Source organism: Giraffa tippelskirchi, chromosome 6, assembly GCF_054371585.1.
Source record: "Giraffa tippelskirchi isolate mGirTip1 chromosome 6, T2T-mGirTip1v1.2.pri, whole genome shotgun sequence".
In the NCBI taxonomy this organism is placed as follows: Eukaryota; Metazoa; Chordata; class Mammalia; order Artiodactyla; family Giraffidae; genus Giraffa; species Giraffa tippelskirchi.
In genome coordinates, this window is record NC_137280.1 from 70,045,833 (window position 1) to 70,190,011 (window position 144,179).

Consider the following 144,179-nt stretch of genomic DNA (forward strand, 5'->3'; position numbering starts at 1 on the left):
TCATCAGTTTAAATTGCCCGTATCATTTACTTGCCCCATGCTCTTCACACCTCCCTGCCTTTGCTCAGTGCTTCCAAAACTTAGGTACTTGAGTATCACCTTCAGAGTTTTGCCACATTCACATACCACCTATACCATTATTTTAAAAATTAAAAAAGAATAAATTTATTTATTTTTGGCTGCACTGGGTTTTTGACACTGTGTGAGGTCTTCCTCTAGTTGCAGCAAGTGGGGGTCACTCTTTAGCTGCAGAGCAGAGGCTTCTCATTGCATTGGCTTCTTTTTTTATGGAGCACAGGCTTTAGAGTGTGAGCTTCAGTAACTGTGGCACATGGGCTTAGATGTCCCAAGGCATGTGAAATCTTCCCAGACCAGGGATCAAGCTGGTGTCCCCTGCATTGGCAGGTGGATTCCTAACCACTGGACCACCCAGAAAGTCCCCATCTGTACCACTATTTTGCTAACCCATGCAAAAGCGTGGGTATAATTCACCGGACATATGTATATGCATAATTTTTTCTAGTTCACATGAAAATAAATATATAACTATTGAAATAAAAATCACAGATTCTTCCCACATGGTCTAAATTATCTTCTGGGGTAGCATATCCTCTCTACTTTGGGAATCTTTACAGTAGATCAACCTTCCTATTACATTATTTCTGCTTTCCTGATAGACTAACTCCTAGTCATCTGTTGAGCCCTAGGTAGACTGACCTGACCCTGAGTGTGAATTTGAACCATCTTTCCCTGCAGTCCTTCAGTACCTTGTTTTTTTTTTCATCTTAGCATTCAGAACTCAAAATTGTAATTGTCTATTTGCTTATAATCTTTACCCCTAAAAAAATACCAAACGTTTATTGAAGTCCTTTTTGTGCCAGGCTCCATGCAAGGATGTAGTGATGACCAAAGCAAGCTTGCTGCCCTTGAAGAATTGGTGGCCTGGAGTTGTTTCTGCTTTGGCTGGGCGAAACTAGAAAATGGTTTCCAGTTTGGGCAGGGGCATGGGCTGGATTCTGGAGAAGGAAATGGCGACCCATTCCAGTATTCTTGCCTGGAGAATTCCATGGACAGAGGAGCCTGGTGAGCTACAGTCCACGGGGCTGTGAAGAGTCGGACACGACTTGCAAAAAGTCGGACACAACTGAGAGACTGACACTTCCACATTTACTATGGGCTAGGTTAAAGACAGGGTCCAGGAGGCTTCCACGTGGAGGTAATGTAACCCTAAGATGGATTTTAAGAAAGATTAGGTTAGAGAATATCTACTTAACACAAAGGAAGGTGGTAAAGAAGCAGGGGATAAATCAGACAAAACTAAGTTTGAATTGGAGCTCTGCCTCTACTGTATAATCCTGGTTAAGACATTTTGCTCCATAAACTATAGTTCATAGGATTGCAAAGAGCCAGACATGACTTAGCAGCTGAACAACAACAGCGAGGTGCCTGGTGTCCTATCTCTCCACTAAGAAATTTTCCTTTTGTTTGGTTGTTTTTCCTTCTTATGCTACATTCTTTCCTTCTGTGATGTCATCACCTCCATGGTATGCTCTGGACCTGCCTGTGCCTGGGTGACAATCACAGTATCCAGGGACACTTTTGCTGTGAGCTGCTTATATTCATCACCTACTGGCCACCTCCCTGAGACTCCCCGGTTCAAGATGGCCCCAAGTGAACTTCTTATCTCCTTCCATCCACTGCATCTCTTTCTCCTCCCATGCTTTTCCTTCTTTCAGAGAGGAGGGTCATCGATTCTCCAGGAGCCAGAAAACTCTTCCTGAAAACCTTCCATAGGTAAGTGTTTCTCACCATACAAAAAGTAGCTCCTCTGATGCTTCTCTCAGATGGGTGTGCTAGACAGGGTCCAGATGCAATTTCAAGTTTCTCTCATACAGTTCTTGTCACAATCAATATTTGCTGAATTAAATGAGTATAAACTAATGGTGAGAATTTCATGCACCATAATGAGATTTGAGGGAAGCTATTTTGGGGCAGAGAGTGGGTTATTGATCTCTCTGAAATCACATCACTTAGACAACTGTACATTTTATCATTCCTAAGCTGAGAGCTGCGGCTTCATAGACAATGAATTTGGCTCAAAATTGATTGATTATAGACTGATTGGTTGATTGATTCTCTCATCAGGCATACACAATTTAAAAACTCTTTTTTAAAAATCTATTTTTAATTTGTTTTATTATTTTTTAACCTTTTATTTTGTATTAGAGTACAGCCGATTAACAGTGTTGTGGTAGTTTCAGGTGGACAGCGAAGAGACTCAGCCACACACACACATGTATCCGTTCTTCCCCAGACTCCCCCCCCATCCAGGCTGCCACATAACACTGATCAGAGTTCCCTGTGCTCTACAGTAGGTCCTTGTTGGTTATTCATTTTAAATACAGCAATGTGGACATTTTGAATACCCACTGAGCGTCAGACACTTTTATCTGGGGCTTGAGGAGACTGAGATAAACAGAATATAATTCCACCAATATCATTATCTGTTCGGAGGGGAAGAGTTGACAAAAGTACATATAATTCAGTGTGTGCTCTGATGAAGGCCTGTACAGAATGCGGTGTGTGCACAGGGGGACAGTGTGAGAGGCTCTATGTCTGAGAATCAGGGTGAGCTTCGTGGAGGTGGTAATACTTGTTTGGCCTTTTAGAGGGAGAAAGACTTTGCCAGCTGGAGAAAGAAGTAGAGGTAGAGGAGGAAAAAGAAATCCTTGGGGGAGGGAGGGGGTGGGAAGCAAGTGTAGAATATGGAGGTGGGAAAAGATGGGGCATTTGGGCACCAGTGAGAATTTCTCTGCAGCCAACATGTATGATGTATGTAAGGGTACGTGTGAGCAGTAAGGCCAGGGTGGTCCACTGGAACCAGAGGCTGTATATATCTGTCCAGTTGAGGAGTCCTCAGTGCCAGCATGCATCAGAGTTACCCAAGCATTGTTTAAAGAGGCAGACTCCCGGGCCCCATTCAGACCTAAGGAATCAACATCGCTGGGCTGGCACCTGTCGGTTGGCACCTATAACGACAGGCTGTAGAAATCCTCCAGCTGAAAAGAGATGGGTTGACAGTTCAGCCAGCGAGGTCAGGGACTCGTCCATCATCACACGGAAAGCGGCAGAAGATTTCCCACTCCGGTCCCTTGGGTGATGATTAGAAACATGGAGGTCCTGGGCTGCCTGCTGGACTCCACAAACTGTCACAAATTCTGATTTTCTTGGAGAGGCAGTGACTTCCCTTGCTGCCTGGAGCCAAGGGCTGCAGCTGAGTCCAGAAATTGGCATCCTCCCCAGCCTCATCCGTTCCTTAGATAATGACAAATTCCTTTGGCTTGCTCCCCATTATTTCACTGTAAATGAGAAAGTAATAAAGCGAAGCTGCAACTGGACTAATTAAATCAGCCGCTTCTAATCTCATTGATCCAGGGAAAGAGGACTGTGGAGGGTTGGAAGGGAGAGAGGCTTTTGATTTAGAAGAAACTACATACATTTCTGTCACAATGCGGGGGTGGGGGGTTGGTGTGTGTGCTGAAGAGCCAGCAAGAAACCTCACAGGATCAGGGATTAGAATTCTGCTGGGAGAGGGGCACCCGTGGCTGGAGGAGAAAGCCCACCCTGCCTGGGAAGAGGCTGATGGGGCTGGAGACAAAAAGAATGCTGGAGGAAAGTCTGGGGGCATGAGGGTCTCAGTCTTTGTTCTGGGAAATGAATGATGGGGGTGGGTTGTGGGTGAAAAATCAGAGCTAGTGGTGGCAAAAATAAACAAATGCGTAAACAAATAGAAATTTTAAAAGAGACCAGCAGAAGTCCACTGCGTGTGGTGTTAACGGGCAGGCAGAAGCACATTGTTCAGCATGGAGTTGGCAGTTATCTTCCATGGCAGGCCGCTTTTGTCAGTGGTGTGGATATGCCCTGGTTTCCCTCCCCACGCCATCCCCACCCTGTCCAGCTTTGATCTCCAGTGGGCTTCCCAGGTGGTGCTAGTGGTAAAGAACCTGCCTGCCAATGCAGGAGACATAAGAGACTCAGGTTCGATCCCTGGGTCAGGAAGAGCCCCTGGAGTAGGAAATGGTAACCCACCACAGTATCCTTGCCTGGAGAATGCCCATGGACAGAGGAGCCTGGTAGTCTATAGTCCATGGGGTCGCAAAGAGTCGGACACGACTGACGTGACTTAGCACACCCACACAGAAACGCTACCTTCCTGATCTGCCATTAGGAATGGTTTGCCATTCCTTGAAGACACCAGGGTGACCCCCACATCCTTGCCTTCATTCATGCTACACCTGCCCATCCTCCAGAGATTCTCCAAGTGTGACCTGTGTACCAAGCCTCGGAAAGCCTTGGGGACTTTGCTGAGAGTCTGAAAGCCTGATCCCAATTCATTCCTGCTGCATCTTTCTCTGGGGGCTGGTGCTGAGGAGCTGAGATTTTGGCAAACACGATGGAGGCTTCTTAGCAACCTAGAGATTTAGAACCACTGACCGCCCTGTTCTCTCTGTGTAAGAACACCTGCTCATCCATCCTTCATGGATCGAGGTGTAGAAATAGAAACAGGGCTCCCTGTTGCTTTAGCTTTAGAAATGGCCAAAAGCATCTCTTGCTTCCTTATCAGCACGCCCTAAAATATTTTACAGCTCAGCAACTGAATAACAAAATGCTTTGAATCTCAGTGATTTGCCACATAGGTTCCTTTTAGTTAAAACCTAAGTCTCTTCTTTGAGAAAGACACATTTCTGATGAATCTTTTGTTTTCTCAAGAAGGGGACTGATGTTACCTACACCCACGGAGCATCATGTCCATGAATGTGCTTTTTGAATATCTCTAGTGGATCAACTATGGCTTCCCAGGTGGCTCAGTGGTGAAGAATCCTCCTGCCAGTGCAGGAGATGCAGGAGATGGGAGTTTGATCCCTGGGTAGGGAAGATCCCCTGATGAAGGAAGTGGCAACCCACTCCACAGTTCTTGCCTGGAGAATCCCATGGGCAGAGGAGCCTGGTGGGCTACAGTTCATGGGGTTGCAGAGTCGGATGCGACTGACACACACAGGGGATTGACCTCCTCTCCATCTCCTCATCTGTTACAGTTGGGATGCTTCGGGGTACCTTGACATTCACCTGTGGACCTCTACACTCTCACACTTGGGGGACAGCAAATTTACTTTCTTTACTCCTGTACAGTAGCCCTTCCCTTTATCTGTGGAGATGCTTCCAAGTCTCTCAGTGGAATCCTGAAACCGGGGATAATACTGAACCCTGTATGTAATACTATGTTTTTCCTATATGTACACACCTATGATAAAGTTTAATTTATGCTAGACAGAGTGAGAGATTAGCAATAACTATTCATAAAATAGCACAATTATAACAATATATACTGTAACAAAGTTTATGTGAATATGGTCTCTCCAAGTATTTTATAAGTACTCTGCTCGCTCTTCTTCTTTTCTTTATTTTTAAACTTTTAAATTTTGTACTGGAGTATAGCTGATTAACAGTGTTGTGGTAGTTTCAGGTGAACAGTGAAGGAACTCGGTCATACATATATGTGCATCTATTCTCCCCCAAACCCCCCTCCCATCCAGGCTCTCACATAACCTTGAGCAGAGTTCCCTGTGCCATATAGTAGGCCCTTACTGGTTATCCATTTTAAATAGAGCAGTGTGGACATGTCCATCCCAGACTCCCTGACTCTCCCTCCCCCTGCTTTTTCCCCCTGGCCACCATAAGTTGTTCTCAAAGTTCATGAAACTCTTTCTGTTTTGTAAGAAAGTTCATTTGTATCATTTCTGTTCAGATTCCACATGTAAGGGATGTCATAGGATATCTCTCCTTCTCTGTCTTACTTCAGTCAGTATGACAATCTCTAGGTCCATCCATGTTGCTGCAAATGGCATTACTTCATTCTTTTTAATTTACCCTTCTTCTTCTTGTGATAATGTGAGATGATAAAATGCCTACGTGGTGGGAGGAAGTGAGGTGACTGACGTAGGTATTGTGATGTAGCGTGAGGCCGCTGTGACCTTCTGACCATGTGTCAGAGGGAGGGTCATCTGTTCCAGGTGACCCTGGATCATGGATGATGGCAATGTTTGGACATTGTGAGCAGATGATGCTGACAGATGGGGATTCAGGTGGGGCAGAGTGGAAGGTGCAAGATTTCATCACGCTACTCAGAATAAAGCGCAATTTAAAACTTATGAATTGTTTACTTCTGGAATTTTCCATTTGATATTTTACGACCTCATGTAACTAAAACCATGGAAAGTGAAACTGCAGATAATCTGGGGTATGGCTGAATTTTCAGAACCTAGTCCAGTGCCTCCTGGGGGCTCAGAGCTCAATGAATGTTTGTTGAATCAAATACTCCATGGAAGGAGACAGAACTGTGGCAAGTTCTGGCATGGCCCATGAGGGCAAATCCTTGGAAGAAATTTGGAAGACTAGGTTCCCTTGGCTCTGCATTCTCTGTTAATGTCCACCTCTTCATATTCACTCACACAGTGAGCTCTATTTTCTATTGTGGAGATTCATGCAGGGAAGTAGCATAATTGTGTCTAGGTTTTAGGTAGCATCTCTCTCTCTCTTTTTTTTTTGTAAATTAATTTATTTATTTTAATTACTCAGCTATCAAAAGGAATGCATTTGAATCAGTTCTAATGAGGTGGATGAAACTGGAGCCTATTATACAGGGTGAAGTAAGTAAGAAAGAAAAACACCAATACAGTATAATAATGCACATATATGGAATTTAGAAAGATGGTAATGATGACCCTATATGCAAGACAGCAAAAGAGACACAGATGTAAAGAACAGACTTTTGGACTCTGTAGGAGAAGGCGAGGGTGGGATGATTTGAGAAAATAGCACTGAAATATGTATATTACCATATGTGAAATAGATGGCCAGTCCAGCTATGATGCATGCGACAGGGTGCTCAGGGCCGGGGCACTGGGACAACCTTGAGGGATGGGATGGGGAGGGAGGCGGGAGCAGGGTGCAGGATGAGGGATACATGTACATCCATGGCTGATTCATGCGAATGTATGGCAAAAACAGCTACAATATTGTAAAGTAATTAGGTAGGATTTTTTTTTAAATAAATTTATTTATTTTAGTTGGGGACTAATTACTTTACAATATTGTAGTAGTTTTTGCCATACATTGACATGAATCAGCCATGGGTTTACATGTGTTCCCCATCCTGAACCCCCTCCCACCTCCCTCCCCATCCCATCCCTCTGGGTCATCCCATTGCCCCGGCCCTGAGCATTTGTCTCATGCATCGAACCTGGAATGGTGTTCTGCTTCACATATGATAAAATACATGTTTCAGTGCTATTCTCCCAGAACGTCCCACCCTCACCTTCTCCCTCAGAGTCCATAAGACTGTTCTATGCATCTGTGTCTCTTATTCTGTCTCGCATATAGGGTTATCATTACCATCTTTCAAATTCCATATATATGCATTAGTATATTGTATTGGTGTTTTTCTTTCTGGCTTACTTCACTCTGTATAATGGGCTCCAGTTTCATCCATCTCAATAGAACCGATTCAAATGTATTTTTTTTAATGGCTGAGTAATATTCCATTGTGTATATGTACCACAGCTTCCTTATCCATTCGTCTGCTGATATGGACATCTAGGTCGCTTCCATGTCCTGGCTATTGTAAACAGTGCTGCGATGAACATTGGGGTACACGCGTCTCTTTCAATTCTGGTTTCCTCGGTGTGTATCTTTTTGGTAACATTGGAGGAAGGATGGGAAGGGGAAGACTACTGGCAGGAAGCTCTCCCTGGTGGATACTGCAATAGTTCGTGTTCCTAATGGAGAAGAAGGTGTAGAAGCAAGAGCTATTTTAGGTGATAAAAATGCTACATTTTTTCGACTGTCTACTCTGTACCAGGCTCTTGTATATCCTGTTTCTGTTCTTCATAACATCCCTGAACTGTGTTCAACACTGCATGTCCTCATAAAGAAGCAGAGGCTTCCAGATTTATCTACAAACCGGGAGCTAGTGAGAGCAGAGTCAGTCTACTAATCCAGGGACTGCTGCTGCTGCTGCTAAGTCGCTTCAGTTGTGTCCGACTCTGTGCGACCCCATAGACGGCAGCCCACCAGGCTCCCCTGTCCCTGGGATTCTCCAGGCAAGAACACTGGAGTGGGTTGCCATTTCCTTCTCCAATGCATGAAAGTGAAAAGTAAAAGTGAAGCCGCTCAGTCGGGTCCGACTCTTCGCGACCCCATGGACTGCAGCCTACCAGGCTCCTCTGTCCATGGGATTTTCCAGGGACATGTGGCCTTAAAGCCCACGCACATTCGTATGAGCCTCCCGTCTGACGTGGATGCTGATCTGATGGCCTCGTGCCTCTGGAAACTCCAATGTACAATGACAGAATAGTCACAGCTTTGCCAGGTGTGTGGGTGCCAGGATAGCTCACTGGAGGGCAAGAGGCAGGTTGCAATGTAATCTATGCCATTGCTGTGGGAGAGGAGTGCCAGGGATGAGGTCTGTGATATTACCTACCTAGGACAGCAGCTGGGTAGAGGATCTCTCCCCATCTGGTCTGCCCTGGCCAAGGACAGGTTGTGCAAATGTGACCAACTTGAAGTTGAATGGTCATGCTGATTCAGACCCTTGTGAGCTGGGGTGGAACCTGGGAGTCTTGTACCCTGAAACAAAATGGAGAAGAGATGAGCTGGAGCTTCTTTTTTTTTTTTTAATTATTTATTTTTCAGTGGAAATCACATGGTGGTTTTGGTGAGATTCTTTAATATTGGAAAGTACTTCAACAAAAACAGATTAATCCTGAAGCAAAGTCATATTACATGAAGTTTAAAATTGAGATATAATTCCTATAGCACAAAATTTGCCCTTTTCAGTGTACAATTCAGTGAGTTTTTTAGTAGACTCACAAAGTCATACAACCATCACTACCACTTAATTCCAGGAGAGTTTCATCATCTCAGAAATTCCATATACATTTTTCTAAAAAAAATTATATTCTTATTTATTTGGCTGCACTGGGTCTTAGTTGTGGCATATGGGATCTAGTTCCCTGACCAGGGATGGAACTCAGGACTCTTGCATTGGGAGGGTGGAGTCTTAGTCACTGGACCACCAGGGAAATCCCAGCTAGAGCTTCTGTATTTTATCATCATGCCGGGAGCACTGTGAGAACCACATCTCACCCGCCATTCTTTGCTTACCGGACTGTAGGGCTGGGACCAGAGGCAGGCTGAGCAGTTAGGGTGCACGATTTAAGGAGGTGCTCGCTCTCAGGATTGTGGGCCTGGTGAACCTCACTTGTCCAACATCTGCTGGACGCTCTTGATAATTTGTGCATTGGCTCAGGTATTTACATTCTGCATGGCCCCTGCTGGTTGAAGTTCTCTATTTCTACAAGTCTCCTCCAAGTCTTTCTCATCTTTTTCCATCATGTCGCTTCTTTTTCAGGTGCTATTTAATATTTCAGGAAACCTTGGTGTTTGAAACTTCACCTTGTGATTTTGACTATTTGTCAGAGTCTCTGAAGACCCAAATCATGTGATGATTTGTGACTTTGTTGAGGCGAATCTTGAATTTCCAGGGCTGTGAGACCGGCTCACCAGGATGAAGGCTGAGCTGGAGAGTGAGCTGCCAGCCCTATGGCATCTAGGCATTGTCACGCAATAATTAGGAAGAGCTGCTGCCAGTTCTCAAGTGTGCGTGCTGGGCTGGACACTGTGTTGCATGCTTCATATCATCATTTCATTGATTCCTCTGAACAGTCTTGAGAAATAACATCTCATTTTGCAGAGACATGGCGGCTCAGAGGTACTAGGTAACTTTCCCATATCCTTACAGGCAGCGAGTGCCAGAGCCAGGATTCGAGCTCACCTCTTCTTCCCTCCAATGCCCATGGTTCCCACTGTTGGAGAGAAGACAGTGTTCTTTCTTTTCAGGCTCAGAAAAGGTCATGGTTAAGGTGACTGCCATAAGGCTGTCATGTGCTAAGTTGCTTCAGTCGTGTCCAACTCTGCAACCCCTTGGACTGTAGCCTGCCAGATTCTTCTGTCCTTGGGGTTCTCCAGGCAAGAATACTGGAGTGGGTTGCCATGCCCTCCTCCAGGAGATCTTCCCAACCCAGGGATCGAACCATGTCTCTTACATCTAACCTGCATTGGCAGTCAGGTTCTTTACCACTGGTTCTTACCACCTGGGAAGACTTAAGGTTGTCATGGAATTCCTTTATTTAACAAATATGTACTGGGCACCAGTGGTGCTAGTGGTAAAGAACCCAACTGCCAAGGTAGGAGACATAAGAGACATGGGTTAAATCCCTGGGCCAGGGAAATCCTCTGGAGGAGGTCATGCCAGCCCACTCTAGTATTCTTGCCTGGAGAATGCTATGGACAGAGGAGCCTGGTGGGCTACAGTCCATGCGGTTGCAAAGAGTTGACATGGCTGAAGCAACTCAGCACACATGCACACACTGGGTGCCTGGTGCTGTTCCATGATGAGTGTTCTTACAGCTGTGAACAAAAAAAGGACGAATAACGGAGCTCCCCTAGAGCTTTAGTCTGAATGGGCAGAGACAGGAAACAAACTACACAGCAGACATTGTCTGTGTTGGATGGTGTCAAGTGAGATGGAGAAAGATAAAGCAGAGAAAGGGCATGGAGTACAGGGTGGGGCTGGTTGTGGGTAGTGGTTCAATTTTAAGTAAGGGGGACAGGCACTCCCCCGCACCCCACAGAGAAGTCAGCACGTGTGCAACGGCTCAGAGAGGAGGTGTGCACACCACCTACGGGGAAGATGGGACAGAAAAAGGGATGAATACAGAGCCCCTGGCACTGGCAGGGCAGTGTCTGGAGTGTTCAAGGTCGACCAGGATGTCAGCCTGGCCGGGGGTTGAGACAGAGGAGGCTGTCAGGAGACGAGGCCAGGCAGGCCATGGGGACAGACTCGCGGGGCCAGCAGGCCCTTCTGCAGACGGCAGCTTCCACTCTGAGGGAGACGGAGCCCATGGGGAGCTGTACTACAGAAGAATGACTCGCTCCATCTGGTGTTTTGAGTCAGCGTGGAGAATAAAGTGTAGGGAGGCAGATACAGAGAGAGAGACAAGGAGTCCACCGGAGGGCCTGGACCTGGGGTCTGGTGGGCTGGTGAGATGCGGGCAGATTGGAGATGCATTCTGAAAGTGGAACCAAGAGAATTTTCTGACCAGCTGAATGCAGGATGCAATAGTGCGTTTACTTCAATAACAGAATGGACTTAAACGACTTTTGAAATGTTCTTCATGCTATCTTAAAGGGATCACTCAGGTGATCCTTCTAAGGATCAGATAATAGAATACAGCACTGATCACTCATAACTGATGCCCCTTCCTGCAGGGAGGAGCTTGTGATCATGTGATTTGCTTTGACCAATGAAAATGTGCAAAAGTGATTCTGACACTTCTGGGTGAAAGCTTTAAAGAGTCAGGGTGTATCCTGCTGCATCTTTGCACGTGATCTTTAGATATTTTGATCATCCTGAACTACATTTAGAGGAGGAAGTAATTTACCACCACTGATGTAGACATTAGCCAAGATCTTGGCTTGCAAGCCTCACGCATGTCTAAAGTGTGTGTGTGTGTGACTCTCACCTGGTCTGGACTTGGATCGGGGACAGAGACTGAGATGATACTGGCAGAATCTGGGAAACTGAAGAGGTAGCTCCCCTCTGAGGAGGTGAGAAGCCAGGAAGCACACTGGGAACAAGTTGAGGTGGTGCCTGCAGCCTTCCGTGCAGAAAAACCCCTTGTTCCAAGAAGAAGGTGCCTGTGGAAGGGGTGGGGGGGCCCATCTTGGCAGCACACACCGGCAGATGTCTTTGCATTTCAAAGCGGCAGATTGAAGAAGAGCTGAATGCCTCAGAACAATAAAGACAGGGCTGGGGAGCTCACATTCTCTGTTCTGCCAGCCAAGCTGGCTGGAAGGAAATGCCTCTGAATGGCCACTGAGGTTGCCAGTCTGCTTAGGGTGGCCAGCACACGGAGTCCAGTGTGCCCAGCAAGTGTGGGATTCTCCTTGGCATTTCTTAGCTTAGCATTTCTAAGCTTTCCAGGTATTTCAATTCATCTCCAGCAGAAAGTGCTCTAGACTGAGTTGGAAACCCTAATCCCAAATTCCTACTCTGCCACCTCCTAGCTGAGTGACCTGGAACATATCATGAAACTGAAAGTGTTAGTCACTCAGTCACGTTTGACTCTCTGTGACCCCATGGACTGTAGCCCGCCAGGTTCTTCTGTCCATGGAATTCCCCAGGCAATAATACTGGAGTGGGTTGCCATGTCCTCCTCCAGGGGATCTTCCCAGCCTAGGGACTGAACCTGTGTCTCCTTCATTTCCTGCATTGGCAGTCAGATTCTTTACCAACTGTGCCGTGGGACAACTATGGCACAGGATTGTCCTAAGAAGTGAATGGAAGTCTTCCCTCTATCTGAAACTTTACATTGCCTTCTCTACTCCAGCTTAACATTTATTTACTTTCTAGCTGTCTGCTGAGATGTTGCTTCCTTAGCAAGGCCCTTCCTGACCTTGTCAATGAGTCGACTCCTTCTGCTGTTAGAACTTCTATACAACACCCTGCTTTCTCTTTTGTAACTTACATCTCATCTATAATTTCTTCTTATTCCTTTTTTTTAAATTGGTAATCAAATGGAATTTTTATTTCACTTTGCAAATACTCCCTTTGTTAAACCCAGTGTCTCCACAGATTATCATACTTTTAAGTGTAACTTGAAGGTATAAGTGTTATTAATATTCAAAACTAACCCTTCTTGAATAGCCTGTCACACCACTGTCCTTAAACCCTACCAGGGTAAGGCTTTGCTTGTCTTGTTCGCTGGCACTGCCACCTTGCACAGTGCTAAGCATACAGTAAGCACTCAAACACAAATGCATATGACAAACAGAATAGCTGGCATAGTAATGGTGGCCTTCTTTTTCTCTTTCACCACCAAAGATTCCTCTTTAATATTCTCTTCTTCCTTCAGGGGCTCTACATTTAGAAAGATTTCTGTCTACCAAATAAACTGCATTTATTATGAAACAATTCATTTCACCATTTATTAGTACTCAAAGGCACATGCAGCTACTGATAAGAGCTTCTGATCAGCAGGAGATAATCACCGTGACCACATCAATGGATATAATTCCAGCCCAAGGCAAAGCAAACACATGTTTGCATTTGTGTAGCTTTATAGAATCCTTAACTAACGGTTGCTTCAACCAAAAGGACATATAATGTTTGTTTAGCAAAAGGTCCTGAAGAGACATCTCTGGGGTTGGTCAGGCAGGTCAACCATTAAGGTCAGTCATCTTTCACCTCTGATATCCTGAGTCTTCCCTTAATGCTTGTTGCCTTCTGGATTTCCCAAGATGTCTATAGCTGCTCCAGGAACCATGTACATGTAAGGTGAAGGGCAGAACAGGCAGGCTGTCCTCTCAGTCACTTTCCCAAGGAAATCAGAAGCTTCCTCAGAAACTCCTCCTCAGACTTCATGTTTCCTTCATCAAAACTGGATTCCATGGCTACCTCTAGCTGCAAGGGATTCTGGGAAAGTGAGCATCTGACAAAGCATCCTGGGTGTCTTCCTGGGCCATCCCGTGGGCCTGCCATGTGATCATCCCAGGAAAAATGTGAGCCCATTAGCAAGAGAGACCCTGGGGAGAGCAGCTTCTGGGCGAGCAACAAACAGCATCTGCTGCCACTGCCAAAAATAGTGAGAGCTCATGGCCACATTACATCTTCATTGTTCATGTAGTCAAACCCATTCATTTAACAGATGAAGAAAATAGATATCTAAAAAGTGGATGTGTTCAAGGTCTCATCTTGAGTTAAGGACAGATGGGGGTTAAAATGAAAGTCCTCAAAGTTACTCAAAGGCACATGCAGCTATAAGACCTTCTGATCAGCAGGAGATAATCACCATGACCACATCAATGGATATAACTCAAGCTCTTCTCAGTCTTTTTTTAAAACACAATTTTATTTATCTATTATTGGCTGTGCTGGGTCTTTGTTGCTGCAAGGGCTTTTCTCTAGTTGTGAGGTTACTCTCTAGTTGCAGTGCATGGGCTTCTCATTGTGGTGGCTTCTTTGGTTGCAGAGCATGGGCTCTAGGGGACAGGCTCAGTAGTTGTGGCACATGAGCTTAGTTGGTCCAAGGCATGTGGGATCTTTCCCGAACAGGGATTGAACCTGTGTCTCCTATATTGGCAGGCAGATTCTTTACCACTGAGCCACCAGGGAAGCCCCTCTTCAGTCTTTTAAAGAAATAATCTCGAGGTCTGTAGCCCAGGTAAGTTGCCCAGTGCAATGAGATGGGGCAACACTGAGTATCTGGAGGGGGAATAGCATGAGCAGGTGACCTGGATGGCCACCCTGGTTCTGCTTCTAACTAACTCTACCCTTGGGCAAGTTACATAATACATTTAAGTTTCATTTTAGCCATCGTTATCCAATTTGATTTTCCAGACAAGGAAATTGAGACTCAGAGAAGTGCAATGACTTGACCAAGATCAGATGGCTCACGAGTGTCAGGGCAGGACTAGAGAAAATTGGAAACTATCCTGATTTCCTGATTGGTGCTCCCTACTTGACTGGCATGTTTGGAAGAGTTTCAAGTACAACCCGAATAAGGGGATAGTTAGGGCTGCACATCCTCTGTTGTTTAGGGCAAGGGTCCTTAACCTCTAGGGTCTGATGCTTGATGATCTGAGGCAGAGTTGATGTAATAATAATAGAAATAAAATGCACAGGAAATGTGATGCACTTGAGTCATTCCAAAACCATCTCTCCCAGCCCAGTCCATGGAAAAATTATCTTTCATGAAACTCACTCCTCATACCAAAAAGGGTTTAAGACCTGATAATTCATTGTGTTAGGAGAACTGGTTGACCAGGCTCAGTTGTGTTAGTGGGAACTGACCAGTTGTAGCTGTTCAGACATGGACTTATAACAGTTGGCTCTCAAGTTGTATTTATAAAGTGGCTCTTTGAGTGACTAAATCTGGGTATCATGCATGATTGCAGAAAATGCCCACATTAATCTATGCACCAGTAAGTTATCCTCTGCTGCAGTCCTAGGGGACAGTAAGGACAGAACTATTTTGATTTTTAATAAGAAGAAAAATTTCTGACTCAGACAGTAATTTCCACCCCTTTCTAATCATCACAATGTCCTGAAAAGATCTTTTCTTTTTTTAACACAGATTACAGGCCCTTATTTCTTGAGTAGGACTCACATATATGTATCTTTACAAGGCTTTCTCAGGAGATTCTGAGAACTGGCCTCTTATTTCACTCACTTAGTGGATAGGGTGAAATTTCTCAAAGCAGCCTTTGGACATCTTTGAATCTGTTCATTGGTTTTGCTCTCAAATAAGAGGTGTGTCAGCCCTGGGTAGATGGATGTGACTCAGTGATGACCAGAAGGAAGAAACTGCTGAACTCCTCAGAAGCACTGTTCACCACGGGAGTAACTTGATTTATAATTAGAAAAATATGTACCTTCCCTTTTTAAAGGAACTGAAGGTAAACACTGAGTACTTGTTGTTGTTGTTTAGTTGCTAATTCGTGTCCAACTCTTTGCGACCCCATGGACTGTAGACTTCCAGGCTCCTCTGCCCATCGGCTTTCCCAGGCAAGAATACTGAAGTGAGTTGCCATTTCTTTCTCCAGGGGATCTTCCTGAGCCAGGGATCAAACTCAGGTCTCCTGATTTATCACTGAGCCATCTGAGAAGACCAAACATTGAGTACTATTCCAGTCAAATAAAAGATGCCACTGAAACAATGTTGAAGAAAATATTAAAGCTCAACTCATGAAACCAATACCAATCATCTATTGGATGAGTTGTTCTCAGCAGAACTGGGTATTTTGGCAGCACCTGGAGTTGCTTTTTGGGCTTTCCTGGTGGCTCAGCTGGTAAAGAATCCGCCTGCAATGCAGGAGACCCAGCTTCGATTCCTGAGTCAGGAAGATCCCCTGGAGAAGGGATTGGCTGCCCACTCCAATATTCTTGGGCTTCCCTGGTGGCTCAGCTGGTAAAGAATCCACTTTTGGTTGTCGTAGTTGGCAGGGGTGGGTGCGCAGGCATCTAGCGGGTAGAGATCAGGTGCTGCTGTATACCCTGCAAGGCCACGACAGATCCCCCAGTAGAAATGGTCTGGTCCCCAATGTTGAGAGGGTTGAGACTGAGAAATTCTGCTCTAGAGGCTTGAATATAATTTCCTCATCACCAGCCTTTTAGCTTGGCGCGTGTGTGGTATATGTGGGGTGTGTGTGTGTGTATATGTGTATGTGGGGTGTGTGTATGAGGTGTGAGGTGTGTGTGTATATATATGTATGTGGTATATGTATGTGTGTATGGTGTACATATATGTACATGTATAGAGTACGTATGTGTGTGTGTGGGTATATATATGTGTGTATGTGTGGTGTGTGTGTATGTATATATATGGGGTATATATGCATCTGTGTGGGGTGTGTGTATATGTCTTTGTGTATGTATATATGTGTGGGGTTTATATATGTCTGTATGTGTGGTGTGTGTGAATGTATATGTATGTGGTATATGTATGTGTGTATGGTATATGTATATGTATGTATATGTAGGGGGTATGTGTGTGTGTGTGTGTGTGTGTGTGTGTATGTTTATGTATAGCGTATATATGTGTGGGGGTGTGTGTGTGTGCGCATACGAGATGAGGGCCATGCCATCCATGAGTCTAGGACATTCTTGTGTGAACGTCTGTGTGGAATCTGCCGTCTTTAGCTGCCTGTGGAGGAAGACATTTGGGTGCGGCTTCTCCTTCATCTGTACGTGGCCGTCAGTCGCGAGGTAACTGGCCGCTTCCTCTTTGCATTCCTGGGGCTGCCGAGACCCCCTGGGCTGCTGTGGCTCCACAGGGTGGTTCTCTTTTCCTGGAGGAGTCACTAGCTCTGTTCTTCCTCTGCTAAGCGATCTCATCCCCAACCCCTCCTCTTTGACTTGGGTTAGAATCCACTTCCAACCTCTTGTCACTCAGTGTTTACTGGAAAAGATTTTCTTCTGTCTTTGAAGGACTTAGAAGAAACCTACCAGTTCAGAAAATTCATCCAAACACAGAAGGTGTTTAGGGTGTGTGCACTAAGCGGTTCATATTCCATAAGCTTTGACAGAGTTAAAATAGTTCTGCTTGGGGAGCCAGGAGTCCGGGGTTGGGCTCACCGTTCACCATCGACTTGCTGTGTGGCCTTGGGGAAGGGACTTTCCTTGTCTGGTCCTCAGCTGACTCGCTGTACAATAGATGGCGGTTGAAGAGAACCCTCAGGTTCCCTCCTGGTCTGACATTGAAAACTCTTGAAGTTGGCAGAAATTTCTCCTGACAAGGACCCACAGATTGACCAGAAACCACACATCCCGTGAGCCACAACCTGCTCTCATGTTTTCCTCCTAAATGTGAAGAGGAATGTTTAAACTCATCTTTCTGCAGAATCCTCCACCCACACTGATGGATGTCAGTTCTGGCATTTATTAGAGTGCCAGTAAATCTGGGAAACAATAAATATCTCATTACTTTGCTGATGATGTGTCTTTAAGAGCTACTCCAAAATGATTGATAACAAGAACTCGCTTTAATCTTGCAATCTTTCATCTTTTGCAAGTGCCTTGCTGGACCCTAATCAGATTTCTGTGAATCCCTTAGAGCAACTGGCAAGGAGGTCAAAGTGGGTATTTCAAGGATGAGTGTGTGTAATAAGTCACTTCAGTTGTGTCTGACTCTTTGCAACCCTATGGACCATAGCCTGCCAGGCTCCTTTGTCCATGGGATTCTCCAGGCAAGAATATTGGAGTGGGTTGCCATGCTCTCCTCCAGGGGATCTTCACGACCCTGGGATCAGACCGTGTCTCTTACGTCTCCTGCATTGACAGGCAGGTTCTTTACAACTAGTGCCACCTGAGAAGCCTGGAAGTACAAGTACCAGTTGCTCAGTTGTGTCTGACTCTTTGGGACCCCATGGATCGCCAGGCTTCTCTGTCCATGGAGTTCTCCAGGCAAGAATACTGGAGTGGTAGCTATTTCCTTCTCCACGGGATCTTCCTGACCCAAGGATGGGACAGTACCAAATCATGGCAGGTTTGGAGTCTGATTTCCTGACCTATGACAGTTGGTTGAATGATACCCACTTTAATGTCACAGGGACCTGGATTTATATCCTATATCCCTCTCTGTCACAGGCTGGCTGAGTCATCTTGAAAAACTAACTTAACCTCTCTGAGCCTTAGTCTCCTTACCTGTAAAATACAGGATCCTAGTCTCTTTGTAGAGTTAAGTTTCCAAGGAAACATAGTCAATCCATGTATGATGTCTGTCCTGATGACTGGGGTGGGGTAGATACTCAGAAAATGATGGACTATGAAGACGATTATGACTCTGAAGAAGGAATTGAGAGTGTCTACTCAGAAAGCCCTAGAGGCTAATGTCAGAGGCTGTAAATCAATTCCTCTTCTGTTTTAATACTGAATTAACAACCAGGCAGGGGGAAAAATGGAACATTTAAATATTTAAACCAAACATTTAATTTTTAAACATGAACATTCTTTTTATAACTTGGACGGCTCTTCAAGGCCTGTGGAAAATTCCCCGAGCCTCGGAGACTGGCCCTCCTTCACTGCGCGCACTAAAGAACACTGCTAACCTTGGGTGCCTCTGAACTTGGCAGGGGCCAGCACATTTGTTTTACTCAGAAGAAGGTACATTTTTGTCCTAATAAAGATATTTCTGACAAGTTTCTGCAAAGAAAGAGGAGTAAATCCCTGTAACATAAAAAGGAAACTAAATCTATTAATAAAAGAAAGGGAATGATTTCATGTGATTCTTGATTCCTGCTCTCTGCCAGACACAATTCTGTGCTTTTTATGTGATTTCTTTCAAACTGCACAAAAAGCCCGGCAAGAATTTCATTGCAATTGTCTTTTTGTCCGCAGGAAGCTGAGGTGCTAGGGTACTAATGAACTACCCTTGCATCTTGCTTTTTGGACAGTGGACATTTATGCAATGCAGCTCTTTGTCTATATCCTCTTCTTTCTGCAAGGAGCTCTGATTTTGCTTGGAGATCGACTATTTCCTCCCCAAACTGTTGCTTTTGTTTGTAGAACTAAATCCACTTTTAGTTTGTGTGTTTTCTGGGCCCCAGGAAAATGTCTCTCATGGTGGCCACACCAATAGTTTTAGGAATAGGTATGTGAGCCAGGAGAAGATCCCCTGGAAGAGGGCATGGTAACCCACTCTAGTATTCTTGCCTGTAGAATCCCATGGACAGAGGAGCCTGATGGGATACAGTCCCAAAGAGTCAGACACAACTGAAGTGACAGCATGCACATGTGAACCAATAAAAGCCAAACAGATGCATTGAAATGTCGCTGGGATCCTGGAAGAAGATGCTGATGCTTTTGGCCATCTCGTCACTGGGAAGGGAGAGCTTGCTGAGGAAGGAGCTGGTAGCAGGTATAAGAAAGAGATCATAACTTGTTCAGTCACCCAGTCATGTCCGACTCTTTGTGACCTCATGGACTGCAGCACGCCAGGCTTCCTTGTCCTTCACCATCAACTGGAGTTTGCTCAAACTCATGTTCATTGAGTCAATGATGTGATCCAACCATCTCATCCTCTGTCACCCCCTTCTCCTCCTACCCTCAATCTTTCCCAGTATCAGAGTCTTTTCTAATGAGTCAGCTCTTTGCATCAGGTGGCCAAATTATTGAAGCTTCAGCTTCGGCCTAAGTCCTTCCAATGAATTTAGGACTGATTTAGGACTGATTTCCTTAAAGATTGACTGGTTTGTACTCCTTGCAGTCCAAGGGACTCTCAAGAGTCTTCTCCAGCACCAGAGTTCACAGGCATCAACTCTTTGGTGCTCAGCTTTCTTTATGGTCTAACTCTCACATCCATACATGACTACTGGAAAAACCATAGCTTTGACTAGAGACCTTTGTCAGCAAAGTGATGTCTCTGCTTTTTAATATGCTGTCTAGGTTTGTCATAGCTTTTAGTCTCGTTCAGTCTCTGGGGTCATCCCTTGCCTTAAGAGAAGGGTTTCTCTCCTCTTGATGACTTCTTATTTATTAATGTATTACTTTCATCTGTTTAGTTAACGCAATCAATCATAGCAATGGCGACCATATAACCCTCTGGTTTGGCTCCCAGCTTTGGATGAACATGCACTTGACTCTAGGATATGACTTCTTTTCCTCCCATGATTTTTTGCACCTACTTATAAGCTGTCCCACTGGTGAAGTCTCAGATGCCCAAGCACAAAGCTGCTTTCTGATAAGAGTGTGGTTCTTAAAGTGGGTTGTACTCCCTTTGTTGTTGTAAATCTGAGTTTGCTGCTGAAGATCTTTGATCTCTGCCTTCTACAGGGAGTTTTCAGTCTCTGTCTGCAGCCTTTATCATGTTGGACCTTGGTTTTCTGCTTGGCTTTTCTCCCCTACTGGACCCTGTGTGTCTCCAGGCTTGGGAGGGTTCATCCAGGGGTGAAAGGAGCTTGCTCCTTCCTGTCTCTCATCTCATAATGGTCAAAGGTCACCCAACAGAAGTTGGTCCTTCCATACTGCCAGGGGTGTTACCTGACCCTCTTGGCAACTACCAGGAAAGCAAGTCCCATGGGAGCACCCAGCACATAGCTAGTGGTAAAGAAGCCCCCTGCCAATGCAGAAGACATAAGAGACATGGGTTCAATTCTTGGGTCAGGAAGATCCCCTGGAGGAGGGTATGGCAACCCACTGCAGTAGTCTTGCCTGGAGAATTCCATGGACAGAGAAGCCTGGGGGGCTACAGTCCATGGGGTTCACACAGAGTCAGACACGACCGAAGCTACTTAACATGCATGCATAGTTGATTAATAATGTTGCATTAGACTCACGTGTACAGCAAAGTGATTCAGTTATACAAGTATCTTGGACATGACTGAGCGACTAAACAACAGCAACATTCTTTTTTTCAAATTCTTCTCCAATATAAGATTTCTTGAGTGAAGATGAATATCTTTTCTTTCTGTCTCCAAGAAGTGTGACTGGTACCATGTGATCTTCCCAGAGCAGATTGGGGAAGTGGTATGAAGAGGAGGCAGAATGCCTTGAAGGGCCCATTTGAATAGAATCTCACAAAGGTGAGGGTAGCAGAAGGAAAAGCAGCCACAGCCAGAGGTCCTGGGTCCTCTTCTTCCATCAATGAGCTTTGTGACCTTGAGCGTGTTCGTCTGGGCCCTGGGCTCCCTATGTGTGCAATGAGAGCCATCTCCAGGCAGAGCCCTTTACTGCTTGGCCATTCTGAAGCCCTCAGGCTACATGCAGATGCAAAGCCATCCTTCCTAACCCCCTGCCTGTCCTCTGCTCTGTGTGTGCGCAGGGGGCAAAGAGGAGTGGCAGGCTCACCAGGAGAGAATCACTGCAGGTAATGAACAGCCAAGGTCATGGGCAGCTTCATCCTGCTAGTGTTGCTACAGACAAGTTAAATATAGCCACCAAAGTCTTCCACCCAATGCTGACCAGCTGCAAATATTTAATGCTTCCTGCAGAGGAAGGAATATCCACCAGTCACCAGCAATCTTTGGCGGTGACTCTGTGAAGGGAGCCAAGGGCAAAACTTCACTAGTGTCGACATTCACAGTTGGCATCTGTAATGACTGAGAGATGCCTGAAGCCCCAGCCGACTGCACATTGAAAGGTGACCCTCCATTTATTTATGAGGCAGTGGAGTCCTTTCCCTTTTGAACCTTTTGATGGGTTGAGCCTGCCAAAACATGACTCCAGAAGCATTCTGAGTTATTATTTTTACAAAAGAACTAATATCACTAACAATCACACTGATGATTGTTGTGTGTTTGCTCTATGCTTGTCATGCGTCTTTATGTGTATCTCTCACCTTCATGCTGATGCTATGAGGGTTCAATTCCTGGTTGGGGAACTAAGATCGCACATGCCGCATGGCTTGACCACAAAAAAACCAAAAAAACAGAGACAGGGTTGAAAGAAGGAACATAGATATGCAAACATAGGAGTTCCAACTAGCCATTAAAATTGGGCCGTAATTGAGTTATCTGCCTCCTGGTGGCCCATTTAAAGGAGGAAGAACCATCAGTGACATGATTTCTTAGATCCACAATCCCAGAGTGGGATGGAACACACTAGAACCTGCCTGGCACAGCACTGGTGCCCATTGTGATGTTTTCTTCCCATCTCTGTACTTGGATTATAAATACTCTATAACCACTGGCCTTTTCATAATAGATTAGGGTTTTGTGGCTCAGTGATGTGGCTACACAGTGGGGCAGAGAGACTTGGGAGGGGCTAGCCTCCCCTCCCACCAAGAGGGAGACTGTGTGGTCCTGTATTTATTTTCATGTGTTGAGCTTCCACTGATGAATGTCCCCACCTGGTGTCAAGCTCTAAGCTAAACAAGCATTCCTGTTCCCAGGTGTTACTCACACCAGCCCTTTGAAAGACGCACTTTTCTCATTCTCGTTATAAACATGGAATATGGAACCTCAAAGAAAATAAGTAACACACCTGAAATCACATGCTCACGGATGACAGAACTGGAGTTCCTATCCAAGACTCTCTGATCTGAGGCTATCAAGCTTAGGATGTGAGGTACCCTGCCTGACTTCTTTCTTAAAAAATTCTTACTGGAGTGTAGTTGATTTACAATGTTGTGTTAGTTTCAGGTGTATACCAAAGTGAGTCTGTTTAAATATACATATACATACATGCATGTATGTTCAGTCGTGTCCAACTCTTTGAGACCCCATGAACTGTAGCCCACCAGGCTGCTCTGTCCATGGGATTCTCCAGGCAAGAATACTGGAGTAGGTTGCCATTTCCTTCTCCAGGGGATCTTCCCAACCCAGGGATTGAACCCGCGTCTCCTGTGTCTCCTGCATTGGCAGGTAGATTCTTTAACCACTGAGCCACCTGAGAAGCCCCATATACATATATCCACTCCTTTTCAGATTCTTTTCCCATATAGGCCATTACAGAGTATGGAGTAGGGTTCCCTGTGCTATATGGTAGGTCCTTATTAGTTCCTTCCTGTCTTTTTTATGTGTTAATTTGATGAAAGTGAGAGGGGAAGCCTTACTGATGACATCTTTTGAGTTTCTAGCCTACCCCCTGGAAAGAAAAGAATCACACTTGCACAATCCATTACTCCCAACATAAAATAAATCCATCCATCTTTTAAACAAATGGATATTGTCCTCCACATCCAGGCTCTAGGAATACCGCAGAGAATAAAATAGACCAAGTTTCTGCTCTCTGTGGAACTCACATTCTATTAAAGAGACACATCTCAAGAATGAATTTCAGGAGGTCATTTCCTGTTCATTGTTATTTAGAAAATATCTATAGCTTCTACCTCCTATCACCACCTCCATTCCCACACTGGCTATATGACTAGCATAATAGTTCTCTTCTGTTGAGCATCTACTATGTGCCAGGAAGTCTGGTAAATACTTTATATATAGTATCTCATTTCCATACCATAATGATCTTACAAGGAAGGTAAACCATGCCTTTTTATTTTTATCTATTTATTTATTTGGCTGCCTTGGGTCTTAGTAGCGGCTCTCAGGATCTTTCGTTGCAGCTTGCAGGTCCGTTGTTGTGGTGCGAGGGCTTCCTTGTTCTGCGGCATGTGGGATTTTATTTCCCCATCCTGGGATCAAACCTGTGTCCCCTTCATTGTAAAGTGGATTCTTAACCACAGGACCACCAGGGAAGTCCCATCATGCCTTTTTAAAAGATGGGCAAACTAAGGCACAGAGAGGTTGGGTATTTGCCTAAGGTCACACAGCATAACTGGTAAAGCTGTGATAATTAAAACTGAATCTAAAGATCCTACTCCCTCTGTTAAACTATCATAGCTTCATATAGGTTCTAGCTTTGGTTCTGCTGCTCACTAGCTCAATAGCTTTGGATAAATATCCTTTTCTTGAGACTTCAATTGCCCCTTCTATAATATGGTAGCATTAGACAAGATGACTAATCAGTTCCTTTTAAGTCACATGCTCTCTGATGATGATTCTCTGAAAGGGGTAAGGGATGCTCGAAACTTCCAAAGAGGTCTGTCAGTCTGGAGAAGTGGAGAGATCTACTTCTTTTAATGTCAATGTAGGCCAAGCACTTCCAGAACATGAAGGAAATTACAACTCCTTCCACCCGAAGCCCATTGAATGCATGATGGTTGCCCTCTTTCTATTAAGATCAGCCCACATTTGGTATTCAAAGTCAGCTAGCTACCTGGCAACCCATGTGAAAGAAGGCTAGCCATCACCCAGGGAGCCATGAAGCTGGTTTTGTTGTCACTGACTTTGAATCCTTCTTAAATTATTAACATCTGGGCTTGTTGTGACCTGACATGAACTATGCATCTAATTAGAACTAATTAGGGAGGTGACTCCACATCTGAAGAATTAATCCTGGAAAGTAACAAAATAAAGCTGCTTCCATCTCTTCAGCAGCCTTGAAGATGCTCTGGATAATGGGGAGGAAGAATAGACAGTCTTCTATCCATTTGTAGATTTCAGGTGTTACTATTGGTTTCATCAAAGCTGTTTTTGTTTTCCTTAAAGTAGTATTATGGTATTCTAAAAAGGGCTCTGATTTTGATGTTAGTCAGGTCTGAAATTGAATTCTGGCTCTGTCATCACCATCTGTTTGTGACAGGACTAGTTAAGGTAACACTAGTTGCTATGCTGTAGGTTCATTGTAAAAATGGCCCCAACTCATGACCTCTCACAATGTGATTCTGCTTCTCCCATTAAGAGATGGCTCTATTCCTCATTCTATGAATATAACTGGCCTTGGGGCTTGCTTCGGTCAGTGGAATATGGCAGAGGAGATGCTGGTCAATCCCTAGGTATCAACAGGTGTGTGCTTCTCTGATGTCTGGTGGGCCCCTGTCACTGCCATGAGAACCAGCCTGGGCTACCCTGCTGGAGTAAGAGTGACCACATGGAAGAAAGTGGGATTATCCCAGAGTAATCCATTCCAGATCATCCAGCCCACAGCTGGCTTGGCTCTTGACCTCAGATGAGTGAGTGAGCCCAACTGAGACTAAGTCCAGTCCATTCAGAATAAGCTAAATGTCACAAATGACTCATTCATTTGTGAGATATCACAAATGGTGTTGTTTCAAGCCACTGTCTCAGTCAATTTGGGCTTCTATGACAAAATGCCATAGACGGGCGGGTTTAAACAACAGAAACTTATTTCCCACAATTCCCTTCCTGGTTTGTGGACAGCCGTCGTTTTGCTGTCTCTTCACATGGCAGGGAGAGAGCTTTCTGGTGTCTCTTAGAAGGGCACTAATGCCATTATGAGGGCTCCACCCTCATGACCTAACACCATCCTATTAGGGAATAGGGCTTCAACATAAGAATTTTGAAGGACATGAATCAGTCCATAGCGGGACCTAAATGTGTGGAGTGGCTTGTTTCACACAATAGCTAGCTGATATGTACAATAGAACTCTCCGTGGCTTGACACAGGTGAACACAATTTCTTGCTTGTGTGGAGCAGATGGTAGGACGCCTGTTCCATGTAGTCAGAAGGTCACACTAAAGAATTTCATGGTTTCCTGGAGCATTTAGAGAAGAAGATAGGAAAGAGTGAGAGAGAGAGGATCTCATGGGGGATTTTTTACAGGCAGCACCTATATTTGCTCCCTTTGCTTCTTTGCAATAATCACATTATCTAATTTTTTTTACAACATCTGTATAAAGTAGGCATTGCTTCCACTTTGTAGATAAGGAGACTGAGGCAAAGAGAGCTTAAAATAACTCATTGAGGGTCTACAGCTATCAGTTGGACCACCAATCTTCCTGATTCCAAAGTCTTGCACAACTATACTTCTATTTTTTTAAGCCAAAAAAACTTTATTTCTATCAAATTAAAAAGTAGGAATCCATCTTCAAGCAAGATAAAATCATCAATAACACAATAAACAGTTAAGAGACCAGTGTATCTCTTTAGGGCGTCCCAGATATAAAGACCCTGGTTGTAAAAGACAGCTTGCTAATGCAGGAGACGTAAGAGATGCAGGTTCAATCCCTGAGTCAGGAAGATCCCCTGGGGAAGGGCATGGCAACTCACTCCAGTGTTCTTATCTGGAGAATCCCATGGACAGAAGAGCCTGGCGGGTTATAGTCCATGGGGTCACAAAGAGTTGGCCACGACTGAAGTGACTAGCACACACATAGCTCTTTAAACATAGCTTGACTAGACTTTGGTCTTGATCCGGCGTATCTTAAAGAAAGAAGGGAGAAAAGCATGGGTTTCTCCCTGCCTTCCTCCAGAAACAAACAGGTAAGGAGGTGTGGTCTTTGTGTTCACAGGACCAGAGAACTTGGACTCTGCAGACACTGTATGAGAAGATACTGATATTAACTCCTGCTCGTTCCTAAGGAAAGTACTGAGCCTGAGCGACCACCTGGGTTTCTGGTTGTGTGACCTGCCCAGTGAGACACACCGTGGCTGTCCTGGGGCTTCAAAATCATCTAGGTTCACTCTCTTGTTCTCTTAACACTTTCCACCTGAGCAAGGGATGGATGGTGGGAAAGAGGTTTGGGAAAAGTTGTCATTGATTTTTAGAATGATGGTGGGAATGACGTGTAAAATGATCTGAATGTTGGAGGAATCTGGGTCACCTTAGTAATAGAGAGGAAGGCAGGTGATCTACTGTGAGAATCTGAACTCCCAAATGTTCAATGAATTCAGGCATGCAGCCAGGGAATGGCAAATGGGCTGTTCTGATTTTTCTTCTCTCCTTTTATTTCTCTTCTTTCTGAGTCTTCTACTCAGAGAACCATGACATCTACAGTCAGGTGGGTCTGGAAGTGAGAGTGGGAGGAATAAACTAGAAAGTTTCTCCCCACATGTTGTCCTAAATTTAGTCTCCACTGTGTCTCTTACCCCTCAGAAACAGCTCTCCAGCAATGTTCCCCATATGAAGCAAGTTTGCAGAAACTTACTGCTCTGTTTTGCAAATGCAGACACTAGGAAAGTGTTGCTCAGGCTTAGGGTGACTCTATAATTTTTTTTTTTTCATTCAAAGAGGAACTCTTTTGAGAGTGAAAAAATGGACTGTTATTAACATTAATTATACTAGGACAGTTATAAACCAGGACCATTCTGCAAAAAGCAAGACATATCCACCCTAGTCACTGTGGGCTCCCATGGGACCAGAGCTGAGACATCCAGTTGAGAAACAGGAATATACCCTCAGATTCAAAATTAGCTCTCCTGAGGTGGACTGCAAAAGGCTCAGGATTCAGAAAATTTTTTTAAAAAGGGCGACTTCCCTGGAGGTCCAGTGGCTAAGACTCCATGCTTCCAACACAGGGGTCGCTTGTTCAATTTCTGGTTGGGGAACCAAGATCTCACATGCCATATAGTGAGGCCAAACATTTTTTTAAAAAGGCTCAGGATTTGGAGTCCATCCTAATGCCTCGTTAGATACTTGGCAAGTCATGTGTCCCCTGTGAACCTTGGTTTTCTTCATCTGTGAAACAGGGGTTATGATAATCTTCACAGTAAGGGTCATTGTTAAAGTGGGGAGAGAGGGACTAAGAAAAGATTTTATAAATGAAGTTACTCTCCAAATATTCTTTCCTACCCTGAAGTTCTTGTTGATAAGTTTTATCTTATTTTATTTTTTTACTTTCCTACATGCCTTCAGCCTGTTCCATCAGGACTGCAGACTCAGGACTTGACTACATCCGAATTCATACTTCTCCCTGTCAATGCTCAGAATTTTTGGCTTCAGTAGTAACCTTACACATGTGATAACCCCTTTTTAAAGTTTATACAGGACTTCCCTGATGGTCCAGTGGTTAATAATCAACCTGCCAATGCAGGGGAAAGTGAAAGTGCTAGTCTCTCAGTTGTGTCCGACTCTTTGAGACCCGATAGACTGTAGTCCATCAGGCTCCTCTGTCTACAGAATTCTCCAGCCAAGAATACTGGAGGGGGTAGCCATTCCTTTCTCCAGCGGATCTTCCTGACCCAGGGATAGAACCTAGGTCTCCTGCGTTGCAGGCAGATTCTTTACCATCTGAGCCACCTGGGAAGGCCCCAATGCAGGGGACTTGGGTTCAATCCTTGGTCAGGGAACTAAGATCCCACAGGTTGCGGGGCAACTAAGTCCATGCGCCGTCTACTGAGCCTGTGTGCTTTGCAGGCTGTGTGCCCAACTAGAGAGTCTGTGAGCTGCAAGGAAAGATCCTGCATGCCTCAAGAGGATCCCACGTGCTACAAGTAAGACTTAATGCACCCAAATAAACAAACAGAATAGAAAATGAAAGTTTATACAGCATCTATTAAACCCTATTATTTTGCTTAATACTCTCTACTACTTCATAGCTGTGTGACTTTTGAGAAGTTACTTAATCACTCTGTGCCTCAGTTTCTTCACAGTGGAGGTAACACTACTGCTTAGGTTTATAGTAACCTCCCAGGGTTACAGTGAGGATTGACTGCTTTCTCCTGTATAAAGCATTTATAACAGTGCTTGTCATGGGATTCTCACTCTGAACCTTCCAAGTATGCAGCCGATGCAAAATGAATGCTCTTACCTAGAAGATGTTTATCCCATGGTTTCTAGGACCCCCTAGAAAGCCATCACATATCTCCCAAAATTCCCAGTTTAAGAAGCGTCGTTCTATGCCATGTTCATGCTCTATCTAATTCCCTAATTATCTGCATTCACCCAGGGGGAGGAAGTCATTTCTCACTAGGGAATATGTTATTGGAGCCAAGTGGCAAAGGGGTATCTGTGAACTCTGTTACATCCACAAGCAAGTCTGCCATCTTTATTTGACACCGGGTTTGGTGGCTCAGATGGTAAAGCATCGGCCTATGATGTGGGAGACCCGGGTTCGATCCCAAGGTCAGGAAGATCCTCTGGAGAAGGAAATGGCAACCCACTCCAGTACTCTAGCCTGGAAAATCCCATGGACAGAGGAGCATGGTAGGGTACAGTCCATGGGGTCACAAAGAGTTGAACACGACTGAGTGACTTCACTTTCACTTTTCACTTCATTTTTGAATGAGGAGAGCTGAATTGACGAAGGTCATGACAATAGAGAACCGAGTGGGACCTCTCAGGAGTGATTTGGTCACCAGCAGTTGGAGGGGGTTGTGATTATTTGGATGCCAAGGCTCAGGAGAGGGAACCCATTTGACTGGTTAATTACCCTTGAAAGAGTAAGAAGGTCAGAGAAGGGCATGAATGACAAAGTCTATTGAGCCTGCTGGATGGAGGCCAAACCCAAGCTTCACTGACCTCTTTTTTCTCCTCTGGAGGTGACAGTGGTTGCTAAGGGAGTGAGTACTGAACAAGCATTCTGATGCCTTGGAGAAGGCTGGAGAAATGGGGAGGGCTCTGAACTTGGAGCCAGGAGACCCTGGTCCTAATTCTTTCTTTTCTACTATCTCAGTGTGTGACTCTGAGGAAGTCCAGTTCTGTTTCTTGACCTTACCCTTCTCCCCTAAAAATGAGGGGTTCTTCCTGAATGATGCTGGGTTTTTCTTCCTGCTTCAACACTCCTTGGCTATTAATCTGGGGAAAGCAGAAGCAGCTCATTGTCAACCATAGGTTTGGGATTCATCTTGTAGAAATCTACCAGGAAGTGTGATTGACCATATGTTGAAAAATTTTGAAACTGAATGAAGGGTACATGGAGGTTCATCATACTTTTTGCTTTATTTTTACATATGTTGGAAATTTTTCTATTTATAAAGGAAGTTTTAAGGATCTCCTAAAATATTCTAAGATTAATGGCAAGAATGATCAGATCTAGTTCATTTGTGAATGATCAGAATTTCTCATACATCCCACTCTGGTAGAATGTGGTATAAATCAAGGAAAGCCCACTTGATAAAAACTATCTTTATCACCCATTTTTGCATGGCCTGTGTGGCTCCCAACATCTTTTGCTTCAAGAAGGAGTGTAGTAAAGAAGAAACAGTATTGAATTTGGTTGTGTAGACAGGACTGGATTTGAATTCTGAGCCTCAGATTTTTGTCTGCAAAATGGTAATACTTGTACTGACTTGTAGTGGGTTTTGGTGAGAATCAGGTATGGTAAACAAAGTGCTAAGAAAATGGTAACTCTTGTTAAGATATTTTGGTTTCCAGAAAATTATTTAAAATGCAAACACTACAAGGAAGGCTCACTCTTTTTTTTTTTAACTTTTTATTTTATACTGGAATATAGTTGATTAACAATGTTGTTTCAGGTGAACAGCAAAGGCACTCAGCCAAACCTGTATCCATTCTTCTCCGAGCTCACCTCCCATCCAGGAGGGAAGGCTCATTCTTGTAATGGAATTCAAATGGATGCATTTGGAATTTGTAAAACAGCATATTTTAATGAGGTTTGGGGCCCTTGATTTTTAGAGGTGTGAGGGCGAAGGGATCTAGGCAAATGATTAGAAATGGAATGGTGGGTAAGAGAGTGAGTGATGCTTTTGAGAAATTTTCTAGCATTTCTGTACTTACAACAAGCATCTATTTTTGTACTGAACCTGGGTATGCCTCTGTTCCTTTGATCCAGAAAGGATAATATGCTATCATAAGGACAATATGATATCATATCAAAGAACATGGAATTTGGTATCAAAGGGATTTGGGTTCAAATCCTAGCTCTGCCAATTCTTAGCTTGTGAACTTCAAAGTCACTTAAGCCCTCTGAGGTTTCACTTCATCTCTAAAATATGGAAGGAAATGCATGTCTGAGAATATTAGATACATTTTCTGGTTCACGGTAGCTGCTCAATGTCTGATCCCTTCCTTATTACCTATATGGGAAGCTCTGATTGTTCAAATGTTTCTCCATTTGCATTATGTGATTTGTGCCATTAACCATAATAGTTCTGTATGAACCTATTCTACATGAACACAGGTAATTCTTCTTATCTCTGAGATCTCTTCAAATCCTTGAAAGTAGTGGTCATCTTTTGTCAACCCCTTATTTATCATCTCCTGCTCCCAATCTTCATGTTTCAAGGTGAAATCCCAGTGAATTTAAACCACTTCTCCTGTATCTAGTTGATAAAACCAGTAAATCTATAGTAGATTGTAAAACTGGCCACAACATTTCCCCTTGCTGTATCTTTAAATTTACTTGACTTGTTTTTAGTTCTTCCAACCAAAAAGTATGGTATTTTTTTACCCCTTGGATTTGGAGTGGCCATATGATTTCTTTGGCTGATTGGCATGAGACTTGAAAAGTGATCATTGGCATTTACTGTTTTGAGATTCCAACATCTGAAAAGTCCTGAATGATGGTTCATGATAGGCTATGTGGAGCTAAAAGGAACCATTTCAGCCAGACCCCTGCAGATGAGGGCTTCCCTGATGGCTCAGTGGTAAAGGATCCACCTGCCAATGCAGGGGATAAAGGTTCGATCCCTGGTCCATGAAGATTCCACGTCCCATGGGACAACAACACCTGTGCATCACAACTATGGAGCCAGAATCCTAGCACCTGTGAGCTGAAGCCCATGTGCCTAGAGCCTGTGCTCAGCAACAAGAGAAGTCACTACAATGAGAAGCCTGCGTATCCCATCTACAGAGTAGCCCTCACTGACCACAACTGGAGAAAGCCTGCATGCTGCAATGAAGACCCAACACAACCATACATCAATCAATCAACCAATCTTAAAAAACAAACAGACAAACAAACCCTGAAGATGAGAGAGAGTCAAACTACAAATGTAAAAACCATCCAAGTACCCTGACCCATGGAATAATGAGCTAAGTAAGTGGTCGTTGATTTAAGTCATTAAGTTTTGCGTTGGTTCATTTTGCGGAGAATCTGATACATCAGACTTTCAGAACATTCATTCTCCTCCGGCCTGTGTGGATATACCTATTCTGCTCCAATTTTTCTTTTGGTATTTTTAAATCATCCATTTTCTTGGAACTTTCTAAATTACTGGGTTCTTGGCACAAGCAGTGCATTCTGTCTGTTCTTGACTTCTTCCTACTAAATTCTAACCATATGGTATAAAAGTACAGATCAATGTCCAAAAAGTCTTTAGAGTCTCGTTGGAAGCTTAAAAAATCCCACCCAAAACTTTTGTGAGGAAATCGTGCTTGGCCAAGGAGAAGGAAACTTGAACAGCTTGAGCTCTGCTCAGCTCTTCCTGCGAATGATAAATAACTCTATACTTAGGAGAATTTCTTTTCTAGGTTTGAATTAATAAGGTGGCCTCCGCAGAGCACTCAACGGGTCTGCACAGAATTTTGGAGCTGGAAGAAGGCTAATTTTCTTCAGTCTAATTCTATTTTTTTTACATCGAGAAACTGAGATTATGGTAGTAGATTGTTGGAAGTGACACTATAGTGGAAGGGACCCAGGTTCCCTGAATCAAAAAATTAATACTTATAATGGTTTTATTTGAGTTTCCGTGGACATAGATTCCTGCTTTCTGGAGTATTAGACGCAAGAGCGTACACAAGTGTGTATGTAAGAGTCTGGGAATAAAGCCATGGAGGGAAGAAATGTGGAGTCATTGGTCTCTTGTTGGCCATTCAGGGCATCACTGGATCCAAACATGAGGTTTTTGAGAACAGAAAGTGAGAGTGTTAGTCGCTCAGCTGTGTCCAACTCTTTGTGACCCCATGGACTGTAGCCCACCAGGCTCATCTGTCCATGGAATTCTCCAGGCAAGAATACTGAAGCGGGTTGCCATTCCCTTCTCCAGGGGATCTTTCTGACCCAGGGATAGAACGCAGGTGTCCTGCATTGCAGACAAATTCTTTACTATCTGAGCTACCAGGGAAGTCTAAAGGATGTGATTTATTTTTCACCTTCAAGCCTGACATTGTGTTTGGCATAGTGTTGAAGGAAGACATAGATTATGAGTTCTATCTCAAGGGTCAGAATCTCACATTGGTCTTGGCAATTCTTGGATCAATAGCTCTTTTCCATTCTTTTTGCCATAGACCCTTTATAAGAAGGAACAGACTCATTTCAAATACAATTATGCCATGGATGAAGCAATGAATAAGACTTGATTCTTGCCATGGAGGAGCTCACAGTCTACTAGGGAAGATAGATACAGAAACAAATAGTTAAAAAATGACCCTTGACATAGGTATTACATCTGAAAACTTCAGAATAAAAATCTTTCTCTCAACTGAACTAGTCGTCAGTGGAGAGTTGTTCAGCTCCTCTCTTTAGTGTGTGATAGCCACGCCCAACATGTCACTGAGACATGAGCAAGGGTTGGGATTTTTGGAACTGATAGAAACCACCATAGGCTGAGGATGCATGAAAAGGAGAATGGATTAACTCAAAGGCCATCATAATCCTATCAGTTCAGTTGAGTTGCTCAGTCATGTCTGACTCTTTGCGACCCCATGGACGGCAGCACACCAGGCCTCCCTGTCCATCATCAACTCCCGGAGTTTACTCAAACTCCTGTCCATCAAGTCGGTGATGCCATCCAACCATCTCATCCTCGGCCGTCTCCTTCTCTTCCCACCTTCAATCTTTCCCAGCATCAGGGTCTTTTCCAATGAGTCAGTTCTTGGCATCAGGTGGCCAAAGTATTGGAGTTTCAGCTTCACCATCAGTCCTTCCAACGAATATTCAGGACTGATTTCCTTTAGGATGGACTGGTTGGATCTCCTGGCAGTCCAAGGGACTCTCAAGAGTCTTCTCCAACACCACAGTTCAAAAGCATCAATTCTTCAGCACTCAACTTTCTTTATAGTCCAACTCTCACATCCATGCATGACTGCTGGAAAAACAATAGCTTTGACTAGATGGACCTTTGTTGGCAAAGTAATGTCTCTGCTTTTTAATATGCTGTCTAGGTTGGTCATAACTTTCTTTCCAAGGGGCAAGCGTCTTTTAATTTCATGACTGCAGTCACCATCTGCCGTGATTTTGGAGCCCAGAAAAATAAAGTCTGACACTGTTTCCACTGTTTCCCCATCTATTTGCCATGAAGTGATTCAACGGATGCTATGATCTTAGTTTTCTGAATGTTGAGTTTTGAGCCAACTTTTTCACTTTTCTCTTTCACTTTCATCAAGAGGCTCTTTAGTTCTTCTTCGCTTGCTTTCTGCCATAAGGGTGGTGTCATCTGCATATCTGAGGTTACTGATACCTCTCCCGGCAATCTTGATTCCAGCTTGTGCTTCTTCCAGCCCAGTGTTTCTCATGATGTACTCTGCATATAAGTTAAATAAGCAGGGTGACAATATACAGCCTTGATGTACTCCTTTCCTGATTTGGAACCAGTCTGTTGTTCCATGTCCAGTTCTAACTGTTGCTTCCTGAACTGCCTATAGATTTCTGAGAGGCAGGTCAGTTGTCTGGTATTCCCATCTCTTTCAGGATTTTCCACAGTTTGTTGTGATCCACACAGTCAAAGGCATTGGCATAGTCAATAAAGTAGAAGTAGATGGCTTTCTAGAACTCTCTTGCTTTTTCAATGATCCAGTGGATGTTGGCAATTTGATCTCTGGCTCCTCTGCCTTTTCTAAAACCAGCTTGAACATCTGGAAGTTCATGGTTCACATACTGTTGAAGCCTGGCTTGGAGAATTTTGAGCATTACTTTACTAGTGTGTGAGATGAGTGCAATTATGTCATAGTGTGGTAGTTTGAGCATTCTTTGGCATTGCCTTTCTTTGGGATTGGAATGAAAAGGGCTTCCCTTGTGGCTCAGCTGGTAAAGAATCCACCTGCAATGTGGGACACTTGGATTCAATCCCTGGATTGGGAAGATTGTCTGGAGAAGGGAAAGACTACACACTCCAGTATTCTTGCCTGGAAATTTCCATGGATTAAGTCCATGTGGTCGCAAAGAGTCGGACATGAGTGAGTGACTTTCATAATCCCATAATTGCCCTTAAATCCCTATTCCCATAGAAGGTTATAATATCATTCCTGAATTTATTTATTTATTTAAATGTATGCTCTATATTCATTTATCTATTTTTTGTATGCTCTATTTATTATTTATTTTGGCCCCACCACGTGGCATAGGAAATCTTAATTCTGTGACCAGGGATCGAAGCTATGCCCCCTATGTTGGAGGTGTGGAATCTCAACCACCGGACTTCCAGGGAAGTCCTCTGAATTTATTTACAGAAACACTGGTTTTTGAGACAAACAAGTCTGTGTTTGAACCTAGACTTTGGCACTACTCTCCATATAGGTTTTGTGAGTCTTGATTTCTTCTTTAAAGTAGGTATTAATGGTTGGCTTATATTGTGCTTCAAAAATGTGGTGAAAAACCACCATCTACATGTTTTAAAACCCAAATTCCTGGGAAATATCTGAGAATTAATTTTTTTAAAAGGTTCACTAAACACATTAAAAATATTTATTGTTTGGTAATGGTTGTATGGGCTGAAGGAGATGAGCAAGGCGAGAATGTTTGTTTACAAGGGAAAAGAGTACTGGAAAGATTACTGAATTTTTAATTCCTTAGCACAGAGAAACAAAGCCTCCTCCCCAAAAGGCTATTGGGAAAAGGGGGGAAAACTAATGGAAGAGCTACTGATTGTATCAGACAACTGTGATGGGGTGGGGGTTATGAACAGAAGAGGGACATGGTGGTATTTATGCTTTAGAAAGAGCAGAAGGATGGGAGGATGTGTGGCAGAGAATGCTGTGTATATCAAATATTCATGAACTGTTCTACATTTTCTAGCCTTCTGTGAAATTAGGTCGGTGTCACAGAATGGGGTTCTGGCCAAGTGGATATGGGCAGAGATTTGTAAGGTACTTCTAAGGCTCACAGTTCTAAAATCCTCCATGTCTTCCTCTTCTGTGAAGAGCGTGGAAGCCACACGTTTCAGAGGGTACAGACAAAAGGTGGAAGTCGTCAGCTTGACTTGTGTCAGATGATGGTTCAAGTGAGAATGCTTATTTACTGCATCAAGTCACTGACCTTCCAGGGCTTATCCCTTGCTGCAGCAGAGCCTCTCCTATTCTGACTAACTCAGGTGACCGGACTAGAGACAGAGCCAAGTTAAAGCTGGTAATAATAATATCTTATTATTATAGATTTTAAATTTAATGTTGGATGTGTGTGTGTGCTCAGTCATGTCTGACTCTTTGTGATCCCACAGACTGTAGCTAGACAGGCTCCTCTGTCCTTGGGATTTTCCAGATAAGAATACTGGAATGGGTTGCCATTTCCTCCTCCAGGGGATCTTCCCGACCCAGGGATCGAACCTGCATCTCCTGAATTGGCAAGTGGATTCTTTACCAATAAGCCACTGCAGAAGTCTTTAAATTTACTGTAATTGCAGTTAAAGCATATATGTGTTTATTTATAATTCTTTAAAATTTACTGAAAATAAGTTTATGATCAAGTGTATTGTCTTCCTTGAAGAATTTTCCATGTTAAATGGAATTGTATTAAGCAATTGTTGGTAATCCTATTTATAAACTTTCATTACAATTTCTTCTTTAACCCCCACCTCACCCTGCCCCAAAAGAAGCTATTGAAATAAAAAGGCTAGCGGGGATGTGGGCCTGAATTGTGAGAGGGTCACTCTAGATGATGAAGAAGATGCTATGCTATGCTATGCTAAGTCGCTTCAGTCGTGTCCGACTCTGTGTGACCCCATAGATGGCAGCTCACCAGGCTCTGCCGTCCCTAGGATTCTCCAGGCAAGAATACTGGAGTGGGTTGCCATTTCCTTCTCCAGTGCATGAAAGGGAAAAGTGAAAGTGAAGTCGCTCAGTCGTGTCCGACTCTTAGCGACCCCATGGACTGTAGCCTACCAGGCTCCTCCGTCCATGGGATTTTCCAGGCAAGAGTACTGGAGTGGGGTGCCATTGCCTTCTCCGATGAAGAAGAAACAAATTCCAAAATGTGGCAACAGCATAGCTAGATTCCAAATCTCCCAGGCAACTTGCCTGGATTAATACAATAGCCCTTAGCTTGTACCCCTGATACCACCTGTCCTCTCCTACAGTCCATTTTTAGTTCAATTAATTTTAACCAGAAATACCTGGTTAAAATACCAGTCAGATTATGCCACTTATTCTGAGTAAAACTCATCAATTGCTTTCTAACTCTCTCAGAGTAAAAGCTGAGATGTTCTACGGGCCAACACGATCTGTCCTTTTTGTTGCTTTTTGGGCCCAATCTCTTCTTACTGTGCCTTTTCTCTCATTAACCCCTCTTAGTCCACACTGACCTCCTGCTGTTCCTTGAGCCCGCAGGCACACTCAGACCTCAGGACCCATGCACATCCTGTTCCCTTTGCCTAAGGTGCTGTTGCTTCAGATTTTCTCATGACTCCTTTCACTTCCTTTAAGTTATTGTTCAGCTGTCATATTTTCAGTAACGCCTTTGAGTGTTCCACTTAAAATTGCATCCCACCTCCTTCCAACAGTCTGAAGTTCCTTTCACGACTTCATTTCTCTCCATAACACCTCACACATCCTTAAATACTGGATTGGCCCAAGAGTTCATTCAGTTTTCCACAAACAAACCAATTTTTGGGTCAACACAGTAGTATATGTTTTACATATTATTTTGTTTAATGTCTGTCTCCTCCCACTGGAATGTAAGCTCTAGAAGGGCAGGGATTCTTCTTATGTCTTTGTACACCGCTCTATTCTTCATGCCTACAACAGTGCCTGATATACACTAGACACTCAATCAATGCTTACTAAATGAATGCTAATTATGTTAATTAACTAAACAAATGAATTGAATCTGAAGACTATTACTGGCATTTAAACATAGGTAGAAGAATTACTGGAGAGAGAAATGGCAGCCCACTCCAGCATTCTTGCCTGGGAAATCCCATGGACAGAAAAGCCTGGTGGGCTATAGTTCAGGGGGTTGGAAAGAGTCAGACACGACTGAAGCAACTTAGCACACCCACAGAGTTATTGTTTATAAAGACAACACATGTACTAGGTAGTAAGGTTATAGAGAAGGACTGGAAAAGCCTGGTTTGCCTTCAAGGAGATTGTGCTTGACAGTTTGTCACTCAGTACAACTTTCTGTTGGCCATTCTGGGCCAAGAGATCAATTTATTACTGTAAATGTCTTTTATGTCTTCCTTATCCTAGAAAAGTGGCCCCAGAAAGATCATTACTGATTGGTAGTGGTGTTGGGGTGATCTCGTTAGATTGCTCTGAGAGTTCTATGAGAGGCTGGACCTAACAGACAGCAAGAGATCAATTATTCTTCATTTCTTCCCTCACACTTTCCCCCTCATCATTTCTTTTCCCTCCTCTGCCTTTTGCTTTTTACTCCTCTGCTTCTTTTAGCTACCCCAGGAGTGAGTGGATTGAAGACTATACTTATTTCCAGGTTAAGAATGGAGGCTGAGAGGTAGGGAAATCCAGGAGGAGGGGGAAAGGGAAGGAGAAACCGTGGGAGGGTTCTTGGAGCACTGCTCATGATTAATAGCTATTTGAGTGTCGTTTCACTGGGTTTAGCTGAATGTTAGGCCATATAATCATGGTTAAAAAGCTTTAATTCCCAGCTTGAGAAGGGTGGTTGAATACTCCCCAATCACTGTGACATGAAGTCGGCAGACTATTGAGAAACCCCGTTGCTGCATTCATTGAATTATTCCAGTCCTGATAAATTCTGCCACCTCCATCCCAGATTCAATTTGGATGTTGCAGTCGCAGAAAAGATGATGAGTGTGGGAATGAATCTAATATCATTAACTGAAGCTTTCATATTCCACATTTCCAATAAATATCGACATAGGATGTGATGAAAATGCATGTAGCTGGTGGCGTTCTTCCAGCCCTATCTTGCCACGGTTGTATAGAGAAGTCACAAAGGGAATATAACACAAGAGGCTTTGGGTTCAAGTCGCAGGTCCACCAGTTACTGGCTGGATGATTCTGTGTGGAAGAGCCTTCATTTTTTAATATAATGCTATTTATTTATTTTTGGCTGCGCTGCGGCTTCGTTCTTGCGTGAGCTTTTCTCCAGCTGCAGTGAGCGGGGACTTCTCTTCATTGCGGTGTGCCGGCTTCTCATTGTGATGGTCTCTCTTTTTGCGGAGATCGGGCTCTAGGGCGCATGGGCTTCAGTAGTCATGACACAGAGGTCATTAGCTGTGGCTCCTGGGCTGTAGAGCACAGGCTCCGTAGTTGTGGCACACGGACTCAGCTGCTCTGCGGCTGGTGCAGTCTTCCCGGACCAGAGATTGAACCCGTCTATCCTGCATTGTCAGGCGGATTCTTTACCACTGAGCCCCTAGGGAAGCCCGAGCCTTCGTTTTTTATGTATAAAATGGATATAATATCCACTCTTCAGTATACATGTATATGTAAGGCTGAGTCCCTTTGCTGTTCACCTGAAATTATTACAACATTGTTAATTGGCTATACTCCAATACAAACTAAAAAGCTTTTTTTTTTTTTTTTTTTTTTAAATGAAGATACAGAGGGACAAAGTATGCAAAGTGTCTGGCACATTGCCTCTGGCATACAGTGTATTTAAGGTATGTAATTTCCCATTTTTCTCTCATTCTGAAGACTTCAAAACCATCCATTTATCTGGCCCCCTTTACCAGTAAAATTGATTTCATGTTACTCAGGCAGAAGGCTCATAGAAGGGATTGACGTCTACTAGTGCTCCTCCTAAATAGATGCCTGAGTGTGTCCCATCGGGAATATCCCATGTCTTCATGGGACATCCAGCATTCAGGATAAAATTTTGAGTTTTTCTTCCGTGAAGAGTCAGGGTAGACTTTTCTGAGCCAGCTGCATCTCTGTCAGATGCTTCTACGGCCTTTTTTTATCAGTCAGGATAGGCTAAGATATGTTGCATTAACAAGTATCACCCAAGACTCTTGTTCTTGGCTTTCAAGAACAAACACTTATTTCTCACTCATGCCTGGTGCTCAGCATGGCTTGGTTGCAGCTCGGCTCCATACCATCCTCAATCCAGATCCAGACAAATGTGCAGGCTTCGGGGTAATAGCGCTTGTCCACAGAAGAGGAAAAGAAGACATGGCAAATGACGTAATTGCTCTTCAAGTTTATTCCTGTGAATGACATGTGTTACTCGGCCCAAATTTCATTGGCTGGAGTCACACAATGATTCTTGAGTTCATCAGAGTAGGGCTGTAGAATCCTCACAGATGGTAAAGCATCTTAAGGAGGGAAAAATGGAAGACTTGGTTAAAAAGTAACATGATATCATGTTCTTATTTTTTCTAAAACTCCATCATTTACAGCCCCCTTCATAATTTCACCATACTTATTTGACAGCTGTCTTATTATTTACTTGTCATTTTTCTTTAAAAACCAGCATTACTTAAAAAGATTACCATAAAAAGTAAAACCAGGGATAACAAAAGAATGGTGTTCACCCTGGATATTTTATTTTTGAAGGTTCTGGACCTAAGGCAAGTTTTCTCTCTGTCTGTCTCTGTTTTGTTTTGTTTCTCTTGACTTTCTTTCTGTTAGAAGAGAAGAAAATTGGCAAGTTTTTAGATGTTGACAACATATGGTAACACACTTAGACTTTATTCTCAAAGTAATAAGAGGAGTTGGGGAAAAAATGAAAAGAGAATGGCTTTCATACTATGGAAGTCAGTTATTTAATATCTTACCTGTGCATGAACAAGAATTCTCTCTGTAGAACCAAAAAAAAAAAAAATTAAAATCACATGTATCCACTCACAGTAAGTCTCACACATTCAGAAACACTGAGCTATGAGGACAGTGGAATGGACCAAATTCCAGGCTTATTCATGTTTGTTTCTCTACACTGCACCTGGCAAGTGTGTGCTCAAGAAATGTTTGTGGAATGAAGCAATGGCTAATTCTTTTTCTGGTATAGATCAGTCAGTTCAGTCAGTTCAGTCTCTCAGTCATGTCTGACTCTTTGCAAGCCCATGGACTGCAGCATGCCAGGCCTCCCTGTCCATCACCAACCCCCAGAGCTTGCTCAAATTCATGTCCATCGAGTCGGTGATGCCGTCCAACCATGTCATCCTCTGTCGTCCCCTTCTCCTCCTGTCTTCAATCTTTCCCAGCATCGGGGTCTTTTTTAATGAGTCAGTTCTTCACATCTGGTATAGATCCTTGCATATCAAAGGTGCTCAAAAATAAAAGTTTGCTAAATCAGTAAATGAAAAGGCCTAGGATCCCTTCGTTTTGTCTCTGCTCAAGGTCCAGGCCCTCATGGCATCAGCTTGTTGCTTTTTTCTGTCTGGCATGGTCAAGTTTTGACGTGGGTTTAGATCGTCACCTGCCATCAAGGTATGGATCTGCTGTGTCATGCCCTGGGAGGGTACTTTTTGATAATCATGTCAGGGTTGATCAGAAGGTGTCACCAACATGAGTTTAAGCCATAGATGCCCAGGTTGCTCAGTGGCATTCCCTTTCTTGAAGTCTCTTAGGATACCTGGGTTGGAAAGCTTGTGATTTGAATCCTAGGAGTATTATCACTCATGCCCATGCCACCCCTCTTGTTGTTCAGTCCAGTGGGCAGAAGGGGCTTGGTTGTTGTTGGTGGTGCCAGGAGGAAGGTAGGTGGCTGCCCATCAGAAGGCTTCATGAATTGGCATTCCTACTTAGATTTAACTCCAGCAACATCTTTTGAAGTTTCTTAAACTAAAAATTAAATTAAAAGAATTTCTGAGCATAGCAGAGAAAAATTTCAATGATAGACTGGCATGAACCAAACACACACACACACACACACACACACACACACACACAGAGTTATGTCAAACAAGATACAAAAACACCAGTTACAAAGAGGAATATATTCATGGAGAACTGTGAGCGTGCTCTGCCAGAAGCTTGTGGCTTCTTACAATTGTAATATTCCTGCATAGTATAAAACCACTAGTGGATACTCCCTCAGTGGGCCTCCTAGGATGCAGTGGGGTTGTTTAACTCCTAGAGGGCGTATCAACTGAAGCATTTTTGGTTGTACATGTGGGCTAAGTTGTTTCAGTCATGCCTGACTCTTTGCGACCTTAAGGACTGTAGCCCACCAGGCTCCTCTGTCCATGGGATTCTCCAGGCAAGAATACTGAAGTGGGTTGCCATGCTCTCATCCAGGGGATCTTTCCAACCCATGTCTCTTTCAAGCCCATGTCTCTTTCATCTCCTGCTTTGGCAGATGGATTCTTTTTTTTTTTTTTTTACTGGTATTGTATTTTATTTATTTATTTATTTTTCTTATAAATTTATTTATTTTAGTTGGGGGCTAATTACTTTACAATATTGTAATAGTTTTTGCCATACATTGACATGAATCAGCCATGGGTTTACATGTGTTCCCCTTCCTGGACCCCCCACCCACCTCCCTCCCCATCCCATCCTTCTGGATCATCCCATTGCCCCGGCCCTGAGCCCTTGTCACATGCATCGAACATGGAATGGTGTTCTGTTTCACATATGATAATATACATGTTTCAATGCTATTCTCCCAGAACGTCCCACCCTCACCTTCTCCCTCAGAGTCCATAAAATTGTTCCATGCATCTGTGTCTCTTATTCTGTCTCGCATATAGGGTTATCGTTACCATCTTTCAAATTCCATATATATGCATTAGTATACTGTATTGTTGTTTTTCTTTCTGGCTTACTTCACTCTGTATAATGGGCTCCAGTTTCATCCATCTCAGTAGAACCGATTCAAATGTATTTTTTTTAATGGCTGAGTAATATTCCATTGTGTATATGTACCACAGCTTCCTTATCCATTCGTCTGCTGATGGACATCTAGGTTGCTTCCATGTCCTGGCTATTATAAACAGTGCTGCGATGAACATTGGGGTACACGCGTCTTTTTCAATTCTGATTTCCTCGGTGTATATGCCCAGCAGTGGGATTGCTGGGTCATATGGCAGTTCTATTCCCAGTTTTTTAAGGAATCTCCACACTGTTCTCCATAGTGGCTGTACTAGTTTGCATTCCCACCAACAGTGTAAGAGGGTTCCCTTTTCTCCACACCCTCTCCAGCATTTATTGCTTGTAGACTTTTGGATAGCAGCCATTCTGACTGGTGTGAAATGATACCTCATTGTGGTTTTGATTTGCATTTCTCTAATAATGAGTGATGTTGAGCATCTTTTCATGTGTTTGTTAGCCATCTGTATGTCTTCTTTGGAGAAATGTCTGTTTAGTTCTTTGGCCCATTTTTTGATTGGGTCGTTTATTTTTCGGGAATTCAGCTGCAGAAGTTGCTTGTATATTTTTGATATTAATTGTTTGTCTGTTGCTTCATTTGCTATTATTTTCTCCCATTCTGAAGGCTGTCTTTTCACCTTGTTTATAGTTTCCTTTGTTGTGCAAAAGCTTTTAATTTTAATTATGTCCCATTTGTTTATTTTTGCTTTTATTTCCAATATTCTGGGAGGTGGGTCATGGAGGATCCTGCTGTGATTTATGTCGGAGAGTGTTTTGCCTATGTTTTCCTCTAGGAGTTTTATTGTTTCTGGTCTTACATTTAGATCTTTAATCCATTTTGAGTTTATTTTTGTGTACGGTGTTAGGAAGTGTTCTAGTTTCATTCTTTTACAAGTGGTTGACCAGTTTTCCCAGCACCACTTGTTAAAGAGATTGTCTTTTCTCCATTGTATATTCTTGCCTCCTTTGTCGAAGATAAGGTGTCCATATGTGCGTGGGTTTATCTCTGGGCTTTCTATTTTGTTCCATTGATCTATATTTCTATCTTTGTGCCAGTACCATACTGTCTTGATGACTGTGGCTTTGTAGTAGAGCCTGAAGTCAGGCAGGTTGATTCCTCCAGTTCCATTCGTCTTCCTCAAGATTGCTTTGGCTATTCGAGGTTTCTTATATTTCCATACAAATTGTGAGATGATTTGTTCTAGTTCTGTGAAAAATACCATTGGTAGCTTGATAGGGATTGCATTGAATCTATAGATTGCTTTGGGTAGTATACTCATTTTCACTATATTAATTCTTCCAATCCATGAACACGGTATATTTCTCCATCTGTTTGTGTCCTCTTTGATTTCTTTCATCAGTGTTTTATAGTTTTCTATATATAAGTCTTTTGTTTCTTTAGGTAGATATATTCCTAAGTATTTTATTCTTTTTGATGCAATGGTGAATGGTATTGTTTCCTTAATTTCTCTTTCTGTTTTCTCATTATTGGAGTATAGGAATGCAAGGGATTTCTGTGTGTTAATTTTATATCCTGCAACTTTACTATATTCATTGATCAACTCTAGTAATTTTCTAGTAGAATCTTTAGGGTTTTCTATGTAGAGGATCATGTCATCTGCAAACAGTGAGAGTTTTACTTCTTCTTTTCCTATCTGGATTCCTTTTATTTCTTTTTCAGCTCTGATTGCTGTGGCCAAAACTTCCAAAACTATGTTGAATTGTAGTGGTGAAAGTGGGCATCCTTGCCTTGTTCCTGACTTTAGGGGAAATGGTTTCAATTTTTCACCATTGAGGATAATGTTTGCTGTGGGTTTGTCATATATAGCTTTTATTATGTTGAGATATGTTCCTTCTATTCCTGCTTTCTGGAGGGTTTTAATCATAAATGGATGCTGAATTTTGTCAAAGGCTTTTTCTGCATCTATTGAGATAACCATATGGTTTTTATCTTTCAATTTGTTAATGTGGTGTATTACATTGATTGATTTGCGGATGTTAAAAAAACCTTGCATTCCTGGGATAAAGCCCACTTGGTCATGATGTATGATCTTTTTAATATGATGTTGGATTCTGTTTGCCAGAATTTTATTAAGGATTTTTGCATCTATGTTCATCAGTGATATTGGCCTGTAGTTTTCCTTTTTTGTGACATCTTTGTCTGGTTTTGGAATTAGGGTGATGGTGGCCTCATAGAATGAGTTTGGAAGTTTACCATCTTCTGCAATTTTCTGGAAGAGTTTGAGTAGGATAGGTGTTAGCTCTTCTCTAAATTTTTGGTAGAATTCCGCTGTGAAGCCGTCTGGTCCTGGGCTTTTGTTTGCTGGAAGATTTCTGATTACAGTTTCGATTTCTGTGCTTGTGATGGGTCTGTTAAGATCTTCTATTTCTTCATGGTTCAGTTTTGGAAAGTTATACTTTTCTAAGAATTTGTCCATTTCTTCCAAGTTGTCCATTTTATTGGCATATAGCTGTTGGTAGTAGTCTCTTATGATCCTTTGTATTTCTGTGGAGTCTGTTGTGATCTCTCCATTTTCATTTCTAATTTTGTTGATCTGATTCTTCTCCCTTTGTTTCTTGATGAGTCTGGCTAATGGCTTGTCAATTTTGTTTATCTTCTCGAAAAACCAGCTTTTAGTTTTGTTGATTTTTGCTATGGTCTCTTTTGTTTCTTTTGCATTTATTTCTGCCCTAATTTTTAAGATTTCTTTCCTTCTACTGACCCTGGGGTTTTTCATTTCTTCCTTCTCTAGTTGCTTTAGGTGTAGAGTTAGTTGATTTATTTGATTTTTTTCTTGTTTCTTGAGGTACGCCTGTATTGCTATGAACCTTCCCCTTAGTATTGCTTTTACAGTGTCCCATAGGTTTTGGGTTGTTGTGTTTTCATTTTCATTCGTTTCTATGCATAATTTGATTTCTTTTTTGATTTCTTCTGTGATTTGTTGGTTATTCAGAAGCGTGTTGTTTAGCCTCCATATGTTGGAACTTTTAATAGTTTTTTTCCTGTAATTGAGGTCTAATCTTACTGCATTGTGGTCAGAGAAGATGGCTGGGATGATTTCAATTTTTTTGAATTTACCAAGGCTAGATTTATGGCCCAGGATGTGATCTATCCTGGAGAAAGTTCCATGTGCACTTGAGAAAAAGGTAAAATTGATTGTTTTGGGGTGGAAACTCCTGTAAATATCAATTAAATCTAATTTGTCTATTGTATCATTTAAAGTTTGTGTTTCCTTGTTAATTTTCTGTTTAGTTGATCTATCCATATGCGTGAGTGGAGTATTAAAGTCTCCCACTATTATTGTGTTATTGTTAATTTCCCCTTTCATACTTGTTAGTATTTGCCTTATATATTGTGGTGCTCCTATGTTGGGTGCATATATATTTATGATTGTTACGTCTTCTTCTTGAATTGATCCTTTGATCTTTATGTAGTGTCCTTCTTTGTCCCTTTTCACATCCTTTATTTTAAAGTCTATTTTATCTGAAATGAGTATTGCGACTCCTGCTTTCTTTTGGTCTCCGTTTGCATGGAATATGTTTTTCCATCCTTTCACTTTCAGCCTGTGTGTGTCTCTAGTTTTGAGGTGGGTCTCTTGTAGACAGCATATATAGGGGTCTTGTTTTTGTATCCATTCAGCAAGCCTTTGTCTTTTGGTTGGGGCATTCAACCCATTTACATTTAAGGTAATTATTGATAAGTATGATCCCGTTGCCATTTACTTTGTTGTTTTGAGTTCGTGTTGAAACATCCTTTCTGTGTTTCCTGTTTAGAGAAGATCCTTTAGCATTTGCTGGAGAGCTGGTTTGGTGGTGCTGAATTCCCTCAGCTCTTGCTTGTCTGTAAAGCTTTTGAATTCTCCTTCATATCTGAATGAGACCCTTGCTGGGTACAGTAATCTGGGTTGTAGATTATTCTCTTTCATTACTTTAAGTATGTCCTGCCATTCCCTTCTAGCCTGAAGGGTTTCTATTGAAAGATCAGCTGTTATCCTTATGGGGATCCCCTAGTGTGTTATTTGTTGTTTTTCCCTTGCTGCTTTTAATATTTGTTCTTTGTGTTTGATCTTTGTTAATTTGATTAATATGTGTCTTGGGGTGTTTCGCCTTGGGTTTATCCTGTTTGGAACTCTCTGGGTTTCTTGGACTTCTGTGACTATTTCTTTCCTCAATTTAGGGAAATTCTCAACTATTATCTCCTCGAGTATTTTTTCATGGCCTTTCCTTTTATCTTCTTCTTCTGGGACTCCTATGATTCGAATGTTGGGGCGTTTCATATTGTCCCAGAGGTCCCGGAGGTTTTCCTCATTTCTTTTGATTCTTTTTTCTTTTTTCCTCTCTGCTTCGTTTATTTCCACCATTCTATCTTCTACCTCACTTATCCTATCTTCTGCCTCCGTTATTCTACTGTTGGTTCCCTCCAGAGTGTCTTTTATCTCCTTTATTTCATTATTCATTCTATATTGATTCCTTTTTATTTCTTCTAAGTCCTTGATAAACATTTCTTGCATCTTCTCAATCTTTGTCTCCAGGCTATTTATCTGTAACTCCATTTTGCTTTCAAGATTTTGGATCATTTTTATTATCCTTATTCTAAATTCTTTTTCAGATAGATTCCCTATCTCCTCCTCTTTTGTTTGGCTTTGTGGGCATTTCTCATTTTCCTTTACTTGCTGAGTATTTCTCTGTCTTTTCATCTTGTTTAGATTGCTGTGTTAGGCGTGGCCCTTCTGTATTCTGGTAGTATGAAGTTCCTCTTTGTTGTGGAGGTTCCTCACTGCGGTTGGGGTTGGACAGGTGGCTTGTCAAGGCTTCCTGGTTGGGGGAGCTTGTGTCGGTGTTCTGGTGGGTGGAGCTGGATTTCTGCTCTCTAGAGTGTAATGGAGTGACCAGTATTAATTTTTGAGATGTCTATGGATTTGGTGTGCCTCTGGGCAGCCTGTATATTGATGCTCAGGTTTATGTTCCTGCGTTGCTGGAGAATTTGCGTGGTATGTCTTGCTCTGGAACTTATTGTCTCTTGGGTGGAGCTTGGTTTCAGTGAATTTATGGAGGCTATTGGATGGTCTCTTATTAATTAATGTTTCCCCTGGCTTTCAGTCTTATTCTTGCAGTAGCCTCAAGACTTCTCCTTCCATACAGCCTCAATAATAAAACTTTTAGGTTAATGGTGAAACGATTCTCCACAGTGAGGGATACCCAGAAAGGTTCACTGAGTTACATGGAGAGATGAGGTGGGGGGGGGGTGGGTTGAGGTGACCAGGAGGGGAAGAGGGGAATTCAAATGTGGAGAGAGCAATCTAGCCAGTAAGCACTTCCCTCTGTGCTTTCCACAGTTTGGAACCCTCAGAGTGATTCACAGAGATACATAGAGAGGGGGGAGGAAGGTAACAGAGGTGAGCATGAGTAGAAAGGGAGGAATTAAGAGGGGAGAGAGAGATCTGGGCAGTATCCTGTTCCTGAAGTGTTCTCCGGTACCCAGAACACCCTCAGAGATTCACAGAATTGGGTTGAGAAGAGAAGGAGGAGGGTGGGAGATAGAGGTTCCCTGGGGGAGAAGAAAGAGCATCAATAGGGGGAGAGAGTAATCAGGCCAGTGATCACACTCCTGAGTAAAAATGGGTCCTAAAGATTGGGTTCTTAAATGTACAAAGTTGATATCAAATATGTAAAACAAAGATTAAAAATCTAGAGTAGAGGTTAGACTCTTATAAAACTTACAATCTAAAAAAAAAAGAAGAAAAAAGGAAACAGTGTAAAAAGAAAAAAAACAGTAAAACAGTAAAAAAAGAAACAGTAAAAAAATGTAGAACAGGAAAAAAACATTAAAAAAAAGAAAACACAAAAGGTATAAGATATATGTATGTAGTTTGCTTCAAAAATAGGGTTTTTTTTTTTTTTGCAAGTTAATAGTGGGTTATGAAAATGAAAGTTAAAGGTGTAATAGAGGACTTGAAGAAAAAGGAAAGAAGAGGAAAAAAAAATTTTTTTTAATTAAAAAAAGAAAATTAAAAAAAATAATAATAATAGTAAAAAATATATATATCCCGGACTTTCTCTGGAACTGTTGTGAGCAGTGTGGGATCTGCTCAGTTTTAGATAGATCCTTATTCCTGCTTATACTTTTCAAGATCTATAGGTCCTTTTCAATGCAGTCGGTATTAACTTCAGGGATCTTAATCTGTTGGCCTGTCCCTTCCAAAGCGCTTCCCTCTGTTTATTTGGCTTCTGTTTGGAGATCTCTTCAGTATCTAATTTCCGCCCTGCAACAAAGCGGTGGAGGTGATCTCTTTAGGTTCGCTTGTTCAATCGTGCTGTGGGGAGGAAGGAACACTGCAATTCTGGCGTGTGTGTGGTAAGCTCGCAGTGTCTCCGCCGCACTGGGTTCGCCCCTGCTCACGGCGTGTGTGCTTTCCCCGTCTACCCTGCTCAGGCTTCAGGTTACTCGGCCACGGAGCGGGCCCTGAGCTGCGTGCACTTCCCAGGTCTAAGCCGCTCAGGTTCAGGCTACCGGTTACTCCACAAAGGCGCAGACTCGGTTTCGCCCGCGGCTTGTGGGTTACGCCCGCGGCTTGTGCCGTTCCCGGTCGGGGCTGCCCAGGCGGCCAGGAGTTTGGCGAGGGCGCTCTCCCCTGTTGGGGCGGTGCGGCTTATCACCTCCCTGGTCCCCGCCTCGGTTTACGGGCGCGCCCGGCTCCGGTGTGCTTTGTGTCGGTTCTGGGGAGCTGGTCTCTGGCTGCGACCCTCCCGGCGGCTGTCGACCCTCCGGGATCTCAGGCAGTCTTTGCTTAGAAACTGGGAGCCTGTTTGCAGTTTGGTAGGGGGTGCCCTCTCTGGAGCCGAGTTTGCCCCTTTCCGGCTCTGGCGGGCCCCGCCTGCCCGCTGTGTCCGGCGGGGGATGGGGCGGTCCGCAGCCGGCTAGCTCTCCTCTGGTATCGCTCAGTCCTTTGTTCTGTGAGCGGGCCGGCAGTGCCTTAGAGTTGGGCTTTTCGCGGGATAGTTCTCTCTCTCTCGCTGTCCCACAGTTTAGGTTACTATCTCACGTTAGCTCCCTCAGATTGCCCTCGGGGCACTCGGGCCCGGTCCTTACCCTAGGCAATGCCGCCCGCTCCTCTCCGTTCAGCCCCCACTTGCTGGTGGCGGATGATGCGAGCGTCTGGGGTTCTTTGCTGGGAGTTGCTTTAGGCACGTAATCTGTGGATTTTATTTATTTTTTTCCTCCCAGTTACGTTGCCCTCCGAGATAAAAAATCCTCCCCCACACCCGCCGGTGAAAGGGTTTCCTGGTGCTTGGAAATTCCTCCTCTTTTACAACTCCCTCCCCGGGACGGGTCTCCGTCCCTAACTCTTTTGTCTCTCTTTTTATCTTTTATAATTTCTCCTACCTCTTTTGAAGATAATGCGCAGTTTTTGTGGAAGCCTGACGTCCTCTGCCTGCCTTCAGAAGTAGTTTTGTGAAGTTTGGTCAGCGTTCAGATGTTCTTTCGATAAATTTGTGGAGGAGAGAGTGGTCTCCCCGTCCTATTCCTCCGCCATCTTAGCCCCGCCTCCTGGCAGATGGATTCTTTACCACTAGTGCCACCTGGGAAGCCCAGGTGTAATGAATTTTTGGTTGTAATGAATTAAAAATCCAACTCAGATTAGGAATGTGTTTTATTTAGCTGATAAGCACAAGAGGCAGGGCTATGTCAGAGAGGCCTGTTCAATAGCTCAGTGATGTTGCCAAGTGCTTGGTTTCACTCTGTCTCTCCATCCTGCCTTTGATAGTGTCCGCTCCATCCTTATGCTGACACTCATCATGGCCCCAGTGGCTGCCCCCACATCTTAGGGCTTCCAGTCTTCCTTGTTTACAACCAGCAGGAAAGCAAGATTGTCATTTCCCAGAATTTCAAGAAAAAGTCATGGAGTCAAATTGAAAGTGAAAGAAGTGAAACTGAAAGTTGCTCAGTCGTGTCCGACTCTGTGACCCCATGGACTATACAGTCCATGGAATTCTCTAGGTCAGAATACTGGAGTGGGTAGCCTTTCCCTTCTCCAGGGGATCTTCTCAACCCAGGGATCGAACCCAGGTCTCCCACATTGCAGGCAGATTCTTTATCAGCTGAGCCACAAGGGAAGTCCAAGAATACTGGAGTGGGTAGCCTATCCCTTCTCCAGAGGATCTTTCCTACCTAGGAATCGAACCAGAGTCTCTTGCATTGCAGGTGGATTCTTTAATGACTGAGCTATAAGGGAAGCCCAAAGTCAAACTGGACTTAAGTCAAATGCTTGTTTCCGCTGGGCATCAGGTATTCTGATTGGTTTAGCCTAGCTTGTATCTTCCACACATGGAGCTGGAGTCGGCTTCCTCGGAGTTGTCATAAAAGAGGATGGGGAAGCTGGATGCTGGAAAGGCCACCAAGAAGTCTCCACTGGAGAGGTTGACGTTATTTCCTCATCTCTAAGAACCTGGCTGGAGTATAGGGGCCAGGACTCACTGCCCTTCTCCATTCCCTCCATCTGTTCCTTACCCATCTGTCTGCTATAATAAACTGCTACATAGTGAGGTCCAGACACCAAGTATTCTGGGAAGAGCTGGAAGATGACTTCATGAATCTTTCAGTAGGCTCGCCTGCCTTTGGACATCTGGTTGAGTTTGGCCAGTAAGGAGTCCAGGTGGAAAGTGGAAAGAGGGAAGTTGGTGAACTGGGGCACCCATTCTCCTTATCAGCTTTTCACTCTTGCTGAGAACCTCAGGCCCTGTTGGGAGACCCTCTCCAGGCAGCTATTCTTGAGATTCTGGTAACTTCTCCCCCTCTTTACCTCTTTGGACCTGGGGGATGGTAACTGGCCCTGCTTCTGCTGGCACAGAGCTTCTGAACTGTCTCCTTTCGGTTTCTCTCCTGCAGGTAGCTCCATTGCTGAGCCCTCATGTGTCCAGCTTGCAAGCGCCATGCTTCCCTGCCAGGGCTCAGACCGCTACACAGCATCATTATTGACACAGGGATATCTCAGGGCAGGTAAAACGGGTGCTGTCTCGTGGATGCATTCTCTTTTGTGTCTCAGAGTCTTGCTCTTCTCTTACTTAGCCCATCATCTTTTCATCACCAGGGTCATAACAATATTACAGTCTTAACAACATGGTGGTTTTAGAAGATTTTTATGATGCAGACTATCTTTAAAATCCTTATTGAATTTGTTACAGCATTGCTTCTGTTTTGTTTTGGCTTTTTGGCCATGAGTCATGTGAGATCTTAGCTCCCCAACTAAGGCTGGGATCTGCACCACCTGCATTGGAAGGCAGAGTCTTAACCATTAGACTGCCAGAGAATTCCCACAACGTAGCATTTTAAACCACACAGCTACAAGGACACTGCTTTTAGAGTATATGCCACTCACTTCTGTTTTAATGAGTGGAACTCATGCAGTTATTCATGGCTGACTTTTAGTGGTCAGGCAGGCGTGTGGTATGAATGGGTTGACTGAGCTAAAAGGATCAGTGATCAAGTGGGCAGAGAAAACATATTTTGATGTACATGTGGAGACAGGGCTAGCGCTTGAGCTTCAAGGAAAAGTGATACAGCCCAAGTCAAAGATGGGGCCTCCAGTTTCAAGCCTCCCGGGTGCCCTCCTGCTTTAACTGTCTTAACTGCAAAATGCACATTTAAAAGAGCAAGAGTTCCCGGGTGGGGGCAGTGGGGCTGGGGTGTGATGAGAGGCTGAGGCCGGGGGGAGCTGTCACTCTTGCTCAGCCTCCCTCCCACAGATGAGCCCTGGGGGCCCAAGCCCTCGTCCTGGGAGAGGTGACACTTCTCCCGCTGATGTTGGGCCCCTTGTCACCAGAGCTCATTATCTGTTCAGTGCGAGTCACCGAGTCCCGCTCAGCGGCCCCCACGCCCTTCAGCTGGAGGAGGCTCTATGAACCTCCTGGTGGGAGGACGAGGAGCAAGGGGTGCCCCAGGCATCAGCCTCCTCGGACCCAGTTCCTCTTCCCTCCTTTTTAGAGAGGCTTGTGGAACAAGGGAGGGGAGAGAAGGAGCAGGAGGAGAGTGGGAGGGAGAGAGCTTCTGGAGGTGCCTGGGCTTCTGAGTCACAGCTGGCACGGCGGAGTGGGACCTGGGAGTGTCTCCCGGTCTACGGCAGTGGCGAGACCCCAGGGACACTGTGCAGTTACAGCCGCAGCCCCTCTCTCTGCTCCTCGTCCCTGGTCAGGTCCTGTTCAGCTGATTTCCAGCATCCTCCAGCCTGCCGCCCCGTCACTCCTGTCCGTTCTGCCTCGGCATCTTTATCTAGCCTGTCCGCGCCGTCTATTTGCACCAGCAGTGCACAGCTCAGTCCCCTCTCACTGAGACTGTGGCCACTCCTAACTGTGCTCCTGACCCGCCGTCCCCTCTAGTCCAGGCAAAGCTCTGTGTCTGACAAGCAGATCACCCCATGCCAGCTGCCTTCCTCGCTCACAAACCTGCCTAATGGATGGTGGTCCTCATGTCTGTGTCCCTAGACCAAGGGTCCTGGGGGAGCCCTTGTCCTGTTCATCTCTATATCCTAGTACCTGCTGTAAATTCAAACAGAGCTGTTTAATTGGGGCAACTGTGCTCCCAAGGGACCAGCTCAAGGACCCACGCTAGGCTGGACTGGAGTTTGCTCAAACTCATGTCCATCGAGTCAGTGATGCCATCCAACCATCTCATCCTCTGTCGTCCCCTTCTCCTCCTGACTTCAATCTTTCCCAGCACCAGGTCTTTTCCAATGAGTCGACTCTTCACATCAGGTGTATACAATTTGTTTCATTTTTTTTTGGTAGTATAGCAATATATTTAATAAGAGCACTGTTATAAATATGCTTTATTACTTTGAAAAAAATGTTTGAGTACTTTCTTATATAGCAACTCAAAATTCTGGTTCTATCTAGCTTGGTTTATTTTATAGTATTAATGAAAATAAAGAAAATGATACTATGAAAAAAAACCCAAATTCTGGTTCTATATTTAATTTTAATCCTGTCTTCCTAGAAAAAAAATCTCACAGAGATATATAGTTTAAAATGAAAGGAATGTATCATTGGCTAAACAAATTTTAATTCCGATAATGATTTTTCAATTCTATCCACTAGTTTAAGCATGCATTGATACTCAAGAGTTTTCTCAGTAAGCATAGCACCAGGATCTCTCTGATGGTTCAGTGGATAAGAATCTGCCTGCCAGTGCAGGAGACACAGGTTCAATCCCTGGTCTAGGCGAGAAACAGTTAAGCCTACGCACCACAGCTACTAAGCCTGTGCTCGAGAGCCTGTGAGTCACAACTACTGAAGCCCAAGCATTCTGGGGCCTGTGCCCTGCAACAAGAGAAGCTCCTGTTTGCTGCAACTAGAGAAAGCCCATGTGTGGCAACAAAGACCCAGCACAGCCAAAAACAAATTAAATTAAATTTAAAAATCTTAAAAGAATAAAGCATAGCACCAAAGATGGACGTCTTCAAGGGGTGTCCAATATCATGAAGGTGATGAAGTAGGTGGAGGACAATCCAAGACCGCATGTGACCATTGCTGTCGGAGGTGGTGCAGGGAGTTGCCTCTGCTTTTGTGATTTCAGGGGAGTCTCTCCTAATTCTGTCCTCAATTGCCCAGCAGGCATGATGTTCCTCTTGTTCAGCCCACCCTTCAGAATTGTTGCAATTTCCACCGAAGATAAGACTCTGCAAACAGGCTGTGGTGAGCAGCAGAGGGCTGTGTGTGAGTTGCAGATGTGTCAGGTGCTGAGTGAGGGGGCCAGGCCACAGAGTGGTGTCTTTGTACTCCAGGTGCTCTGAGGTTGCCGTGGGAAATGGGATCCACTCCCCCAGGGGCTGGGGGCCCAGGTGAGCCCATTCCTCATAAGATGCTGTCCCCAGAAGAGCAATGTTTCTGAACTTCTCAGGAGAAAGGTCCTGCCTGCTTGCAAGACCAGTCTTCAATTAAAATTTCTGATTTGGAAACCAGGATGACTCAAGACCGAAGTGGTGGCGGGCAGTGTATATAGTCACACCTTGGTTTCTTTCCCAGAAAGTCCCCAGTGAGGTACAACCCACCTCTGGTGAATGTAACGTTTTTCCTTTACTTGATTTTGAAGACCTCATTAATGCCTTCAGAATATTAACTAAGTCTATTTTCAGCCCTGGAGCATGAACCTGAAGCTGAAACTTTTTTGGATTTTTCTCATTCCACGTGATTTTCTTAACCAATCACCCTCAGCTCTGGTCATATTAACACAGGCAAGGTGATGATGAAAGGGAGGGGAGAGGACTAACAGGGGTGAGGGCCTCCCATACCTGCAGAGCTCTACGAAGGTGAATTCTTTACGTTATTTGTTTATTTATTGGCTGTGCTGGGTCTTCACTGCTGCGTGCAGGCTCTCTCTAGTTTTGGCGAGCAGGGGCTACTCTCCAGGTGTGGTGCGCAGCTTTCTCATTGTGGTGGCTTCTCTCGTTGTGAAGCACGGGCTCTAGGGCACGCGGGCTTCAATAGCTGTGGCACGTGGAACCATCCTGGACCGGGGATCAAACCACTGGCCCCTGCACTGGAAGGTGGATTCTTAACCACTGGACCACCAGGGAAGTCCCAAATGTGATTTCTTCATCTCAGAAACACCCTGGAAAGTTACCCTTATTATCACTGGGTAAAGTCAAGCAGCCAGAACTCAGGGAAGTGAAGTATCTTGACCAAGGTCATGTGGATGGAGACCGACCGGCCTGAGAGGCGCCCCCTGCCACTGCACCATGGCCTCCTCGACCTCCACAGCTGGGAAGGGTCAGGGGGGGAGTGAAGGGGATGGATTATAAAGTGAGATGTTCTAAATGAATGAATGGCTGGCAACAGAGACAAAGCGGAAGAGCACCCCAGACAGTCTGGGTTCAGCTGCTGAAAACAGGCAAAGAAATTCTTCAGCTAATGCATAATCACCACAGGGATTAATGCAGTTCTGCTCCTCGGGGTTAATTTATACTCCATGAGCCCCTATTAGATGAGATTTCTAAAATGCGTAAGAGCACGGGCTCTTTAGGGGCTTTCATAAAAGCCTGGGACAGGAGAAGAGAGGGAGGCTGGGGCTGTGACGCCGGCCCCGAGTAACTGGGCCTGGCTGCCTTTGGGGCAGGTGCTGACCTGTGGGGTTCTGGCTGCCGTGGAGTCTTTACTCTTCCTGGCCCCACTGAGCATCAAAAGGTAGCAGCAGGGGTGGAGAGCAGGGCATTGGGTTCTCCTCAAACCCCAGAATAGAAGAACCAAGAGGGACCTTGGAGGCCATCTGGTCCAATCCTCCTGCTACCAATAGCTGGATAGATGGGGAAACTATGGCCCAGAGGGGCTTCCCTGGTGTCTCAGGGGTAAAGAATCTGCCTGCAATGCAGGAGATGCAGGTTTGATTCCTGGGTTGGGAAGATTCCCTGGAATAGGAAATGGCAGCCCACTCCAGTATTCTTGCTTGGAAAATCCCATGGACAGAGGAGCCTGGCGGGCTACAGTCCATGGGGTTGCTAAGAGTCGGACACAACTGGGTGACGACTGAGTAATTAAATGACATTTGCCGAGAGAGAAGAGAGCTCATACTCAAGTACCTTTCTTCTCCGCCATTTCTGTGTACAACCAAGCATCTTTTCATCCATCCATGCTTCTCTGACAATGACTCTTACCCCCTTCTTCATCCCTCCAGCAGTGTGGAGCTGAAGTTCTCACTCTGGGAAGGAAGAGGTCACTTACTGGTTTGTTCATTCCCGTATTCATTCAATTGTTCAGAATGAACCTCCTGCTGCCTCCTGACCAGGTGATGTCTTCTGGGAAAGGCAGTTGAGTATTACCCTGTGTGCCCTCTCAGAGAACTTGGTCTGATGTGCAAGGCGCAGTTATCACAGTGATCTCTGTTTTCTTGGTCTGGTGTGCAGAGTGCAGTTATAACAGTGATTTTCTTTCAACTCTTGCTATTCAGTGAATTGGTCCTGAGTTACAAAGGAATCTCCTGATTAGTTTGCCTTTTCCAGTCACTGTCTGTCAGTTCAGGAGATGTACCCTATCAGATTAACCTCTGGTCTGGTCACTCTGCAACCTTAGTGGCTGCCTGCGTACGGACTCCAAGCTCCGAATTCCTTTTAGATCGTATACCCCTCACATCTGGTCAGTACAGAATTCCTGGCTGGTTCTGGAGCACGTGCCATCTGCTGTCCTTCCTTCGATAGTAGGACACCTGGCTTTTCGCTGGTCCACCTGGCCAGTCTTTCTTTCCCACGTCCACCTATGGGAATCACACTCTTTAAGGCTCACATGTCATAGCACCTCTTCCAGGAAAACCGTTCTGCACATTTTCAAGAGAGGCCATCTCTCCCATATCTGAACTTCTCTTAGAAACCTTAAGTTTTGGTTTTTATAATGTCTAGAATCCTTAGCTCACACTTCAGCCTGGTGTGCCTCACTTTCTTCATCTGTAAGATGGGAACATAGTAATACCCCTCTCATCGTGAAGACTGAATACATCGGTATGTAAACTGGAGCAGGTGGACTAGGTCAATTGATGTTTTCTGTTATAACAATTGTGTCTATTATTGTTACACAGCACTTTTGGATATAGTATAATATCCATTTATTTTCATACTTCACCGCCCCTGTAGGCCATGTCTTCCATGTAAGTGAGACCTGGTACCTGATTGCTCAGTGAACAGCATTATTTAAGATGCTCATCCCTTTCTTCATCGAACAGAGGTGTTCTGGTTGCCTGCGAGGGACTGCGTGCTGAGAACACAGAGAGGAGGGAGGCACAGATCGGCCATCCACAGCTCATGGTCTGGAGAGGGACAAACACAGCATACAGCAGGCTCGACTGGGGCGGGGCTCAAAGAAAGGACGGGGCTGAGGGTCCCACAATTCGGGTGGGGGGATTCATTGTGCTCAGGAGCAATAAAAATCATGGCTCAGCCAATGGGAACTTAAATGGCACTTTTCTTGTTACCTGAACTTTGGCTGAGCCTCCAAAATTGAGAACAGATGATGTTTAGGCCACAGATTAGAAACAACCAAGAACAATGAAGAACCATTAAGGAGCAGCCCCCAAATCAGTCTAAAGGCCCTGGCCCGTCACTCTCTGGGAGGGTAGAGAAGACTTGCAGGGAGGCTGATGGAAGGGACAGAGGCAGATTCTCTTTAGAAGGAGGGTGCCAGACACTGGGGCATCCTGTGTGCTTCTGATGGGCTCGGCAGGACAGGTGAGGGGTGTGGGATTCCCCAGCACCATTTGGAGAGCGTGCCTTGGGTATCTCAGGATGCAGGAGTGGCACAGGGGAGTGGGATGAGAGCCATGAGGAGTATGCAGGCAGGATGCAAACCATGAGTATCTGGCCATGGGCTCGAGTGTGTCCTGGGATGGTCAGCTGGAAGTCAGGCCTAAGGGGACCATGAGCCACAAGCCAGAGGTGACATCAGCCCGGTTAGGGGATAGCAGCCAGGGGCCTCCAGGAACACGTTTTTCCTGAAAGAGCTCCAGGAGAAAAGGGGTGAGTATTAGACACCTGCCGGGTCCTTGGTGCCCCCAAGGCTGGATCACAAGGACACCGAGTGGACAGTTTGTGCTCCTTCTCTCCTTACATGGGTCCACTTCTTGCCTCTCAGCCCTGAAGAACTGTCTTACACATCTGTACCACATTGCTTCAGGACTTCTCAGGTGGCTCAGTGGTAAAAAATACTGCCTGCCAATGCAGGAGACATCAGAGACGCTGGTTCAATCCCTGGGTTGGGATGATTCCCTGGAGGAGGAAGTGGTAATCCACTCCTGTATTTGTGTCTGGAAAATTCCATGGACAGAGGAGCCTGGCGGGCTACAGTCCATGGAGTTGCAAAGAGTCGGACATGACTGAGTACACACACAGATACGCACACATCCCGTAGCTACATCACCTCCACCCTGTGCCCCACGTTTAGCTCATAGCAACAGTGATGGAAAGTCTTTGCTGTGCATATTCTAACGCAGGAGGGTAAAGGACCCTAAGGCCACACAGCTAGGAAGAGGCCGGGCTGAGATGGGAGGGTCTCCAGCTGATCCTGACGTATCTGTAGAGTGAGGATGACAATCCTTGCCCCTGAAGATTAAATTGAATGTGGAAACACAAGTGACAGTGACTTGGAACGACAGAGTGAGATAGATTCAGACATTCAAATGTGCTTTGGAGCAAGCGACCTGGAGCCCTTGAGCTCTGAGGTTTGCACGGTTCCTGACCAGAGGAAGGATGGCAGCGGCTCTTCCCCAGAGGCCTTTCCTCCTCTGCAGGGCAGGGAGCCTGGGAAGGGGGGAGGTGGGTCCCAGGGAGCAATTTCCAGGGATTTCCCAGCACTTCACTGAAGCGCTTTTAGGCAAAGCAGCAGCTGTCAACACTGATGACTGTGGGCGCTGGAGAGCTAGAGTGTCAGCGCCTGTGAGAACAGAGATAGAAGCAGAAACGTCAAAGAAGGATGCAGCTGAGAGAGCCAGGCGTTTTGCAGCCCTGAAGCACAGGTTGCATTTCAGGGGGCTGCAAAATGAGGCATCAGGAGGGGTGGGGAGAGGACAGAAGCGGCCGGGCCTGGGAAATGGCAGCCTCAACACGTCTGTTGTGAGCTGAGCACGGGGCATAGGGGGAAGAGATGAGAGTGCAGCCCCTGATGAACCCTGGGAGGAGGGAGAAGTCAGAGGAATAAACAGAAGATTGCAAGACAGAGCGATCAGGAGGGGGGTGGGGGTGGGTGGGTGGGTGTAGGGCACATGGAAATCCAGAGGAAGCGCAATTAAAACAGAGGCATGCAATTTGTTCTCAGCCCAGGCTGCATATTAAAATCACCTGAGGAGCTTTTAAAAAGTACTGTTGTCCAGGATTCCTCCTAGATCAATTACTCCAATATCCCTGGTGGTGGAACCCCCCGCCATGTCAGGACTATTTTTCTAAAGCTTCCCGGGAGATTCTAGTTTCACAGCCAAGCGTGAGAACTATATTGGGCCAAGGGATCTGGGAATGCTTCTTGGAGAAGGTAGAGCTTGAGAGGGTGTTGGGCAGGAGCTGGATGAAGTAGGCGGGGAAGGGCTCTCCCCTGGAGGGAGGGTAAGCTGGAAGCCAGAGGAGACGGAGCAGGCCCCATCAAAGGAGACGAGAGAGAGAAGATTCCACAGTGAGGGCGTGAACGGGAGGCTACGACTGCGTTCAGGAAAGCTGCCCAAACTCAGCTCAAGGGTTGAAAGCTTCTTGGAAGCTATCGGGAGGTGCTGAGAAAGATGACTTTACCAGGGCATCAATGGGGGAAAAAAACTGGTGGGTAAAACTCCCTCCCCCGTCCTTCAGAGGGATGGATCTGGAAAGAGTCCTGAACCCATCCAGAAGAGCTTCTGTTCCCACAGCAACGACCTTGAAATGCACCCCGATACTGGATTTTCCCAATCTTTATCTCATCCTCCCCGATCCCGTGCTTCTCCTTCCCAGAACCATCACCCAAACACACTGCCTGCACCTGAGACTTGATCTCAGGCTGTTTGCAGGGAACCCACACTAAGACAAACCCCAGGCAACAGCCAGACCTCAAAGAGCTCCTTGTCTGCTGATGGAGTCAGATGAGAGTGGAGATCAAGTCAATAGTGAGACACATCCAGTGAGGGGCAGAGCACAGTTCTATCGTGGGATGTTATGGAAGGCTTCCTGGAGGAAGTGGTGTTCCAAGTGAGAACTGAAAATCAGGAAGGTACTGGCCTGGTAAAGACCTTGTGTTGGGTATCAGTTCAGTTCAGTTCAGTCGCTCAGTCATGTCTGAATCTTTGTGACCCCATGGACTGCAGCACACCAGGCCTCCCTGTTCATCACCAACTCCCAGAGCTTGCCCAAACTCATGTCCATTGAGTCGGTGATGCCATCCAACCATCTCATCCTCTGTCATCCCCTTCTCCTCCTGCCTTCAATCTTTCCCAGCATCAGCGTCTTTTCCAATGAGTCAGTTCTGTGCATCAGGTGGCCAAAGTATTGGAGTTTCAGCTTCAGCATCAGTCCTTCCATGAATATTCAGGAGGGATTGCCTTTAGGTTTTAGGTGTTTGGGTATAGGACCAGACAGAGGGTTGAGGATGAAAGTCAGTGTTAACAGAGAACAGGGGCCACCCCGAGGCTGTCTGGAGATGGGGTGGTACTATCTGGGAACTGTGCAGGGTCATGCAGGTCCAGAGTGTAGAGAGAGAGGGTCCAAGTGCCCAAGATGGGGCGTCCACTGAAGAGCGAAGGGCCGTGATCCTGCCATTAGGCTGCTGAATCCCGATTGCCTAAGAAACCACCAGGGGTTATTCTTAATCATGGATGGAAGCTCTGTTCGAAGTGTGTGAGTTTCAGGTGCCTAGCACAGGACATGGCCCAGAAATTACCTATTAATATAACAAGGATTTATCACTATTCGTCGTGAGGGTCCTATCTCCTGTTCTTACCTACCGTCTCTCTTCCTCCTTTATAATTTCACCTTCACCTTCCATCTATTCTTTCTGATGTCTGGAAGAATCCAGTTGCCTCTAATTTAACAGAGAAAAAAAAAAAACAATCAACTCACCCAAAGAGGGAGCGTCTGTAGATTCTGTCACCTGGTTCTTGGCTCCTTCAAAGGCAGGTGGGGACTGAAGAGGGAAGAAGGCCCTCTTGCCGACAGGTGGGTGACATTTTATGGGGAATAATGGGAGGATTTCTGTCAAGCAGCCCTGATGGGTCCTAACAACGTTGGGTGTTTGAATCGGGTGAGTGCATATTACAGTGGAAATCATCCCTGAATGCTGCTGCTGCTGCTGCTAAGTCGCTTCAGTCGTGTCCGACTCTGTGCGACCCCATAGACGGCAGCCCACCAGACTCCGCCATCCCTGGGATTCTCCAGGCAAGAATACTGAAGTGGGTTGCCATTTCCTTCTCCAGTGCATGAACAGGAAAAGTGAAAGTGAAGTCGCTCAGTCATGTCTGACTCTTAGCGACCCCATGGACTACAGCCTACCAGGCTCCTCCATCCAGGGGATTTTCCAGGCAAGAGTACTGGAGTGGGGTGCCATTGCCTTCTCCCCATCCCTGAATACTCACTGGAAAAACTGATGCTGAAGCTGCAGCTCTGATACTTTGGCCACCTCATGTGATGAGCCAACTCATGGGAAAAGACCCTGATGCTAGGCAAAAAGATGACAGAGGATGAGATGGTTAGATGGCATCACCAGCTCAGTGGACATGAGTCTGAGGAAACTCAGGGAGATGGTGAAGAACAGGAAAGCCTGGCGCACTGCAGTCCATGAGGTCACAAAGAGTCAGACACTACTTAGTGACTGAAGAACAACAACGTTAGAGTGGAGTCCCTGGGCATGTAGAATTTCTAGCTGGGCCTGGTTGGGGAGAGGTCTCTAGGGTGGGAGACTATGACTTAAACATCTGCTCTGGTACCTCTGAGTTCCCAGCCCTGGCAGTGTCTGCTCTGGAGTGAGGACACCTCTTCCTTCCACGTCAACTGTCAAGAAAGGGAATTGGTGACTTACTGTGGTTTAAGCACTTCTGTTACCATGAGAATAATGATGATGTGAATATCATCATCCCCATTGAACAGATGAGAACATTGAGGACCAGAGTGGAAAGTTGAATACATTAGTCAGGGTCACATGATTTGCTAGTCAACAGGACAGGATTTGCACCCAAGCTGGCCTGAGATCAGTACCTATGATTCCCCTCTCAATATCCCTTCTTTCTCTCCCTACAAGGGTCAAATTAGGTCACGCCCTGGCATTTCTCTATCCTGTCTTAAAACTAATATCAGGCCCTGTGCTTATTTTAGGTTTTCTCCCCTCACCTGCCCCTGGCCTCCACTCCAGTCAGCAAAGTCTGTCTGCTCTGGACAGTTGACTGAGTAGCCTCCTCCATCCATGGATCCCAAGGAGCCCCAGATGCCAAAACTGAAACCACCCCATGACTTAATGAACTTGACACCCTTCAGAGTGGTTGTGTTTATAAACATCAATCAAATTTGAACTTATTTTCAGAGAAGGGGAGAAATAACAATAGCAGTGAAACTACCACTAGGTATGCCAGGCTAACTTTGGCCGACTTTGTTCTGACTCACACAGGGGTCAGTCATTGTCTGCACTTCACTACTTCCTGAGCCTTTTGAATCTCACCTTTTGGCATCAGACCTTCCTATTACATGTTCATAGACACACTTGACATGCTTGCTTTTCTTTCAACACCTTTTCTTGGAAGCCCTGTAAGCGGTTCTGTGTTCACAATTGCAAACAAGGCACGCAGAAGAGGTTGGATAAGGGAGATTTGCCAGACTCTGAAGGTGAAGATTCATTACATCATTTTATAGATGAGAGAAGCAAGAACCTGAGAACTGAGTCACTTGCACAGTCTGAAGGGCAGAGTCTGGCTGGAGTGGCTTCTTGTCCAGAGCTGTTCATCGTTCCCCCGCTTCCCCACTGCTTTTCCAAAATCCTCCAAGAAATCTCCATTTTTTCTCCCGATAGCCAGGTGTTGAACTAAAAGGGAGTTGGGAGAAAAATGAAATGAGGGAGATGACATTTTTAGAGGCAAGATGGTTTAAAGAAAAAAAAAGAAAAGAACTTTTTCCCTTCCATTTCCAGGTGAAGTAAAGCAAGAAAAAGAAAATATGGGGAAATGATGGGGGTGGGGGAAGGGACCACTCACTTTTATCTCCAGTTAAGAATGTCTTCCTGACTTTTTCCTTTCTTCAGATGTCTGTGCACCAGTGGAAAATGATCTGTTATTTCTTTTAAAGCATATATATAGGAAAAAAAAATACCCTTTAGCTTCAGACCAGAGCTATGAAATTCTTGTGTTCACGTACTGGCAGGAAACGGGATTCCTTCTAGAAATATACCTCAGGACCCTTAGTATGAGAACATGGGACTTGGTCAGGTTGATCTTTCTTGTTTATGAAAGTTCTTGAGCTGTTGCAGAAAATTGGTGAATTTGTTAATTCATAAGGTCTACCTTTATCAACTGCTTGAGTCTGAGATGTTCTGAACTTAAAATTTCCCCTTCTCTCCTACCACGCGGTTGGGCCCTTCACACAGGGCTTAGCACAGTATAAATGGTCAATATGTGTTTTCAGGGAAATGAGAGAAAGCAGGGTGGAGGGGTAGGTGGTCTCAACCCCAGTCCACTTCAGAGAGTCCCTGTGTGTTGACGCTGTCTTTGTTCCCTTTTCCTCAGTTCGCTCTCCTCGTCCCCACCTCCTGCTCCCTCCTTTTCCCGCCCTGCTATATACCTGTGCATATACCCGTATGGGAAAAGTGGATTCAAAGCCATTTCACACTAAAGTATAAGCAGCTGAATAGAACTCACGTTTGCCCCTCCTGTAATGGTTTGCAAAGTTATTGTGAGAAATATGCTCTGGGAACTCTAGGAAACAGCCACTCACTATGAGGGCATGGAAACACGTAGTTTCCAGACTGATCTAGATGAGCTGTGAGGTTATGGCCAAGTGTCCACTTTCTCATCTGAAATCCTTGCTTCCTGTCTTGGCTCTGTTGCTGTTTAGTCACCAAGTCCTGTCAGACTCTTTGTGATCCCATGGACTATAGACTGCCAGGCTCCCCTGTCAATGGGATTTCCCAGGCAGGCATACTGGAGTGGGTTGCCATTTCCTCCTTCGGTGGATATTCTTGACCCAGGGATGGAATTCACGTCTCCTATGTCTCCTGCATTGGCAGGCAGATTTTTTACCACTGAGCCACCATGGAAGCCTAGTCTTGGTTCTGGGAGAACCCAAATGAAGAACCCTACAATCCACAGCAGAGGCTTCCGCTAATATTGCCCAGTATGATGTCCTACACCTATGATGGCATCTGAGTGTGAGGCGGCATGGTGCCGGGAAAGACCTCAAAGGATCATGGGGTCCCCTCTCTGCTCCTTCACTGTCTAGCTGGGACACAGAGGACTTCTGGCTTCATCTCGTCAGATCATTGTCTTCACCAGAGGTGACTTCTGAGCAACAGAGAGGAAGTGTCCAGGGAGCCATTGGAGGGGCAAGGCCAATCCTTCTGCCCTTGGGTGGTGGTTCTGGGTCAGCCCATCACAGGACCCATCACAGGAAACTAGCTCTGGACACTGACCCGGGACAGTGCATGCTGACAGACTCTGGAGGGGGAGCTGGAGTGGAGGTGGTCAGAACTTAAACAACTCCGCCATCTTCTCTGCACCCCCTTTACCTCTGTCCTAACTGGGACAGAAATGGCCGCAAGGCACTTGGGGATCCCTGCCCAGCGAGCTGTCATGGAGTGAGATGATTTTTGGTGCTACATAAATGGACATTTTACATTTAACGTATTGGAAAAATAGTAACCACCACAGTAAACCCATAGTATAGAATTTCTTTTATAAGAAGATTGTAAATGGAAAAAAAAAAGTGAGCCAATTAAAATACATGCTAAGAAAAAAAGAAAGAAATGATTGCAACAATAAAACTTACACCTTTTAAAGCTTTATTATAGACTGTACTTGTCTGTAGTTATATGATTAGATATACCATTTCTAACTGTACTTTCTCATTGCCAGATAATCATTCCAGACATCATTTGCCTTTTCTTCCCCCTCAGAATTTCTAAGTAAATTGAGATCATTGGATGAAAAAAACATATAATAACTAAATTGATTCTATTGATCAATTTAGGCAATTTTCCATTAGAAATGAATTCTAAGTAAAGAGACACAATTGATATATCTCAGTAATTGGAGAGGGGAATGGCAACCCGCTCTAGTATTCTTGCCTGGAGAATTCCATGGACAGAGGAGCCTGGTGGGCTACAGTCCATGGGGTTGCAAAGTGTCAGACACGGCTGAGCGACTAATGCTTTTCACTTTTCAAAATATATATTAAGTAAATCATAGGGCAGGTGGTATAGTACAAATAGATGTGATGACAATTGGGAAGGCTGTTTACAAAGGACTAAATAAACTTTGACAGATATCAGCAGGAGTATTATCATTCTGCTACCAAGTCATTTTTTCCCGGAAGACCAGGGATCTCATCATATTCTTTATTTCACCTGTCTCATCTTCTCTCTTCAATAAAAACAAAGTGTAGGGAGTGAGTTATCATTTCTATTTGTGTTTCCAAAGCAAAACAGTAGACACCCATTGAGCATCTGTTATCTGTTCATCTATCACTTACAGCACATCTTGCAGGACAACCCTTTATGTAGGCTCCATTCTTCATGGGAAGAGTTTGGCTTGTGTCACCAGCTGGGGTGCAGACACATTTCCTTATTCTGGCAAATAAATTAAGCATGAGATTCTCCATACTTCTCAGAAAGTCCATAGCTCCCTATCAAGGTCCCCAGAGTCAGCCCTTACTCCCATCTTCCCGCTCTGGGCTCTGCTCAGGACACTGTATGTGTGTTAGTCACTCAGTCGTGTCTGACTCTTTGTGACCCCATGGACTGTAGCCTGCCAGGCTCCTCTGTCCATGGGATTCTCCAGGCAAGAATACTGGAGTGGGTTGCCATGCCCTCCTCCAGGGAATCTTCCCGACCCAGGGATTGAACCCATGTCTCCTGCATTGCAGGCGGATTCTTTACCAACTGAGCCAACAAGTCAGGACATTAAGTCCAGTCTTCTCTGCTCTAATCCCCAGAGCGAGTGTCTTTTCTGGGGTCCTTAGCGTCCTTACCCATCAGAAGATGTTGGCTGGGACCATCCCATTTCAACCCAACAGGTTTCTTTAGCTTTTCATTTCTAAATGGGATAAGAGTTTAGGTGTTTAGAAGCCTTCTGGCTCCTGAAAAATGGTCACAGCCACCCTAAATTCCAAAACGTTGCAAGGGTGTTCTAGTTCAACTCGATGAAAAATCCATTCACTGAAACCCAACTTGATAGTTGATCAATTTGCTGAAGGATAATTTTAGTAAATTATCAAATCTCCCAATTAACCATAAACTGATTTTAACGATTTGTCAGTTTGTAACAGTTTCCAGTGTGTGTGTGTATGTGTGTGTGTGTGTGTGTGTGTGTGTGTGTGTGTATGTGTGTGTGTTGGGGGGGAGGTATTGGGAAGGGTTGGTTCCAGAGCTTATTTCTCAGGGAACTTTGGTTGATAAGTACCCATTTTGTCTATCAAGAAGTATTTAATTGGTCCAAAGTTCTGAGTTAGAGGGCAGTTCAGTCTCCTCATGGGCACTTTTAATAGACTGGCCCTGTCAACATACAGCTTTAGCTTCAGTAGGTCTTTATGAATTTGATGGGATACAAATGAAAGAAACATCCTCAGCTGGAGGGAGACTTACTAAATCCAAACTATGGAACAAACACCATGTACTCTACAACTTTTTCATCAAAATTAATCCCACATTTGAGTGTATTCATATATGTAAAATTGGATGGAGTGAGGGGGGAGGTTCAAGACGGAGGGGGCATATGTATACCTATGACTGATTCATGTTGATGTATGGCAGAGACCAGCGCAATAGTGTAAAGTAATTATCCTCCAATTATAAATAAATAAATTTTAAAAGACTGGAGAGAAATTAGCTGGAATGGCAACAATGAGGTTCCTTAGTTTTGTTTTTAAATGAAAACTCTCACTTGAAAAACAGATTTCTTCATTTTGTGAAGGTAACACACCATGGCCATGTGAAAAGACATTTAAGAGTCCTTTGTTTTCTGTGTCTTAACATTCACACTTCCTAACACTTTAGAATGCTGATCCCTGGAAAGGAGTGAATCCATCTGCTGAGAATCTTTAAAGTCAGGATGGGGAATATAAGGTGATGGGTCCTCTCTTCTTCCTTTGCCGCCAGCTGCAGGTATTACTAATCCATCACAGATCTCTTTCCACCTTTAAAATCCTTCTCAAGCCTTTGTTGCAGGCAGAGCAGATCACATGGTGAACTTTGGGATGGGATAAATCTACTTTCCATCTTAGTTCTTGTTCTACTGGTTTATATCAACACTTTTTCATTGACCTGTTTCTATTTGCTGTCATTCTTCCCCAGAGTTTCGTATTCTCCCCCTCCCCTTTTTTTGCTCTACTGTAATGGTTGCTTTTTGGCTTCAGAATATGCACCTTGAATGCAGAGAATTATCCATCATTCTGCCAGCCTTTGCTTGCCCTTCTGAATTTATGTGCAGAGGGTTTGTAGCTCCATCACTTCTTCTTGCTTACTTGCTCCCGGGAAAGCAGAACTGTCCTCCTCCAGCCCAGTGTGGGAGCAGCCTGGCTCAGAAAACTCACCTCCATCTGTTTTATGACATGTTCATTACCAGTGTGTCTTCACATCCAACACCGGAAATCTCAGGGCACTGTTAAGTCTAGGCTATAGCTTACACCTCAGATTCCACTGTGCTCCAGGCCATGGACCGTTCGTCTTTCTATTTACCAAGAAGCTGAAACTGCAGAATTACCTGTACCAATGTCCAAAGGACCTTTTGGGGGTAAATAATCTTAGGAGACAGGAATTTATTTTCTTGGTTTTGCAGAACTGCCCACCCACCCTGGACGATAGGTCCTGGTAAGATCATGCAAGCCTTCAAAGCGATATTCAAGGTTATTTCCTTATCAAATCCTAGTGCTTTATACACATTTCTGATTTGGTCTTTCTTGCATCACTTTTGGGCTTCCCCGGTGGCTCAGTGGTAAAGAATCTGCCTGCAATGCAGGAGATGTGAGATGCAGGCTCAAATCCTGGGTTGGGAAGATCCCCTGGAGAAGGGAATGGCTACCCACTCCAGTATTCTTGCCTGGGAAATCCCATGGACAGAGAAACCTGGCAGGCTACACTCCATAGGGCCACAAAGAGTCGGACATGACTGAGCATGCACGCATGCATCACTTTTTAATATCTTGTTTCCATTCTCCCATTCAGACTGGGAGGCACTTTAGGGCAGGGACAATTTTATTCACTTCTGTGTCCTGAGGGTAAGTTACAGAGCCTATTATCATGGGCAGTAAGGTATATTGTGAAGAATCAGGCTTAAGCAAGAAAGTATTCCCCAAATCCCAGTATTGACTATACTTACTGATTGTGTAGTTGTCTGTGAATTGCCTAGACCTTTTCTAGTAATTTGAATAGGCCACAGGGTTTTAAAAATTAACTAGAATAAAATATTTTTATAATGAAAAGAGCAGCTATCACCTGCTTGCTCCACCTCTGTCCTGCTTCTTAGGAGCCATCCTTTTTAACTCTTTGAACTGTTTCTTTTGGTAGTTATCTCCATATTTCTAAATATAATTTCTTATATTATTTTTTTGGCTTTACACACTTAGCATTTATTGTTGTATAGGTAAAATTAAGTAGGATTTAATTCCTTCAAATATTTGCACATTTTCTTGACAAATTTATATCACAACATGCATTTAATTTTTCAGTAGTTTTCAGTATTATGACTATTTGAAGTTTGCTCTAGAACCAGATGATATACTATGATTTTATTTTCTTTCTTGTATAGCTTTTGTGTCTTGTTTCTTTTTCTGTAAAGCTTCTGGTTACCATTCTTTTTTTTTTTTTTCTTATTGAAAAATCTCCTTTGTATTCATATTTTTCTTCATATTTTGTCCCAAGAGCTCCAGCTGATCAAATATTCCATTAAGCATTTTAAAATAGTCTTTATTGACTGTTACAACATTGCTTCTGTCTTATGTTTTGGTTCCCTGGCTGTGAGGCATGTGGAATCCTAACTCTCTGACCAGGAATTGAACTCAGACCCCTTGCACTGGAAGATGAAGTCTCAAACACTGGACCACCCGGGAAGTCCCTCTACTAAGCATTTTAATTATTAGTAAAATCATGACCATCCTTTCTAGACGGATCCAGGTTTCCTTCTGTGTGGCATGGCTACCATCCTGGACACCTTTTGTACCCTGCTGACTGGGGGTCTCTGTTTCCTGAATTCCACATTTTCCTATTTCTTGGGTTACTTCCTTATTTTGCTGAAACACATCCTTCTTTATGTCCCGTAAGGCAGGTAAATTTTCAGAGCCCTTGACTGTGTGAAGATACACTTATTTCCTAGTCAATTTAGTTAGGATTGGAAGAGACTTAACTTCAGTCTTTAGGATGTACTCCCTGGTTCTCTAGCATTCGGTGTTACTGACAAGGCACCCACCACTATTCTGGTGATTATCCATTTTCTGGGAGCCCATTATGCCTTGAATTGTGTGTGCATGAGTGCTAAGTCACTTCAGTCATGTCCAACTCTTTGTGACCCTATGGACTGTAGCCTACCAAGCTCCTCTGTCTGTGGGATTTCCCAGGCAAGAATACTGGAGTGGGTTGCCATTTCCTTCTCCAGGAGATCTTCCCAACTCAGGGATCGAACCTGCATCTCCTGTGGTTCCTGCATTGCAAGCAGATTCTTTACCACTGAACCACTGGGGAAGCCCTCATTGAATTGTGTTTCCTCCCCCAAAGATATATTAATATCTAAATTCTAATCCCTGGCAACTCAGAATGTGACCTTATTTGGGAATGAAATTACTGCAGATGTAATTAGTTAACTGAAGATGGGGTCATACTGAAGTAAATTTCAGGCATATTTTATGGATTTTCTCTAACGATAGTAAGTGAGAAATTGTTATTTTTTAACCTTTTCTAGTTTATTCTCTCAAAATAGTCATATCACATTAAAAAAAATGCAAATGTATGTGAAGTGGCTTTATTTATTCTTTAAAATTTTATTTGTTTTTCTCTTTGGGTGTGCTGGGTCTTCATTGCTGCTCGGGCTTTTTTTCTAGTTTCGGTGAGTGAAGATGAGTCTTTGCTGCGGTGTGTGGGCTTCTCTGCAGTGGCTTCTCTTGCTGTGGGGCATGGGCTCTAGGCTCATGGGCTTCAGCACCTGCAGCTCGAGGGCTCAGTAGCTGTGCCACGTGGGCTTAGTCGCCCCACAGCATGTGGATTCTTACCCACTGGACCATCAGGGAAGTCCTTAAGTGGCTTTATTGTTATAATTATATACACCGCCCACTGCTGAGCCTAGTAATGCACAATTATGACACTTCGTTTTTTAACAAAGATTTTAGCTTTTCCAGGAGTTAATAATTACCTGTTTTTCTATTTACTTAGTTCATATATGTAAAATAATTGGAATAATGCCTGGAAAAGAGTAGATGCTATTGATGTGTTTGCTCTTATCATTTGATTGTTTTCTCACACCCTATAATATCTATTAAATTATGTAAAGCTGTGTTAATTTTCCACGTCATCAAACCCATCAAATACTCTATATATTCTAATTTTCTCTTGTAGCCTCTTGGCGCCTCCATCCTCCTGATTCTATCGGGGACCCATTGCTCTCTAAATAGATCCTTAGCTGTATGCTAGAAATCCACCCACCATCATCCTTAGGGTTCCCTTCCCTACTCCCCTGCAATGGGTTTTCCATTCCTTGGTTTACCTCCCTGTTTAATTGGAACATCTCCGCCAGTAACTTCCTGAGAAAGCGTAAGTGAGTAGGAATTAAATTTTTGAGTCGTGACATGTTAAAACATTTCTTTTCTTAGTGCTCTCATTGATTCCCTGGTGGCTCAGATGGTAAAGAATCCACCCACAATTCAAGAGACCAGGGTTTGATCCCTGGGTCGGGAAGATCCTGTGGAGAAGGAAATGGCAACCTGCTCCAGTATTCTTGCCTGGAGAATTCCATGGACAGAGGAGCTTGGTGGGCTGCAGTCCGTGGGGTCAAAAAGAGTCGGACATGACTGAGCAAGTAACACTACATTGATTTACAATCTGGGAAATGTCTAAATTATTTTCTCTTAGAAGTTTGAAGTAATTGCTCCATTTTCTTAGCTCCCTTATGTTCCTATGAAGAAGTCCAATGCCATTCATATTCCCATATTTTTAATATAATTTAATGTGTGTTATCTGTTCACAGTATGATTAAATTAGAAATTAATAATAAACAGGCTTCTAAGAATCAACTTCTATTGGGATATTCAAAATGAGAAGCTACATATTACATAAGTTAAAAGAAATACACCATAGGAAAAAAGAAGTTAAGACATATAAAAACTGACAGGACATAGATAAAAAGATAGAGAGAAAAATATGTATTTATAGATTCTTATAAAATGAAATTCAAAAATGTTTTTTAGTGAGCTAATAATTCCAAGTCAAGGGTAAAAAGTAAAGCATTGCTGTTATCAAAGGGATAACAGAATTGCAAGTAAAAAAATACAACTGGTAATTGAGGAGAAAAATTGAGGAGAATTTAGGATCTTCTTTTGTTCTAAGTTTTACAGTGATACACGTTAGTTTATGCTTCACATCAGGTGGCCGAAGTATTGGAGTTTCAGCTTCAGCAGACTCATTGGAAAAGACCCTGATGCTGGGAAAGATTGAAGAAAGGAGGAGAAGGGGACGACAGATGGTTGGATGGTCTCACCGACTTGATGGATGTAGGTTTGAGTAAGCTCTGGGAGTTGGTGATGGACAAGGAAGCCTGGTGTGTTGCAGTTCATGGGGTTACAAAGAGTCAGACACGACTAAGTGACTGAAGAGAACTTTAGTTTAGGACTTGGGACATATATATTTATATTTTTTTTACTTATGACTCAGGGAGAATTTTTGTATCTCCATTCCAGGAAATGTTCTTGCATGTTTTTCTATGATAATATCCTCCTATTTTCTCTGATCTCTCTGGAGACTCTCATCATTAGGATGTTCAACCTCTTGGATTAATCTTTTAATTTTCTTGTTTTTCCTTTCTCCTCCCACCCCTGCTTGTCCTTTTATTCTACTTCCTGGGAAACTTTCTTGACTTTAATGTAAAGCACTTTTTTTGAATCTTTTTTAAAAAATTGAGTAATCATATTTTTAATTTCCAGGAATTCTAACTTATTCTCTGAATGGGAGGCGAGAACTCTACCACTGAACCACTAATGCCTTAGTTATTCTCTGAATGTACTTTTTTGTGATTGCATTTTTTTTTTTTTTGATTTCTAGATTATAATATTGCCCCTTATTTCTCTGTGCATAGTAGTTACATTTTCTTTGAAGTTTTTCGTGCTCTCTACATTAATTCTGTTGCCTCTTTGTTCAGAGTTCTTTTATCAAGTAGGATGTTTTCCCTGATTTTTTGGAATTAATTGTCTGTTCATCTTTATGAGTAAGGTGTTTAAATCCAGATGCAGACCCTGAGTGCACTGGTGATCTCCAAAGAAGGCCAGTAGAGGCCAGAGGACAATTTGCATTTGAGATTTGCAAGTCTTTCCTGCTTTTTAGGTTTGTTTTCCTGTAGGGCTCTGTGCTCTGTGCTTCAGTGGTGTCTGAGTCTTTGCAAACCCATGGACTGTATCCACCAGGCTCCTCTGTCCATGAGATTCTCCAGGCAAGAATACTGGAGTGAGTTGCTATTTCCTCCTCCAGGGGATCAAACCTGAGTCTCTTGAGTCTCCTGCACCGTCAGCTGGATTCTTTCCCACTGTATCATGCAATAATCCTCAAATTAAGGGGCTTCTCACCAACCCTATCTCATTTATATATACAAGAGCTTACTTTTAACCTATTTTCAGCAGAGTATAGCCTCAAGGAGAAGAAAAACAAACCATGGTGTCTTAGAGGGTAAGATAGGGGTTGGGACAGGGACCCATGGGTCTAAATTGTTAATATTGGAACTTCTCAACCACTTTTCTGTGTTTAGCTGCCCACCCTACCCTTCTCATTTGAGCCTCTTTTGATACCTGGTCCTGTTAGTTTTCAAGCCTTTCTCTGTTCCTGGAGGGGTGAATTGAGTTGATTCCTCTCTTTGCAGGCACTTAGGGTTGACATGTTCTCTCTGCTAAGTCACTTGTTTTTCTCCATCTGTAGTCTATCTTCTCATATAGTGAGTGTGTTAAGATGTCTCTTAGTTTCTTTGAAGAAGAAATGCATTGATTTTTTCTACTTCTTATTGTTATTGGGGGGAAATTTTGGAAGAGGTAGATGGCTGAAATGGATTTACTCTGCCATCTTAAAATGAGAACTTTTCTTGTGGAAGCTTTTAGAGACTTTTCTTTATAGTCATGCTTTAAAGTGTGATAACCTGTTAGTAAAATATTAGGCCATGGAGCTGTGTCTCCTTCCTTTCATACGGTTTTGTAAAGCTCTTTATATTTTTAGCTGTTATGCTCGGAGAATCCTAAATTCGCAACTAGGGATCCTTTGGGAGGAGGGATCACTCAAAATTTTCAGTTAAAAAGAATAACCAGATGTTCCGCCTGAAGGGGAGGCGTGAGGTTAGGAAGGTGGGTTACACAGCTGGATGACAGGGCTCTGCGCACAGAGGGTGTGGATGAGGAGGAAGGGAAACTATTCTGAGCCCAGTTTTTTAGCTAGTGTCTCTGGTTGCAGCCCCCTATCTTACTGAACCTTGGTTTCAACCTCCTAGCGGTCTCACCTACCACTCCCACTCTTGGACTTCTCCAAAGTTTTGTGTTACAGGTTATCGGTTTCTCATGCGCATGTCACTCTGCTAATGCACACAGCTGAGTCTCCATGCACCTTGTGCCATCAATCACCTTTCTCCATGCCATTTCCCGGGACTTGAATGAAATTCCTTAACTGCGAAAGGATTTTTTGCAGGTAGTATCTTCATTGTGAGTTTAAATGTTTTTTCCTTCTGTACAATTGTAGAAGTTGAGAGAACAGAGTCTGCAGATGCTGTGCTCAGAAAGCGCCACTGCTTTTTACTTGTAAATCTTTAGGCAAATGAGTCGGCATCGCTCTGCCACGGTTTTTAATCTGTAAAGCAAGGATAATAATTAGACTTTCCTTGTAGGATTTTGTGAACCTTAAATGAAGTAATGAGGTATATTGTCACCCTGCTCATTTAACTTATATGCAGAGTACATCATGAGAAACCCTGGGCTGGAGGAAGCACAAGCTGGAATCAAGATTGCTGGGAGAAATATTAACAACCTCAGCTATGCAGATGACACCACCCTTATGGCAGAAAGTGAGGAAGAACTAAAGAGCTTCTTGATGAAAGTGAAAGAGGAGAGTGAAAAAGTTGGCTTAAAACTCAACATTCAGAAAACTAAGATCATGGCATCTGGTCCCATCACTTTATGGCAAATAGATGCGGAAACAGTGGAAACAGTGGCTGACTTTATTTTTTTGGGCTCCAATATCACTGCAGATGGTGACTGCAGCCATGAAATTAAAAGACGCTTACTCCTTGGAAGGAAAGTTATGACCCACATAGACAGCATATTGAAAAACAGAGACATTACTTTGTCAACAAAGGTCTGTCTAGTCAAGGCTATGGTTTTTCCAGTGGTCATGTATGGATGTGAGAGTTGGAGTATAAAGAAAGCTGAGCGCCGAAGAATTGATGCTTTTGAACTGTGGTACTGGAGAAGACCCTTGAGAGTCCCTTGGACTGCCAGGAGATCCAACCAGTCCATCCTAAAGGAAATCAGTCCTGAATAGTCATTGGAAGGACCTATGTTGAAGCTGAAACTCCAATACTTTGGCCACCTGATGCGAAGAATTGACTCGTTGGAAAAGACCCTGATGCTGGGAAAGATTGAGGGCAGGAGGAGAAGGGGACGACAGAGGATGAGATGGTTGGATGGCATCACTGACTCAATGGACATGGGTTTGGGTGGACTCTGGGAGTTGGTGATGGACAGGGAGGCCTGGCATGCTGTGGTTCATTGGTTTGCAAAGAGTCGGACACAACTGAGCAACTGAGCTGAACTGAAATGAGGTAATCCAGGTAAAGAAAGGAAAATTTGACATGTATTAATAAGCTGACTCATAGGTGACCTTTCAAAAATGTCATTCATCACTATTTCAGTGGAATACTAGCATGGAGAAAAATACAAGCTTATTTCAATCCACTGTCATTTACTGGAAGTCTGGTGAACTTCCCTGAGGTTTACATATTTCATACAACTGTTTGAGGAATAAATAAGCTGATGTATGGAAAACATATAGCACATGGCAGATACACAGTTGTTAGTAGTCACTGAATAGGTCTTTGTTGAATGACTATTGAAGATAGAGTGTTATATAGGGAAGCAATGCTAAGCCTAGGTGTTGGATGACATGCATGTAGTCCTCCTTGCCACTGTCTTTCTGTGACTCAGATAAATCAATGAACCTTTCTGATCCTGTTTCTTCTTTTGAGAATAGGAATGATAATAGCAGATAGTTTGATGGATGCATTTGAACTGTGGTGTTGGAAAAGATTCTTGAGAGTTCCTTGGACTGCAAGGAGATCAAACCAGTCAATCTTAAAGGAAATTAGCCCTGAATATTCATTGGAAGGACTGATGCTGAAGCTGAAGCTCCAATACTTTGGCCACCTGATGCGAAGAATTCATACATTGGAAAAGACCCCGATGCTGGGAAAGGTCAAAGGCAGGAGGAGAAGGGGATGGCAGAGGATGAGATGACTGGATGGCATTACCGACTCAATGGACATGAGTTTGAGCAAACTCCGGGAGTTAATGATGGACAGGGAAGCCTGGCGTGCAGCAGTCCAGGGAATCGCAAAGAGTCAGACACGACTGAGCAACTGAACTGAACTGAATTGAACTGAATGATGTTATAATGATAAGTTCTATGGTAAGTTTATACAAGCTGTTAAAGTGCTTTATAAGAGAAAAACAAATATGGTATACTAATGCATGTATGTGGAATCTAGAAAAATGGTAGAGATGATCTTATTTACAAAGCAGAAATAAGAGACACAGACAGAGAAAACAAACATGTATGGATAACAAGGGGGGAGGTTGGATGAACTGGGAGATTAGGATTGACACATGTAAACTACTGATAGGATGTATAAAACAGATAATTAATGAGAACCTACTGTATAGTACAGGGAACTCTACTCAATGCTCTGTGGTGACCTAAATGGGGAAGAAATCCAGAAAAGAGGGGATTTATAGCTGATTCACTTTGTTGCATGGCAGAAATTAACATTGTATAGTAATTATACTTCAATAAAATTTGATTTAAAAGAAGAAAAAGAGAAAGACCCAACCACAAATTGCTTTATAAAAAATACTATGGTATATGATGTGTGCGCCCACACATGAGCATGTGAGTTAGGCAGTTTGAAAGATGAGATGTGAGCACCCTTATGATGTTGTCAGAGGTGCCAGGACATTCCACTGATTGTTAAAACTGTTGCTTGCTCCAGACATGATAACAAGATCTCTGTGCCCAAGAACAGTTAATTAGTGCCACCGTCTCCAGACTAGTGTTCAGTGCTTTTCCACTGCCCGTGGTTCTCAGTGAACCCAGTCAATGGGAAACGCTGCCCATCATGGATTAGAGTGAAGAACTTCCTGCCAAGTTGTTTTTCACTGAATTCACTGGACATAATTTGGATGAAAAGGAAGAGACCAGAGGCTACCTGTCTCTGAGTCTTTGTGTGGAGACCCAAGATTACAAATAAATTCCTCAGAACCAAGAGAATTCCAAATTGTTTTGTGGCAGGGGGCACTCTCACACAAGGCATTTTTTCCCATAATTTTCTCAATTAGCACTAAGCAAAGTTCATAAATGACCAGTGAGAGAATAAGATAATGAGATGGAAATCTAATCCCTAAGCAGCTCCCTCCAAACTCGCAAGAAACGGCTGCTTATATCAACTTCTGGGGAACCCTCCTCAGTGCCCAGGTCATCCCTCTTTCCCTCAGACAGACCCAAGCACTGACTTTCTTCATGGAGACTGTTGATGGGGAAGCTAATTAGTTTTCCTCATGCAAAAGCCCACTTTTGACTTTGCAGCTGTGCTCAGTCTCCTGGGGGAGACTAGATCTGAATTTCAGCACTCCTGACTGTACATCGGATGGCCTAAAAATACTCACAAATTGGTCTTCTCTTTCCCAACTGGGCTGGGCTCTCATCGAGAGGCAAACCCTTCTGAGAATTCCAAGGGACTATTACTTCCTACGGATGGCATCAGCTATAAAGAGCAGTGCCTTCCAGGTAGTGTGCTGCCAGCTGGCAAGCCCTGAGCTTGCATTATTCCAGGGAAGATTGAATGCCACTGGAGGATTCTGGGAACAAGAAGGCTGGCCTGGTCCTTGGGGCTTGGAGAAATTTACAGGGATCCTCCCTGGAGCCCCTTCTCTGTACCAGCTTCCCTCCCAGCTGGGCATGGGGGCAACACATATGCCTAAGACAAGCTTCAGCTTTTCAGGATCTTGTCGCAGACAGTAGAGCTGCCCAATAGGCATGAAGGGCAAGTCACAGTTATAACTTAAACATTTCTAGCAGCCATATTTTTAAAAGTACAAAGAAACGGGCAAAATTCATTTTAAGATATTTTACATTCCCCTTTTTCAGGAGGGGTATCTCCATTGTGGTTGATTTTCATTATTTGGCATGTTCCTAAAAGTCATAAGCTGTACTAAGAGATAGACAGACAGAAGTGTCTGCCTCCTCCTCACTTCCTACTACTCAGCTCCTAGTCCAGCAGTCTTTATACTCTGTTTTGGTCTGTTCCCTTAGTAGTTTCTGGTTAATTTTTCCTGTCCTTATCCTATCCTTTTTCAAAAATGAGCAAGTATACTTTTAAAGAATGACCTGGAGGGATGGAATGGGGGAGGGGAGAGATAATAGGGAGGGAGGGGATGTTTGTTTAATCATGGCTGATTTGCCTTGCTGTGTGTCAGAAATCAGCACAACACTGTAGAAATTAAAAAAAAAAAATTCCTTCCTTTCCTATTGGAAGGGTCCACACTATAGATAATCTTTGGCACTTTGCTAGTTTTGACTTAAAAGGACATCCTGGAAATCTCTCCATATTGGAACACAGATTTCTCATTTTTTTTTTTTTTTTTTAAGCTATGCTGCTCAGCTTGCGGGATCTTAGTTCCCCTGACCAGGGATTAAACCTGGGCCGACAACTGTGGAAGCTCAAAGTCCTAACCACTGGACCACCAAGGAATTCCCAAAGATTTCCTATTCTTAATTGCAGCTTCAGAGCCCTTCATCATATGGATATGCCATACTTATCTCAACCATTCTATGTGTTAGGTGTTCTAACATTTTGCAATTACAAACAATATCTATGATTTTAAATACAAGGTGTACAGTCTCCACCCTCAACCCCCCCCAACACCAAGCAATTTTCTGACTCCAGCTGAATGTCTTACAATTCAACTCAATTCTGACACTGTATACCTAGAGATAGCATCAGATCCCACAGGGCTTAGTCCTACAAGACTGTTGCCCCTCCCCAGCCCTCACATCAGATACTAATAGCAAGTCCAGAATTGTTACCCGTGCTTCTGATGGCGCGGTTGTAGAGACAAGGTTCCAACAACCACTTATGTTGGATTAATTTGCTAGAGTGGGTCATCAAACTCAGATAAACATTTTCATACTAGATGACTGATGTATTGTAAAAGATATAACTTGGGAACAGCAGATAGAAGAGATTCACTGGGCAATGTATGGGGGCAGGGCAGGGAGCTTTGATGCTCTCCAACCCCTGAGTGCATCACTCTCCCTGAATCTCCATGTGTTCACCAGCCCAGAAGCTCTATATTCTCTTTTTAGACTAAGCCTTTGAAATGTGTGTATTTTAACATATTTAGCACATCTCTCTTTGGACTCTTAACTTTTCATTGGAATGACTTGATTTTTACTTAAATTTCCTGCAACTTGCTGTAGAAAGAGTGGATTCACAACCTGGGTTATTTCAAACATCCTTACAAATTTTCCAACAGCTGAATTGAATATCACTTTTACAAATTTATATTTAAATTAATTAAAACAAAAAATGTGATTCATCAGTGGCACTGGCCACATTTCAGGTGCTCACCAGTGACACATGAGCAGTGGTTACTACATTGGATGGTGTGGGTCTGTAATAAAGAGGCTGTAAGATAAGCCCCCTTGCTTGGCAGGAGTGGGGAGCAGGTGAGGGGAAGGAGGAGGAGAACGGTCCAGCAGTCTGGACCATACCGAGACATGCAACAGGACAGGAAGGCACACAGATGGAGTCCCAGTCATTCAAAGAAGAGAAAGGGCAAGGAGCTGGTAAGACAGCTGGCTGCAGCAGAGCTGCTCTATGGAACCCCACTCTCCCATGGGCTCGTCCAGAACCACTGCGAGCCTGCTTTCAGATGAGAATGCATGACTGAAGCTCCTTTTTGATTTCCTTTCCTTTGGCCAACTGGGTATCACCTCATAATTGAAGCTGGAGCTGTTACTTGTTAAGAATATCAGGTATTTTACACATCCTGATTGCACTTGTTATCATCTTTGGAATAACCCTCAGGGAAGAATTATTATTTGCATTTCCCAATAACGAAACTGGGGCTAATGAAAGTTCAGTTAACTTTCCCAAGTTTAGCCAGGTTTGAATGTAGGTCGGTCTTACTCCAAAGCCTGTGTTCGGTCTTTTAATTCATTTTCTCATTCATTTAGTCACTCACAAAGGTGAGGAAGACAGACAAATGTCCTGCTTGCATGGAGTTTTTGTTCTTTCTTCTTCTCTTTTTTTTAAAAAATATTTATCTACTTATTTATTTATTTGGCTTCTCTGGGTGTTAATTGCAGCATACAGGATCTTTAGTTGCAGCATGTGAACTCTTAGTTACAGCATGTGGATCTAGTTCTCTGACAAGGTATTGAACCTGGGTCCCCTGCATTGGGAGTTCAGAGTCTTATCCACCAGACCACCAAGGAAGCCCCTGGAGCTGTTTTTATACAGGAGAGGTATACAGGCATAAATAAGAAACAGTTACAAATGTGTCATTTATATAGAGATAAATTTTTATTAAGATAGAAATGGTTGGGGTGGGGGATATTTTAGACTGGGTAATTCAGGAAAGCCTCTCTAAGTAGTTGGCATTTGAGTTGACACATAAATGAGAAATTGTAGTCAGCCCACAGGAAGATCTGAGCGAAGGGATTGTTCATCCTCTCTGGATGACCTGAAAATCATACTCATGTACAAAGGCTCTGCTTTCAGTCTGATCACCTATTCTCATACAATCATGGAAACCTAGGAGTCAGGGTTGGAAGTAGATTTAGCTGGCATTTAATCCCATAAAATATCTAATTTCTGTGCAAGGCTTTGCTGTTTATAATTGTCAAATGATATTCAGAAAGGCCTTTTGAGGTAGGAAAGCATGTATGCTTGCCCCAATTTTTCAGCTAACAAACAGGTAAAGAGAGATTTTGTCCCTTTCAGGGCAGTATTTTGCTCTTAAATTCCTTAACCACTGAACAAGGTCTGAGTTAGTTTATTGCGTCTGGCACATGGTAGAAACCAGAGAAGGCAATGGCACCCCACTCCAGTACTCTTGCCTGGAAAATCCCATGGACGGAGGAGCCTGGTGGGCTGCAGTCCATGGGGTCGCGACGAGTCGGACATGACTGAAGCGACTTACAGCAGCAGCAGCATGGTAGAAACCCAATGGCTGTTTGCTGAATAGGAACCTGGAGATTTTAAACTTCTTCCTGGTTGTCCAGGATCCTGTAATGCATGCCTCCCTTCCACCTACAGAATGAGTCTACGTTCTGAGGGAGTAACTTGCTTTTGATCTCTTGTTCCTCTCTCTTCTTTACCAAAATTACCTTATCCATGCTCAGTTTTACCAGAACTTGAAGTGAGAATTGTTAAACTGAAAAATAATATATTTATGTATTCCAAGTTTCCTCCTTCGCTAAAAAATTTAAGATGGTTTAAAACAAAAGTTTCTTACACAGTAATCAGATTAAAGTAAATATACTGAATAGGGGAAAAAAACCTACTGAAAAGGAGAAAATAATGACAAACTATATATGATAAGGTGTTAATGTCCAAAATGTATGAAAGACCCAGACAACTTAATAGCAAAAAATCAAAATCAGATTACAAAATGGGCAGAGCATTTGAATAGGTATTTTTCTAAAGAAGACAGACAAATGGCCAACAGGCACTTGCAAAGATGCTCAACTTCCTTAATTATCAGGAAAATGCAAATCAAAAGCACAATGAGATACCTCCTGACACCTGTCAGAATGACTTACCAAAAAGACAACAAATAGCAAGTGCTGGAAAGGATGTGGAGAGAAGCCAGCCCTTGGGCACTGTTCGTGGGGATGTAAATTGGTGCAGCCACTATGGAAAACAGTAGGGAGATTTCCTCAAAAAACTAAAAACAGAACTGAACAGAGCTGTACTTGATCCAGCAATTCCACTTTTGGGTTTTCCGTTCTCATACTAGCCCACATCCAGCCTTTAGCAGTTTGTTGGCTCTTTTAGCTGCTTGTATGGTGCCTAAGTTCCCAGGTGGCGCTAGTGGTAAAGAACCCACCTGTCAATGCAAGAGATTCAGGAGACACGGGTTCGATCCCTGGATCGGGAGGATTCCTGGAGGGAGGCATGGCAACCCACTCCAGTATTCACGCCTGGAGAATCCCATGGAACGAGGAGCCTGGTGGGCTACAGTCCATAAGATCGCAAACAGTCAGACACGACTGAAGAGACTTAGCACGCATGCAGCGGGCCCAGCATCTCTGTCTTCTGAGGTCTGCCACACGTGAGCCAGGTTTCCAGGTCTGTCTTTCCTTGGATTTCACGTTACTTGTTAGTCCCGTGACCTCAGCTGTCTGATGAGTTCAAGAAAGCCATAATTTTGTATGTTATCCCACTTATTCTTGTTGTTAAGAGTGAAGCGATGCTCTTTCCCTCTTTTATATATCTTAGGCCTAAATTCTCTGATTGTTTTTGTTTTTAACAACAAATCAATGAAAAAGAGATGTCTATATTCACATTCATCAAAGTATCTCTCTCCATTATTTCTTGGAGCTTACTCCAGTAAGGCTTGTACCCTCATCCCTATATCAAAAAAAATTTTTTTTGAAGGTTTCCAATAGTCTCTGTATTGTTAAATAACGGACAGTTCTGAGTTCTCGTCTTACTTTACCTTTCAGCATTTTTTCACCCAGATGACTTCTCACTCCTTCCTTAGTACAATACTTTAACTTGGCTTCTGGGACACCATACTTTATTTTTTTAAATTTTTTAATTGGAGGAAAATTGCTTTAAAATGTTGTGTTTGTTTCTGCCGTACGATAACATGAATCAGTCACAATTATATACATGTCCTCTTCATGTTGAGCCCTCTCGCCTCCCCCATCCCACCCCTCTAGGTCATCAGAGTGCCAGGCTGGGCTCCCTGTGTTATAGCGAATAGTAGCTTCCCACTAGCTCTCTATTTTACACACAATAGCGTATAAAGGTCAGTGCTGCTTTTTCAGTTCATCCCACCCTCTTCTTCCCCTGCTGTGTCCACAAGTCCATTATCTACATCTGCGTCTCCATTCCTTCCCTGCAAATAGGTTCACCAGTACCATTTTTCTAGATTCCATATAGATGCATTAATATGCAATATTTGTTTTTCTCTTTCTGACTCACCATACTTTCTTGAATTTCCTCTTACATAAGTGGCTGCTCCTTCTTTATTACCTTTTGAGAGTTCCTTCTCTTTTCCTAACCTTTAAATATTGAGTATCCTGGGCTCAGTTTCTGGAGCTCTTCTTTAATGATACTTATATTCTTATTGTGATTTTGTCTAGTCTCAGAGTTTTAAATATCATCTATCCACTGACAACCTCCCCTGAATTCCAAATTTATACACTACTAGACATCTCATTTGAATGCCTGAGACATCTTAATTTAACATGTCTAAAACCAGATCTTCCCCCAACAAACCTGTTCATCCTGCAGACTTCCCAAACTTAGTAAATATATTCTCATTAAAAGTCCTTCCTTTTGTTCAGACCAAAACCTTGGAGTCATCTTGGCACCTCCTTTCAGATTCCACATCCAGTCCATCATCAGCTCTTATTTACTACACATTCAATATCTATCCAGAACTAATTGCTCCTTATAATCTCTACTATTACCACCCTCAGTGACACCACACTCATCTTTAGCCTGAATAGTAATAGAACTCTAACTAGGTTCTTTTCTCCTGCCTTCTTTCCATACCTAGTCCATTAATATTTTGGCCAGAAACAAAAAAGCAATAGCAATTATAATTAGTAATGTGATGTTAGACAGGTCACAACTTCCCTGTATCTCATTTTGCTCATTTGAAAACTAGAAATGTGAGCAGAATTCTAACGATGTCCTCTCGAAGTTTCAGTCCCTGGCTATTCAACCAAACATTAATTTAGGTACGGTTATGAAGGGCTTTTGCAGATATAATTAATGTCTCAAATCAGTTGACCTTAACATATGGATATTAATTGGGTGGCCTTACTAAATCAATTAGGTCTTTTAAAAGCAGAAAGTTTTCTCCTGATGGGGAGGGAGGTGGGAGGGGGGTTATGGAAGGGGAAAACATGTACACCCATGGTGGATTCATGTCAATGTATGGCAAAACAAATACAATATTGTAAAGTTAAAAAATAGATAAATAACTAATTTAAAATAAAAAAAAAATAAGGGGAATAGGCTGTGTCATTCCTCACTTTGAAGATAGATGGGGCAAAAAGCAACGGATGCCTTCAGCTATTAGGAACTGAGAGTCTGCCAGCAAGTAAATGAGTATCTCAGTCCTACAACCACAAGGATCTGAATCAGCCAATAATCTGAAAAACCTTGGGAGCAAATGCATCCCTAGAGTGTACCGATAAAATTTCAGTCTGGCTCATGCCTTGATTTCAGCCTTCTGAGACCCCAAGCAGATAGCCTAAATGCTGCTGCTGCTGCTGCTGCTAAGTCGCTTTAGTCGTGTCCAACTCTGTGTGACCCCATAGACGGCAGCCCACCAGGCTCCGCCGTCCCCGGGATTCTCCAGGCAAGAATACTGGAATGGGTTGCCATTTCCTTCTCCGGTGCATGAAAGTGAAAAGTGAAAGTGAAGTCACTCAGTGGTGTCCGACTCTTAGCGACCCCGTGGACTGTAGCCTACCAGGCTCCTCCGTCCATGGGATTTTCCAGGCAAGAGTACTGGAGTGGGTTGCCATTGCCTTCTCTGCAGCCTAAATGAGCCTGCCTAAAATTCTGACCTACAGAACTGTGAGATAATAAAGGTGTGTTATTTTAAGCCACTTAATTTGAGCCAGCTATTATGCAATGATAGAAAACTAATGCAAGGAATAATGAGAAACTTGTTCTCTTCATGGTAGTTGATTTTTCAGAGATAAGTCAGATTATGGCTTCTTTCTTCTTTTGAGAAAGGGGTTTACCATAGGCTTCCCTGGTAGCTCAGATGGTAAAGTGTCTGCCTGCAATGTGGGAGACCTGGGTTTGATGCCTGGGTCAGGAAGACCCCCTGGAGAGGGAAATGGCAACCTACTCCAGTACCCTTGCCTGGAAAAACCAATGGACAGAGGATCCTGGTTGGCTACAGTCCATGGGGTCACAGATAGCCGGACACAACTGAGTGACTTCTATATCTATATATATAAATATAAAACCATGTCATATTAAATAAAAGCTAAATATGTTAAAGGCTTCAACAAGACTGTACCTGATCTTCACCTCTTTGACTTAATTTATGTTTGAACTTATGTTTGAATTTATGTTAGTATGCCCAGAGTATACTTTCCCTAAATACCTTCATGAGTCCACCCTCAGCTATCTCAGGTCTTTGCTCAAGAATCAATGGCTTGATTTGTTTCCTTAGCTCATTAGTGGTGGAAAGTCTACAGTCACTATCTTTTCAAATACTGTCTTTAACTGATTTTTCTTCTGTCCTTTCTTTCTGGGACCTTAATTACTGTGAAATCTTTTGGTCATGTGTCAAATGTATTCTATTCTGTTTTTCTGTGTTTTTCACCCTTTGGTCTCACCATCATTTAGTCTGAATATTTTCTATTGACATGCCTTGTAGTTCATTATTTCTTTATTTTTCTCTCCCTAGTTTTCTGTTAAATCAATCTATTACATTCTTAAATCCAGATACTATATTTTAAATATTAGAACTTCTATTTAATTATTTTTTAACTACTTTCCAGTTTCCTGGTCAAATTTCCTTCCTGGTCACTTATTTTTCAGTTATTTAAAATTTACTTTTGGATCTTTTTGGGAGTCTATTACTATTGGGTGCTTTTTTTCTAGTGCTTTTGGTTCTGTCTCTTAATATGCCTGGTAAATTTCACTGAATTCCAGCTATTGTGTGTGAAAAAATTCAAGAACTTTCATGAGACTCTGGGAGGAAATTATTTTCCTCTTGCAAGTACTTAGGGATTAAGATGGTAGTAAACCAATCTGATATTGAGCTGAGTGGAAGCAGTGTCTTCAGTCTTTGTGGAAGCTGGCAAATTTCCAATATACCTGTTCCCAGGGAGTAGAGCTTCAGTGGTCCCAACTGAAAACCTGTGCTATATACCACAGCCCTGCTCTTTGGCATGTTTTGAACTACAATATTTTCTCTCTCGCCCTTGATATGACTGAACCCTCAGCAAAGTTTTTCCTTGGTTTCTTTGCCTCTTGGTCATCATTTACTAATGAGTAAATATCTCAAGCAGAGACAGAATGTAGGGCTCACTTTTCTGTAATTCTCTTCTCTCTCGAATCGTAGCCCTTCAAGCGAAGTAGGTCGCTAATTCCTTCAAACAGAATACTTTAAAAATAATTATCTGTTTTTTTTTTCTGCTGTCTTTTGGGAGAAGCTTGGCCTGATCTAAACTGGCTAGGACATAGTAGGCAATTGGAGAAGTATCACTGCCTTTATGATAACTTTCCTGACACCCTGTTAAAATGGCAGCCTATCACCTCCCCTCCTCCATTCTGAAGCTTTTTTTCTCTTCTCTGCACTTTTTCTGAGTAGCATTGATCAGTATTTTATGTACTATATATGTTTATTATTGATGTATATTCTCCACAAAATACAAGCTCTGAGAGAAGAAATTTATATAAATGTAATATATGTATATATACTGTACATGTATATTATATGCATACATATATAATATATGCATGTCTGTGTATTCCCAAATACACGTATTTCCCATTGTTTATATATTCTTCTAATATATATATATTCCACTATTTCTGGATAGTATTTATCAATATTTTATGTACTATATATATGTATTATTAATATTATTGATGTATATTCTCTGCAAAATAGAAGCTTTAAGAGAGAAGAAATATATATATGTATATATATGTACATATATATACATATATATATATATTTCTTTCATTGCTGTAGTCTTAGCCCTCAGCACAATGTCTAGGACAGAAGATATGTATTTATCAAATTAAATACCTGGTTAATGAATAAAAAAATTAATGAGCAAATATGAAAAAAAGGTAGATTTCAAGTGGTTAGACATTGTTTTGGTTTCGTTTGTAATTTTAAAATATTTTATTTAAAAATTTTATTTATTTACTTATTTTAGTAAGAGAAAAGACAGATTTTTATTCACATAGGAAGATTTTTACAGAAAAATGTGACTCAAGATGGCAACTATAATTTGGGGCTTAAATGCCATATTTTTTTAAAATTAATTTTTATTGGTGTATAGTTGCTTTACAATGCTGTATTTGTTTCTACTGTATAGCAAAGTAAATCAGCTACATGTATACATATATCCCCTCTCTTTGTATTTCTTACCTTTCTAGGTCACCACAGAGCACTGAGAAGAGTTTCCTGAGCTATACAGTAGATTCTCATTAGTTATCTATTTTATACATAGTATCAACAGTGTATATATGTGGTTTAGATACTTTTTGGTGGCAGAGACAAAAGAGAAAATGTGATAGATTGAAATGTTCTTATCTATTAGAAGAAAGGATATCAGTTATTAAAGCAGTACAAATTTATTTCCTGACATGACATTCTTAAAGGAATTTATTACCTGATACAGTATATGAGTCTTTTAATGACATAATAAACAATACATTAAATGGTACTTTCATAGTAGACACAGAAGTGATTTTATATGATTCTTTTGGGTCTATTATCCATAAAACTTGAGAAGAATGTTTAAGCCAGAGAGGTAAGGGCTGAAAAAAAAACTCAAGGTAACTAGAATGGTGACATTTGTATCTCATGGGTAATTCTCAGAAATTATGAGAATTAACAGTAACATCCGCAGCAGGAAAACCCACAAAATCTAGCAGGGTGACAAAGAATGGGTTAATTAGCTCTCTGGGCCTCAGTTTTCTTTTCTGTGAAAGTGAATAATGAGAACCCTGCTCTTTTCAGAACTGCTGTTAATACCAAGGATAACATTCTAACAGCCGGCTAAAAGCTGAATTGCTTTCTCGTCACTCCTAAAATGCTTTAATATGCATGTTCATATGCACATAAGCAGGTTCTGTGTGCAAGTATTGTCATCATTCTCTGTTTTTAAGGTGAGGAAACCACATCCAGGAGGCCCAGCTGACACAGCCAGCAAGCTGCAGAGATGAAATTCATCCCTCTGTCTTTCTCTCCAGAACCATATTGTCTTTCCATAGGAGGCATTTTCAAGTGGTAGAAACTCAGACATCAGGGCAGACACTCATGGGTCTGGTGGCCTTTCTCATGCTTCTATGGTTACTCCACATAACCACATGAGGATGTGGAAGTAGTTAAAAATCCCAAGAACTGCTTTCACTTCATCGCCAAACCCCAAGGTCTCAGAAATCTGCACAGCTTCTATTTTATCTTGGTTAAAAAGCAAAACATTTCATTTTTCCCTGAAAAATGAATATCTGGAGCTGAATATAAAGACCCTCCTGATGTCTGAGTCAATAAATCGACTCCATCCTTTGAACTCTGTGATGGCCTCAGGCTACAAGAGTATGGGAAATGCCTTCACAAACATCAAAGGCATAGCAAGTATATCTTTCTGTATTAAACCTAAAATCACCAGGACTCTGCGAGAATAGACCTCCTTGCTCTCCTGGCCTCCTTGCTAGAGGCAGTGGTGGTTGGTTACCTTGGGCTCACGGAATCCTTTCTTTCCCCAGAGGAAGGGGACATGCCTGGAGTCTTCCAAAGAACTTTTGAGCTCAGAACCTGGGGAAGCACACATTTACAGTTTTCTGAAGCTCTCATGACCTCATCCACTAGCATTTTATCTCTATTCCTAAGATCCAAGGAACTGGAAGCAGTTGATGGATTTATTTCTTGATCTCACACACTGGCCAGCCTCTCAGACAAGCCAATTCTTCAGCAAAAAAAATGTGCCAAGAAAATGCAATTACATATAGCTGGAGCTAAAAACCCCACACAATACAATAGTGACGCTGTCATTAAATTTTCCTCCTCCTTTGTGCCAAATACCACATGTGCATTTCATATCCATTGTTTCACTTATGTCACAGAGCTTCTATGCAAATGCGATATCATCCTGTGTTTACAAATGAGGAACCGAACCTTTGAGAGGGTAAGTGACTTGAAATAACCTGAACGAATCCCCAGAGGATTATGCTGAGTGAGAAAAGCCAATATTAAAAGGTTATACAGCATGTGATTCCACTTATATACCCTTCTTGATAAATCACAATTATACAAACGGGGAATAATATAATGGTAAGCAGTGATTAACAAAGGGGTAGGGGGCAGAGGGAAGTGGATGTAGCTTAGAAAAGGGCCGCATGAAGGATCTCTGTGGCCCTCATTACTGCATCACTGTTAATATCCTGACTGTATTATTGTGCACGTGTGTGTGCTCAGTCGCTCAGTTGTATCTGACTCTTTTCGACCCCATGGACTGTAGCCCACCAGGCTCCTCTGACCATGGGGTTTCCCAGACAAGAATACTGCAGTGGGTTGCCATTTCCTTCCCCAGGGGAATCTTTCAGACCCAGGAATCAAATCCATGTCTCCTGCATGGCAGGCAGATTCTTTGCCACTGAGCCACCTGGTAAGGCCACTGTGCTATAGTACTGTAGTTTTGCAAGATATCACCATTGGAGGAAGTGGGTAAAAGGTAAACAGTATCTCTGTATTCTTTCTTATGAATGCATGTAGATATACAATTAGCCTAAAATTAACATTTTCAAAAGTACCATAAGAATATTTCCCAAGATAGAAGAAAACTTCAGTTTCCAAATTGTAAGTGTCCACCAGAAGATCCAAAACAGACTTAAACCAACACGAATTTTATGTGAAACTCCAGAAGAGATTAAAGAAAAGATCCTAAAAGCACATGCATGATAGAGACGAAAAAGAAGGGCCACAGAGAGGGAAGGAGAAGGGAGAGGGAGGAAGAGGTGGGGAGAGGTGAGAGAGGGAGAGAAACCAGGTCGTATGAAAAAGATACGGTATATGGGTGATAGTCTTAATAGTAACGCTGAGAGTTAGGAGAAAATGGACCAATGCTTTCAAAATTCAATTCTTCAATATCTAGGTCTTTAACTTAAAATTCTCTTGCTCTTCCAGTTAAGCATGAGGTTAGGATATTAGGATAAATATAGAGTCCCTGGGACTGCAAGGAGATCCAACCAGTCCATTCTCAAGGAGATCAGTCCTGAGTGTTCATCGGAAGGACTGATGTTGAAGCTGAAACTCCAATATTTTGGCCACCTGATGGGAAGAACTGACTCATTAGAAAAGACCCTGATGCTGGGAAAGATTGAAGGTAGGAGAAGAAGGGGACGATAGAGGATGACATGGTTGGATGGCATCACCAACTCAATGGACATGAGTTTGGGTAAACTCCAGGAGTCGGTGATGGACAGGGAGGCCTGGTGTGCTGCAGTCCATGCGGTTGCAAAGAGTCGGACACGACTGAGTGACTGAACTGTACTGAACTGATGCTTTCAAACATGCAAATCCTCAAAGTTTTTACTTTCAAGCTAGCTTTTTGTAGGAAGGGAGCATATCAAGAGAGAAGATATAGGATCCAGAACAGAAGGTCCACACCCAAGTGAGCTGAAGCAGTTGAGGCAGTGTGAGAGCTGTGCTGTGGGCAGAATTTCAATGAGCTCAGGCTAAAGCAAGCGAGTGAGGGCTGCAGAAGTGTCTCTCCGCGAAATATTAATAAATTAATTAATGAGATTTATGGAGTGCTCATTTGTGAAGAAATATTATTTAAAGTGGTTATAAATTTTTTTTAGAAAATTTGGAACATGGAGGGACTTCCCTGGTGGTCCAGTGGCTAAGACTTTGCATTCCCAATACTGGGAGCCCAGGTTCGATCCCTGGTCAGGGAACTAGATTCCACATTCCACATCTAAGAGCTCACAGGTCACAGCCAAAGATCTCACCACAGACAAATAAATTTTTAAAAAATTAAAAAAAATTTGGAACATGGAAAAGTAACTAACCAAATTCTCAGTGCCAACAACTGAAAATTAAGCAATGAATTACTCCTTCAAGAAATAAAAAGCTGTATAAGGAAAAAGAATGGCATTCTTAGTTAGATTTAGCTTAGTCATGAACATATTTACCTCATCATAATAAACACTGGATTTAACAAAAAATGTTGATGATGGGAGAGAGGCAGAATAAAAGTGGAGGGTGTATGTAGGGGAGACTTGAAGGTGCTGACTTGCATTTTTATATAATAGATTTAGATAATGTCCATGATCAAGAAATCAAGGATCATAGGATTTTGGGTGAAAATCTAATATGGTGGGAAGTGCAGAGTATACAGCTAAAAAAGTGAAAATTGGTTGCTTTTTAGAGTAGGGAGAGACAGGAAAGTCAGCTTCTGATTTGATTGTAAGTCTTCTAGTGATTTTGACATTTTAAACCACGTGTGTGTATGACATTGATGGAAAAAAATTTAAATTTGAAAGAAAAACCCAGAGGCAGTTTTTTTTTTCCTTTCAGATGCATAAAAGAGACAGGTTCAGTTGAGTTGCAGGAGGCATTTACCCGTCTAGGGATATTTCAGAAGATATAGGCACACCTTCCAGACAGTTCCTCCAGACCCTCTGCCCATCATGTGTATTAATAGTAACCATGGTAACCTGACTAGATGCTCTAGTGGCTGAGCCAAAGAAGAAAGGCAAGATAGAAAGATGGCGGATATGTTCTGATATTTGTCTCCTTGGCTCGTCCGTTTTGGCTCCTTGCCTTTATAAAGACAGAGGACTCGAGATTATGATAATAGAGCAGATCCATGTACCTCTTGAATGATCCTGTTTTTAGTCTTTACGACCTGTGGAAAGCTGAGTGGTTAAAAAACAAGTATGGTAAAATGTGGCCGCTAGCACAGCCATACCAACAAAGAATAGCAAGAGAAGAGATAAACCCCAACAGATGTTTTTTAAATCTGACCTAAGCAGGAGGCATTTATTGCTGTCTTTGCTCTGGTGCAGACTAAGGTTTCTGATTTGCACCATGCTGTTCTCATAACATCAAAGTTTCTGCCAACAGGTAGAAAAGCCTTTATGTCTCACTGAGCTGAAAGTTCACAAAGCACCACCTGCCCTGTCTGCATGGAAGCAAAGAACATCCCCATTTTACAGATGAAGAGAGTGAGGTTTAAATTTATTCTTCCCTGGAGCAAAACATTTAATACAGGCACCAACTATGAGGCAGGCACTTTCTTAGGTACTGAGATGGGGAGATGAAAGTCAGATGCTACGTGAACACAGAAGAGGGGGGCTGACTCATTCACTCCTTCATACAGCAAATATTCATTAAGGATTCAGTGCTTAGCCCTGGCTCGATGCTGAAGATGGAGCTCTAAATACACTAGACTCAGTCCTGGTTTCATGAAACTTACTTTCAAGTCTGGTGTACTTGGCTGTGCACTGGAATCTCCTGGTGGAGATTTGAAAGCTCCTGGTCTTATCCCAGATCTCCTGCATCTGGGGGATGGAGGGGGATCCAGGAATTAGTACTTTCCAAAGATCCCCAAGTAATATTTATGTGTAGGCAAGGTTGAGACCACCCCACCCCACCCCCCAAACTGATAAGAAATAAATAACTGCATAATTTCATATCATGGTAAGTGTAATGAAAGAAAATTATAAGGTACACTGGTAGAGAATTAAAGGAGAGAAACTCTGGGTTTTCAGTCTCTACTGATGCCCCCCTGCTGTAGACCACTGGGTACATGGTCTTATCATGAAGACTGGTAGAGCTCACAGGAAGTTAGGGTTTGTAGAATGCTGGAGAACAGCCCATTTGGCTTCCTTGCTAGCAGTGCCTTTTCCTTCCACATTCTCCTCTGGGCAGGTTCCATAATGGAGCATCACAGTCAGACTCTCACTTTATTTCTGCCTGTATTGAAAAGCAGAGCTCGATTAATAGTAGGTACTGCTGCTGATTCGACAGCATAATGCTTTTACGATGACTTCTTTTCTGAGAGTTGCTCTTGAAAGTTTCACTATAGAAATGCTTAGAAATTTTCTAGATCTCTCATGGCTTAGGCAGCGTAACTGATATGCCCTGCTGGTGTCTAGTGTTCCTGGCCTTTAGAATATATCTGGCTTTTCTCCACCTCCATGAATAGGATCAGGGACAAGAATTACTGGAAGCAAAAGCACCTGTCCAGGTGTTCAAGACAGTCCCAGGAGAGGCGGCTTGTACATACTCTGTAATAATCTTGATTCTGAACCATCCCCCAACTTGGCTTATTATTCAGCTTCACAGCTGGATCTAGGATACCAGACAGCATTATCAGGGTCTATCTTTCTCCATCTCCTTTTCTGCCCTCTTCTCTGTCTTGGGTTTATTTTTACATATGAGAAAGCATAAAGCTGGTGAGCAGAGTAGCTGGAATTCTTGCCTAGGTCTGTACGATTCCAGAGTTCATGCCCTCGTCTTCCATTACAACATACGGCCTTTGGAAACCCTTGAATTCCCCTTCTTCAGAGTACAGTTCCCTGCGGGGGCTGGCCTGCAGAGCTGAACATCGCCAACAGCACCCGCTGCGAGCACTTTAGGGACAACACCCTCTTAAATCCGTTCCCTCCTGTCCTCCCTTCCCTAGATGGAGTCTCCTCCTGCTCCCAGCCCTGAGTACTGGGCAGAAAAGAAGGTGCTTTCCTTTCACCAAATGTAGGCAACTACAGATCTCAGGATTCTTGTTCCCAACAAATTGCCTGTGTCTGGTCCACCTTCACCCAGATCCTTCCTCTTGTGTTATACGCTCTTGTATTCAGTTAATAGATTTTCAATCACTGAACATTTATGGAGCAATAACTCTGAGCCAGAACCTCTGTTAAGTGTTGGGATTAAGAGAAGAATAAGGTACATGTTCTATGTCTTCCATGAGCTCATAGACTGCAGGAGGCAGACAGCTCCTGTGACTCAATCAAAGATGTGTTGGGAGCATGAGACAGGCATGGCTATTGCAACTCAGGTGACTCAGGCATGGAGTGTCAGTGACACATTCTTGGAAAAAGAGGTAGGAGTATTGGGCAGTTAATTCCATTTATCCACCCATGAAGCATCATTCTATCCATCTGACAATTGCACTTAAATCCATTTGTGCCTAATGAACTTTGACTGCTTAGTGTGATGGCTTCCCCAAGTCTTTATGGGTCTTCTATGGGTCTTTGAGCTTCCCTGGTGGCTCAGACGGTAAAGCATCTGCCTACAAGGTGGGAGACCCGGGTTCAATCCCTGGGTCAGGAAGATCTCCTGGAGAAGGAAATGGCAACCCACTCTAGTATTCTTGCTAAATCCCATGGATGGAGGAACCTGGTAGGCTACAGTCCACGGGATTGCGAAGAGTCGGACACGACTGAGCGACTTCACTTTCACTTTCTTATGGGTCTTTACAGTCTTCTATGGGTCAGCCTCCATGCCAGACATAGGTGTAGGAGGGAACACACTACCTGGGAACTTAGAGTCTATGGAAGTCAGGTTCCTAATTGTGTGGAACATAATAGTCACCAGGGGAACATGTTAACAACACAGATCCCCAGATCTCACCTCCAAAAATCTGGCTAATTAAGTCAGGAGAGCAATCTTAGAACCATCAGTTTTGAAACACCCCAGCTGGATTCAGGTAGATCACACTTTCAGAAGCATTGCTCTCATTGATGTCAAGTGGCCTTGAAAGATGAGAAGTTAAGAGTTAGGCTAGACCTTCCAGGTAGAAATGCAGCATTAAAAATAACAACAGCAACACCCAGGAGTGCAAAAGTGCAGGGGTGTGTTTAGGGAGGGAGAAAGGTTTAATGATCAGGTAATAAATACAGCAAACAGAATTCATGCAATCAGTGGGCAAGGTGAACTGAAAATGCTGAAAGGTAAATAGAAGCTAGGGGTTTGAGATTCATGATGACGAGCTTTGACTTCATTTTATAGGAACTGGGAGTTATAGAGGTATTTTTTAAAATATTCATTTATTTATGTTTGGCTGTGCTGGGTCTTTGTTGCTATGCGTGGGCTTTCTCTAGTTGTGACGTGTGGGCTTCTCATTGCAGGGATGTCTCTTGTGGTGGAGCACAGGCTCTAGAGCTTGGGTTCCGCGGTTGTGGTGCACAAGCTTAGTTAACCACGGCATGTGGAATCTTCTTGCACCAGGGATCAAACCTGGGTCCTCTGTATTAGCAGGCAGATTCTTAACCACTGGACCACCAGGCAAGTCTGTAGAGCTGATTTCTTTAATTGTAAAGAGCTGGTTTTGTTTTAGTGTTTTTAAAAATTCAAGTGTAGTTAATTTACAATGTTGTGTTGGTTTCAAGTTTCCAGCAAGGTGATTCAGTTATATATATATATATATATATATATATATTCATTTTCAGATTCTTTTTCAATATAGGTTATTATAAGATATTGAGTATAGCTCTCTGTGTTATGTAGGGGCCCTTTTTGTTTACCTCCTTTATATACAGTAGTGTATATATGTTATTAAGGAGTTGGCTTTTAAAAATCCCCATGAAGTTACACAAACTGAGGTCTTAGTCATTTTCTAACTTACATGAGCTTTGGCGTCTTTATCTGTGAATGGCAGTTTTCTTCATTCTGGAAAAGCCACATCCATCTTCTAGAGTAATTTTAGGAATTTGATGATATTAAGTGGCCTAGAGACATGGTAAACAGCAGTGTCCTTCTGGGTAGGCACAGCAACTGTGACCATTCCCATTGGAAATGTGGGACTCCAAGGACAAGACTAGGTGAGGTGCTCACTGAACTAAGCGACATACAAAGTAAGACATAAAGTTGGGGGTATGGATCCTGCTGTCAGGGTTAGTTTGTGTAAGGAGGATGAAATTAAGGAAAAGAGAATAAAAATTGGGGGCACCTATTTCCACACAAGGCTCAGCAAGTCTTCAAAATGACTTTAGAGTTACTAGTGACAAGTATCTCTAATACAAACAACCCCAGCAAAAAAGAAACAAAAAAAAGACTCGCTCCCAGCCCTGACCTCTGCACTGTCGTCTCATCTTTATGTCATCCTTCTCCCTGCCCTGTGACTCTCCTCAGTCCTCCCGGATCTCTGCTTCAGCTGCCTCTCCTTATAGCAGCTGCTTCCAGGAAGGTCCTCAAGGGGCAGTGGGCAGGCACATGCTGTCTCTAGTTTCTCTGGCCACTGGGGGCAGGACAGTCACCCTGGGCATCTCTTGCACCGTTTGGCTTCCAGCAGCCCTGCCTTTACCAGCCTGGGCCACCTCTTCATGGCCAGTGCCCTGGGCTCTTCTTCCTGTCGGCGGGGCTCTGGCTTCTGGAAACAGCATCCTCACTTGCAGGGTCTGCTTCTCTCACTAATGAACGCGTTGGGCGGGTGCCTAGAAGTCTACTAAAGTTGTTGATTCATCATTTTTTTTCTCCCTCTCCCTTAGCCTAGAGACTCCAGCCTAATCACATTATGTTTGGGTGGCTGCACCCAAGTGACTCAGTGAAAGAAGGAAAACCTGGAGGGGAGAGGCTCTGGCTGCAAGACCCTTAGTGCAATCATTCCTCCTTCCTCAGAGTTCAGGGGGCACCTCTGTCAGCCCCATAAAGCATGCTCAATGATGAGGGGGAGGTGGTTCTTGCTTCTATGGATCCACAGACTGGTGGAGGAGACGTGAGTGAGTGAGTGGATGAGCACAGGCATAAATGAATACATTTACGTAGACTGTAGTGGACACCGCTGGATGTGTGTCTTTATTTTTTAAGTTAATTTTTTTTTATTGGAGTGATTTACAATGCTATATTATTTTCTGCTGTCCAGCAAAGCATACATACACACACACACACATATATATACACACATACATAAATATATACCTATATACACTCTGCTTTAGATCCTTTTCCCATTTAGGTCATTACAGAGTATTGAATAGAGTTCCCTGAGCTATAAGGTGAGTTTTCATTAGTTATCTGTTTTATCTATAACTGTAGAAGGCTCTTGAGAGTCCCTTGGACTGCAAGGAGATCAAACCAGTCAATCCTAAAGGAACTCAATCCTGAATATTCATTGGAAGGACTGATGCTGAAGCTGAAGCTTCAATACTTTGGCCACCGGATGCAAAGAGCCAACTCATTGGAAAAGACCCTGATGCTGGGAAAGATTGAAGGCAAGAGGAGAAGGGGGAGACAGAGGATGAGATGGTTGAATGCATCATCGACTCAATGGACATGAGTTTGGGCAAACTCCAGGAGGTAGTGAAGGACAGGGTATCGGACACAACTGAGTGACTGAACAACAACAAATATATAGTAGTTTGTATATGTCAATCCCAATCTCCCAGTTTATCTCCCCTCCCCTTCCCTCTTGGTAACCATATGCTTGTATTCTACATCTGTGACTCTAGTTCTGGTTTGTAAATAGGTTCATTTGTACAAATGAGTGTCTTTAAAATACACAAGGTAACATTCCAGGGTGATTCAGGGAGAGAAAAGATGGTCTGAAATTCCAGCCAATTCGTGTTCAGTTAGAACAACATGGACAGGCCAAAACAGCCAGGGTGATTGGGATGCTCCTGGGATTTACTGATGAGAAGTTCTGGAAACCTCCCAAGCATGAGTGATGCGAAGTTTGAGCACTCTCCACCTCATGGAGTTAATTGATTCAAAGACTTAGAAGCCCCAAGAGGCTAATTGCTGGCAAGAACTATGTCCACTTTCAGCCTTCAGAGATCCTATAGGCAAGGAGTAATATTCACAATGTAGAAGCATTCACGAGAGAACTAATGGATTGACTGAGGGGAAGAGAAGATAATTAAGGGGTGGAAATAGTCATCAGTAAAAGGCTAAGAAGTCAGCTCCAGCAAGAATGAGAAATCAAGAATAGAGACACACGCCTTCTAGGCCCTGCCTGTCAAGAGCAGAGGTCACCAGATAGGGAAGAAGAAAACTGGAGTGTGTTAAGGGGGAGAGTTTCTCAGTATCACAAGCCCCTGGAGGTCCCCCAGGAGGAAATATTTCAAAATGAAACCACATTGTTTTCTTCATGAATGTTACTTTTATTCAATACTCTTCTTCCTTCAATAACTAACTTTCATTTTGGGTTTTTCAAGGAGTAGTTACAGATATTTTTAATTATTGCATATTTTTTTAAAGATGCTTATTTTATATTTTTAGTTTTTTCACATATTTTAAACTTTTTGCTGAAGTAAAGTTGATTTACAACTCAGCGACTAAATAGCTACAACAACAATCTCATCATAACGGCTCCACCTAAACATAATTCTCTCCCAAAGACCCCACTTCCACGTATTGTCACACTGGAGGTTCAACATGTGAATCTGGGGGGGAAATAAACATTTGTGCGTGTGTGCTAAGTCACTTCAGTCATGTCCTACTCTTTTTGACCCCATGGACTATAGCCCGCCAGGATCCTCTGTCCATGGGATTCTCCAGGGAAGAATACTGGAGTGGGTAGCTATGTCCTCCTCCAGGGGATCTTCCTGACCCAGGGCTTGAACCCATGTCTCCTGTGTCTCCTACATTGGCAGACAGGTTCTATACCACTAGTGCCCCCTGGGAAGTCCACACAAACACTCGCTCCATAACAATTAGGAAGGGGTCTAGTCTACCCTCTCTGGACACCAAAGTCTTAACTTCAGTTGTCAGTGGAAGCCATCTGTTTCTGTCATCAATCCATAAGGGAACATATAGGAATTCGTCAACATAGGAAGATAAAAATACCTCCCAAAATTCATCAATTTACCTTGACTAAAATCAAACTCATCAGATTACCTAAACTTAATTTGCTGACAATCACTCAGGCTTGACCATATACCAGGCACTGCGTGGGGGGTTTTATTTAAACCATATCATGAAATGGACTCAGTGCAGCTTGTTAAACAGCGAAATGAAGCATATATCCATGCACCCCTCACGTTGCGATCCTGGCACTGCCCATGATTCCCCATGCTACACTCCCAACCCCAAACACAAGAGAATGAGTAAGACTCCTGGTTCCATGTGGCGGAGTCAAATGTGTCCTTCCTGACCCCGCTCAGCCTCTCTCGTTCATTCTCTCAACATCTACTTGTTGGGCGTTGTCTAGCAACAAGCACTGTCCAGGGCACAGGACACAGCTGCGAGTAACCCAGGCAAGGGTGCGAGGTCCCACCCTCAGCTGGCTCAAAGTCTGCATGTTTGTAAACCGTAGTAAGAAGAAAAGTGCACGGAAACAATGACAGAAACCAAACCATAGCACAATGCATCAGGCTTTTCTGGGAAGATTAAACCTCTAAACAGACAACTCCCAAATGAAGCCAGATTTAAATTCATTTTCATGGCCTGAGACGTGACTCACCCTCCATTCCCCCCATGCCCTGTCCCACTAAACTGGGGCTCCACTGTGTGGGAGACACGCAGACAGGTCTTCAGTGACCCTGAATTTGTATGCTTTTTGTCATAGATGTGAAATCAATGCTGGAGTGGAACATCATTTTCAAGTGGAAGAAAGATGAGCGTCAGGAAAGAGAAGTGACTGATGAGGGGGAAGAAACACATCTAAATGATCTATGAGAACATGTATGCAATTATTTATGAAATTCTTGGAAATCTTCCGTTGCTAATGAAAGATAAAAGGAGGAAACTCGTGAAGCTCATCTTCAATGCAAGATAACGTCATATTTTCCATATACAATTCTTGGAGAAGATTGATTAGTTTCACTTTTTGAGAGCTGTAGAATTTTAGAGGAGGGGAACTTAAGCTGATTTGGGGGATGAAGGCAAATTCTATGAGGGGACCTATCTTTGCTTTAAGTCCATAAATGGAGGGCAGTATTCTCTCATGTGTTCTGTTCAAGCAACATGATTTTCTTTTTTAACTTTTTATTTTATATGGGAGTATAGCCGATTAACAATGCTGTGATAGTTTCTGGTGGACAGCAAAGGGACTCAGCCATACATACACATGTATCCATTCTCCCTCAAACTCCCCTCCCATCTAAGCTGCCACATAACATTGAGCAGAGTTCCCTGTGCTATACAGTAGGACCTTGTTTGTTGTCCATTTTTAATATAGCAGTGTGTACATGTCCATCCAAAACTCCCTTGCTATCCCTTGTCCCCCTCCTTCCCTCCTGGCAACTCTAGATTCATTCTCTAAGTCTGTGCAAGCACCATGCTTTTTGTAGTTATAAAAAGATTGGTCAGTTTCCTCCTCTGACTTAGATAATTGGAACATTTCTTTAAATGGGGTCGAGTCCTAATTCTGGCCTTACACCTGCAGCAGCATAATCATGACGTATCTTCTGGCTTTTCTTCCATCAGTCCTAGCCCTTCTCACTCAAAGACCTTTCATGAATCCACTTTGCCCATTTTGTCCCCTTCTCAGGGGTCTCATTTGAGGCCCCCCAAATCTGACTTCAACCTACTTTTCTGCCATCATTGTTTGCTGCCTCTTCTATGACAGTGTCCATGGCAGAGGAGACCTGAGTATTTGACTGGTTGGAAAATTCCTCCTAGCTTCCTTTGGGGGTCTTTGTGTGGGCCTCCCTCCCCATATGAAGCCTCCTCACAAGCTCATTTAGCACCTGGATATTTTTCTATGATTTGTTTGGTATCTGTGTTGTGTCTTGTTCTTCTGGCTTTCAACTCAAAAGTACACTTTTTGAGGATGGTCTTTTCCTCCTATAGGGTCCAGATAAAAATGCCTGCAGCAAATGACACCACACCACCATTTAAAAGAAATGCCCAAGATTGCAATAAGACCAGATTGACCTGAACTTTAATTACGTGTTTGACTTTGGGCAGGTTGTTTTCCAGTCATGAAGGCTCAGTTTCCTCATCTGGAGCATAAGTATGATAGCTTCTGGCTGTATCCTTGCCGTAATCAGGCAAGAAATCCAAAGTATTCAGTGTGTGTGGAGCAATTCTCACTGAAAAGTACTCAGCACCATGCTAACGGGTGCCTGTGGTCTGCTGCCTTCTTCCACATGTCCTCATATATAAACGAATTAATCTTACTCTGGGAACTAGTACTTTACCTATAATACAATCTCCAGAATAAAATTTTACATTAGTGCATTTATTAATTTATCAATTTATACATTATTTATAAAGAGGAAATTTATTACTTATTGTTATTATTTATAAAGAGGAAAAAATTGGTGTACAAAAAATAGAGGAGGGGTGTATGTAGGCTGCAAAGTTTTCAAAGAAGAGGAGCCCCAGAGCTGAAAGATCAAGAAAGTGCATGGAGGAATCTGATTACAGAAGGATTTGAAATGAAACCGTGCAGCGGAGGAGCCGGCACGGGCTCCTTCTATCCTCTTCCAGCTCAGTCTGTGGAAATGTCACCTCGCGGGAAAACCCAGGGAGTGCTGATGCTTTGAAGGGTTTTCAGAACCTTCTCACCTGCTGTGAGGGTGGGGCTGACGGAGGCAGTGAAGAGCACATCAAAACCCCCAGCTGTCTGGAGCATCAGCCAGGCAGGGGTTTCGGTCTGGCTGGATCAGTTTTGATAATCTCGAAGCAAGAACTCGGCCATTTTGCTAGCTCAGGAAAAGACCCTAAGGTTTTTCACCAAAGTCAAAGCAGAAATAAAGACCTTCTCTGCCTGACAAGGAAAAGAGTGGCCCACAAAACTCTGGGCAGGGCTCTCTGTAAGAGATGCCAGGGGCAAATTTGGGAAACATCTTGTTTCCATAGTGGCTTCCCCTCTCATATTTAGAGGACAATTCAGCACTGAGGTGACGGCAAGCCCATGGGAAACCGTGTGGTATTTTTTGAACAATGTAGGGAAGGAACCCCATCCAAAATATCACCTTTATTGTTGATTTCCATCATTAAAAGTCATGCCCTTGATGCCTGAGTGATTTATCAACTCACTTAATAGATGTGTTTATTTATAGCAGGCTGCACACCATAAAGAATTTTAACTACCTTTCCAGAACCTATTTACTGTAAGCTAAGACATAAAGAAGAATTAAAAGGGACCAAATAAAAATAAAGATAGAAAGTTTCAAAGAGAGGTAAAAATCACAAAGGTGATAGGCATAGGGTATATACAAGTGCTATAATTGAATCTAAATTTTTTCTCAGGGCTGAGAAAACAAAATAGAAGATATAGTCTTCCTACTATTGTTACCATCAGGGAGGAAAAACTTGTATGTCAACATAATAAAGGCTCTGAGAAGTCTTGCTGCAGATAACAACAATAGAAACTTAATAACAGACATTTGTGGTTCTATGTTTCAGTCACTTTTGGACGAGCATTGCATGTTATCTCATTCAATCTCATAATGACACAAAGCGTGGGGCGTGGATGTAGTCATTTGGCACTTGGGACTCCAACTGAGCAAGATCCCACGAGGCCTTGGCAAGGTAGGGGGTCAGCAGAGACAGCCTTCCTCCATATCTTCTTCTTTAGCTCCTCTCTGAAGTACCTAGATAGTAGCATCTGATGCACATCTCTTGAGTTGTTTTGCAGATGTGAAAACCCACCACCAAACAGAAGGTATTAACTACTTGATGACTATGAGCTCACAGCCCCAGGCCTCCTGGAGCCTAAAAACTGATAATGCTAACCTATGTGACACCACCCTGTTCCCTCACTACCCGCCAATCAGAGAACTGGGCACTAGCTGATCACAGACCCTGCACACTCCCATCCCCGCCAACCTGGTTTTTGAAAATGCTCTGCCAAAACCCTTTGGGGAGCTCGGGGTTTTTTAGGGCATGGGCCACCTGTCTCCTTGCATGGCTCTGCAATAAACCTTTCTCTGCTCCAAACTCTGACTTTCAGTTTGTTTGGCCTTATTGTGTTTCATCACACGTGGAGCTGACGGGTCTGCTCGTGGGTTAAACGCATAAAATGGAAAGCTCATCCAGTGTCATTGTCTTTTTTCCGTGTGTAGCTTTCTGTCTAGTTTCTGTCTGCTTTTGATCATTCTCCGGTACTTCAGGTAGCTGTTTTAGGCATGTTTTGCTTGTGTCTGTGTCTATGCTTACATCTATATCATCTAGATTGATCTATCTATCCATCTACTTATCTGTCTAATCTCTAGAGGGATATACTTATTATCTATGGGAGGATTGGTCTAGTGTGACCTGTTTCACCATTATGGAAGCAGAATTATAAAACTCAATTTTCCTGAGCAATAAAATGATAGGTCTAAGCCAGGAAAGGTCTAACTATGGCCACACGTTTGTTCACTTATCACTTACGGCTGCTTTCTAGTTCTCACAGCAGAGATGCATATCTGCAACTGCTGCTGCTGCTGCTAAGTCGCTTCAGTCGTGTCCAACCCTGTGCGACCCCATAGACGGCAGCCCACCAGGCTCCGCCATCCCTGGGATTCTCAAGGCAAGAATACTGGAGTGGGTTGCCATTTCCTTCTCCAGTGCATGAAAGGGAAAGTGAAAGTGAAGTCGCTCAGTCATGTCCAACTCTTAGCGACCCCATGGACTGTAGCCTACCAGGCTCCTCCGTCCATGGGATTTTCCAAGCAAGAGTACTGGAGTGGGGTGCCATTGCCTTCTCCGATATCTGCAACAGAGATGTGCAAAACCAAATGGTCTGTAAAAATCTAAAATATTTACTATATGGCCCTTTAAAAAAACTTTGCTCTCCCTCAATCTACAGGAATGAATGAACTACATACCCTGGGTACGTGCATGCTAAGTTGCTTCAGTCATGTCCAACTCTTTTCAACCCCATGGACTGTAGCCCACCAGGTTCCTTTGTCCAAGGGATTCTCCTAACAAGAATACTGGAGTGGGTTGCCATACCCTCCTCCAGGAGATCTTTCCCACCCCAGGGATTGAACGCACATCTCCTGCGTCTCCTGCATTGGCGGGCAGGTTCTTTACCACTAGCGCCACCTGGGAAGCCCATATCCTGGGTAATTATCCATAAATATCATTTCTTGTTAATAGGATTTTGAAAAAGAATTAGAAAGTTGAATGTTACTTTTTCTGGGAAGAATTTGGGCTAGTGCGTGTTGTTGCTTAAATGAAGATCTGTTTGTGTTGATAAACTGAACAAGGCTTGGGGTTAAAATTCTTCACCAGGTTCACATAGGTGGGGAGGCCAGGCCATGAATCAGACGTGGGGCCTCTGACTCCAAGGTGTGCGGCCTTCCTCCCACACCTGCAGAACTCCCTCAAACCGGGAAGAAAAATTCTTCCAACTCAGCCTTTTGCGAAGCTTTGTCGAGACAGAGCAATTAAGATTCTGGCTTGAACTGCTAGATGCTCTGTTCTTTTGAGTCTTCTTCGGGCTCAGAATTTCTTAAGGTCAGAGGCCAATTGCTAGTCCCCTCCTTCCACTTCCTTCTTTGTCCACGCTCCTCTCAGCTCTCTTTTAAGATAGATGTGCTGGCTCCGAGCCTTCAGCATGTCCCTTCCCACTGCAGCCAGGGCTGCTGTGAAAGGTTCACACTACACTCTCCTCCACTGGGAGAGTAGCACTAACATATAAAATAGCTAGCTAGAGGGAAGTTGCTGTATAGCACAGGGAGCTCAGCTCAGTGCTCCATGATGACCTAGAGGTGTGGGATTGGTGGGGTGGAGGGGAGGCTCAAGAGGGAAAGATTATACATATACATACCGCTGATTCACTTCGTTGTACAGCAGAAACTAATATAACATTGTAAAGCAATTATACTCCAATAATAATAATAGTAACAGTAAATACTGATAAAAAATTTTAACTGAAAAAGTAAAATAAAGACAGAATCAGTATTTTAAAAAATGATTCACACTACAATTCAAGTATGTTTCACATGATACCTGCCAAGCTATAAACCCTGCTCATCTACCTGCTGAAACATCATCTGCCTCTCAAATTGGATAAATGACTGCCCTTTTTCAAATCAAGCATTTTGTCCCAATTTCTTCATTCTGACAAAGCTAATACGTGTTTTTCAGACCAGTGGGCATGTGGCAGAAATTACCACTCCATTTCTTGGCAGTCTTAATTCTTCTTCCAGAAATGTGTTTCTTGATACGAAAGTATTATTTGTAATTTGTTCCTCGGTGAGAGGCAGTGGGAAGCAGAAAGGGGAAGAAAGAGAGTGAGTGTGGTGCTAGTGACCATGATTTTACCGACAAACAAGTGTAAAGCTGGAGGAATCTCAGATCAAATCAGGGAACGGGGCCTGATGGAGGGGTTCTTGCATTATTATGTGTGGGAATTGTTAGTGTTTGTTGACTGACTCTGTAATTCTTGTTTGTTGTATCCTTTTGTGTGTGTGTGTGTTCCAAAATACACCTCCAGTCAGGAGCTCTGTTCTGAATTTCAGTCTTATACATACAGCTAGCAACACAGTATTTCTGCTTACAGTATCATTCAAAATAAACAAGCGAAAGAAAGAATGGAAGGCAGGAAGGACAGAAGGAAACATGAGTTCATTCCCACTCTTTCAAACCTGTTCCACTCCTTTTTCCAAAGCCCATTTTTGGAACAAGGGCCTGAAACATTTAGGACTGAAATACCTATCCTTTAGGTTCTGGGAATGGTGATGGAGGTGATTTAGTTACTAAGCTAGGTCTGACTCTTTTGTGACCCCATGGACTGTAGCCCGCCAGGCTCTGCTGTCCATGGGATTTCCCAGCAAGAATATTGGAGTGAGTTGCTGTTTCCTCCTCCGGGGGATCTTCCTGACCCAGGGACTGAACCCACATCTCCTACATTGGCAGGTAGATTCTTTACCATCTGAGCCACCAGGGAAGCCCCTCATCTACCATGTAATTTACTTAAGTATTATTTATTGTCTGTCTGCCTTCTCCGAAATGTAAGGTCCATAAGTTAGAATCTTTATTCTGCTTACTGATGTACCCTAAGTGTTTAGCAGAGTGACTGTCTAGCCTATAATGAATGTTTGTGGGGACTTCCCTGGTGGTCCAGTGGCTAAGACTTCACCTTCCAATGCAGGGAGTGTGCAGGTTCGATATCTAGTGGGGAGCTAAGATTCCACATGCTTCTAGACCAGAAAACCAAGACAGAAAACAGAAGCAGTATCGTAACAAATTCAATAAAGATTTTAGAAATGGCCCACATCAAAAAAATCTTTAAGAAAGAATTTGTGGCGTGGATGAATGAATGACCTCCTTCTGTTCTTTGTCCAGTCACCGATACAGCCCACGTCTCTGCTGCCACTTTCTCCTCTCCTCCCGTCCACTTCACCCTTGACCTCCACTGATGCTGCAGGTGGTCTCCCCTTAGAAGCCCAGGGCCACCTTCTTTTCCCGATGCTCTGCAGGTACCACCCCACCAGTTCAGAAGAGGAAATTGTACATGTCCCTTTACGTACTAACCTGACATGTACATCTGTAACCTTTAGTTCTTCCAAGGCACCAATAATCCAAGTTGGCCGCAAATAGGATTTTACATGACAATTTAGAGGCGAATGGTGTGAATGGCAATTACACACTCCATGGGGTCAACTTTAAGTGAAATGTCCAACCTCAGTCACTGATGCTAAGCACTCACCAGTCATTCCTGATACACAGGACATTTCTCTTTGCTGGGTCCTCTTAGGCTCCAACTCCTGGCTTCTCCTTTTATCCCTTCTTGGTATGGTGATTATTCCCTGCTTTCCTCTCTTTGCTGGGTTTTCAGGATCTGCTGAATTCCCTCCATTGGAACAATCATAGGACAGCCCCCCAATTCATCTTACGTTATTGTCCAGAGTCATTTTATTTTCCTTTTTTTTGCAGTCATCACCTTCCATTATGTCACTCTGGTGTTCAGAAGTAGGAAGTCATTGCGGTTTTGCTTAATCAAACCTCTATTGTGTTCAGATATCCACCCAATGACATGAGGAATAATAGGAACTTCAAAGTTCCAACCTTGTTTTCTGAGTTCTGATTTCTGTAAGGGCCAAGCCGAATATTTATCCAGGGCTCCTACCCTTCTCTCTAGGGGAAAAGCATCAGTGGGGCCCTGGCTAGATGAAGAATGCAGGAGTGATGGATTTTCATTTCTTTCCTTTATATCGGTGGTTTTTAATCCTAACTGAACACAAAGAGTCACCTGGAGAGCTGTTGAAAATCTTGACTCTCAGGCCACGCCCAGATCAATTAAATAGAAATCTGAAGGGTGGGGACCACTTTGCAGTTGGGTTGAGAGCCACTGTTTTACATTTAAAGCAACTGTAAAGTGGGAGCTTTCTGTTTTAGGGGTGTGAGACTGAAGATCAGAGAAGTCTGCACGGCTAGTTCCTTACACTCCGGATTCCGTGCTCTTCCCATGAGAAGCAAGGCCTCATCTCATCAGGGAGTCAGACATGGAGACGATTCCAATACAACATGACAGTAGACGCTTTGTAGGTGTTTTGCAGTCATAGAGGACAGACCATCAAACTTCACAAGGGAGGTCAGGAAAGGGGCTTTGGTGAATTATTTCCTGCTTTAGGGCAGCCTGGGGATGTTTTGTTCTAGCCTGGTTTTACCTGGATAAGCAGGTTGAGAAGCAAAGGGAACTGAGAACCTAAGAGATGAATTAATGCAACCCTTCATCCCCCAAGGGAAAAGTCCTCATCAAGCTCCCGATGAGCTTGTAATCCCTCTCCTCTCATTAACCAGGGAGGGAATTTTCCCTGCTCCTGCTTCTGTTCTTTCAGGATGGCTCATTAGCCACTGAGCGGTTCTCCTTCCCCAGGGGTCTGCTTTGAGATGACTCCATCAGGCTTTCAACAGTGCAGTTAGGCTTGGGTCTGACTCTATAAATGGCCACCTGGGAATATGCGGAGAGTCAGTGGGACCAGGGTCTATTTACTCTGCCAGCAGGTTGGGGAGGATGCTGTTAAGTTCTGTGGAAGACTGTACTTTCCTGGCTGGCTTTGTTTTGTGTGTGGGGGTGGGTTTGATGCAAAAAGAAAGAGATGGTATAGCAGAGACAATGTATCCCGTTTTATTTCCCTGGGCCTTGGCACACAAAGACTGCATTCCCCTGTCTCCAAGACCTTAACTCAAGGTCATGGACTGAATTTTGGGGGTCAGTGGGATATTTAGAGATGTTAACTATTTCCCAGCCAGACTCTTAAAATGACCCCACCCGGCACTCCTGTTTTCTCCTCTCTTGCTACAATGACTCTGCAAGTTGTATGTTGAGCTAGCAGAATATGGACCCCTCACAAAAGAACTGAACCGAAGAATTCAGGAGGCCTGAATGGACTTCACCTGTGTACAGTTAAGGCACTGACATTGAGGTTTGTCTATTACAGCAGCAAGAGATTACCTATCCTGAATAATATATGTAGACATAGTTTAACTCCTATGTACAATGTAAAATATAGATTGGAGACAGAAACGTAAGATTTAAAAAATGCAACTTGCAAAATAAAGGAAAAAATAAGGATCAATGACCCAGGGAGTAGAAATTCTGAATTTTTTTGACAGCTCATTTTTATGTGTTTTTGAGACTAACTTTATAGGCTTGGTGTTTCTAATTTATGCTTGTACAGTAAGCTTTGAATAACATCTTCTGGACTACTATCAACTAGCTTAAATCTCAGGTTCACTTTTCCCATGAGCTCAAGGATTCAAGTTTCAATAGCTCTGATTTGTGAGCCATTTCTGTTGGGGATAATTGTTGAAAAAGGGTATTAGGCAGCTTTCAGAATAGCAGCTCCATCACAGCAATGTAGTAAATAAAGGTATGGTTTCACTTTGGTTTCAGTGTGGAAATTTATTTCCCCAGACAGAAATAATGCCATTATCACTCATCTTGATACCAAAACCAGACAAAGATACCACATAGAAAAAGAAGATTTCAAGCTAACATCACTGATGAACATATATGCGAAAATCCTCCACAAACTACTGTTATCTGTATCCAACAATACATTAAAAAGATCATACACTATGTTCAGGTGGGATTAATCTTGGGGATGCAAGGATTTTTCAACATCCACAAATCAAGCAACATAATACACCACATCAACAAATTGAAGAATAAACACCATATGATCATTTCAACAGATACAGAAAAAGCTTTTGACAAAATCAGCACCCATGGACTTTGACATCTCCAAGGTGTTTCTCCATCAACTGCCCTGTCAAACATCCAAGTGACTCTTGTATCTGGAGCCATGAGGGGACCTGAGAGGTTGAGTCAGAGCATCCAAGGCATAAATTAGGAAATGCATTAAAGGTGAGCTGCCATCTACGGGGTCGCACAGAGTCGGACATGACTGAAGCGACTTAGCAGCAGCAGCAGCAGTATCACAGGGAAGCAGGGCTAGTGGCGGGAGTTAAAGGGAAGGACTTCTTCATGTGAACGTTATCTACAAGAAAGCCAGAATCATATTTGAAGATTTTGTGAAATGTGAAAAGATGAAATCACTGAGACGTTTTTAGTAAGTTAAGGTTATGAATACTATAGGTTCATTAGAACAAATAAGTGTCATTGAGGTCTGCATTTTTTGATAAATTTTTGTGTATTTTATTAAAGTACAAGTGTTTGTTAGGGTTGTCCTAGGACCCCTCTAACACTTCTTCCCCACTGGGAATTAAGTTTCGGCTGAGAATGTTCCTATCACTGTGATTCTGGAAACTTACCTTTATGGAAGGAAAGTGCTGATTTCCTTTCAAATTCTTGGTCTGTAGCTGAGAAAATTGTTTTCTTGCTCCTTCCCACCCCTGACAAGTTTGTCGTGCCTCTTCTGCCTAAGAGCTTGGGACACAGTCGTGTTTGGATTAAGAGCCTTTGTAAAGCCTGCATCTGCTTTTTTAAAATGGCAAAGCCAGTTGGCCTGTGTCCTTCATGTTCACACGATTCTGCTTTGCTTTTAGCAATGGAGTGTCACCTCCTTCAACAGAAAGTGTCATTATTACCCCTTCTTCTTGACATCTTCAAGTGATTTGATAGCCTATTGGATTTTGTCTCACTTATGAGCAATGACATGCACCTGAACACACCTTCTTTCTGTTCTGATGTGCGTCCTCTCTGGGGAACTTTGCTTCGTGACAGTCATAGGAGAACCAATTTGAAAGAAGAGATACTTGACATTACCGCAGAAACTTCCTGGAGAGTCTGGGCATAGACAATCATCTTCTCACTTTGTCTTAGATAAGTTGACTCAGATAATATTTATTGTGGTTCTGATTTTTTTCTTCAAACTTCAAAGACATGGGCTAAGGCAGTCACCCTCTATGTATCAGAGGATTTACAAACATAATATCAGGCATTGCTCACAATAATAATCTTGCCCTATTGATGTAATTATGGTAACCTCGTGTTGTGAATGAGGAAACGGAAGGCTTTGAGAGGTTGAAGATCTAACCCTCTATTCAGAGCCTCTGATTAAAGCCTCAGCAATTGAACAAAGGACAACAGCACTGCAGCTTTGAAAAGAGTGCCACAGGTCAATAAATAACAATTCTTCTTATTTTCATTGTTAGTTTTTTAAAAATAATTGTGTGTGTTTATTTATTTTTGGCTGTGATGAGTCTTCACTGCTGCCAGGCCTTTTCTCTGGTCGCGGTGTGCAGGAGCTACACTCTGGTTGCAGTGCTCAGGCCTTCTGTTGCAGCAGAGCACAGGCTCTAGGGTGTGCAGGCTTCAGCGGGCTCAGGAGTTTCAGCTCCCGGCCTGCAGAGCACATGTTCAATAGTTCAGGTGCACGGGCTTAGTTGTCCCAAGGCACGCGGGATCTTCCTGGTTCAGGGTTCGAACCCATGTCTCCTGCATTGGCAGGCAGATTCTTCACCATGGAGCTACCAGGGAAGACCTCACTTATTAGTTTTAATGATGCCTGCTTCATGTGTCCCCATCTGTACTAGTTAGAGTAAAAAGTACTGCTGAAATATTGGGTGGGGCCAAAAAGTTTGGTTGGAATTTTCTGTCACTTCATATGGAAAACCCAATTGAAATTTTTGGCCAACTCAATAATAAGGACAGTGATGATATGGTTTAAGGCACAAAGCTGTTTACTTCTTTCTCATGGAATGGCCCTGGGAAAGCATTCTGTTCAGTGGTACCTTTGTTCCACATGGTTATTCAGGGATCCAGGTCCCTTCCATCTTGTCCTCCCTTCACCTCATACAGCCCAGTCCTCAACTGCCCAGGCAAATCTGGGCAGCCGTCACGCCCCAGCTCCTCCCAGTGCAGAGGAAGAAGAGGTAGATTCAGGAGACATCCGTCCCTCCTAGGTACCAATGGAAATGGCATTTATCACTTCCACTGTAGTCTAACTGGTTGTGTTGGAGTACACTCATGAGTGCTGAATGAGAGAGAATTGATTCAGGGGGATAAGAAACAGTCTCCGCAAAAATACCATAATCCTAAAATTTGTATACCTGCTCAGTTGCCCAGTCGTGTCTGACTCTTTGCAGCCCCATGGACTGTAGCCCACCAGGCTCCTCTGCCCATGGAATTTCCCAAGCAAGAATACTGGAGTGGGGTGGCATTTCCTCCTCCAGTGGATCTTCCCAACTCAGGGATCAAACCCATGTCTCTTGCATCTCCTGCATTGGCAAGTGGATTCTTTACCACTAGTGCCAACTGGGAAGTCCCATATACATATATGCAGACACAAAAATGTATATATTCCAGCAGTATCTGAGTGCTCCACTCATTTCTTCAGAGTGAGTTAACTTTAGAATTTATTTCCTTTTTTTAAAAAAATATTTATTTATTTGAGATTTCCCTTGTGACTCAGTGGTAGAGAATCTGCCTGCCAAGGCAGGAGACATGGGATAGATCCTTGATCCCGTAAGATGCCACATGTCAAGGAGCAACGAGGCCTGTGCACCCACAATGTTCGAGCCTGTGTTCTAGAGCCCAGGAGCCACAACTACTGAAGCCTGTTGGCCTTAGAAACTGTGTCCCGTCACAAGAGAAGCCCTGGCAATGAGAAACCCACGCACCACAACTAGAGATTAGACCTTGCTAATACACAACTAGAGAAAAGCCTTAGTAGCAATGAAGACTCAGCACAACCAAAAATAAATAAATAAAATTATTTTTAAAATATATGTTTATTTGGCTGTGCTGGGTCTTAGTTGCGGCATGTAGGATTTAGTTTCTTGACCAGGGCCTGAACCTGGTCCCCTGCGTTGGGAGCATAGAGTCTTAGCCTCTGGACCAAGAATGTCCCTAGAATTTACTGTCTTTATGTGTTTTGCTTAGCACTGGACTGAAGTCAGAGTAACTCTTTAATGATTTGTTGAAAATGTGACTGAATATAATTTAGAATTCGCCAGATGCCTACAGTTTCCTTCTCTTAGTTCACATTCCCAGTTGAACACAAAAGGGGACTGTGTGACTATGTAGATGAGGTAGGGCAGTGAATCAGTGCACAGAGAAGTTAGCCTGAAACCGAAGTCTGATGGGCCTCCCTGCCCATCAGCAAGATTAAAAAAAGAATTAGTACAGGGGGCCACCTCTTGCCTCTTCCTGGTAGTAGACCAAGCCCCATGCTGTGGGGGGAGATTGGGGAAGGGGTGAGAATGCAGTCCTGGCTATTTCTGAATCTACAGAGTCAGGGACCCCATTTCTGCCTCTTAGGGTCACAGTTGTTCACCAACTTATTGCCACTTTGATGGACTGTTGCAAAAAGTGTTAGTCATTCATCATGTCCAATTCTTTGCAACCCCATGGACTGTGGCCCACCAGGCTCCTCTGTCCATGGGGTTCTCCAGGCAAGAATACTGGAGTGGCTAGACATTCTCTTCTCCAGGGGATCTTCCTGATCCAGGGATTGAACCTGTGTTTCCTGCATTGCAGGTGGATTCTTTGCCATCTGAGCCACCAGGGAAGCCCCAAAGGTTGGGGCAGAAGTGTACTGAAGTTAAAAAATATATATATTTCTTCCTGACCAGCCTTTCCATTGCAGAGAAAAGGGGATTCTGGTAAAGGAAATAGAGAGAAGCTTTGAGTGTCAGCAGCCTGGAGTTCAAAGCCAGACCTATAGCCTCTGGTAAGACAATGGACATTGCTAAGACTTTGCTTCTCATCTTGATAATGGGCATTATAGCTACCTTTCAGGTGTGTTGGGAAATTAGATTATGGACATACAATTCCTGGCAAAGAGTCTGGCTTATAGTCAGGTATAAATTATAGCTGTTAGAATTGTTACTACTTCACCTTTCTGCATTTCCCCAAACTTTTTCAATGAATATGAATTAGCCTATTCAGTGAATATGTTTGGTAGTATAAGAAGTATGTATATGCACCAAAATAAAACTAAACCTTGCTAGGCTAACTACATACCTTTTTCTATGAGGGGCAGTTCTCGTAGGGTTGTATTATTGAAGGGGATTTGAACTTGGCTTTCCTTCCTTCCTTCTCTCCTTCCTTCCCTTGTTCCTTCATTTTTTTCTTAACTTATATTCACTCACTTAAAAAAAATTGAGGCAGCTGTATTGTAAAAACAAACACGTGCTAACATGGTTTACACATAGAAGACCAGAAGTATCTCAAGCGATGAGAAAGGACAGAATCCAGAACATAGGTTGAGATTCATTCACTCATCAAAAATTTCAACTTTCATTGATCATTTTATCCATAGGGAAGGAACAGGGGAGTGGAGGAATCAGTCTCTGCCTCCCAGGAAGCTGCCGTTTAAGAAGAGGCAGAAAGTCATTAAAAATACTTACTGCCACTTTCAATACAGGCAAAGTCCAGCACTTGGGATGACAACTGAGTGCTAAAAATGTAGCAGTGTTTCCTGGTAGCCGAGGCAAAAATATGCACAGAACACAATGAGTTTGGTCTTTCCCTGTATCTGATAAAAAGAGCAAATCCTTCCAGCAAGAAAGCTAGCCTGGACTCACACTGAGTCACTGGCTCACCAGGACTCTTTGTTAACTGTGCTTGTGCCATTCATAAAAATCTCTAATTCAAAAGGGGTAGTTAAAACCCGGTCTGTCATCATAGAGTATGTTATGCAAATGCTGTGCGCATGGGAGGGGTGGAGTGGGGGTCATCACATTTAATTAAAAAAAGAACAATAATGATTTCATTCTAAGCAGTCTCATTTTGCCTTTGAAATATCTTAGTCCTCCCTCTCTGGGCTGTCTGTGCCCCTAAGCTGGTTCTCATCTCTCTCTAAGCTCCCTTTGCTCTTGTGATGCCTGACTTTCTGATTTTCCAGAGCAGCCCCTTTGCTGCCCTTGTCTGCCTCTTTATCTCTCAGTTATCCTCAGTAATGATTCTTGGGTCTGACTACACAACCTGTTGTCATTCTCTAGAGTTGATTCTCTGTTGGGGCTCCTTTGAGAAGAGCTGGCTCGGTGAAGAGACTGGATGAGTGGGCACACGTGGACAGGCAGACCTCCTTTGGGTGTGCCCTGTGGCTTTCTTTTCACGACTACCCACTCTTGTTAGATACCAACTGGCCTCTGACCAACCTATCAAGTCAGAACTATTCCTGACATGTGCAGAAGGCTTTGCAACTTGCAAAGCACTTCACACATCTCAGACATGCTAACTTGGTGAGATGGTACATATTTTGAAATACTGCTTTTCCCCACTTAATTTTACATCATAAGTATTTTTCCGTTTTTTTCCTTTGAAAACCTCAATTTTAAAGGTTTCCATTGTATAGAGATATAAATATTTTAAGAGATAAGAAAGAATGAATAAATCTCAACCTTGTATTCTGAGTTCCATTCTTTCTCATCTCTTAAGTTCTCAACTGTTGGACAATTAGGGTGTTTCTAGCCTTTCTTTAGAAAACTACATTTATAATCTTTACACAGAAATCTAGGTTGCACATCTCAGATTGTTCCCCAAAGTTGTAGCCCTACCAAGGGGATTATAAAGCATTTTAAGATTCTTGAGAAGTGTTGAATCTTTGCTTTATTGGTTATATTTTCAAGTGGGTTCCTTTGAAGATATTTTAACAATACCAAGAAAGTGTTTGTCTAACTGGATATTATGAAAGGATTCATTAGAAAGATACAGTTCAACTAATATAGAGTCAAATGCACATACATACACACAAACATGCACACTCAGTGTTAAGTGTTTCTCACTGAGGAATTGGTAAAATGCCTACTCAAGTGAGACCAAGGATATTACCTGATCCTGCTAGAAGCCTCTTCTTTAGCTGTTTGCCTCTGTATTGAATATGAATTCTCTTCCTGTTTAGTTAGTCTCATGTTCCAGGTCAGCCTGTGTTTTGACCCAGTTCCACGTTGGGTCAAGGATGTTACAGTGTTTACATAGACTGTTCTCTCTGTGCAGAGTACAGACTCTCCTGCTATTGCCCTTCGCCAGCTCCATTCCTAACTTGCTGCTGCATTTGTCTGTGCAATGACAGAACACAAGAAGGCCTGCCACCTTCGGAGAAGGCTCTGCAGAATGTCTGATCCTCTTGTTTTGTCTTTGTAAATACTTTCTTGTGTCCTATGGCTCTGTGTGTCCTGTGACACTTTTCACTGATCCAAATAACCCACAGCTATGTCCTGAGCACTTCTGTCCCATGAGTTTCCATTCCTTCTAATATAATAATATAATCCAATCACCCAGTGGCTTGTTGTTCACTTTTTCTCACACTCATAGTGCTTTGCTTGTGTATAAACAGAGTTTTGATTTTAATTATTTGTCTAGCTTGGTGTACAGGAAACTTTTTTATATTTTCACAGTGATGTTGTATCTTACTAGATTTTGTAATACTGAGACATGGGTGATTTTTCTATTTACTTTCTGTCATTTATTAGCGATATCTTTTCAAAATGTTTTTTTAATTGTGTAAAAGTCACAGAATATACAACATACTATTTTAACCATGTTTAATTGTACAGTCCAGTGGCACTAAGTACCTGCAGTTTGTTATGCAACTCACCATCACTCACCTCCCGATTTTTTTTGCCTTCTAAACTGAAACTCTGTCCCTATTAAACACTAACTCCCTCATTTCCCCTTCCCACCCCCTCCAATGGCCCCTGGCACCTACCAGTGTTCATTCTGACTCTATGAATTTGACTTTTCTAGGTATCTCATATAAGTGGAATCAAACAGTATTTGTCTGCACCTAAACCCCAATACTTTGGCCACCTGATGCAAAGAGCTGACTCACTGGAAAAGACTGATGCTGGGAAAGATTGAGGGCAGGAGGAGAAAGGGACGACAGAGGATGAGATGGTTGGATGGCATCATCAAGTCAACGGACATGAGTCTGAGCAAACTCTGGGAGATGCTGAGGGACAGGGAAGCCTGGGATTCTGCGGTCATAGGGGCGTAAAGGCTTGTACATGACTGAGCGACTGAACAACAATAAATGTATATTACAATACACGTTTGTAGGACGTATTAGTGATATCTTTTTACCAGCTGCAAGCATGGGTGCCACATGAGTGTGCCCTGGATTGCAAAGCCAGGAGTCACCCCGGGAGGGGAGTCAAGGAGGCACTTCGAGAGATAAAGATGTCAGTGCCGGCACCTCCTGTTTCATAGGGGAAAAAAACACAGCGTGTTAGAAGCTGAGGGGAGAATTTAGCTTGTATGTTTGGAATCTGTAACAAGATAATTTGTTCCCTGAAGACAGTTCTGTAAGAAAGAAAGTCAGTCTGAGTAGAGGAAACAGATTGCAAGGAGGTAGATCTCTTTGCTCAAGTGAGACAGTTGGGAAGGAAGCTCTGGTGGGACCTAGTCATTATGAGCTGGGCAAACACCACCTCCAGCTGGGTGCTTACTCAGGGCTAAAGTCTCTGGAGACAAGCCAGGGGTAGCCCCCCTGGGCTGCCAAGTGAAGATGCCACTCAGAGCTGAGGGGAAAGGGTTAATTCAGCGGAGACTTTGCCGGCTTCTGTGGAGAAGCTGAAGGGAAAACCACAAAGAGGAACTCATGAGCCGTCATGAAAGTTTAATTTGGTTTCGTGAAAAGGGAAAGACTCGTATCCGCTCCTCCTGTCTTTATTAAAGTAAGGATGAGCCCTTAGGACGAGGGTGAAAGTGAAAGTGTTAGTTGCTCAGTCGTGTCTGACTCTTTGTGACCCCATGGACTGTAGCTGGTCAGGCTCCTCTGTCCATGGAATTCTCCAGGCAAGAATACTGGAGTGGGTAGCCATTCCCTCCTCCAGGGGTGCAGCTAGGTAAAATCATGACCCCAGACATTGAGCTCTGCGTGTGTGTGTGTGTGAAAGAAAGAGAGACTGAGAAAGAGTCCCAAAGGGAAAGTCTAAGGGAGGACCAAACTCAGGTTCTGGTGGGGCAGGGAGATTTCTGACTCAGGCCTCATATTCACAAATGTCCTCAAATGGGGCCTTTTCTCTCAGTGAACTTGATGCTCTTTCACCAGGGTTTCTCAGCAGGTCTGACTGAAGTCAATTTCCTCAAGCAAACTACAACACTCATTGGGGCCTGAAATATTGCAAATTCATGTTTTAAAATAAACTGTATAATTATTCTATGTAAATCATAATTATATTGCTTTGTAATTTTCTCCACTAAAAGTGTTAATTTATTCCAAGTCAACATTTAAAACAGGCCACAGTTTTTGTAAGCCTGTTTTGGCAGCTTTCCATCTTTTTTTGATGGAGTGAGAAACTCTTATATGGGGTGTAGCCAGGACTGCTAAGGTGACCCCGATTTGAACCAGAACCCAAGTAATAACCACATCAATAATGAAAGCAATTGCTAATAATAATAGTGATAATAATAATAGTAACAATGACATAATAATAGCAGTTACTCATCAGCTCTCTCCTAGGTGCTATAGTACATTATTCCCGTTAACAATCCCAGTTTTTGAAGCCCACCCTGTGCTGAACACTTGTAGGGGGAAGTGACCACTTCCAAACATGCATTGGCATCTTGTAACTATTAAATGTGTCTTCTACTTATTAAGAGTCAGCTCTGTTTGTTCTCAAAGCAGTTTATGCCAGTTGTCCTGGTTATCAAATACTTAATTAGCTGCTAGGTAATATGATGAAATGGGGCTTCCTGGGTGGCTCAGTGTTAAAGAATCTACCTGCCAATGCAAGAGACATGGGTTCCATCCCCAGGTTCAGAAGATCCCCTGGAGGAGGAAAAGGCAACCTACTACAGTATTCTTGCCTGGAGAATCCCATAGACAGAGGAGCCTGGTGGACTACAGTCTAAGGGGTCGCAAAAGAGTCAGACATGACTTAGCAACTGAACAGCAGCAACAAAATACGATGAAGTACGATGTCAAGGACCAAGCTGTTATTGCTTCAAACACCAACCTGAATGCACTGTAACAATTTATTGAGCGTATGAACTAGGTTCTCTGCTGAGCAGGTTTTACATACCTTATCTTCTTTGTCTGTTGTAGCCACCCCCCAAATTAGATACCATCTTTAATGATAGCCAAAATGAAGCTCAGAGATCTTAAGCAACATACTCCAGGTTAACAACTAATAAGTATTAGAACCAAAATATGAATCTAAGCTGTCAGACTCCAAAGACTTGTGTGCTTCCCACCACTGCAGGACCAGCCAATGTACACCTGTGCCTTGTATTGTAGTAGGAGGAGGAATAGAGCTGAAAAGTCACAAATCTGTGCCCTTGAGTAGCTCAGAGTCAGACAAGTAAACAGACCACTACAAAGCATGTTTGAGCTATGAGAGAAGGACGTGGGACTCATTGGGGTTCATTGGGAATGCCAATATGGTGCGTCTGACCCCAGCTGGAGGAGAAAGAATTGGACGGAGCTTCTAGAAGGGGAAATTCCAAGTTGAGTCTTATAGCCTGAGCAGGCACGTACCAGGCCCATGTGTGACAATTCTGCCCCATCACAGCAGCCCGTTTTATTAGAGCCTTTCCCTGGTGAAATTCAGTCCTCACAACCCAGCCTGGCCAGGCACTCTGAATGTGTGCCGGAGGATGGGGGGCAGGTGGTAGCAGAGGCTGAGCCTGCCCCCGCTGTGATTGTGGTCTGGATGTCACTGCTGCCCTCAGGTCTCCCCTAAATGCCACTGTGCTTTTCTGCAAGAGAAATGGGGCTCTGTCAAAAAAGCCGGAAATCGCTGACCTTGTCTGCTACCTCACAATAGAGACAGTCAGTGAAGGTGGGTAGGAGGCTCCAGGACTCTGGCAGCCTCATTTGAAGTGAGAACTGCTAAGCCTGCCATATTTAACAGCAGGCCTGGGAGTGTGGTTGAAAGCACGCAAGCGGCTCCTCGCTTGACTCGCATGCCCTGTAACACTGCCTCCGGGCCTTGCTAAGTGGTGGCTCCATCCTCACTGTGGACGGGGGCCAAGGGACCTGCGAAGAGGCTCAAACAGCCCCTTACCTGCCAAGCCTGCAAGTTTCTTTTCTTTTTTTTAGCTCTTAGTTTCAAAGAAATTGGCTTTTCTTCTTGTGGGGTCTCTGAGGTTCTTGGGAGGCCATGAAAAGCCTCAGAAACAGTTTAAAATGCGGTGCTGATGAGAAGACAGAAGGAAGGGACAACCTCTAATGGAAGCTGAAGTCATCATAACAGCTTGGGGGCCCCCAGACCTCATTCTCCTTATTGTCAGCTGCCTTTTAAAAGATGAAATCTTGATGACTGGTCAAGATGGCTAATTGGCAGTTATCCCATTACACAGCATTCCTGTATTAAAAGCGTTCTGTGGTCCCTGGGATTTCAGCAGGTACAGATGTCAATTGAGCCTTTCGTTATGTTTGGGCTCAGTACCAAGTCTCCTGGGAATTGCCCAGAGAGCCTCGCCCATCTCTCTGGGGCCTGGCAATAGCTGGCAACTGGATTCAACGGTGAAGATGTTTTCTTCTCTGCCTACTGACATCTGATCAAAGTCTTAGCCCATCAATTACGAAAAAAAAAAAAAAAGGTAAAATAAAAGCTGCAGAATCAACACTTTAAAAAAGCCTTCTCAACTTTTCAGGATGTCTAATTAATGATGTGAGTGGGCAATTTGCTGCAGCCTTCACTGATTAATTTATCAAATGCTGAAGCCTTTCTTTTTTGCCTCTCAGTCCAATTAGTTAAGTGTTGGATGTGACGAGCAAGGCAGTATCTCTGAGAAATCCCGCATGAATTCATGTTCATGATGTGTTCTCAGTCGTGTCCAGCTCTCTGGGACCCCACGGACAGTAGCCCATCAGGCTCCTCTGTCCATGGGATTTCCCAGGCAAGAATACTGGGTTGCTATTTCCTACTCCAAGGGAGCTTCCCCACCCAGGGATTGAGCCCATGTCTCTTGTGTCTCCTGCATTGGCAGGCCAATTCTTTATCCACTGTGCCCTTGGGGGAGCCCTGGCCACTCCCTTTCAGGGTCCTCCTCCCACGTCCCCAGCCCACTCTGGGGGCATCTTTCCCCTCACTATTCTTCTGGGCAAATCGCCCAAGGCTGGCTCCTAACAACCCAGCCTGTCCTGCCTTCTCTGGATGAGCTGTCCAAGACAAGCTGTGGCTCAGAACAAAGCCACACGCCTGTTAGCTGTCCCCAGAGGGCCCTAGCCACTGCCTTCCTGCCAGCACTCCCCAGCCCACCACTTGATTAGGCTCAATTTAGCTCTTTCCAACAGATCAACGTGCGTTGCTCTCTAATTAATAACAGACAAGAAGAGTTCACGTGTGTCTGGCGTGTCATCATCTGTGAAGCGGCTTTCACACTTGTTGTCATGAGGCGTCTAGGACAGTAATTATTATAATCTCCATTTAGCAGAGGAGAAAGCTGATGCTTCAATAGGCAGCTGTAAACGGTGCAGGTTCACTGCATCCTTTATCTAATTGCTACAATTGTGATGAATCGAACACCTACCCTGAAACTCAGCGTACCACAAGGAGCATGCATCGAGTTCACTGATCTGTGTGCTAGTTGTGAGTCTGCTGATTTGGACTGGGTTTGGCTGGGGAGGTTTGAGTCTGTGCCTTTGAGGCCCTTGCTCTTCCTCTGGGACGGGGGCTGTCCGGGGTGTGTTGTTCCCATGGAGATGGGAGGAGACTTCCGAGCCTGGACTTGGAGCTGGCACACGGTTACTTGAGTCTCATTCTGCTGACCCAAAGGGGTCATATGGTTGAACCACGCCAAAGATTGGGAAAATATATTCTATTCCCTCGGAGAAGGAAATGGCAACCCACTCGAGTATTCTTGCCTGAGAAATCCCATGGACAGAGGAGACTGGCGGCTACAATCTATGAGGTTGCAAAGAGTTGGACACAACTTAGTGACTAAACCGCCACCACTCCTCTGTCTCCTATAGTAGGAGGTGCTGTCAGATCACATGGCAAGAGGTCAACATTCAGGAGGGATGAAGAATTGCAGTGTTGGGACCCAGGCTGAGCTGCCCCTAAATGGGCCACAATGGAATTAAATTTAGGAGATAACCAGTGCAAAATGGACACCCTGACCCTTTGTCTCTGTCTCCCTGAAAGCAGGAAAATAAATCTCTGACGTGAAAGGTGAACACCCTGTATCAGGAGAAAGAATGACCCCCTTATCACCAGAAATAGAAAATTTGGACAGAGAATCCTGTATAAAAGCATCTTGTTACTTAATTTCCTACCCTGAGACCTGACTGTTTAGATTCTTCACTAACTGAGCAAACAAAACTTTCATTTCCTGGTTCTGTTAATTCCTCACAATTATTGTTTCTTTATCTAAAAAGTCTAAAAGCTGCCTGCATTGGCCACTTCTTAGGTCCTATTAATTCATGCAACCACCATGAGCATGAATTAAAATGTGCAGTCATGAAATTAAAAGACACTTACTCCTTGGAAGGAAGGTTGTGACCAACCTAGACAGCATATTTAAAAGCAGAGACATTACTTTGCCAACAAAGGTCCGTCTAGTCAAGGCTATGGTTTTTCCAGTGGTCATGTATGGATGTGAGAGTTGGATGGTGAAGAAAGCTGAGCACTGAAGAATTGATGCTTTTGAACTGTGGTGTTGGAGAAGACTCTTGAGAGTCCCTTGGACTGCAAGGAGATCCAACCAGTCCATCCTAAAGGAGATCAGTCCTGAGTGTTCATTGGAAGGACTGATGTTGAAGCTGAAACTCCAATACTTTGGCCACCTCATGCGAAGAGTTGACTCATTGGAAAAGACCCTAATGCTGGGAAGGATTGGGGGCAGGAGGAGAAGGGGATGACAGAGGATGAGATGGTTGGATGGCATCACTGACTCGATGGACATGGGTTTGGGTAAACTCCGGGAGTTGGTAATGGACAGGGAGGCCTGGCACGCTGCGATTCATAGGATCGCAAAGAGTCAGACACGACTGAGCAACTGAACTGAACTGAATCTGTCTTGTGTCAACATTAGGGTAGTCCAGCCAGAAGAACTCAAGAAGGTCAAAGGGTAATTTTCTCTTCATCCACAATGTCTAGCAGTGCAATCTATTATGGAACCAAAAATTCAGCTGGGGTTTTACACTCAATTGTCAACTTTTTCATGGTACAAATATTTTGGAAGTGTCTACCGTGTGTAAGACACTTTTTGAAAAATGGGGACTGAACAAGAAAAAGTCGCTGCTGTTATGCAATTTAATATCTAGTAAAGAAAAAGAGGAAAGTAGCTAAACAAGAAAAAAGTTCAGCTTGTGATATAGACAATGTGGACTAGGAGCTGGGAAAAGTCTGTGAAGGGTCAGAGAGTAAATAGTTTAGGTTTTGTGGGCCATCCAGTCTCCGTGGCAATTACTCATCTCAGAGTTGTGACATGAAAGCAAAGACTGAAAAGATGTCATTGCTTTTCAATCAAACCTTATTTACAAACCTTGTTTTGCAAGAGCAAAAAAGGTCCAGAGAATTAAAATAATGATAAACTGTCCCTTTGTGTTGTTGCTGTTTAGTCACTGAGTCATTTCTTACTCTCGTGCAACCTCATGAGCTGTAACTGACCAGGCGCCTCTGTCCATGGAATTCTCCAGGCAAGGATACTGGAGTGGGTTGCCATTCCCTTCTCCAGGAGATCTTCCTGACTCAGGAATCAAACCTGCATCTTCTACATTGCAGGCAGATTCTCTACCACTGAGTTACCAGGGAAGACCCATCCCTTTCTATACTCGGCATAAAAAACAACAGGATAGAAACCCACAGTGTTCAAGAACAGCTCTGAGGAGGCAGCAGGAAGAGCCTACCTGGAGGTGGTGTTTGAGCTCAGTTTCGCAGGATGTATGGAAATCTAGCAGGCAGAGCGGGATGAGATGTGGGAGACAATGGATTGGAGAAACAGTTGTAAGGGTGCCAAGAGAAGTAACTGTCAGTGACGCCTTGGAGAGTGAAATGCCCATCACCCATAACCCCACCCAGGGCCCTAGAGACTCTTGAAGTCCAGGCGTCCAAGGATGACTCCAGGCAACAGCTAAGGTATGGAATAAAAATCCCAAGGGCAGAGCTCTGTTAGACATAGGGTTCAGAGTCATAGGAATGGTGATCTTTTTTCTTTTTTTAATTCTATTTTTTGGCTGTCCTGGGTCTTCTTTGCAGCACGTGGGTTTCCCTTGCCATAGGCTCTATAGAGTGCAGGCTCAGTAGTTGTGGCCTGTGGACTTCTCTAGTTACCACGCTTGGGCTTAGTTGCTCCACAGCATGTGGGATCTTAGTTCCCTGACCAGGAATCGAATCTGTGTCCCCTGCATTGGAAGGTGGATTCTCAACCACTGGATCACCAGGGAAGTCCCCAAAGTGGTGATCCTGCAACCACTGAGTCAGCATCCCACCTTGTAGGAGAGCAGGCAAGTGGTGCTCCATAGGATGAGGGGAGGGAGGCACAAGGTCCCGCAGTCTCTCCCCAATCCTACAAGGTGTCTAAAGAGTCTCTGAATTGTGCTTCTCTTTGGTGGGACCCTTGTGTTCTCGGTGAACAGAAACCGTATCTGAGCAGAGTGAGGCACGGGCCTGTCTTAAATTGTGATAAAAGGAGAAAGTCTGAATTTGATGGGATCTGTATCAACGAGGCTGCACTCATCTCACACACTAGTAAAGTGATGCTTAAAATTCTCCAAGCCAAGCTTCAGCAATACGTGAACCGTGAACTTCCAGATGTTCAAGCTGGTTTTAGAAAAGGCAGAGGAACCAGAGATCAAATTGCCAACATCTGCTGGATCATTGAAAAAGCAAGAGAGTTCCAGAAAAAACATCTATTTCTGCTTTATTGACTATGCCAAAGCCTTTGACTGTGTGGATCACAATAAACTGTGGAAAATTCTGAAAGAGATGGGAATACCAAACCACCTGACCTGCTTCTTGAGAAATCTGTATGCAGGTCAGGAAGCAACAGTTAGAACTGGACATAGAACAGACTGGTTCCAAATAGGGAAAGGAGTATGTCAAGGCTGTATATTGTCACCCTGCTTATTTAACTTATATGCAGAGTACATCATGAGAAATGCTGAGCTGGAGGAAACACAAGCTGGAATCAAGATTGCTGGGAGAAATATCAATAACCTCAGATATGCAGATGACACCACCCTTATGGCAGAAAGTGAAGAAGAACTAAAGAGCCTCTTGATGAAAGTGAAAGAGGAGAGTGAAAAAGTTGTCTTGAAGCTCAACAAGCTTAGTTTTGAATCTCGAAACTAAGATCATGGCATCTGGTCCCATCACTTCGTGGCAAATAGACGGGGAAACATGGGAAACAGTGATGGACTTTATCTTTCTGGGCTCCAAAATCACTGCAAATGGTGATTACAGCCATGAAATTAAAAGACACTTACTCCTTGGAAGGAATGTTATGACCAACCTAGACAGCATATTAAAAAGCAGAGGCATCACTTTGCCAACAAAGGTACATCTAGTCAAGGCTATGGTTTTTCCAGTGGTCATGTATGGATGTGAAAGATGGACTATAAAGAAAGCTAAGCACCGAAGAATTGATGCTTTTGAACTGTGGTGTTGGAGAAGACTCTTGAGAGTCCCTTGGACTGCAAGGAGATCCAACCAGTCCATCCTAAAGGAGATCAGTCCTGAGTGTTCATTGGAAGGACTGATGTTGAAGCTGAAACTCCAATACTTTGGCCACCTGATGCAAAGAGCTGACTCATTGGGAAAGACCCTGATACTGGGAAAGATTGAGGGCAGGAGGAGAAGGGGACAACAGAGGATGAGATGGTTGGATGGCATCACCAACTCAATGGACATGGATTCTGGTGGACTCCGGGAGTTGGTGATGGACAGGGAGGCTTGGCGTGCTGCAGTTCATGGGGTTTCAAAGAGTCAGACATGACTAAGTGACTGAACCGAACTGCTATCAATGAGGCAGGGGAAAATCTATATCAATGAGGCTGGGGAAAATTCTACAGAATGAGACCCGCAGCTACTGGGAACACTGGGAACATAGCAGGACAAAAACTGATACAGAGAATGGAGAGGCTTCTGAAACTCTCTGTGACCAAGTGACCTGAGTAATAAGTCTCTACACACATCAGATGCTTCACAGATTCATCTCTCAAGCTAGCTACTCATTTACCAAGAGTTTATTGAACCCCTTCTGTACGCTGGACGGTTTACAGGGTATCTTGATGCTGCCCCTGTAGAACCTGCCATCTAGTGGAGAAGGTGGATAATCATCATACAATTACCACCATGAAATGAATGTTCCCAACTGTGATATGTGGCTGGGTTGGGGGGTCATTTTTCCCTGAGAGAGTTCAATAGGGGAGATTTGACCTAATCAAGGTATCTGGAAAGGCTGCCATGAGGAAGTGAAAACCGAGCTGACATACACAGGATAAGAAGGAATCGACTAGGTGAAGATGGCAGGAAAGGACCTTCATGCAGAGAGACCAGCGTGTACAAAGTTTCTGTGGCTGGAGGGTACCTTGTACTTACTAGGAACAGAAATGAGTCCAGGATTGCTTGAACAGAGTGTAACAAAGAGGATGAGAGGGATGGACAGAAGAAGAAGCCAGACCCCATGGGCGCACTGTATTGGAAGATCATGCTAAACACATCCGCATTTATCCCAAGTCTGAGAAACCACATGAGTGTGCTAAGCAGAGAGGCGACCTGAATTCATTTGCATCCTAAAATGATCCCTTTGATTGCTTTGTGGGGAACAGCTAGGAGGGGGCCAAGCTGGGAGTCAGGTGGAAGGAGCATTGTCTTGTTTATATGAGAGATGATCATGATTTGAACTAAGACAGTGACTGAAGAAGTAGAATGAAGTGAATGTGAGAAACACTTCAAAGATAAAATTGTCAAGGTTTGTGTTGGAGTTGGTGAGGGGAAGGGAGGTATGAAGGAAGACCTGAAGGTTCAGCTTGCCAGCCAGATGGCGGGGGTCACTCTCTGAGCAGGGGGTCCCAGAAGACTAGTCGCCTGTAAAATTGAGGTAACCTTGCCAATCCTGCTTCCCTTGTGGGGTTGCTGCCAAGCCCCAGTGAGATGAGTGAGTGACAATGCTTTGTGGATCGGGTGGTTGCAGACCCGTAAGCTATTATTATTTCCCCACTTACTGTCGTTAAGGGCTCAGCAGTGCCCTGCAACCAAATCTTCTAAGGAAATCTAAATTCTCACTGAGAAGCAAACAAAACAAGTTCATTTCATCTTGGCAACAATCAGAAAATCAGATGGAATAAAATCCTTGGGAGAGAAAAATGTCTTTTGCCAGAACTGCAGCCCACTCAGGAAATTTAAGTTCCAAGCCTCCAACTCAGCCGAAACCTCTTCCATTTCCAGCTCTTCTTGTCATTGGAAAAGGCAATGCAGTGAATGAGGGAAATGTCCCTTACTAGGAGACTTTCTGGACCTTTTTTGCTCTTGCAAAATAATATCTTAAATGACCCCCAAGTGATTCAGAAGTAAGGAGACTTCACTGGCTTATCGATACCGTCAATGCTTCATGCAACGTGTAGCATGGATTTTTCCTCCTCTTTAAGGAGACATCTTCCTGTCTTTCCTGCCTTGGAATAAAATGCATTTTATGGACTTCAGGGTGTCTTCTTCTTTCACAGATTAGGGCAGTTCTGAGGATATTCAAGGGTACACAGATCACCACTAGATGGCAAGCCTCAAATTTCCAGCTAGGTTTGTCAGCTGCACAGAAAAGTCCCGGAGTCTCCAATGCACCTATGAGTCCTCTTGTGCCTGATGCTTCTAAGAACCAAGTCCAGACCCCGTAGCATCACATTAGTGAGCCACCAGGCTCTGACTCTGACTTTCCGCCAGCTGCTCTTTCTCACCACTCTCCACGGTTAGAGATACACTGTCCTCTGACCCTACAGAAATACTCATCATCCCCATGTTGACCCACTGTCAGATTCCTTGGCTTATAACTAACTTCAGCTCACTCCCCCAGATTCAGCAGCAGCATCTGCCCTTCACTGGGTTCTCTGAATGGGCCGAAGTCATTCTCCGCTTTGGGTCATCGCAGTAGCTCTTCCCACGGCTTGGCATGTGTGCACTTGGTTGACTCCTTTTTTCCACAAAGATTTTTAGCATGAATGTTTCTCTGAGAGTCCTCTTCAAGGATTGCTGCTTCCCGTTGTCCGTGTTGTGCACTGCACAACTTCAGAGGGCCACTGTTCCCATCACAGTTCGTGCTCATGTTATGTGATAGAGTTGGACCGGCATGGTCAGCACGGCCATGCTGGGGGACCCTCGCTGTCTCTGATGTGCACTCTGATGACCTTCCAACCCAATCTCTGTCATTTCATGTTTTTTACCCTTTCAGATTTTTCCCACTGTACCTAACATTATCCAAAATAATTTCATTGGATTATTTTACTTCTTGACTGTCTACTTGCTCAGAGTAGACTGGAAGCTGCATGAGAGCATAAGTTGTGACTTTCTGCTTCACACTGTAGCCCCAGTGCCTAGAAGAGTGCCTGGGAGATCCTAACTGCTCAATAAATATGTCTTAACTCCCAAGACTGAAATGTAAAGGGGCATCAGAAAAGACAGCAACCAGGAACTGAAAAGTCACAGTGTGTGCATCCTAAGTCACTTCAGTTGTGTCCAACTCTTTGGGACCCCATGGACTATAGCCCGCCAGGCTCCTCTGTCCATGGGATTTTCCAGACAAGAATACTGGAGTGAGTTGCCATTTTCTACTCCAGGGGATCTTCCCAACCCAGACATCAAACTGGTGTCTCTTGTGTCTGTCTCCTGCATTGGCAGGCAGACTCTTTACTGCTGTACCACCTGGGAAGCCCAAAGACTGCAAAGGGGGACCGATAAAAGATGTCAGACCTCTGGGCCCAAACACAGTGAAGGTGCTTGAGGGAAAAAAAAAATTGTTAGAAAAGGTGAACCTTGAGAAAATGATCAAGATGCTGAAATGAAGATTATCACAACGTTCCCGGATGGAGACACTTGGCAAATGGATGGTTGTAATACATTCTCTCAGTTGATGGAGCTTGAAGCCTTCGGAGAATATGTTGTAAATCCTCCAAACACCTCCAAACATTACCCTATTAGTGCCTTGGTGTTTTGGTGTGCTTGGAGACATCTTTTCAACTGAAAAATCACTAAAAAATGAGAGCTCTGAGCAGCCTGTAAGATCTGAGGAGGCTCAAGTGCTTAAGTGGTTCTGGCTGCAATCAGCAGCTGCAGAGATGCCTAGAATCAGACACGAAATTAATTGAACTGTGGAGAATTGACAGAGAGTGGAGAAGAGGCACAGAATAGGAGACTTAAAGAAATACCAATGTTTGATGAAAATAATGATGCATTTGTTTGCTCACAAAGGGCAGGGGCTATATCATATGTGCTTCTTCTTCTTCTTCTTCTTTTTTTTTTTTTTTGTCTCTAATAGCAGTTCTTATGATGCTGGGCTCAAGGGAGGAATGACTGTATGTTTGTGAAGGGAATGTTCATATTGGAATGGATGTAAGAGTAGAGGGTTAGTTGCTCAGTCGTGTCTGACTCTTTGAGACCCCATAGACTGTAGTCCACCAAGCTCCTCTGTCCATGGAATTCTCCAGACAAGAATACTGAAGTGAGTTGCCATTTCCTTCTCCAGGGGATCTTCCCAACCCAGGGCTCAAACCCGGGTCTCCTGAATTGTAGGCGGATTCTTTACTGTCTGAGCTACCAGGGAATCCCCTCCTGTTGGAATAGTGATGCTTAATGTGGCCATAGGAGATTCTCAACTCTGCAGAGCCCTTCTCTGCAACTATTTTTTGGGGGGGGAGGGGAAGGCGTGGTGTCTGATGTTGCTCTTTAGCTAACCTGTGATTCTCTAGGGTTACCTCACACTGAGAAAAATTCTATTTGTGTGTACTCTTAAAGTCTCAGGATCTGGGGTAGCACCAATGAACTTCTTTTAACGATATTGACCTTGGAAACTGTCTCAATTCTCCTTGGAAATGCTGCAAGAGATCTTGGTCATCTTCAGGATAAAGTCCGAAATCTTAGGAGGCCAGCCAGTGCTCATCACAGTATGGCCTTTGGTAAACTCCTCTAGCTCAGCTCATGGCCGTTTTCAGTTTCAACCCTGGAAGTTCCCTGAGCTCCTGTTCTTCCTCTAGCCTCTGAACTTGCTCATTCTGTTTCCCCACTTCCAGGAAGGTTCTGTCTCCTCCCTCACGAGTCCCACGGTGCTCACTCCTTTAGGAGTCAGCTCGTGTGCCTGTCTCTCTCTGTGTCCGCATCAACTCTTCACTTACACCTCATCACAGAACTCATCATTCTAGGCTATGAGTCATCCTTTCCTTCCAATCTGTGTTAGAGGCTGCTGGAGGGTTGCACTGCTATTTTATTCATTACTATCCCCTCAGTTCACATGATCATGCCTTATAAGTATTCAATAGGTTGTTTGTTGAGCGAATAAATGAATGAGTGAGGTAGTGGGCTAAAAATCAATCCTGGAACATGGTATAAGAATATTTTTATGTTAAGGACACCAGAATCTTTTTTTTTTAACTTTGTGTTTTATACTGGAGTATAGCCGATTAGCAATATTGTGAGAGTTTCAGGTGGACAGCAAAGCAACTCAGTCTATACATGCATGTGTCTATTCTTCCCCAAACACTTCTCCCATCTAGGCTTCCAAATAATGCTGAGCAGAGTTCCCTGTGCTATACAGTAGGCCCTTGTGGGTTATATATTTTAAATATAGCAGTGTGCACATGTCCCTCCCAAACTCCCTATCTATCCCTTCCCTTCCCTCTTCCATCTGGTAACCGTAAGTTCATTCTCTAAGTCTGTGGAAGGACTCCATAATTTTAACTTCTTCATTGATGGACTCTGCTGAATCTCTATGATGGAAGCCACACTTGCGATCTCTGAAATCCATAGCTATTATCAGAGCTTATAGGGAAAGAATTAGAATCAGCTTGAAAGGCAACATGGAGGCATCTTAGAGAGGCTACAGGGAAACCTTATGAGCAAATGGAGATGATTCCTCCGTGGCTTCCTTCTTGACCCTGGACCCAGGCTACAATATTGATGATACTGAGGAAGCATTCAAAATAAAGAAGTAGCCTATCTTGTTCCTCCTGTCAATGCTGGGCATTCATAATATATAAATCTTGGGAATTCCCTGGTGGTCCAGTGGTTAAGATTCTGTGTTTCCACTGCAGGGTGCCAGGGTTCAATCCCTAGTCAGGGAAATAAGATCCCACAAGTCACATGGCCTAAAAATTAAAAAACTCTGTAATATACAAGTCAAAACCTTCACATACTGCAACTCTTGTAATTTGGGGGAGGATGGGTTGTGCTTGGGAGGGTCGTATCCCAGCCCACATGAAAGTCCTTTCTCCTACAGATGAAATCAGTGTTAAGCACTGGGATATCCTGGGTTTATAGCTAGTTATGGAAGAAGTGGAAATGGTGAGTGTGTAGAGGAACAAAAGGATGGACAGAAGAATGACGTATGCAGACATGCATGTATGGGTACATATATGCATAGATTGGAGAAAGAACGGGGGGCAGGGAAGGAGAGTGGGAGGGACCCTGAGCCACAAGACAGCTGATTGTACTTAGCATTTCATTGTATATTGGGGACAAATATATATATCTACCAAGGGTGAAGGAAGACATCATTTGTCCTTGTTTTCTGGGGAAACAGAGGTGAAAAAAAGCAATGATGGCCCTTTTTACAGAAACCAAGAGTATTAACTTATGTTCTTGGATTCAGGTTAACAGTTTGGGGCAAAATTGTCTGCGACCCAGGGAAATGATGGAATCTCAATTAGTGCTTTGAAATTCAAACTCAAGACACAGGCAAAGGTTTGGAATTAGGAGTCAGGTTTCCATAGATAGAGAAAATAGAGTGGAACAGAGATTTTCTGGAGAAGAAAAACCAAAAGACAAATAAAGTAGGGGACCATTTATTGGTCATGCTTGGGGAAGGAGTGCTGGCAGGAGACACCGCCTGGCTAAGGAGTTCCGAGGACTGACCTCAGAGCTGTCAGAGAAGCTCTGGGTTCAAGTCCCAGTGGGGCTACTTACTAACAACACAGTGGAGGTGGGGTGATTTATTTAACTTCTGAGCCTTAAGGTCTTCATCTGTCCACTTTGTGATGCCTAAATACAGAGTTCAGTTCTGACTAGGCGCACCCACTGACCAGTCAGCCTGGGAGAGGAAGCCAGGAAGGCTTCCAGCAGAGGCTCAGTTAATTCAGAGCTAGGTTTTAGGAAGACAGGAGTGGCAGGCTTGATGCTCTGGAGCAAGACCGCAGCTTTCAGTTGCCTGCCCTTCTCTGAATCCCTTTCACCTGGCATGTCCAGGGCCTCCATGAGCTGACTCACCCCCATCTGCCTGAAGCCTGTGAGACTGAGTCTTCAAGGATAAAAGGCAGCCCTTCTGTTTTGAGATTCCCCCCCCGCCCCCAACAGATGGGCAAGCTCACTGCTTGGAGTCTTTAAACAATGTGCTGTCAGCTATTAGGCATTTTCCACAGTGCCTTTTTTTTTCTCTCCTATTGCTGATAGGTAACCTCAGACCTTTTAAGAGTGGGGTCAGGGATTTCACTGTGACAAGCCCCTCGGAGCCCTGTCAGGAATTTCAGAGGAATAATCTGAAGAATAATCAGAGGAAATGCTTGGACTAAGAGGCCTCCAAAGCTGAGAAAGTTCTAGAGAACAGGAACTCCCCTGGGTTTTACGTCCCTGTGACCTGCATCCTGACAAAAGGTTAGCTTGCAGATGGGGATAAATGTCCAGAGTGGAGGTCCCTCCAGCCGTCCGTAGATCTGAGACCCTCCCCACCGGCACTAACTGTGCTCATCTTTTGTTATGCTGGCATCTCTGATGAACATGTGATGAGTACCAGAAATGGACTGGGTTCTGATGTTTTGAAGGTAGGTGAAGGCAGAAGGTTGTCCTTCCATCTCCACGGTTTAGACTTTTTTCCCTGGTGGCTCGGTGGTAAAGAATCCATCTGCCGATGCAGGAGATGCGAGTTAGATCCCTGGGTTGGGAAGATCCCCTGGAGGCAACCCACTCCAGTGTTCTTTCCTGGGATATCCAATGAACAGAGGAGCCTGGTGGGCTACAGTCCATGGGGTGGCAAAAGAGTCAGACACAGCTTAGCAACTAAACAACAACAAAGAGACTGACTCACAAACACATGAACACAAAATCCCCACCGGCACTAACTGTGCTCATCTTTTGGTATGTTGGCGTCTTTCAGTGATTGATAAAACCACCCACCTGGATGCCCAAACCAGAAATCTGGTCATCATCTCTGATACCTTTCTGGATGGCGGGGCAGCCATATGCCCATGACGTTCCCCTTGGGAAGGGGCAGTCCGTATGGAAGATGCGAGATGCTACTCGCTTCCCCCACTTTGTTGATGTGGCTATAAGATGGAACGTTTTTTTAGTGTTCTAGAGGGATGCTTATTTGCACATGACAGATCACTCACAGGTTACTCTGGTTTTAATGTTTAACATTGAGTTTATTAAATTTATTAAACAAAGTTGTGTTCTTTCTCAAGCTTTTAAGTTCAGTTTATAAATATTATTTTATTTGTAAAAGCCTGGTGAAAATTAACAATCACATATAAGGAGACTTTGATTTATACCTAATCTCATCTATAAACTTAAGGATTTTCAACTGTCTTTGTAATCTTGATACTTTCTATTTTCGGTACTTTGTCCGATTAACAAACAAAATTTCCCAAGTATTCAAGTCTTATAAATCTAATAGATTAGATTATAGCATGATGATTCTTATGATATCATAACTGCTCGAGTACTGTACATAAATCTGGTAAAAATTCAACTTAAAACAACAAGTCTAAATCAATTCCTAAATTACTCATTTTAATTGTGATCACAAAGTTTAACTGCTATCCCAATAAAACAAACTCTCTTAAATACAAAAATTTCTATATGAATTACACCCTGCTTTTATAATAACACAGGCATTTTTTTTTTAAACAAATTGAAGGTTTCTGCCAACCCAGTGTCAAGTAAGTCTATCATCACCATTTTTTTCGATAGTATTGGCTCATTTCATGTCTGTCACATTTGGATAATTCTCACAATATTTCAAACTTTTTCATTTAATTTCATTTTCTCATTATTATTATATTTGTTATAGTGATCTGTGATCAGTCATCTTTGATGTTCAGTTCAGTTCAGTCGCTCAGTCGTGTCCGACTCTTTGCAACCCCATGAATCACAGCACGCCAGGCCACCCTGTCCAACACCAACTCCCAGAGTTTACTCAAACTCATGTCCATCAAGTTGGTGATGCCATCCAACCATCTCATCCTCTGTCATCCCCTTCTCCTCCTGCCTTCAATCTTTCCCAACATCAGGGTCTTTTCAAATGAGCCAGCTCTTCGCATCAGGTGGCCAAAATATTGGAGTTTCAGCTTCAATATCAGTCCTTCCAATGAACACCCAGGACTGATTTCCTTTAGGATGGACTGGTTGGATCTCCTTGCAGTCCAAGGGACTCTCAAGAGTCTTCTCCAACTTGCAAAAAGATTACGACTAGCTGAAGGCCAGATGTTGGTTAACATTTCTTAGTTATAAAGTATTTTTAAATTAAGGTATGTACATTTTTTAAACATAATACTGAAAGAAAAAGTGGCTGAAAGAAAAAGTCCCATGGACTGTAACCCGCCAGGCTCCTCTGTCCATGGGATTCTCCAGGCAAGAATACTGGAGTGGGTAGCGGTTCCCTTCTTCAGGGGATCTTTCTGACCTCGGGATTGAGCCCAGGTCTCCTGCTCTTCAGGTAGATTCTTTACCATCTGAGCCGCCACACTTTATAGACTACAAGATAGTGTTAGCATAACTTCTATATGCCCTGGGAAACCAAAAAACTCTGTGTGATGCACTTTATGTGATGTTCACTTTATTATGGTAGTCTGGAAGCAAACCTTCAATATCATTGAGGTATTCCTGTAATTAATTAATAAAACACACATAATTTTTTTTTTGGTAAAAATGTATACAAATAATTGGGCTTCCCAGGTGCCTCACTGGTAAAGAATCCATCTGCTAATGCAGGATACACAGGAGATGTGGTCGGGACAATCCCCTGGAGTAAGAAATGGAAACCCACTCCAGTTTTCTTGCCTGGGAAATTCCATGGACAGAGGAGCCTGGCAGGCTGCAGACCATGGAGTCACAGAGTCAGGAACCACTGAATTGACTTAGCTTGCATGCACATACAAATAATTACATAAATGTATGCACTAACATGTTAACAACTATTAACTCTGGTTGGTGGCATTTCAGCTGTATTTTATTTTCTTATTCAAACCTTTCTTCATTTTCAAATGACTATGTATCTCTCTCTATTTTTTAAATAAACCAAGGAAAGATACAATCGGAAAAAAACCCAGTTTGTGTCTATTCTGGGATAAATTCTGTGCTGGGGCCCCATCCTGAAGAGTGGTCCCTGGTTACCTAGCCCCTTAGGGTGGACTTCCTCATGGACCATTTGGAGCCTGGACTCATTTAATCACTGCAGCAGGCCTCAGGGGACTTGCAATTCATGAATCTATTTGGGCAAAGATACTTCCAACATCAGGCTCTGAAATATATTATTATTATTTTTTAACAAGGAGAGGAAATTTATACCTAAAGCCATCCTCCATAGTCTGAGCCTTTGGGACGATCATTCAAATTTAAGTTTAATTGAAGAAAAGTATAGATTAGAAGCTCTTCTCTTCAGGTCTGGTGGACAAGGTCTCTATGACTAAGGAACTGATTGCCTGACTAAGTAACTGCCTGATGAGCTGAAAGACCCATGAATAAATGAATAAATACATGAATGCAAGCAAATTAGTGACTAGTTTTTAAAGTCAGAATAAATTAGTGAATGGATGAGTAAAAATAGCTAATTAATTACCTAATGACTGATTTGCAGAAGCAAGGACTCACTGGATGAATTAATGAATGGAGTTAAAGACTTCCTGAGACCCAACGTGGGTGAATGAATTAATTTGTTGAATAAATACGTGACTGGATGGATGGATGACTAAATGATTGACGATACTGACTAAATTGCCGACTGAAGACTGAATAAATGAATTAGAGAATGAATGTGTGAGTGCTAAGTCCCTTCAGTCATGTCCGATTCTTTGTGACCCTATGGACTGCAGCCTGCCAGGTTCCTCTGTCCGTGGGGTTCTCCAGGCAAGAATACTGGAGTGGGTCGCCATGCCCTCCTCCAGGGGGTCTTCCTGACCCAAGGATCACACCCCCAGAATCTCTTATGTCTCCTGCATTGGCAGGTGGGTTCTTTACCACTAGGGCCACCTGGGAAGCCCAGAGAATGAATGACTTAAAGTGAACTCAAAGGTTGGCTGACTTACTGTTTATCTGAATTAGTTGACCAACTGAATTATGGTTGTCTAAAACAACAAAACAATTAAGTGACTGTACCAAATGAGAGACAGGATGCATGAATGAATGAATGAGTTTGAGGGTGTGTGGCCCCTTCCCTCCACATTCCCAGACATCTTAGATTTATTAATGCAATTACTCAGGACCTTTTGGTTGCCTTCCTAAGTGCTCTCTTTTCATTGTATTTTGTGGATGAAACCTGATACCTGACTTGTGGTTTATTATTACTCTTAGGACCTATCAATCAAACTTAATTTTTTGGGCTAGCTCCCCGGGGTATTTAAGAACACCAAATCACATCTGAGTCTTGAGTCTTTGCTTCTGGGTACGTTGGGAAGGATCCAGGTCCTGGGGTTACAGGTCTTTCCTGGGTCCTTCCCAGACTCTAGAGGAAGCCATTCAAACTCCGGGTCTATCTGTTGGGTGAGAGGTTCTACTGTGCTAAGAGCTCTACTGAGAGGCCCTGAGCTGGTTCATTTCAGTGCAGTGGCCTGATAACCTGATGCATGACTATTCTCAAGCCATGGGATGCAGTTTGCACTTGCAAGCTTCCTGGTGCACATTCTATGGAGAAATTCCGATGTTTGCCTACTCACCATTTTATTGTTTATCCACCTGGGTTTCCCTTTATTTCTCTGGCTTACCTGAAATAGACTGACCCTCAAAAGAATTTTCATTGAACTAAACTCTTCCTCAGAGGAGGAGTTCAGAGCCAGGATCGGGGAATGAAACCTCCCATCCCTCCTCTCCTGCCCACTTGAAACTGCTTCCATGGACAGGGAGATTTACTAAAGGGGGGTCTATTTGTTATCAAAGGATTCATTAATTGGGAGCTCGCTGTTTGCCTCTGGTTTATCAGCTTCGGATCCCATACTGGATCTATTGTCTATTTATATTTTTAAGGGAACATTTCAGAAGGGTATTTATTCTTCAAGGAAAGCTCAGAGGTTACCCTTGAATTTCAGAGCAAAGATCTGCCAAAATCCATGGCAAAGAGGCTAAAAATAGACACGGCGTTTATTTGTCTGCAGCCTCTTTGGGTGTGTTATTAGCTGTTGGCACAGAATTAGAACATCACCTGTAGTGCCAGGCTGGAAAGAAGGTGGGGCTGCCATGACCGCGGAGACCAGGCTTGATGACTGTGTGAGAAATCTTCTTACTTGGTTCAAAGCTAATAAACAAGAAGACATTCTAATTAGATGTCAACTCTCCCCTTGGGATTTGTAGAGTGGGCTTACATCTCAAGAATCTTTACATGTATGAATACTCACGTTGCCTTGGGAGAAGGGCAGAAGGATTTAAACCAAAGTTCATCTGTCTCTCTGTCTAGGATGACATGACCTTCCAATTTCCATAATCTGTTGAATTCTAGTTATACATATATACATATACATTATATATATATATATATATATATATATTTTCACCCCATACCATATCCCATGCATGATTTGTATTTGATAAACTTTTGCTGATGAAATCAACAAATGAGGAAATGTTAAACTCAATTCATCTTTTAAGGTTTAGTTCAAATTCTGTATCTTCATGCAATAATTCCTTGCATTTGCTTACAATGTGGCACAAAAGGAAAATCAAGAGCCTTGGAGATGGGCCAACTGGGTTTCACACTCCAGTTCTCTTACTAATTAGTTGTGCTTAACTTTTTTCAGCCTGATTCTTCATCATTATCTCTATCATCATGATCACCATCATCACAGTAATGAATACCCCTGAGTGTTTACATGTGCTGATTAAGCATCTTCTTTTTAATCCCCACAAAACTTCACAGTGTTAAGTCCTAGTATCTTCCATGCACAGATAAAGAAATTGATGCACATGGAAGATCAGCAGTCGACATAGCTAAGCTTTACTATTTGCCAGGCACTGTGCCAAGTATTTTAAAATCCACCCAACTATCAAATGAGCAACATGTCTTACTTTGCCTGGAACTGTTCTGGTTTTGGCAAGGAAAGACCCACGCTCTGGGAAAACCTTCAATCCTGGAACCACCAGGACAGATGATTACTCAATCTTCACAACAAAACAGGAGAAAGATGGTATTTCTTCAAATTACAGATAAGAAAATTTGCCCAAGTTCATGCTAGTAAATGGCAGAACCAGGTATTCTGGTTCTCCGAGCCTTGTTTTCTGCATGAGGACTAAATTTTCTCATCATTGGTTTATTGGGGTGTTAGATACTCTCTAATATGTAATGAGTGTCTCACTTTCTTTTCTTCCTCTTGTTATTCAAAACTCCCACCTTACTGTCTTTCTCTTTACATCAAGAGCCTTAAAAAAGTCGCATCTGGTGAGCTCCACCTCCTAACCTTCCATTTACTTTCAACCTGTCTCAGTCTTCCTTCTTCCTCCATCACTTTTCTAAGAAAATGCTGTAGACGAAGGTCATCTAATCACCTATGGATTATTCTATCCACTGATCTCTTCATAATTCCAATTCTACTTCTCTGGAATGTCAGAGGCAGTCTATCTATGATTTTAAAATGAAATTAAAAAAAAGGAAATGAATTGAATTGGAATAAATCCCAAAGCATTTGACACTTCTGACCTCTCTCTCCTTAAATTTTTTTGCTGTCTTAGTTCCCATAACTCTCTTAGTTCTTCCATGTGTCTGAAAGCTCCTTCTCAGACTTCATGGCTCCTCTTTATCTTTCTTCTTTTTAAATATTGCTGTCTTTCAGAGTCTTTCCATTTGCTCTCACTGTGTAGTTTCTCATGAAGTCATCCCATTCAATTCCCAGACTTAACTGGGAATATATTCAGACATATTAGCATTTCTCCTTCACAAGTCACATTCAGCAGAAGTTGATAAACAGAGCTGCACGGCATCACTCAGAGACCCAGGCTGGTGGATGCTCTGCTATGAACTCTGAACTCATGACCTCTACTCTCTGTGGCAGGGGGCTAGTGAGAAGAAGGGTTGCTCAATGGCTCTTAAATCCTCCCATCTGGAAGTGACACAGATGACTTCTGCCCCTAGTTCATTAGCAGAAACTAGTCACATGACCCTGAAAACTGCAAAAGTGCTAGAGAAAAGGACGTACTTAGTGAGCTATAAATCAGCACATCAACAGGCCCCTCGACATCTTCATATAGACTTTACTAGGGCAGCTCAAGTTCATCGGGTTCCTCACAGAATCAATATCCTCTTCTACCAAACCACTCCATCCTCTATTTTCCTAATTTTCAAAAGGGCCACATCCACATTGTATCCTGAGCTGTAAGTGACCCTGGTATTTACCTCCCTTTCCCTACTTTAGGCCACTTAAGAAAACTTGCTGATTTTTCTCTCCTTTCTTTCCTTGTCCCTGCCTCTTTGAATCTAAACCTCCTTGACTGTTCTCAACCTGCTGCTCTAGATCAGTTTGGCATCAGTTTTCTGGATTTTTGTTTTAGCTTCTGAAATGCCTCCCCTATTCCTGGAGCATCTCCTGCTATCCATCCTTCCTCTCTAATCCTCTCTAAGGCTGCCAGAGTGGCATAGCTTGTTTTTCCTCAGGTGCTAATCCAATTGCACCATGTTCTTGCTTTGGTGTCTATAGGTTCCCTGAACCCAACTCCTGTAACATCTCACTTCTACTCTTCTTCCTCAAACTTGCTCCTCCTGAAAGTCTCCTGGGCTCAGGTACAGGAAGTCCATCCTTCCAGGTGCGCAGCCCCAAACCTTGAAATCATCATCTTGATTCCTCTCTCTTATTCTCTTATTCCACATTCTATCTACCAGCCAATCTTGTTGGCTCCACCTTCAAAATATATCCAGAATCCAATCAGTTCTCACGGACTCTTCTGCTCCCTCTCTGGTACAAGCCACTGAGATATTTCACCTGGATTTATGCAAGAGTCTTCTTATGAGTCCCCTGTTTCTGATTCTGTCCCTTTAGTCCTATTTTCTACAGATTAGCAAGAGAGGTCCTTTTGCAACTAATCCCATCTTATCGCTACAGTGGTCAAAGCCCTCCAAGAGCTTCACTTCTAACTCAGGACAAAAGCAAAAGACCTGGGAATCCTGCAGGCCCTCTACAATCTGATCATCTTGGGTGGACCTGGTCTTCTAGGACCCTCCCCCAGAATCACCCCACCTGGTCCTATTGGTCCCCTTTCTCTTCCTTTAATGCCCCAGAGTCCTGTGCCTCCAGAAAGATCCTCAGTACTGGGCACTATCCTTTGAGCCTTTAGTCACATGTCATTTCTCAATGACCATCTGGTATAAAATCCCCATCTCCTTTTTCCTCCCTCTCAGTCTTACTTTTTATCTATGGTATTTATCACCATTTAATACACTGTATTTGTTGTTGTACAGTTGCTAGGTTGTGTTCCACTCTTTGCAATCCTGTGGACTGCAGCACGCCAGGCTCTTCTGTCCTCCATTATCTCCTGGAGTTTGCTTAAATTTGTGTTCATTGAATCAGCGATGCTATCTAACCATTTCATATATTATTTTATTATATGAGACTATATATCACTCCTATTTATCTTGTTTAGCATCTGTCTCTTTCAGGGAGAAGGTAAGCTACATGGGGACAGGGACTTTTTCCTACCTTGTTCACTGAGAGATCCCCAGTGCCATGAAGAGTGCCTAGGATGTAGTAGGTGTTCAGTAAATATTTGTAAATAGTCCTGAAGATAAGAGCCAAACTTCCACCAATTACTGCAGTCCCCTCATTTGCCATACTACCTTCTTTGTACAAAACCAACATTTCCCAAATTACCATCCAGACAATGCCAGCCCTACTTGCGTATTTGCCTTTAAAAAAATGTTCGGGAAACATTTTACACTCTTGGCTCACCCACCATCCCACAAAACTGGCCCAAACTCAAAATACATAATAGCATATTATAAAATCTAAGAAGTGCTCCAGGAAGTTTGACTTCGTTGCTAAGCTTCCTTATTCAGTGAATCCTTTTAGATGATTTCCATTAGCACCCTGTACAATCCAGCCCTCTGTGAGTTTTCTGCTCTGTAGCTTACAGTTCTCAGAATGCATCAGACTGCTTGGTTTGTTTCATTATGCTGTCTTCTCACTTTTGAATTGCCAAATACTCTCCCTCATCTCTTTCCTCTATATATAAACACACACACACAAACACACACTGTCCAGGACAAACAGTAACTTCCCTTTCTTGCCCTTGTGTGGGCTGACACCTCCTTTATGAAGCCCACTCTGATTTCCTCCTAAACTGCTTTGTCCTTTAGTGCCCCCCCCAAGACCTGGTAAAGGATTTATCAGAGCATTCGACTCAGTTAATCCCAGATATGAAATCACACGTTTATTTTCATGATTAGTTCTCAGCTTCCCAAAGGCACAGGCTGTACCATTTCATCCTTGTCTGTCCCGTATGCACTCCACTACCTCACACAGAGAAGGTTGGCCTTCATCAATAGAACTGACCTGCTGGGCCTTCTGAAGTTAGGGCATAATAAGCCTTGAACTCTTGCTCATGGAACATTCTCAAAACCCATCCACCAGCGGTGAGAAGCCCAAGGCACATTAAGAAGCCATGAGCAGGTATTTAGGTTGAGAATCGCTGCTGAGCTCCAAGCCGACAGCCAGTACCACTGTTGGCCATGGAGTGAGTCAACCTGGATGTCCAACCTTCAGAGGACTGCATCCCTGGCCACCATCTATCTGCCTGCTGTCCCAAGGGCGTCCATATCAGAACCATCTGGGCCAGCCCAGTCAGCCCACAGAACCAAGAGAGATATAATAATAAATTGTTACATTAGCCCATGAATTTTGGTGGTAATTTGTTAGGCAGTTATGTTAGGGCTTCCCTTGTGGCTCAGCTGGTAAAGAATCCGCCTGCAGTGTGGGAGACCTGGATTTGATCCCTGGGTTGGGAAGATCCCCTGGAGAAGGGAAAGGCTACCCACTCCAGTATTCTGGCCTAGAGAATTCCACAGACAGTACAGTCCATGGGGTCGCAAAAAGTTGGACATGACTGAGTGACTTTCACTTTCACTTTTGTTAGGGGAAACCACCTAACCCTGACTGAAGCCACCCACCCTGGCCAGGCCCCCTAGTAACTATTTGCATGAGTTATTTTATGACAGAGGGGCCTGGTAGGGAGAGCTTCCCTGGTGGCTCAGCGGTAAAGAATCCGCCTGCAATGCAGGAGACATGGGTTCAATCCCTGGGTCAGGAAGATTCCCTGGAGGAGGAAATGGCTACCCACTCCAGTATTCTTGCCTGGAGAATCTCATGGATAGAGGAGCCTGGCAGGCTACAGTCCATAGGGTTGCAAAGAATCAAATATGACCGAAGTGACTGAGCATACATGCACGCCTGGTAAGGAACATGGAACTAACAAACCACAGCCAATCTGAAGAATTCGAGAAAGGTCAAAAGGAGACACCAGTCCATATGTCCTTTCAACCTTCCAGAATCCTTCTTGCTGGCATCCATCTTGGCTGAGCAATGCTTGTGTTACCAGGAAGGACCCTGAGTCAGAGACAACACAGAAACTAACCCATCACCAGAAGACCCGAGACTTCAAGCCACATGGCAGAGCAGTCCTTCTGGGTTCCCTGACTCTGCTGCTCTCCTCCAGGATGCCCCTGCCCAGTAAAGTTTCTTGCTTTGTCAGCACATATGTCTCCTTGGACAGTTCATTTCCAAGTGTTGGGCAAGAGCCGCTCTCAGGCCCAGGAAAGGATCCCCCTTGCTGCAACAGTTATAGATCCCTGGAACAGTCTCCTAATCCCCCCAAACTTGACTTAAACGTCCTCTTTCTTGGCAGCCCTGCTGTTCCTAACTAAGGAACTTGGAATGTGAAGCCCATCCCTTGTAGTTCAGAAAGTTCTGTAAGCTTTTACACCTGCCTGTGAGTAGTAGTGAAGAGGAACTAAAGAGCCTCGAGATGAAAGTGAAAGAGGAGAGTGAAAAAGCTGGCTTAAAACTCACCATTCAAAAAACTAAGATCATGGCATCTTGTCTCATCACTTCATGGCATCTGGTCTCATCACTTCATGGCAAATAGATGGGGAAACAATGGACACAGTAACAGGCTTTATTTTGGGGGCTCCAAAATCACTACAGATGGTGACTGCAGCCATGAAATTAAAAGACATTTGCTCCTTAGAAGAAAAGCTATGACCAACTTAAGCAGCATATTAAAAAGCAGAGACATTACTTTGCCAACAAAGGTCTATCTAGTCAAAGCTACGGTTTTTCCAGTAGTCATGTATGGGTATGAGAGTTGGACTATAAAGAAAGCTGAGAGCTGAAGAACCGATGCTTTTGAATTGTTGTGTTGGAGGAGACTCTTGAGAGTCCCTTGGACTGCAAGGAGATCCAACCAGTCCATCCTAAAGGAAATCAGTCCTGAATATTCATTGGAAGGACTGATGCTGAAGCTGAAACGTCAATACTTTGGCCGCTTGATGCCAAGAACTGACTCATTGGAAAAGACCTGATGCTGGGAAAGATTGAAGGCAGGAGAAGGGGATGACAGAGGAGGAGATGGTTAGATGGCATCACTGACCTGATGAACATGATTTTGAGCAAGCCCTGGGAGTTGCTGATGGACAGGGAAGGCTGGCGTGCTGCAGTCCATGGGGTTGCAAAGAGTCAGACACGACTGAGCGACTGAACTGAACTGAACTGTGAGTAGACATACCCTTTCATCCAATTGCTCGATTCCACAAAAAGACCAGCCCCTCCCTTCACTTCCTCCACACGTTTCATTCTACAGGAAGAGCAGGATGTCTTCAAATAAACTTCATTCTGTAAATATTGTTTACTCCTGAGCATCATCAGAATGTGCTCTGTGAGCCAGTACCTGGTGTGTCTAAGTTGGTGGGACATGTTATCCTTTGGCTGCAACCCACAAAACACAGCAATGTGCTTTCAATAAGCTCATTTTAAGACTCTTCCATGACACTTTCTCACTTGGGGATCACCCCAAATGCTCCAAGTATTTCCTGCTCTGTGGTCATCTGTGTACCCACTTCCTTCCCTGAGTGCACGAACTCCCGGGGGCTTGGGATGTGCTCTAAGTCCCTAAACTGTGCTGTTTTCTGAACTCTTCTCAGGCTTCTCAGGTGGCTCAGTGGTAAAGAATCTGCCTGCTAAACAGGAGACATGGGTTCAATCCCTGGGTCAGGAAGGTTCCCTGGGGAAGGAAACGGTAACCCACTTCCACATTCTTGCCTGGGGAATCCCATGGACAGAGGAGCCTGGCGGGCTTCAGTCCATGTGGTCACAAAGAGTCGGACACAGCTGAGTGACTAAACAACAACAACATCAACCATAGAGATAGTTACTGATAGTGATTCGAAGATGGAAGCATTTGATGTTTATTTATTTTTTGAGGGATTTGCATCCATAATATTTCTCCTGTAGACATTTCTTCCCCTTCTCTATGGAGCCCAACAATTAGCATTGGGTTTGTGTGTTACTTTGTGTCACCAAGGATCCTGCTTGGATTCATCCTTGTCCTTCAAGTGATTCCTATTAAATAAGCCCAGCAAGAAAATATGAGGAAGCTCAAACTCTATCATGTGCCCCAATCACAAAAGGAGACAGCAAAACATCCTGAGACAAAATGGAATTTTGGATGTCATTGGACAGAACAAACAGGAGAGGAACATTCCGAACAAAACAAACACCCTCGGGCTGTTTCAGGGCGTCATCACCTTAAAAGGGGGTAAAAGGGGATGCAAGGTAAATTGGTGACGCATGTCTGAGATATCTAATTTCCTAGGTAAAGAGAGTCAGGTGTTACAGAAACATCA

General features: G+C 43.5%; 2 long non-coding RNA genes across 2 annotated transcripts; both read left to right on the forward strand.

Annotated features, from left to right (window-relative positions):
• Positions 1–1,573: 1,573 nt before the first annotated feature.
• Positions 1,574–54,354, forward strand: LOC145511188 (uncharacterized). Its single transcript, XR_014057605.1, has 3 exons — positions 1,574–1,794; positions 51,589–53,418; positions 54,086–54,354. It is a non-coding gene; the product is annotated as an uncharacterized LOC145511188 (long non-coding RNA).
• Positions 54,355–73,627: 19,273 nt separating this feature from the next.
• LOC145511189 (uncharacterized) lies at positions 73,628–116,057 on the forward strand. The gene is made up of 8 exons (XR_014057606.1): positions 73,628–74,231; positions 74,494–75,369; positions 75,789–76,223; positions 87,931–88,949; positions 89,355–89,429; positions 89,948–90,146; positions 112,651–112,734; positions 115,755–116,057. It is a non-coding gene; the product is annotated as an uncharacterized LOC145511189 (long non-coding RNA).
• Positions 116,058–144,179: the final 28,122 nt, after the last annotated feature.